This window comes from Suncus etruscus, chromosome 12, assembly GCF_024139225.1.
Source record: "Suncus etruscus isolate mSunEtr1 chromosome 12, mSunEtr1.pri.cur, whole genome shotgun sequence".
Taxonomy (NCBI): Eukaryota; Metazoa; Chordata; class Mammalia; order Eulipotyphla; family Soricidae; genus Suncus; species Suncus etruscus.
The window spans coordinates 26,520,499-26,664,677 of NC_064859.1; the positions used below are offsets into that span (position 1 = coordinate 26,520,499).

At 39.7% G+C, this 144,179-nt stretch overlaps 3 protein-coding genes, 1 long non-coding RNA gene, 2 other non-coding genes and 1 pseudogene across 6 annotated transcripts; 4 read left to right on the plus strand and 3 right to left on the minus strand.

The window, feature by feature from the left end:
• Positions 1-9,233: 9,233 nt before the first annotated feature.
• Positions 9,234-9,352, minus strand: LOC126025010 (uncharacterized; annotated as a pseudogene).
• Positions 9,353-12,466: 3,114 nt separating this feature from the next.
• On the plus strand, positions 12,467-78,886 carry PPP3R1 (protein phosphatase 3 regulatory subunit B, alpha). Its single transcript, XM_049785118.1, has 6 exons — positions 12,467-12,476; positions 44,770-44,809; positions 68,435-68,611; positions 70,337-70,396; positions 71,579-71,763; positions 76,807-78,886. The coding sequence occupies exons 1-6, from the start codon at positions 12,474-12,476 to the stop codon at positions 76,852-76,854; spliced, it is 513 nt and encodes a 170-aa protein (XP_049641075.1). The 5' UTR covers positions 12,467-12,473; the 3' UTR covers positions 76,855-78,886.
• LOC126024706 (uncharacterized) lies at positions 48,441-49,385 on the plus strand. Its single transcript, XR_007500888.1, has 2 exons — positions 48,441-48,508; positions 49,262-49,385. It is a non-coding gene; the product is annotated as an uncharacterized LOC126024706 (long non-coding RNA).
• Positions 57,006-57,110, minus strand: LOC126025308 (U6 spliceosomal RNA). Its single transcript, XR_007501331.1, has one exon. It is a non-coding gene; the product is annotated as a U6 spliceosomal RNA (small nuclear RNA).
• A 6,560-nt stretch (positions 78,887-85,446) lies between the features above and the next one.
• Positions 85,447-94,608, minus strand: PNO1 (partner of NOB1 homolog). Its single transcript, XM_049785102.1, has 7 exons — positions 94,399-94,608; positions 93,229-93,378; positions 89,111-89,194; positions 88,602-88,662; positions 88,229-88,346; positions 85,985-86,055; positions 85,447-85,530 (listed from the first exon to the last, which is right to left on the minus strand). Exons 1-7 carry the CDS (start codon positions 94,606-94,608, stop codon positions 85,463-85,465), a joined length of 762 nt encoding a protein of 253 aa, XP_049641059.1. The 3' UTR covers positions 85,447-85,462.
• A 441-nt stretch (positions 94,609-95,049) lies between these two features.
• On the plus strand, positions 95,050-126,453 carry DNAAF10 (dynein axonemal assembly factor 10). Its single transcript, XM_049785078.1, has 9 exons — positions 95,050-95,308; positions 103,348-103,448; positions 107,633-107,763; positions 112,546-112,647; positions 115,420-115,535; positions 116,713-116,847; positions 120,165-120,262; positions 125,465-125,920; positions 126,056-126,453. Exons 1-8 carry the CDS (start codon positions 95,126-95,128, stop codon positions 125,670-125,672), a joined length of 1,074 nt encoding a protein of 357 aa, XP_049641035.1. The 5' UTR covers positions 95,050-95,125; the 3' UTR covers positions 125,673-125,920; positions 126,056-126,453.
• On the plus strand, positions 106,699-106,804 carry LOC126025174 (U6 spliceosomal RNA). The gene has a single exon (XR_007501218.1). It is a non-coding gene; the product is annotated as a U6 spliceosomal RNA (small nuclear RNA).
• Positions 126,454-144,179: the final 17,726 nt, after the last annotated feature.

Genomic DNA, 144,179 nt, shown 5'->3' on the forward strand with positions numbered 1-144,179 from the left:
GAGCCAGGAATTGCCCAAATCACCACTTTCCCCACACAAATAAAATATATAATGCTAAATTGTCCATTACTTTGTAACTTAACTACATGATAAATAGAAAGCTCAATAAGACTGAGTGCTCTTACCCATTACTGTAGACACTGTAATCAATATCATTTATTTTTTTGTTAGGACCTTTGAGGGTTGACCTTTCAAGAGGTTCAGGGACAATTCCCAGTGGTTCTTGGTCAACTATGCTGGGAGTTCATTGTGAGTTCCTGAGGATGCAATACTGCTCTGGTTTGTGGATGCTTAGAGTCATCAGGGTCACAATGTCAGTGCTTAGGAGTCTGTAGGGCTATACTAACATTTGAAAGTCAATGTGGTGTCATGGACTGAACCTGGGTTGCACTCAAGCAAGGCATGTGATCTAATGCCTGTAATATCTTCCTGACCGTGATATTAGAATAAAATTTAAAATGCTTTCTGTGGAGGCTGGATTGATTGCATAGTAGGTAGAGCATTATCTTGCTTGTGGCAGACCTGGAATTGATCGGGTTTTGATTCCTACCATCCCAGATGGTCCTCCAAGCCTGGCAGGAGTTATTTCTGAGCACAGAGCCGGAATAACCTCTGAGTACTGCTGGGTGTGGACCATGCAAGTAAGTAAGCAAGCAAACAAACAAAATGTGCTTTCTATAATATACTTTCTACAAATGAAACCAGGCTCTGGTTTCTTGGCAGATCATTCATTATTAAGTGGTAATTGTGCTGTTGTGATTTGTAAAAGAAAGCATGGAAAAAAGGGGACCCAGAGAATAGATGATAGTTTAGAAAAGAATGCAGTGAGGAATTCAAAGGTTTGGTTATATCAGATATAAAGGCAAGAAAAATCAGGGGGTGATAGAAACAGTACTTCTAGCATATAGAAATCTGGGTAAACCTTAGTACAATAGTTGCAGTGAAATATGAGTTCCATTTTCCTTGTTCATTCATTCTTCAATTTTCCTTATGACTTTCTGCAAAATTATTTTATTTGTTGACAAGTGTGCTTATAACACTACCAATTCTGAGTCTAGAAAAGGATTTAGATCCTACTGTTGTAAATGCTTAGTAAGAATGTCTTCACTGACTAAGAGTGAATGATAATAATGATAATAACTGAGTCCTAGAAATCAACTGAGTGGTAGTTTTGACATACAATGCAAAAAAGTTCATTGAAACTAATGAAACAGAACCACTGTTAACATTTAAGACTAAAGTGAAATAAGGAGGGAGACTGGAGAGAAAATGGGCCAGAATGTGTAGATGGCATATGTGCCAGATTCCCAGCCCTGGAACTTGCACCCCCCTCAAATCCCACTGGGATACTTCTTAGGCCCCCACCACCTCAGTCCTGAGCAACATATCACTGGACTAAGTATTAAACCATCTCACTCACATAGCCTTCAGGGTACTGCACGGGATACCTCCTCCTACCAAAACAAAATAAAATGGAATGGACAATGAAACTTAATTGCTTCTGGGTAAAAATAATAAGGCTGCTTCTATTTTAATATTTTTCTTCTTTTAGATTTGTCAGTTAGAATGTTGAAGAGAATGCTGCTTTTATGATTACCTGAAAATATTCATTAAAAATTATAAAACAGGGGCCGGGAAGGTGGCGCTACAGGTTAGGTGTCCGCCTTGCAAGTGGATGGACCGCGGTTCGATCCCCCGGTGTCCCATATGGTCCCCGCAAGCCAGGGGTGATTTCTGAGCGCAGAACCAGGAGTAGCCCCTGAGCGTCAAACGGGTGTGGCCCAAAAACCAAAAAAAAAAAAAAAAATTATAAAACATATGAAATGTATGAAAGGTTTATCACCAAGCACTTCGTTCTTACTAAAAGATATATACAGATATATTTGGATTAACATTTTTCTTAGAAATACGATAAAACTTCATTCTGATAAAATGCATAAACTGTATAAATACCAAAATACTAGCGATGGCTTTGAGAATTTTATGCAGAACCACAAATTCTATTGTGAGTATTATAAATTTTCTGACTCTTATATAATTACTATAAGAGCAAGTTATCTTAAAAAGCACACTGGTTTATTTTAACACCACAATACCCATTATCTAAATAACCACATTTATAACACTATGCTGCACTTATTGAATTTCGAAAGTATATTTCTGCAAAATATTTTATTCTGGACCAAGAGATATCACAGTGGTAGAGCGTTTGCCTTGTCAACACGGGAGGAACCCAGTTCGATTCCCAGCATCCCGTATGTTCTGCCAGCCTGCCAGGGGTGATTTCTGAGTGCAGAGCCAGGAGTAACCTCTGAGTGCCACTGGGTGTGGTCCAAAATCCAATTAATCAATAAATAAAGTTTAAAAAAGATTTTATTGCTATATTTTCTAAATGGCATTTAAAGTGACTTTTAAATTTGGTTCCAACAAGCTTGACCTGAAAATAACTGTAATTTTAATTATTATGGGGAAAACTGATATAGTCAATAAATTCCTTTAAAACAATATTTATTAATTACAACATTACAAAATGCAGAACTCGTTCCAAAAGAAAATGAGAATTAGTTACCCAAATGGATGAATATTGGGATTATAAATATACTTAGTCATATATTTCTTTTTGAAACAAATTATTTTTTAAGTAGTCATACAATATAATATGGATGGAAAGGAGTTATTTTGTAGTCATTTTCATGTGAAAGTGGACTGGCTTACTTTCTATCAACTACTTTGCTTAGGATACTATAGAGAGAAATAACATGAAATTTTTTGTAATTTATTACTATATGTATTTGGATAAAAATCATAAAGCAATGTTTCATAAAGAAGATTCTTTATGAGCTATATATGCAGTTGATATAAAATTAAGATAACACATACAGTGGACCCTAAATCATATACCATTGTTTTCAGAAAAGAATATCATCAGCTATTTTATAATCCCTGATGATTTCATTTTTCATTTGTATGTATAGCTTAGTCTGTAACCTTGATGCAGTATTGCACACATGGTTTGTCTCTTCCTTGAAGAACATAGCTAACATATCAGTTTTGCAGAGCACTGAGGTCAAAATGAAGTTTTAAATCAATAATTTAATTCTTCAAAAGAAAACAAACTAGTCACCATCAAGGCAGACATATTAAAGCCACACTCTAGTCAAAAAGTGGTTGGTAATATACTAGCTTTCTATCTGATCAGAGACTATATCCCAGTCTGGAGGAATACTGTGTAGAGCAAAAAGTAATTCTTTTTTTTTTTTGGGGGGGGGGGGTGGTTTGGGTCACACCCAGCAGCGCTCAGGGGTTACTCCTGGCTCTACGCTCAGAAATCACTCCTGGCGGGCTCGGAGGACCATATGGGATGCCGGGATTCGAACCACCGACCTTCTACATGCACGGTAAATACTTTACCTCCATACTATTTCTCCAGCCCTGCAAAAAGTAATTCTTAATTGACTAGAAAGGTATTGATATATTAAGGATTTGAACTCTTCAGTTCTCATCTGAATGCATAGACTGGAAAGAAACTAAAATGATCACAAACAGAACCAAAAAAATCAAACTATAAACTTGAGAAAAATCATCCTAGTAAAAGACAAAGGATAGTGTCCTTCATAAACAAAGTTGCTATAAATACTAAAACTAATTTTCCCATAAAATATGGTAACCAGATTAAATCATGTGGCTATAACATTAGTTGAATTAAAAGGATAATTATTTTTTCAATATAAAAATAATTAGAAATGCAAGTTATAATGAGAAAATATTATAGAAACAGTATTAAAAGAAAGGACAATATATAGTTCGTATAGCTTAGGAAAATGTAGGCTACAATGGAGAAACTTTTATGGGAGTGATTTGCTATTAGGCTTGCTATTGGGCCATTTGGCTTCTATTTCGCTACTCTGAGTGTTCCTTTTAAAAATTATGAATGGGCCAGAGAGATTGAATGGGCACAGCGATAAGGCGTTTGTCTTGCATGCGGCCAACCCAGGAGGGATCCAGGTTTGATTCCCGACATTCCATACGGTCCACCAAGCCTGCCAGGGGCAGTTTCTTAGTGCAGAGCCAGGACTAAACCCTGAGTGCCACTGGGTGTGGCCCCAACCCCCTCCCCCATTATGAATGTTCACCAAAATTCACGAATACATTTAGTAACTTCTGCCACTAATCAGAAAAACTGAAAACGGGGCTGGAGTAATAGTACAGAGGACAGGGTACTTGCCTTAGATGTGGCTCACCTGGGTTGGATTCCCAGTAACCATATCTCCCGAGTACCAGGACTAATATCTGAGCCAGGAGGAAACCCTGAGCACCATGGGGTATAGCTCTTCCTCACCTCTCTCAAAAGAAAAAACTGAAATCAACCAAAGTCAAACTTAAGTTATAGGTTTATATGAACATTTAGTATGAATGTTAATTTTAAATTGACATTAATGTTATTACTACATAATAAAAAATTAAAACACACTCTTGAGCAGTGTTTATAGATATAGACAGTTATCCAAGTATTAAATGAAAAGTATTTTCATGCAATCTTTTGTGATGTAGATCAAAGTAACAGGTATCATGTTGAGTGGAGATAAAGGAAAAGAAGCAGAATGATATAGCTCATTGTGATATTTATAGATACAAAGTATGAGAGTAACAAATGACCAAAGGCAACAGAACTGGAATCCACAAAACAAAATTTGGTATGGGGGAGGAGTTTGAAAGGAAGGGGCCTTTGGAATTGATCAAGTGGGTTTGATGGTGCCTGATGTGGTGTTGGGATATTGCATGCATGGAAACATCATAAGTAGTGTGTTAACACACCTCAATAACCTCATTTTGAAAAAAAGTGTAAAATTATTTCTGAAAAGTGTAGGCCCAACATATCTAAATTTATTTATACTTAAATTATTATGTGTACATAAACTATTTCTATTAATATACATAGAAAACAGACTGGATATATATCCAAACATATACTAAATAGTTGTTGGTGATACAGATTTTTTCTTTGCACTTTCGTAACTAAAGTATTTTCTATAATAATTAAGTAAATGACCCAATGGTTTTTCCCTGGGGTCCTTTAGAATTCAGCTATTCTTAGTGAGTCAAGCTAAAAAGGAAGTTTGGATTAGGGCAAATGTTACATTTAGGTTAATTGGTAGTGTGAGGCTTAGGGTAGAGTAAGTTGCCAGTATTAGGGCTCAGATTTGAGTTTAGGTTTAAGTTTGGCTATGGTCAAAGTTGAAAATTAAGTTTAGGATAAAGGAGAATGTTAAATCTGGGGCAATTGGTAAAGTTTTTTGGGGTAACTGGTAGGCCTGGGTTGGATTAAAGGTCAATATTAGGTTAGTGTTTGAGTTTCAGCTTTGATTCAGGTTTGGCTATAATCAAGTTGAAAGTTAGGTTAGAGCATATGCTAAATTTGGGGACAATTTGTAGGGTTAGGCCTGGGCTAGGGTAAACGTGTTTATTGGGATAGAGTTCAGGTTAGGGTTTAGATTTGTCTGTGGTCAAAGTTGAAAATGAAAGTTTGGACTAGGTTAACCGTTAAAATTAGGGTAATATTTATGTCATTGGTAGGGTTAGGTCTTGGATAGGGTAAAGGTTTGTATTAAAGCTAGGATTAGAACTAGAGGTAGAATTTAGTTCTGGATCTAATTTGAGTTAGAGTTTAAATTTGCCCTAATCAAAACTGAAAATAAAATTTAGGATTAGGGAAAATGTTAAATTTAGATTAATCTGTATGGTTAGGCCTAGGGTAGGATAGTAATTACTATTAGGGTAAGGGATAAGGCTACAATTTGGGTTTGAGTTAAGGTTTGGGGTTAGTTTTGTCTATAGTTAAAGTTGAAAATCAAAGTTAGAATTAGGATAATGTTAAATTTTAGAGTAATTGGTAGGGTTAGAGCTAAACTAGGTTAAGGGTTAGTAATAGAATTAGGGTTAGTGTTATGTTTTTGGTTATGGCAGAAGTTTCAAATGAAGGATAGGATTAGCACAGTATTAAATTTAGTGTAATTGTTAGAGTTATTCTTAGGCTAGGGTCAGTGTTTTATTAGGACTAGGTTAAGGGTTAGTATCAATCTTAGGGTTAAGATTCATATTAGGGTAAGGATTTAGTTTAACTTTGGTCAAAGTTAAAACAAAATTTAGGATTAGGCCAAATGTTAAATTTAAGGTAATTGGTAGTGCTGGGCCTAGGCTATCTTAAGGGTTGTTAGTCTTAGGGTTAGGAATAGTGATAGGGTTGGGTTTGAGTTAGGGGTTTAGTTCAGCTATGGTAGAAGTGACAATGAAAGTTAGGAGAAGGGCAAATATTAAGTTTAGGAAAATTAAAATATTATAGAATTAAGCTATTCATTTATTTTATTCAACAATTGGTCAATACCCAGAATCAGGCAAGAAAATAGTCTTGGGAAAAAGTAGAACTTTTAAAGTACTTCCTTATAGTGCAATAGTAGAGGAAATGACAGGCTCTACTATTAATCCTCGGTGTTTTCTACTTTCTTTGCATTCCATCTAGAAAATACCATCTTAAGCAAGTCCCAATTATAGTTTATCCACAGCTTAAAGACATTGTGGTAGCACTGCACTGCCTTTCTACTCCTAATTGAAATTAAAGGAATTTCTGAGGTCCATTATCCATTGTGCACATGGGTTATAATTTGTAAAATCTCAGGTGCCAAGAAAACTATTTCTTTCTTTTTGAGTTGGGGGCAGGATCACCGGCTGGTGCTTTAGGGTTCTTTCCTGACTCTGTTCACTCCTGGTGGTCACAGGGGATCTTATGGGATGCTGAGGATCAAACCTGAGTTGGCCTTCTGTAAGGCAAATAAATGCCCTCCCTGCTGTGCTATCGCTCTTGCCCCCATGGAAGCAATTTCTAACCACACTCTGTAATAAGGAAATTGCTAGCATTTTTTATTTCTCTTTAGTACATAAAATGATTGGAGGAAGGTGATATATTTCCCATGACAAATGAATTTTGTGATATGATGTTAGGTAACTAAAAGATATCAAAATACTCTTAATTCTGGGATCCCTGAACTGGGATATGTGTTTTATCTTAGGGAAGAGGCATATGCTTGCTTAGAATTCTATTAAGAAACTTGAACGAGCAAGGAACAACATGCTTTCAAGCAGCTTCAAATGGTTTTCCTTTTTTTGTTTTGTTTTGTTGTTGGGACACACCTGGCTGTGCTCAGGGCTTACTCCTGCTCTACACTTGGGAATCACTCTTGGCAGGCTCTGGGAACTGTATGTGATGGTGTGGATTGAGCCAGGGTCTAATAGGTGCAAGACAAGCTCCTTATCCACTGTTCTCTCTCTCTCTCTCTCTCTCTCTCTCTCTCTCTCTCTCTCTCTCTCTCTCTCTCTCTCTCTCTCTCTCTCTCTCCTCCTTCTTCTTCTTCTCCTCCTCCTCTTCTCCTCTTCTTCTTCCTCCTCCTCCTCCTCCTTCTTCTCCTCCTCCTCTTCTCCTCCTCCTCCTCCTCCTCCTCCTCCTCCTTCTTCTTCTTCTTCTTCTTCTTCTTCTTCTTCTGTTCTTTATCTCTCCCTCTCTCCATTCCCCCATTCTCCTTTTTACTTGGCCCTTTCTTTTCATGTGTAAAATAAAACTTGGGGCTCAAACGTAGCTGAAATGGCAGAGCAAATGCCTAGCTGTGTTCAGTCCCAATCACTAGCAATACACACTGATGAGCATGGGTCTGGTGGATCCCAGGCACTAGTAGGTATGATCCTGGCCTTAACCAAAAAGTTAAAAATGAAGCATGATTTGTAGCAAATTTTAGTCATAATAAGAGCAAGTATTTTGGAGGTAATATCGCACTAACTTAAATAACTAAGGAATAGTAATTTCTTCAGTCACCCTTATCTATTAAATGTAAGTAAGTGACTGGGACCAGACAGATAGTATAGTGGACAGGGCACTTATCTTGCACATGGCTGAACTGTGTTTGGTTTCTGGCGCCCTATGTGGTCATCTAGGCCTACCAGTAGTGACCCCTGGTATAGAGTGAGGCAGTAAGGCCACTATATATAACCCAAAGCAAACTTTTGTTTTTAGGTCACACCCAGCATTGCTCAGGAGTCACTCATGACTATGCTCAGAAATAGCTCCTGACAGGCTCAGGGGACCATATGGGATGCCAGGATTCGAACCACTGACCTTCTGCATGCAAGGCAAACGCCTTCCTCAATGCTATCTCTCTGGCACCCTAAAGCAAACATTTTAAAGAAGTGACAGCAAGCAGTTCTTTAAGGATAATGCAGATTTCTGAATATCACGATACAAATATTTCTGAATATCATCCATAACATGATAAAATTTCATGTGATATTTCTAATTTAAGATACTTGTAGAGATATTAAAGACTTAGACTGCTCTATAAACAATCTCTCTTAAACCTTTAGTATCTTTCAGTTTCTTTCTTTTTTTTTTTTGGTTTTTGGGCCACACCCATTTGACGCTCAGGGGTTACTCCTGGCTATGCGCTCAGAAGTCGCTCCTGGCTTGGGGGACCATATGGGACGCCGGGGGATCGAACCGCGGTCCGTCCTAGGCTAGCGCAGGCAAGTCAGGCACCTTACCTTTAGCGCCACCGCCCGGCCCCGTATCTTTCAGTTTCTACTTTGCAACTTTATTACACGGTCTGAATCCTTCTTTTTCTGAGACTAAACAAAGCATTTTGAGAATTTCAATTTGAATTTTCTTTGGTTCCTACATCTTTATTCTATTATAACCTAGATTTAAGCTTCTACTGGGATATCTCATCAACAATTCAAATTTAGCATTTTAAAATCCATATTCAGGCCAGAGATAGTATTGTGGGTCAGGTACCTGCCTAGTACACTGCCAACAAGTTTTTTGTTTGTTTGTTTGTTTGTTTTTGGGGGGTCACACCCAGCAGTACTCAGGGGTTACTCCAGGCTCTATGCTCAGAAATCGCTCCTTGCAGGCTCGGGGATCATCATATGGGATGCCAGGATTCAAACAACCGACCTTCTGCATGTGAGGCAAACGCTTTACCTCCATGCTATCTCTTCGGCACCCCCCCTTTTTCTTTTTTTCTTTTTTTGGGTCACACCCGGCAGTGCTCAGGGGTTACTCCTGGCTCCATGCTCAGAAATTGCTCCTGGCAGGCTCAAGGGACCATATGGGACAGCGGGATTCAAACCGATGACCTTCTGCATGAAAGGCAAACGCCTTATCTCCATGCTATCTCTCCAGCCCCTTTTTTAGCCTACAGCACCCGGTATTCCCAGGCGGTCTCACATCCAAGTACTAACCAGGCCCAACCCTGCTTAGCTTCCAAGATCAGACGAAATCGGGCGCATTCAGGGTGGTATGAACTTAGACTATGCCAACAAGTTTTGATCCTGACATCCCACCCATATGGTCCCCTGAGCACCAGGAAAGATTCCTGAGTTCAAAGTCAGGAGTAGTCCCTTAGAATCACTGAATTTGCCCCCCCATCCAAATAATTCAAACTCTTCTTAGTAACCTAACTTTCTCTGATTTCTCTATTTCTCTTAATGGTATCTCTATCTTCTGTCATCCAAATGAAAATTGGTCATCATTAATTTTCTCTTTCCTTGTTCCCTACATCCACCAAGTTGTTATTATAACCTTTTATTTCTTTTCCTTTCTTCTGCCATTGATATTTCACATTTTATCTGGTGACTAACTCTTACCACTCTTGTAACTGCCTTAAGTTACTGTCTCTTCTTCCAACTTGGTTGATATATTACTCCATGACACACCAAAAGCAGCCTACTTTTTGCTGTAACTTTTCTGGGGAAAATAACCCACTTATGTCCTTGGCCTTTCACTTATCTAGTAAGTGCTTTTTTAATTTGGAACATGCTTTTTTATTTGGAACTTTTTCCTTCTTATATCATGTTTTACATTAAAATAATGGAGAAAAACACACACACATACAAAAAGAACAACTTTTTATAGTGCCCTTTTTAGCTAGAGAAAAAAAGAAGTTACTTTGGGGGTATTGAATGTACATTTGGATTTGCTGTTTTCAAAAGGTTCTAATAGGTTCAACAGATATGCAACCTCCTACATGTTTGTATTTTATACAGTATACACAATTGAGAAGGTGAGTGGTGAACTCTGAGACTTACTTGGAACAAGGAGACTGATTTTATGTCTCTCGCCTTTCAGTGCCTACTACTTAAATTTCTAGTTCATCATATATATATGTACATATATATGTATACATATTTTGAAGCATTTTCTAAATTGGCTCAAATCATGACAAGATCATGTTAGTCAAATTCCTTCTTAAGTGTTTAATCCTTGGTCAACATGATAGTTTGACATTCATGACCTAAGGTGGGGAAGGAGTTCTTAAAAACTTATCACTTTAGAATGTAGCATGCTAAATTTTGTATGAATACTAATAAAAATAATATGCCTAAAAATCTAAACAGCGCACACAGCTTTGGAATTTCTTTTGGTAACACAATAGTCTTTAAACAGCGATGAATACAATGAACATCAATTGATGAAACATTGTCATGTCTTTCCTTGATACATTTATCTGTGTGATGCAGATTTTCAGTTTAAATTGTTTTCTTTATTCATCACTACACAGAAACAAAGTAGTTAAGTGTGAGAAAAAGAGAGACTTAGAGCAAATGACTAACCGGCTGCACCCTCAAACGAGACTCACCCCTTAACAATCTTGTAAATTCCTTCCCTGTTTTTCAAAACACGTCTCTTCATAAAAGTATTTAAAAAAAAAAAAGGTTGGTTACAGTGTCCTGACCATTCCAAAAATAACCATCGTCTTTCCTTATTCTCGCACATACATAGGAAGAGGAATAAACAATTAGAGATTGCCAAACGTTTTCACGAGCTTTACCACACCTCCCTAGCCTGTCCCACCTTAACTTTCTCCTTTATTGATGTTTGGGCTCCGTTTCCCATTGTAACTGGGAATGAATATTTAGAGAAATGGCAATGACTACCGAAGTGGATGTTGCCCTTACTAAAAAAAAAATAAATAAAAGAAAAAGCAGAAGTGGGCAACCTGCCTTGGGGTGCTTCCCCAAACTAATGTCGCCTTTTCATCCAAATGTCACTATGGACCTCACATACTAGTGGGAATGATTTGTAATCCACTCTGGTCAAAATAAAGATGATTACTAAAAAACAAACAAAAAGTCTTGATAATGCAGAAGCATTGGCTTTCCATTGGGTGGTCCTACGCAGGGCCCAGGCGGTCTGGGGGTGCTGCTCCCCCAACTGCTCGGACTGCTGGGGGGGGTGCCAGAGAGTCTGGATGCACTGTGCAAATCATTGAACCGTTCTAGGGTTCCAGTCAGGACCCTGCAGTCCCTGTGAGGAAACTCAGCCCCCTAAATTGTGTGTTTGTGTGTGTGTGTGTGTGGGGGGGGGGGGTGTCCCCTAGTCAGTTCGCTTCCCAGTCAGTCCCAGTCTCAGTTCCAGTCAGACTGCTTTCGTTGCCGCTGCTCCTCCACCCCCGCGAGGCTCCCCCTTATTTAACCCGGGGCTCTCGCCTCGCCTTTCCTTTCCTCTCAGCCGGGGTTGCCCGGCATTTCCTTCCTCCCCTCAGCAGCCCCACCTTTCCCCCCCCCCCTCCGCCCGCCCGCCCGCCTCCAGCCAGCCACATGACAGGAAGGGCTCCGCCACGCGACGTCACGGCCCGCCCGTCCGTCCGCGCCCCCGGGACCCCCCTTCCCCTCCCCTCATCTCCCTCCCCTTCCCCTCCCCTCAATGAGGCGAATGCGGTGCGCGCGCATCCGCGTTTCCCCCCCCCCCCTCCCGAACAACCGGGGCGCGCCAGAGCGCCGGCGCGCACCGCGCAGGCGCGCACGCGCACGGGTGCCCGGATGTGCGGCTGGTCGCGAAGCCCCGCCCCTCCGGCGGCTCCCGGCGCCCCCGCCCTCCCTCCCTCCCTCCCTCCCTCCCTCCCCCTCGTTCGTGCCTGGAGGTTGCGGGTCAGCGCGAGCCACTGCAGTGAGTCCCGTCACGGCTCCGGCGCGGCGCGCGCAGCCACGCACGCTGCAGCCCTTGCGCCCCGAGAGGAGCCGCCGCCGCCGCCGGGCCCCGCGGGCGACTGGATTGGACCGGATCGGATCGGATCGGATCGGACCGGGCCGGCCTGGCCGCCGCCGCTTCCCCGCGTCTCCCCGGGCCTGTCGCCGGAGCAAGCGGCTCGCGTGGCGTGTGCCCGCGTCACCCGGCCGGCGCGGGCCCCCGCGGCGCCGCCTCCCGGCCCCCCCGAAGCCCGACCCCCCTCCCCCGCGGGCGGGCGGGCGTCCCGAGGGCCGCCTCAGCCTCAGCTCAGCCTCAGCTCAGCCTCCGCCTGAGCGCAGCCTCCCTCGGCCGCAGCCTGAGCGCCGCTTCCTGAGCGAGGCGACACCGCCGCCGAGCCCGTCCGACGCGTCCGTCCGCCCGTCCGTCCGTCCGCTCGCTCGCAGGAGCCGCACCGCCGAGCAAAATGGTGAGACGCGCTCGCTCGCTCGCTCGCTCGCACACGGACGGGGAGCCCCGGGCTGCCCGCCCGCCCGCCCGCCCGCCTCCCCCGGCGCCCCATCCTGAAGGCCGCAACGGGCGCCCCCGCTTCACCCCGTTTGACCACACACACACACACACACACACGGCTGCAAGCAACGTCTTCAGTTCGTCGGAGCCGGGCTGCAGCGAGCTGCGCTGCTTGCATGCATGCAGGCGGGCCGGCGGCCTTGGCTCAGGCTCCGGCTTTGGCTTTGGGCGGGGGCGGCGGCTGCTGCTTTCTGCTTGACAGGACGGGGTGCTGAGGCTCCCCCCCCCCACACACACATACAAGGCTTGCCCGCCCGCCCCCGGGCCTTCGGATTTGGGCGCCGCTGCACCCCCACACGACACCCCACTGCCGGGATCACCCGCCTGTGTGTCTGTGTGTGTGCCTCGAGGTCTCCCCCCCTTCTTGTTCTTCTTCCAGCCTGCTCATCATCATCATCATCATCATCATCATCATGCCCCGCATTATGATTAGGACTTCTTCTGGCTCCCCGGACGCTTCTCTTCTCTTCTCCACGTGGAGCGGCCCCCCCTTTTTTTAAACCCCTCGCCACCCCCCCCAGACTCTCGCTCGCCCGCTCTCCACTTGGAGGGGGGGCTTTTATGTAAGCCCCGCGGCTCCCCCCGGAGCTGCTCTTGCAACTCCCACTCGGTTCGAGCCCTCCCTGCCTGCCTGCCTGCCTGCTGCTGCTGCTGTTGTTCTGCTTCCCTGTTCCGTTCTGCACCCTCCAAATCCAACCCCAAGCCGGGGTGTCGGGGGCATCGCCGTGGGCATTGCACCCTCTTGATTTCGCTTCTCGGGCTCGACCAGGGCCGGGGTTGGCCCTTCTTGCAAACAGGCCACCACCGGGGCCAGGGCCCTGGCGGATCTCCCTTGACTCGATCGCAGCAGCCAAAGGGTGTTTTGATTTTCATCCTCACCGTGCCTAGTTTATTTTTATTTCATTTTCATTTTTTTTTTACGGGGTGGAGGGGGGATCGCGGCGATTTAAATGTGCCTTTCCCCCCTCCCTCCCTCCCTCGTTTTTTTTTTTTTTTTTTTTTTAATCCCTTAGGTAGAAAGAAGCCGCTGCTGTAGTGTTTCGCTCCGACGCTAGGGGTGTGTCTCCCCTCCTTTGGCCACCGCGGCCAAGAAATCAACGGCGCCCTTTTAAAGCCTGTTACCTTACCGGCCCGCCGGTGTAGTTTTTCGGCTCCCCAGCAACCTCGGGGGATTTGTGTCCATCGTCGCACATGGAGGGATGGACCGCTCCAGGGTTGTTGTTCTTCTTCTCCCCACCCCACCCCGAGAACCAGATATCGGGGCATGTGACTTTAGTTATCGCCGAGAAGGGGGGGGGGGAGAAAAAGTGTCTTTGACCAGCTGTCACCAGCTTTATTTTTCAGACCCATGGCCAGGGAGTGCTTTCTCTGCACCTTTGGAGTCTTATTTTCTTTGTCGAATTGGAGCGTTTCGAAATGGAGCAGTGGCAGCTAAGGGATGCTGAGCGCAGTTCTGTCCCTTGCAGCCTATCGGGTGTGATTGCCTGAGCAGCAAAGGGAGGGGATGGCCTTAACCTTAAGTTAAGTTTAGTGCTCTTGAAAGTCAGATTAGGGACAGACTCATACGTGATTAGTCATTTTGGTACACAGAGGCTTCTTTTTTTCCCCTTGCCAATTTAGGAGGCAGCAGCTCAGACACAGCTTTAACCCTCAGTCACAAAAACATGGGCTTCCCCAGACTTCCAGAAACAACTTAAAAGTCATCCGTGGTAGTCATTTTTGTTGGCAGAGTCTCTTGGCATTAGGAATCGGGCTTTAGTGCTTCACAGCTTCTTGATGATGCACGCAGGCAGCATACTTGATGGCCGGGATAATTAGTAAGATTAAGTAAACATCTTGGTCCATCACAATGAATATCCTCCACCTGTATTTATTGGACGGTATGCTCTGAGGAACAATGAGCTCTCCCTTTGTTCTTTTATGTTATGTAAGAGAATGGTATGGTTTCTGAGAATTGTCCTTTCTCCCCATCTGTCTGACCCCCCCCCCCAAAGCTCTTTCCTTGCATTTTTTTTGCAACAGGCAAAATTTGGGAAATCCTCCTTTAAGCTCTTACGTTTACCTTCCTACTACTCAGTGTCTCATTTCCAAAAACATTTCCAGATTTATTAAACGATATTGTTCCAGGTGATCATTTCTTTTCTTTTCTTTTTCCAGTTTCTTTTTCCGTATTTTCTGATTCACTCTGGGCTTTTTCCAGCCATCTTCTTAAAACTATTTCAGGACCGATATAATTTGCTGTGACAGTAACATCTCAACTTTAGGATTATTTTGGTCTGCTAAGTATTTCGTTTCGGCCTGAATGTATCAAGATCATACCGATCGTTCTACCTACCCTGCCTTATAGAATTTTGATGAATTGAAATAATGGGGCTTTGGATTGGCCGTGTTTATTTTTAGGTAGTTGAGCTAAAAATTCTGAATAGTTTTCTCTCTTTCGGAAAAGGAGAAAAATAAAATAACTCAAAATAATTATTTCTAAAAGTTATTTTTATTTGTAAATTAACAGCACAATTACCTTAACAGACTTTCAGGTTATAGCGATCACTGATAAAGCCAGAGGAAAGTAACAAGGTCTTTATGAGATGGTCCCAGACTTATCAAGAAATTTTTCTGATAAGTTATTACTTTCAATTGAAATCTTTAAAGTTTTCTTGGAACAGGCATGGCTCAGTGGTAATGAAGAGTTTCCCCATTTTCTTTTTTTTTTAAGATTTATTTATTTTATTTTTTATTTTTTATTTTTTGGTAAAGGCTTATCTGGTTGTGTTCCGGAATCACTCCCAGAAGGAGAAGGGTTCTGGGGACCCATATATGGTTGTAGGTGGATAGAACCCTGGTTACCTTGCACAAGCAAGTTTACATGTTGTACTACTATCTTTTTACTTTAGTTTTATTTTCCCTCCTTTTAACACTATTTGAAGTTTTAACTGTTGAGCATCTAGGTTGGATGAAGAATATGCATATGAATATAAATATTAGAACTGAATTCCTAGGAATCCCCTCCACATCCCAGGCGGTCAGTTGTCAATTGTAAACTTTTGAAAATTGAATTAAATGTCTTCACAATTCTTTGCTCAGAAGGCGTGTGGTTTTAGGTAGAATGCTTTAATGTTACTGACATAAAAACGAATGGAACAGAGTAGAACAAATAAAAGAATGCTTTAATAAAAGGTCAGCAAATTTTGAATAAATTTTGAATAAATTTAATAGTGAATTTATATAAATGTATTTAACTTTTCATGTGTTAGAAATAGCTTTTACTATGTTTCTTCTCTAAAAATAAAAATTAAAAAGTTTTTTGAATGGATAATAATAGATTTTGTTGTGGATAAATATATAAATATAACACCTACGTAGCCATTTTAAATTTCCTAGGATAATCTTAAATTTTATAAATGACTTTATGTTTTAGTATTTAGTGAAGTAAAATACCGTAAATAAAAGAGGAAATATACCTAGAGAAATAAGAGGAGAGAACTTTTTTTGTTTAGTTTTGTTTATGATTTTGGGTCACACCTGGCGGCTCTCAGAAGTTACTCCTGGCAGGCTCATATGGACCATATGGGATGCTGAAATTCCTACCAGCATCCGTCCTGTGTTGGCCATGTTGCTGCAAGGCAAATGCCTTACCACTGTGCTATTGCTCTGGCCCCAAGATGAGAGACCGTGAGATAGAACCTGGGAGCTTCTAAAGGATCGGGGAAACTCTTGTTTCTGTTTGGATTTTGCATCTTTGGGGGCTCACAACTGGTGATGCGCAGGGGTTACTCTTGGCAGTGATCAGGGAACATATGGGATGCCAGGGATTGAACCCTGGTTGGCTACTTGCAAAGCAAGTGCCCTACCCCATATACCTACCCCATATACTATCTATCTATCTCAATAGGTTTAAAAACCTATGTCTATTTTTTTTTTTTTTTTTTACTTTTTGGGTCATACCCGGCAGCACTCAGGGGTTACTCCTGGCTCTATGCTCAGAAATCTCTCCTGGCGGGTTTGGGGGACCATATGGGATGCCAGGATTTGAACCACCGACTTTCTGCATGTAAGGCAAATGCCTTTACCTCCATGCTATCTCTCTGGGCCCCCCCCCCATGTCTGTTTTTAAACCTCATTAAAATTACTTGAACTAAATTTAATAGATTTTAAGATAAATTTGTTGCTGTCTACATTAACTGCACTTAAGAGTTTTATATATAACAATTCTAGTTTAGATTCTGGTTGTGGGAGGACTAACTACTTGGAAAAAAAATAGAAACAACCTGCTTTACCACTATCAGAATTAAAATTCATGTCAGTTATTTGAAAGAATTTTGTCTACTCATCATGACCTATAGTGGATGAGAACATTCTAAAAGACCCAGAATACTAGGTAGAGGCTAAACTAGTCAGTAGGGAGAGGGACAGGCAGGTGTGGGAGGATCACACATCTGTCAAAGATAGTAAAGCAAACACAAGTACAAGGCAGTATAAGGAAGTCAGTTTGGACCAAGAGGATTAAGCAAGTCATACTGTGCACCCACTCTGAGCAGGCAAGGGGATATATTTACATCAACAAATAGCTTTTAGAAAATATTTTGTCTGATTTTTCACAGGTTAGGGAAGGTTACTAAAATGATAAGGAGGGTCTCCTACCTTCATTTAAGTAACAGAAACAAATGTTAATAGGTTTGGAAACCTTGGAAGTAATCATCTGAACAGTCTGCTCTAAGTGTTATAAAAATTGAACTAAGATCAGTTTAATCTGGGATTAGGGAAAGTTTTAAAAAAGCAAAGACAATGAGTCAGGTCTTTAAAAAATTATTTGTATTGCAGCAGACATAATTGAAGGCAACTAGGGAAAGGCTTTAAATTCTAAAGATAGTCACAACATATATTTGGGCCAATAATAACATGGAATGTTGTTTCTGTAACAGCAGCATTGGCATCATCTTGCAATTTGTTAAGTCCCACCCTGGATCAGCTTAACTCAAAACTCTAAAGATGGGGCCCAGCAGTGTAGAGTTTTAGGTAATTCTGATGAAGGAATGACTTTTGAATTTAATTAAACATCTGTTAATGTGCCCAGCACTGATTGTATAAACATATGCATAGCTGTAATTTTCAAGGGTCATACTCATGCGGATGAGCAATGCAATTATAATGAGGTCTGATACTTGCTGTTGTTAACAAATTAAATATGGTGATCTATAAAAGCATTTGGCAGAGGGGAAGCTCAATCCAGAAAAAGGATGGGTGTATTGGGACAGAGAAATGATTGTCATTCAAAGAAAGCTTTCTGGAAAAGATGGTGCCTGAACTTGAGCATTAAAATGATGAGTATTTAGCCAAAGGGAAAGACATGTGGGAACAAACACTTTTAAGTCTTAGTGGCATGAAATACACTGTCTGAAGGTTTAGGATGGAAGGGCAGGATCATAGAATGTTACAGGCATGTGAAGGAGTAAACATGTTTTTCTCTTACAGCCAATGAGAAGACAATATATATTAACTTATATATATCTATAACATATATATAATATATTAACTTATATATATGTTATGCATGCACTCAGAAATCACTTCTGGCTTGGGGAATCGAACCGCAGTCAGTCCTAGGTCAGTCGCATGCAAGGCAAACACCATACCACTGCACCACCGCTCCGGCCCCCAGAAGTTAATATTTTTAAGATTTTAAGCAGAAGAATGCTTTTGGTTTTAGAGAGATCAACCTGGTGGCACTCATGATAGTAAAAGAGGATAGATGAAGTAGCATGGGAACCAGATCAGAGGTTATTACAGTAATTTGTGTGAAAAAATATGGAACTGCCAGTTGTTTTTTTAAAGCCGATATAAAGGAGGACAGACCAGTCGGAGACATATTTAAGAGGTAGTAGGTAGAACTGACTACTGGATTATAGGGAAGAAAGGGGCTCCTCCCATGGTTTCTGGTGTGGATGATTGAATAAGTCGTATTCCATTCTTAAAGCCAGCCTGAGAATTCTGCTAAGATTTGCTTCTAAGAATACCTGGGAAACACTCTTATTGTCCTCAGGAAACTTCTATTTTGTTGGGATGAATATTGTTTCATCTCCAGTCTTATCATTGAGGTAATTAGTGCTTCAAATGACATTCCAAAGGATTCTAAGACCAAGAGGCTATAAAATATTAACACTTTATTGTATAGATAGCTTAGGAGACTGCAGAAGGAATTTGACAGCCCCCAGAGATGGGAGCAGACTTTTATTTTTGGGGGGAAGGGTGCATACTTGCATACTCAGTAGTCCTTAGAGCTGACTCCTGGCTCTGGTCAGGGATCATTACTGACCATACTTAGGGGACCATATGCTGTGGGCCAGTTCTCTCTACCTGCTGTTTGTACTAGGAAACATTATTTGATAGTGATTCCTAAAATGTGGGCCCTAAGTTAGAACATCAGAATCATCTGGTATCTTATTAAAAATGTACATTCTCTGGGGCCTGAGCAATAGCACTGCAGGTAAGGCATTTGCCTTGCATGTGCCTGACCTGGGTTCGATCTCTGGCATCCCCTATGGTCTTCTGAACCTGCCAGAATGATTTCTGAGCAGAGTCAGAAGTAAGCCTGTACATTGCCTGGTGTGGCCCCAAATCAAAACAAAAACAAAAAAGTATCTTCTCTGCCTAGAAGATGGGAGAGAGAGTACAGGGGTAGGGGTAGGAGTTGGGTAGGGCTTGGGTAGGGATAGGGTGCTTGTCTCTATGCACTGGACTCTATTATAGTTTGATGCCCACACCACATAAATTTAAGTTTGTTCCAATCCCTACCCTGCCCCACCGCAATGCACACCAAAAGAAGAAAAGAAAAAGGGAGACAGATTTGGGAAAGTGACCATTATTTCTCTTATGCACATGTTGCAGTTACAGTAATGGGGCATTTAAGTGGATATCTCCTATAGATAACTGATCATCATTTTATCTGGAGTACAGAAGAGAATTCTGGGTTTGATCTAAAGATTTGGTCGTTCTGTTTGTATTGGGTTATAGTTAAATCTATGAAACAGGATGAAATTCTACAAAGAATAAAGTGTGGAGAGAAAAATGAAGAACATTGCATTTAGAGGTAGATAGAAGATGAGCTAAGTGAAGGTTGTCTGAGGACAGCCAGATAGTTGGAAAATGAGGAGAGTAATGTCAGATTTAAAGGAGTCAGCAGTATCTAGATATTGCAAAGATCAGGAAAGGGAAGAACTTAAAAGTATCTTTTAGATGGTCAGGAGAATTCTGGTGACTAGGCCAAGTTTATTAAAAAAAAAAAAAGCCAACAGCCATCAGCAATCAGCAGACAGTAAACTCCATTTGGTGGGAAGGAAATACAGGCACAATGAGTTCAAGATAAATAACTGACACTGATGGTTCAGTTGAAGCTTTAACTAGGAGGAGAGACGAGGAAAATTAGACACATTAGATTTGAGGAAGGATTTATTTGGGGGTAAAGGGAAGAAACCTGGAAAGCAAAGGGAGGGTTTGAATGTCCCCAAGGAGTAGGAGGGGAGTGTGACTCCAGGAATAGAGATTTTTTTTTCTTATTTGCCAGAGAGAAAGGGGATAAATTTGAAAATTAGGGAAGTTGAAGGTTGCTAAGGACCTAAGTTTTGTGTTTAGTTGTAAGGGTATTTAACCAAATAGCTGACCTCAGCTTGATTCCACTGAGATAATGATTGTTTAATGTATACATAAGATGTTGGGTTATTTGGGAGGATTAGAAATTGTAGGTGGGACTTCTGCTTTGTGGTGGTAAAGGCACGAAATGAGAAAGATTTGAGAGGAAAAGAGATGGAGATATTTTAAAAGAAGAGTTGAAAAAGCTGGAAGGTGACCCATTCGGGTGACAAAATATAAAGATAGCTTTATATTTTTAATAACACTAAGGAAGTAGGATTTTTGTTTGCTTTGGGGTTGCATCTGGTTGTACCTAGGGGACTTTGTGGTTACTTCTGATTGAATCCAGGGCATCTGATTATAAAACATGCATTTTACTCAGACTTTTGAGTTATCTCCTCAACTCTAAGTAGGAATGATTGCAAGAAATGGCACAGAGATGAGGTTGGTTTTAGTTTGACAATTTGAAATTTGATAATAATTTACAAAGAAATTTAACAATGTATTGGGGAAAGAAGTATGGGTTCAGTTTTGAGTAAAATGATTGAAGAAGGAGGGTCTTAAGGATGAGAATGAAGGTACTCTTGAAATTGGAAGACTATTGATGATCTTTATGAGAGTAACTTCAATGAAGTCTCAGGTAATGAAAATAAAGTTGCGAGGGAAAGTAAATTCTGAGAATTCAAAGGTGTCTTTGTCTTTCCATTGTTATTTTCCAAGTTCTTGTTATGGTAGTTGTTAAATAATATTTGTAGGAGGGTTATATGATGAGTTAGTGCTGCTGAGACAGAGGAGTATGATTCTTTTGAGATATTCGTGAAAGGACTAGCTGGCTAATTTTTTAAGATTTGTGTATTCTCTAGAATTAGGAAAAGCCAGGAGAGGGAGCTGTAAGACAAAAGGATGATGAGGAAATGAGCCTTAGAAGTGATAGAATGATCAAAGGGAAAGGAGAGAAGGGCAATAAAATCAAAGTGAGGAAAGTAAATAATAGCAGATATATTTAGTAATGGATTTATAAGATGCTCACATCATCGTAGCAACCTAAGATATTTTTGAGACAAACATTGAGACTGATATTGATATAATGGGATGGTTTGAGGATGGATGAGTATTAACAAGGATCATAATATTGATCTAAGGGGATTTTTAAAGATTTACAGGGTATTAAGTAAAATTCAATAGCAGAAAAGCTTGAAAGGCAACAATGGGGTCAGTGAACTCGGAAATAAAAATAAGAATCAGAGATTGTTTCTTGGGGCGGGGAGGGGGTGAGTTCACATTTGGTGGTGTTTCAGGGTTTATCCCTACCTTGATGCTTTTGCAATGTCCAGCATTACTGAAGAATGACCCTGGACTCCTGCATGCAGAATGTGCTCACCAGGCCTTTGAGCCAGTTCCCAGGCCCTGGAGTTTTAAAAAGACAAGAAATAGAGTCTTGGGGCTGGAGCAATTGTATTGTTGGTAGGTTATTTGCCTTGCATTCAGTTAACATTGGTTTAACTCCGGCATCCTGTATGGCTCTCAGAACCTGTCAGGAATAATTCCTGAGTGCAGAGCCAGTAATAACCCCTGTGAATCGCCAAGTGTTGCCCCCAAACAAAACAACAATGAAAAATATATAATAGTGTTAGTAATTCTTGATCAAGTTTTATATGTCTAAAATAAGGTAATCTCTAAAAATTAAATAAGCCCCCCATTTTTAAGTTCAGAATTATGTAATTTAGCACAGATTGGTTTTCTTAACTTTTAATTTTTTAAAATGTCCAAATAGTATTGGTATATGAATTTATTTGTTTATTGACTCAAGCTGTACTGAAAGGTATAAGATGGGGAAACATTTTTTCCTGGCCACGGCTTCCTCTTTATTGATCATCATTAATTCATTTAAAACTTCCTTTTCTATTTTATGTATAATTTCAAAAAATTTTTGTGCCAATATATGGACTTGTAATTGATTGGTAATTTATTTTTAATAACAAGATAAAATATTTTGTTATGTAATAGTTTACGCATTGATTCAATTTTTTCCTTTTTGGTTTATGAGCCACACCCGGTGTTGCCCAGGGATTACTCCTGGCTCTCTTACTCAGGAATCACTCTTGGCTGTGTTCAGGAGACCTGAGATTGAACCCGATTGGTTGCATGCAAAGCAAATACCCGCCTTGTGGTACTATCACTCCAGCCCTAATATAAGGCTTTTAAATCATTTAAAATGTCAGTATCCCATCAAAAATAATTCAGTATAATTCTTTTAGTTAAAAATGTTTTATTGTAATTTGAAAAACATCATTACAATAATGTTACCATTTACGGTGCTCTTTTTGTTTGCTTTGTTTTGTTTGAGGGCCACAAGGAGAGCTTAGGACTTACTCCTGGCTCAGCGTTAAGCAGTCTTTTCTGTGGTGTTCTCAGAATTATGTGCAGTTCCAGGGTTTGAATTGGGTCAGCTGTGTGAAAGGCAGTGAATGCCTGTATACTTTCACATCCCACACTTGGGGTTTAATGTTCAAAAGTATTGCACTTTCACTACCAACTACCCCAATTTCTCTATAACTATTCATAAAATGATACTTGCATACTGCATTAGCATAATTTTTCTAATCAGTTATCAATTTTGTGATGATTAGGCTCAATACTTTTACTCTTAGGGATAATATTTTACTAGAAAATTTTCCGAGTTTTTTTTTTTACTTCTGATTTTTAATTATATATAGATCATTTTCTTAAATTAAATAAAAAAATACCTCCAAAATGTGGATGGAGAAATAAGTATTTATTTCAAGTTTGGCAAATGAAAATCTCATTTCTTTTTAACCACCTTTCATATAAATCTTTTTTAAATATCTTACATCTGTTTTATCCTTTCTGAACTTTCTCCTTGAATTTTTATATCTTTTCTGTAGTTATTGATTGGCGGTGTAATTGGACAGATCAGGCAGAGGGATAAAGTTTTGGTGTTTTTCTACTACAGATCTCTTGAGTTAAGTTTGATAAGTTTTGTCTTATAAAATTATTCTAAACAGTGTCTGGAGCTATAACACAGCAGGGAGGGCAGGGTGTTTGTCTTGCACACAGCCAACTCGGAACTGACCTGGGTTCGATCCCCTGCATCCCATATGATCCTCTGAACCTGATAGGATCAATTTCTGAGCACAGAGCCAGGAGTAACCCCTAGTGCTGCTGGGTGTGGCCCAACCCCCCGCCCCAAATTATTCAAAACAGTTGATAGCTCTCATAGGACATCCTTTAAAATTTAGCTCTATAATTCAATAGGTCATAGGTTCTTATAGATTCCTACCTCAAAGAAGATTTTTGTGGGGATTGGAGAATAGTGTAATGGACAGGGTTGCTTGTCTTGCATATGGTCACCCTGGGTTTGATCCATGGCACCACATATTGTCTCCCAAGCTGACCAGGAGTAAGTCTTGTGTGCCCAGAAAAAACACAAAATGGATTTTTGTTAGTCATTTTCTATCTGTTCCTTAAGGACATTTATGATAGCCCTGTACTATCAAAAAATATTTCTGTAAGTGAGGCGACACAGATTTTTTTTTTTAGTAGCATTATTAGATTCATACTTGTTTCAGCTCAGTCTCTTATTGTTAAGTAACACAAAATATTTTATTTCTGTTATAACTTGGTATGCATTTTATGTTATGTTTTAGATTTTTTCAGAGGGGCTTGGGGCCACAACCAGCAATGCTTAAAGGTCTCTCCTTGCAGTGTTCTGGGAACCAGATATGGTGCAAAGGATTAAACCAGAGTGAGCCACACAACTTAACCTTTATATTTTCTCAGTGGTCTCTTCTATGCATTTTAAAATTTAGGTATGACAAAATGAAGCAATGGAACCTAAAAAAAAAAAAGATAAAGCTTTTTTACTTTTGGTCCTGTTAGATACATTACCATAACTCTTACTTTTTCATCCTTAGTCTTGTTTTTCTGAACATCCTCTTGAGATATGCCTCAATTATTTCTTATGTAATAAGTTGGTGTCAATATCTCACTGAGATATTTTAATAAAAAATGGAACGTAAGGTAAAACAGGTACTAGTGAATACTGAGTACAACTTGTGATTTTATATTTATAATGTAACTATTTTCCTATTAGCTTCTGTAGTTTCAGAGATAGGTTTCTCTGAACATCATCTTGAGATGAATGATGTTGGCCTTTCTCAGATAAATAAGGAGTTTATGACCACATTGGTATTTCAGCTCTGCCTTACTTAGCTATCTCTGCCCAAGTGTAACTCATCATACATGGAAACAATTTTTTATTTATTTTTATTTTTAGAGATTCTGAACCATACCTGGTGGTGCTCAGGCAGGGCTATTCCTGACTCTACTTGGGAAAGTTCCAGGGGTCATACAGGGCTTGACTGCATGCAAGGCTCACACCTTATGTTCTGTACTCTCTAGACCTATTATCAAAGTTTCTGGTTTTTACCTCTTTTTTTTTTGGTTTTTACCTCTTACATGCACATACTCGTTTGTTAGAGTCCAGATCCTAGATGTTCTGTTCAGCAGTCACTACCTAAAATCCAGGAAACTGGAGTCAGAATAAATTAAAATTAAATTCTAAGCTCAGATCTTGGTGTCAGAGTAATTTTTCTATATTTGCTTGTGTTTTGGATCACACCTGATAGTATTCAGGGACTACTCCTGACTTAAATGATTCTGAGCCTCACATGCAAAGTTTTCGCACTAGTCTTTTGAGTTATCCTGGGCCCTAAAATACTTATTTTAAATGTTCAATAGCTGTTTATAGCTAACAGTTGCTTCATTATGCAGGTATGGAACATTTTGGTTACAGACATTTTTCTTACCATTGGTCTAAAGTGATTTGGCATCTGCATTTCATTGAAACTTATGTTGTTAGTAATCTAATTACCAGCATGAGATTTGGAGTTGGAAAGATTTGAATTTAGATTCTTGTCCTGGCATTGTTAGTCTATGTTAGCTTATGAATAAACTCTCTAGAACAGAAGTTTTCAAACTTACACCACCCTCTTTTGAGCAACAACAACAACAACAACAACAACAACACAAAAAAACCATTCATTACTCAACATTGACAACTAGAACCCCTTCACCCCTGAATAAAGGAACAGTTTCAGCATTCCCAAGTGCACCCAAGGCATCTACTGTCCTCTCCTAATCATTCCAGTGCCCCATTGAGGCACTATGATCTGTTTTTCAAAACACAACTCTAGTTTTATGTGAATTTTTCCTGCCTATATAAATTGGGAATTACACCGTTGCAGATTGTGAGGACAGTAATGCCTGGAAATCTAGTTTTTTGTTTTTGTTTTTTTTTTTTTTTTAATTAATCGTACTTGATTCTTTAATTTTCTTTCTTGACTATATAGTATGGAAACTCTTTAGAAGAAAAAAATCTGTGAATAGTTTAGAACTAATCATTCTGCCTTTCTGATCATTTGAAAATTCTTGTTGCATTTGATCTTCTATGCGTTTGATCCAAATTCTCTTTAATATGCTTATATCAATTTTCCATTTAAAACTACATGCTGTAGAGACTGAAATCCATAACATAGTAGATTTACCTGCTGTTTACTTCAGCCTCTTTCACAATGTTATATTGGCCTTTATTATATTTTATTCAGTATTGCAAACTATGATTATTGTTATATCTGTTTAATCTACCTTTATAGCCTTTTGCATATTCTCTTGAATGTCTCTGTATTTGGGCAATTCTTCTACATAACACTTCCTTCCTGCCTTGTAAATTGACTTCGTAGTACAATGATTATTAGTTTCATCGATGTTTATTTTGTCGTTTGTTTTTTGTTTTGGGGCCACACCTGGCTTCACTCAGGGTTACTGCTGGCTCTGTGCTCAGAAATCACTCCTGCCAGACTCAGGGACTATATGGGATGCCAGGGATCAAAATCAGGTAGGCCATATCCAAGGCAAATGCCCGATCAGCCGTGCTATTACTCTGGCATGTTCTTTTTTTTTTTTGGTTTTTGGGGCCACACCCAGCGATGCTCAGGGGTTACTCCAGGCTGTCTGCTCAGAAATAGCTCCTGGCAGGCACGGGGGACCATATGAGACACCGGGATTTGAACCAACCACCTTTGGTCCTGGATTGGCTGCTTGCAAGGCAAATGCCACTGTGCTATCTCTCCGGGCCCTGGCATGTTCTTTATAACGTGAAGTTTTTCAGAAACATAAGTCTCATGTTGTGGCAGATGGGTCTTCTCATTTATAAACTCCAAATATCTGTTGAATTATCTTGTTCTTTCTATAGTTTGCTTAGTGGCTTATTCGTTTTACCTGTTTCTTCTTGTTTCTTGTTTTTCTAATTTAACAATTTTTTAATTGTTTTTTATAATTTCTTGTTATATTGCAATAGTTTTTTTTTCTCTTTTTTGAAAAGGAAATCTTCTAGAACTAAAAATTTAAATCCTTTGGCATATATTTTCTTATTCTAATCATTTGTACACTATAATTAAGTCAAACTGCTGGTTTTTTTAATGCCATATTCTGGGCTAGAGATGAAGCTCATAGGAGATAGCACTTCTTGACCCCTGACACCTGGCGCAGATACCATGTCTCTTCATCTATCGGTGTCTATCAAGAAATAAAAAAGCTTGGAGCAATAGTATAGTGGATAGGGCATTTGCCTTGCATGCAGCTGATCTGGGTTTGATCCCCGGCATCTCTTATGGTTTCTTGAACCTACCAGTTGTACTCTCTGAGTGCAGAGCCAGGAGTAACTCACAGCTGGATGTGACACCCCCCCCCCCCACCCCCCCAGTCCCAACCCTTCTCCCTGCACAATAAAAAAAAAAAAGCAAAAGCATAAACAAAAAACATTATCAGGTGCCTTATCTGTTTTGCTTGTGTTTTATTGCTTCCCTCCTAAGTGTGGACTTTTCAGGATATGCTTTCTATTTCCCCTCTTCCCTCCTACTAATCACTTTTAGGAAGTCAGTTTTCATTGTTGTATCTCTTGGTATATTGGATTTGTCTGTAGACACCTATCCTTGCTGTCAACAGAGGTAAGAAAGTGAAAAGAAAACATATTTTGATTCTAAAAGTCATGGGCTGGAGACGGGGTCAAGGTACTCTTGAGTTTGATCCTAGATTCCAACTGTGCTGTCTTGCACTCCCTTCCCCATACCTCTGTCACCTAACAGCAACAAAAAGTAATAGTGCTTCTTTTATGCCTCAAGATTATATTTTCATAATGAAATAAACTCAATTTAAAAATGGCATTTAGTTTTGCTATTTATATTTTGTTAAGATAGTTTAAGCTGATTTATCTTAACATTTGTTGATTATGTTGCATTCAGCGAATTTTTATATAATAGTGTGAGGTGCAATATTTATTGGAACACACATGGAATATAGACCTGGAAGATCTATATTGAAATACACTGAAAAAACATATTTGTGTTTGAAATTAACTACAGGACCTGTAAATTCAGAGTTGTTTTTTTTTTTTAAATTATCTTTTTATTTTTAATTTTGGGCCACATCTGGTGAGCTCAGGGGTTACTCCTGGCTATGCACTCAGAATTCACCTGGCTTGGGTGGGGGGACCATATGGGACACCGGGGGCTGGGGGAATCCAACCACAGTCTGTCCTGGGTCAGCTGTGTGGAAGGCAAACACCCTACCACTGTGACATTGCTCCAGCCCCAAATTTAGAGTTTTTATGAGTATTGAGTAAGGAAATTATTTAGGATGATGAATAAATTAAAAATGTGGTTTAAGGACTCGAGCGGTGGTGCAAGCATCCCATATGGTCCCCCAAGCCAGGAGCGATTTCTGAGTGCATAGCCAGGAGTAACCCCTGAGTGTCACCAGGTGTGGCCCCAAAACAAAATAAAAAATTGGTTTAAGGAGGACGGGGTGGAGGCTAGAGAAATAGTACAGTGGGTAGAGCCAGAAGTAACCCCTGAGTATCACCAGTTATGGCTCAAAAATTAAAACAAGCAAATGAAGAAATCCAGGGCAATAGTATGGCAGGTAGAATGTTTGCCTTGCATGCTAATGTCCCAGGTGTTATCCTTGAGCATAGAGCTAGAAGTAGGCCCTGAGCACAGCTAGGTGTGGCCCTCCAAAAATGTTTAAGAAAAATAACGTAATATCCTAGGAAAATATGTTTCTTTCATATTTTTGTGCAACTTTTTGTCTAGTACATATATAACTTACTAACAAGGTTAGAAACGTATCAGTGATCTGGAGCTATAAGTAATGAAATGAAATATCCATACACCTAACCTTGCTTCAGGAATAAGGAATATATTATTTCATAAAATGATTAGACCATAGCTAGTTTACCTTCTGATAGTTCAGGAGGTCAGATTTATTTTAAAGATGTGCATGTAAGGAGAGGATTGCTACAGTAACACCAACATTTGGCTGAAGATGACTGGGGAGAACTTTGTCTCTTGCGAGAGGACAATTTTTTCTTGTAAATTTTAGGTTTTTTTCCTTTCAGTTGTGCCGTTGTATTTTCCACATTTCTTGAATACTAGAATTTCTTATTCAGATAGTCAGGATCTTAACAGATACCTTCTTTTAAACTTTCAGCATCAGAGACCAGCAAAAGTAGGCAAGTCTTGTCAACCCCATCACACACACGCGCACTCTTATTGTATGTAGTTTCCATAGCCAAAATTTTGCTTCTTCCAAAACAAACTTGCCTTATGATCCTTTAAGTAAAGAAAGGCTGTTTGTTCATTTCAAGTTAAGGGTGGGTTGAAGTTGTTGGTATTATGCTAGATCAATATTTAGAATACTTGTTTCTGTTAATAGATAGTATTAAGTGGGAAATAGATTTATTTATTTATTTTTTGGTTTTTGGGTCACACCCGGCAGCACTCAGGCGTTACTCCTGGCTCTATGCTCAGAAATCGCTCCTGGCAGGCTCAGGGGACCATATGGGATGCCGGGATTCGAACCACCGACCTTCTGCATGCAAGGCAAATGCCTTACCTCCATATTATCTCTCTGGCCCCAGATTTATTTATTTATTTTGGGTTTTGGGCCACACCCGGTGATGCTCAGGGGTTATTCCTGGCTATGTGCTCAGAAATCACTCCTGGCTTGGGGGACCGTATATGGGACACTGGGGGATCGAACCACTTTTCGTCCTAGGCTAGTGCATGCAAGGCAGATGCTTTAAGGTTTGAGCTACTGCTCTGGCCTGGAAATAAAATTTAAGATTTTGTGGGCACAAGACAATCTTCTTCAGTACTCAGCTTTGCTTGCTATTACAGTTTGAAGCAGCTATGTATGTACGTATGTATATGTGTATATATACATATGTAATATATAGGTGGATATATATAATGTGTCCAGTAAAACTTGTGTTTCAATAAAATTTAAATTTTTTTTTTTTTTTGGTTTTTGGGTCACACCCGGCGGTGCTCAGGGGTTACTCCTGGCTGTCTGCTCAGAAATAGCTCCCGGCAGGCACGGGGGACCATATGGGACACCAGGATTCGAACCAACCACCTTTGGTCCTGGATCGGCTGCTTGCAAGGCAAACACCGCTGTGCTATCTCTCCGGGCCCAAAATTTAATTTTTTATATGCAAATGGGGAATTACTTCTAAAACTAGAAACTACAGAAAAAATAGATTAAATATTACAAAGTTAAAAGATACTTTGTAGGGGCCCAAGCACTGCTCAGGAATCCTGGGCTGCCCTCCTAGCAATTCTCGGCTAGTCAGATCTGCAGTTCAATGTGAGGGTTCACAGCATGCCCAGAGGCATCTACGGAAATGTGTTACGGGGACTGTGTTGTAGAGGAAACAAATTTGAATCAGCTGCATGCAAGACATGCATTTAACCCTGTGCTTGCTCTTTCTAGCTGCCCAAACTTAAGGCTTTTTCAAAGAATATCAAGAAAATAAAAGGAAAACACAGAATGGGAGAAAATATTTGCAGGTCATATCTGATGAGACAATTCTTACAGCTGAAACAATTCAGGTTTTTTTTTGTTTTGTTTTTTGTTTTTGTATCACACCCAGGGGTGACTCCTGGCTCTATGCTCAGAAATTGCTCCTGGCAGGCTTGGGGGACCATATGGGATGCTGGGATTCCAACGGCCATCCTTCTGCATGCAAGGCAAACGCCTTATCTCTCCGGCCCCACAATTCAGCTTTTTTTTTTTAAAGCAGTTTCTGCGTAAAAATTTTTCCAGAGAGGATAAGTACAATAGGCTGAAAAGATACTCAGTTTCATTAGGAAAAGGCAGATAAAAACCTCAGTGACATAACCATTTTATCCCACTAGCATGGCTATAATAAAAAGAAGTGTTGGTGAGGATGTGGAGAAATCAGAACCCTTCTAACACTGATGGTCAGAATGTCTATGTAGCTTCTTTAGAAAAGCTTCTCAAAATGTCAAATGTAAGAATTGTATATGAACTAGTTATTACATTCCTAAATATAGCAGGAATGGATTTATTTTGGACAAATGATTTATTTTGTTCTGTATTGTTTACATAAAATATTAATGAGGGGAAAATATGTTGGCAGAAGTTGAATGAAATGACATGATTTGAGGATCTGCTTTTAGTTATACAGATTATTTTTTGATTTTTCTAAGAATCTATGGAAGATGTTGAGTGAAGCCTTTTTATATATCAGCAAGAACCTGTATACAGGTGTCCATGATAGGTTTATGCATAATTAGCTTTCCAAATAGAAATAATCAAAACATCTATTAATTAACTATATATAATATGTGCTACATTCATTCAGTATTTGGCAATAAAAAATGAATTAAGGAGGGATTGGAGAGATTTAAAAGCATTTGGCTTTGATGCAGCCAACTCTGGCTTCAACCTCTGACACTTCACAGAATCCCTTGAGTACTTCCAGTAGTATCTGGGGCCCAAAATCTAAGGAAAAAATTTAATGATCCATGGTAAACTGTTAAACTATCCTGCTAAAAAATGAAGCCATTACCAAAGTATCACATAGTATGTGATTCAATTTGTGTATGGATATCCAGAACAGGTAAATGGAGACAGAAAGTTGATTATCACTTAAGGCCATGGTGAGACTGGAAGGTGTCGGAGGGGTGGCCAGTGAACACAGGATTTCTTTTGGAGAAATATATGAAGGTGCTCAACATTGTGGCAATGGCAGCAAACAATTCTGCCAAGTGTTCTAATAGTCACTGACTTTACACTTTAGATGGATCAATTTTATGGTGAGTTCAGGTTCTTAAAAAACAAAATGAAAGGGGCCAGATAGATAGCATGGAGGTAAGGCATTTGCTTTGCATGCAGAAGGACGGTGGTTCGAATCCTGGCATCCCATAGGGTCCCTCAAGCCTGCCAGTTGTGACCCAAAACCAAAACCAAACCAAACCAAAACAAAACACAAATTAAAAAACCCACCACAAAACCCAAAACCGGGGCTGGAGAGGTAGTATAGCAGGTAGGGTGCTTAGCTTGCATGTGTTTGACCTGACATTCTCGGCATCACATATGTTCCCTCAGGGATCATCAGGAGGGATCCTTGGATGCAAAGCCAAGAGTAAGCTGGGTGTGACCCAAAAGCCAATAAATAATTAAAAGACAAAATTAGGGCAGAGATATAGTATATGTACATTGTACCATACTTGCCTTTCATGAAGCTGACCTGAGTTTGCTCCTTGCACCATATATGGGTCCCTTGAGCACAGAGCCTTGGAATAAGCCATGAACACTGCCAGGTTTGGCCCAAAAACTGAAGGACCAAACCCACAAAGTTATAGTGATCACAAACAATTTGGTATGGCATAAAAACAAGCATGTGTAAGAATTTATAATTCAATAGAATAACAAAGAGTTTGAAAAATGGTCAGAATCAGAATAATAGATTATATAGATGGTCAGTATGGCATAGTTAAATGAACTCAATATCACTATATCAGGAGAATACAAAACACACAAATGATAGTACTAGTTGATATCTATAAAATGGCTGTTATAGGGGCCGGCAAGGTGGCGCTAGAGGTAAGTGTCTGGCCTTGCAAGTGCTAGCCAAGGAAGGACCAAGGACCGGGGTTCGATCCCCTGGCGTCTCATATGGTCCCCCCAAGCCAGGGGCAGTTTCTGAGTGCTTAGCCAGGAGTAACTACGCCTGAGCATCAAATGGGTGTGTCCCGAAAAACAACCAAAACAAACAAACAAAAATGGCTGTTCTAGAACTTCCATATAGTCTAGTAGTGCTACTTTTGGGTCTTTATCTGAAGAAAAGGAAAAATTTACTTGAAAAGATTTTTATGTTTGTTTATTTATGGACCACATCTGGTGGTGCTCCGGAGTTTCTCCTGGCTTTGCGCTCAGAAATTACACCTGGAAGTCTCAGGGACCATATGGAATGCTGGGGATTGAACCTGGGTCAGCCTCATGCAAGGTAAACTCCCTTCTCTCGATGCTATCTCTCTGGCCCCTTGAAAAGATTTTTATATCCACATGTTTATTGTATCACAACTGCTAAGGTTAGGAATCAGCGTGCAAATGAAGAACTTTAGAAAGAAGTCAGTGTTTCGTAGTGTAATCTCCAATATTGTCATGTTCTGTTGGTTAAGTGCAAAAACCGAGAAATAGGATTATAGAGGAATAAAACCAGGGGTTGAGAATTATTATCATGTTAAGGCTGGTAATCACAGCAGTTAGAAGAGCATCAGGGCCAGAGAGAGAACACAGCAGTAGGGCATTTGCCTTGCATACAACCAGCCTGGGAGGACCCTGGACCTGCATCCCATATGGTCCCCAGCAGGCAGGTGGTGATTTCTGGGTGCAGAGCCAGGAGTGTCCCTGAGCACTGCCGGGTGTGGCCCGAAGACCAATCAATCAACCAATCAATAAAGTTGTTTTGTTTTGTTTTGTTTTGGTGACACCCGGCAGTGCTCAGGGGTTACTCCTGGCTCTATGCTCAGAAATTGTTCCTGGCAGGCTTGGGGGACCATATGGATGCTGGGATTCAAACCACCGTCCTTGTGCATGCAAGGCAAATTCCCTACCTCCATGCTATCTCTCCGGCCCCTTTGTTTTGTTTTGTTTTGTTTTTGGAAACAAAGTTGTTTTTTTTTTTTGTTTTTTTTTTAAAGAACATTAGTGATAGTAAGAGGAGTGAAAGTTTGAATAAACGTTCCCACAAGGTGCTTATTAAATAAAACGGGTGTTGTATAACTTTACAGTAGAGAAATCTGGAACACCTGAATAAGTGATCAAAATTATCATTAGCAGTAGTGATAAAACTTAACATCTTTTTCTGGATATCTTGGGATAGCATTACCATCTGCAAAATCACCCCAAGTGTTGTATCTCTAACCCCAGGTAAATGAGTCTGAAGCAGAGTTGCGCAAGAAATAATCCAGACCAGTCTGAGGGTGAAACACTATAGTCTGCAGTCTTCTTTTACCTAGTAAGGAGCTCCTGCTGCCTGCCAGAACTACTGCTTTTATTGAGCACACAATAAACCCACCCAGGTTTACAAGTATTACAATCTTTGGGGGTAAATCCAAATTGTAAACAAACATACAAAGAAACCAGGGATGACCTTTGTTTTGGGTAAAATAATGTGTAACCAAACACCACCTTTAATATTAGTTCTCTCAGAGAGGGGTTAGGACTCCTTGGATCTATATATGTCAGACTACAGAATAGCTGCCCAGCACTCTTTAAAAAACATCCATCTCCATCTTCAAAGGCAGAAGCACATTGAAGACTTGTTTCAATCGAAGATGCATTAGAGGCAATGAATATACAGTATGATCCTGGATTTTATTTCCTTGCTATGAAGAAATCTATTAGGGTATCTTTATAAAGTATTGTAAAATAATACTATGAATAATACAGAATATTTGGAGCAGCAACAGAATATTAGAATAAATAGAATAGTCCATCAGAATATTTAGAATATTTCATAGTCAAAACCAGTACTGAATTATCTTCATTTGTATTGGTTAACTTCTCTTCGAAATTCATTAAATTTTTTAAATGATATCAGTAGTTTACATAGAGTAGTCCAGTTCCCAGATGCCTTTTCATAGAGTCTGAAATCTAATGAAAACTAAGATTTGTTATATTTTCCTTGCTTGTTTACATTTACACTGGTGGTGTAAAACTCGTTGTTGGTACCTGTGACTATTTCATCATGAATCAAAATGATGGTACCATATACTACTAGTTTAATCACTGTTTAATCACTGTTTTGTTTAACTGCCATGCAGTTGCAGTTAAACAAGATCATCAATTTCGTTTAAGAATATTCTTGATATTGCAATAAAAAAATTAAATGTGTAGAGTAACAATTTGCATGTGGAAGTTTTATTGGCTGTTTTGAGGAAAACTATATTCTTTTTGTGGGGGCAGGGAATGGTTTGGGTCATACCCAGTAGTGCTCAAGACTTTCTCCTGCCTGGCTCTTTAATCAGAGATCACTCCTGGCTCATGCAAGGCAAATGTGTTAATTCCTGTAGTATCTGCAGCCCAGAAAAATCGAATTCTTATGTTGTGACAAATTGAATCATCTTACTATTTTTTTAACCTGTTTCATTTTCCACCTGGGCCAATTAACCACTCCTTCTGCAACCTGGTGGTCCCGTGCTCCCAGCGAATTATCACATTGAATCTGAGCATAGAGCAGACATCAGCATAGCACAACACAGCCCAGAATTACTGAGCTCAAGTGATCCTCTGTCCTCAGTCTCCTCAGTAGCTTGGACTGCAGGAGTGTGCCACCTCGCCTGGTCCACATGCCTTTTTTTAAGAGAACTCCCAATTACTTGAACATAACTGGCAAAATCTATTTAAACTTGGGTATTTGGCAGGTGATTTTTTCAGAAATTTATTATTAAACCATGTCACTTTAAGAACATGACACATGGAAATTTGACAAGTAGAAAATCTCAATAAAAATTTGAAAAATAGGGGCTGGAGTGATAGCACAGCAGTAGGGTGGTAGGGCGGTAGGGTGTTTGCCTTGCATGTGGCTGACCTGGGTTTAATCGCTTGTACCCCATATGGTCCCTGGAGTCTGCTAGGAGTGATTTAGGAGTGCAGAGCCAGTAGTAACCCCTAAGCACTATCATGTGTGGCCTAAAGCTTCTCGCCTTCTCCAAAAAAGATATGGAAAATATAAAGATGAATCAAATGGTAATTTAAAAATGGGAACTATGTAACAACTGATGAAATTAGTCTTTGTGGAAACTCAGCATTAGAACAGAGAAGACATGAAAGAATGAATTAGAAAACTGGTAAATAAAAAAGATTATCCAATCTGAGCAACTGAAATACAAAAACAAAGCCTCAGAGAACTTCAGGGAGCTGTGGGAATATAAAAATGGTTTATTACTTCTATCATTAGATTCCCAGAAGGCGAGAAAGAAGAGGGTAGCGTTGAAAAAATACTTAGTAAAATAGTGGTTGAAAATTTCTCGGGGTTGGCAGACTGTAAAAACTTAAAAAAAAAAAAAAAACTTATATGATCTATACCAAGTTACTGCAAGTCAGACTTCAAAAAACTAAAGACAATTGTTGAAATCAGCGCAGGAGAAATTATATTTTATATAGATAAGGAAAACAATTAAAATGATAGGCTTCTCGGGCCAGAGAGATAGCTTGGAGGTAGGGCATTTGCCTTGCATGCAGAGGGATGGTGGTTCAAATCCCGACATTCCATATGGTCCCCTGAGCCTGCCAGGAGCGATTTCTGAGTGTAGAGCCAGGAGTAACCCCTGAGCACTGCCAGTGTGACTCAAAAACAACAACAAAAAAAGATAGGCTTCTCTTCTGAAACTACAAAAGCTCAAAAGACACATTTTTTCAAGAAGACACATTTTTAAAGAACTGTTAGCTCAAAACAATGTATCTTGAGAAAACATCCTTTTAGAAAGATAGGGAAATCAAGACATTCTCATAAAAAATTTACCAGCAGGGCCGGGAGAGATAGCACAGCGGCGTTTGCCTTGCAAGCAGCCGATCCAGGACCAAAAGTGGTTGGTTCGAATCCCGGTGTCCCATATGGTCCCCCGTGCCTGCCAGGAGCTATTTCTGAGCAGACAGCCAGGAGTAACCCCTGAGCACCGCCGGGTGTGGCCTAAAAAAAAAATTTACCAGCAGACTGTTTTTGTAGGCATGAAAAAGAATGTCTAAAGTTTTGAAAAAGAAGAGAGCTGAGAGAAGAAAAGGAAAACTTGGTGCATTAGGAAGGAGATAAGAGCAATTCAAAGTGTAAAAGTATAGATAAGTACAGTATTATACTTCTCTTCAGTTTTTTAAATTAGGTTTGACATTTGAATGAAATTAATACTGCAGTGATTCTAAAGATATTTATGGAAGATACTTTAGATGAGTAAGCAGGAGAGGAAAATTGATGGGAAAATGATGTTACATATATATTGCATAAACCTTAGAGCAATCACTGAGAAAGCTATTTGAAGACATGTACTTAAAAATTTAGATGAATACACTGGACAAGAACTAGGAGCTGAAAGGAGATAAACCACAATGTCTAAAAGGAAAAAAGGAAGAGAAAAAAGAAAAATGTCAGCCACAGAGGCAGATAGGGGAGGGGAGAAGGGAAATGGGATATTGGTGATGAGAAATGTTAACTGGTGAAGAGTGTTTGACATTGTGTGTCTGAGATTCAGTGATGAACAACTTTATAACTTTCTCCAGGGTGGTTCAATTAAATAATTTATTTAGAAATTAGATAAATAAAAACAGTAAGTAAGAGCTAAGATATAAAGAAAAAGAGAAAATAGTAAGTTAAGCCCTATATAGTCTAGAGAAAATTTTATTTTCAATTTTTATTTTTTGTAAAAATTAAATTTTTTCCTCATCAATATATTGGCCAAGATTTATAATAAAAGTTAAGGGAATATAATTAAGCAGTATGTAAAAATTAAAATGATCAAGCATAGTTCATTGCAGGGATATAGTATTATTTCACTATTTAAACACTACTACTCAAATTATTCTTGTGCAGTGGAAGAAAATCATGTGAGTCTATCAGTTGATAATTAAAGTCATTAGAAGAATGGAACCATTGATTTTTTTTTTTAAATGTGGATAAGGAACATTTATGAAAACCTTTAGAGCTAATATATTTTACAGCAAAAGAATGCTTTCCCGGTAAGATAATCAGCCGGGCTTCTGCTCTTATTATTCCAGCCAATGAAGTGTAAGGCAGAAAAGGGCTGGAGTGTATGCTTTGCAATGCGGGACCCCAAGTTTCCAAGTTCTGTCCTAGGCATTTGATGGTCCCCGTCACCTCCACTTCCCTAAAGAACCACTGGGCAGTGGCCTGAAAAGTAAAGGGTAAAGGTACACAGAATTGGGAAAAACTCTTTTTTGTACATGATGTTATTGTTTATGTGAAAAATCCTGAGCATCTTATGAAAAACAAGACAAAACAAAATAAAATGCAACCTATTAGTTGCCCCATATCCTGTAACTAATAAATAGATAAATGCAACAGGATTACAGAGATTATAGATCCAGAATAATATTTCTGAAAGTGGACAGTATCCTATTCCCTCCCTTTTATAGTCAAATACTGGACTGATCCAGTGAGAAACTTGGGTGCAAGTGGGAAACATTTTATTAACTTAAGGTCAGTTTCCTGGGGAGGTGTAGGGACAGCAGATGAGTGTTGGTTTATTTTTCTTTCTGAAAAGGGGTGGTGGAACAGTAAGTTTGGGATTTTCTGAGGTAGTATAAATGTCTTTGTGTTGGATGGTTTAGATGTCACATAATGGGTTAATTTTAACTATAAAAATAGGGACCCCATTATGCTATAGGTCTTTCAAATAGTTAATTCATGTGCCTCCAAATATTTATTAGATTCAAACAAGCCACAGAGTATAATTATGACTTAAGGCTAGAACATTTTAGTTTTCTATCCTTCCTAAAACAATTTGACATGTAGATATATTCTTGACTTTATTGGAAAATGAGTTACTTTGTAACTATATTATATTTTTCTTAAAATTCTACCATGTGATAGCATCATAACTAATTTATAGAGTATTAAAAAATCCCTGGTGCCAGATTTGTTGCTATAACTAAGATCCTGTTTGATATATTTTGTTAACTATTATTATTGTTGTTGTTGTTGTTGTTGTTGTTGTTTTGGTTTTCGGGCCACACCTGGTGATGCTCAGGGGTTAATCCTGGCTATGCGCTCAGAAATTACTTCTGACTTGGGGGATCATATGAGAGGCGGGAGGGGGGAATCGAATTGTGGTCCATCCTAGGCTAACTCGCACAAGGATTGCGCCAATGCTCTGGCTCCAATAATTTTTATTTTTGAGTTGTATTTAGCCTTTTCCTTTCTTTTTTTAATATAGAATTTTTTTATAATTATCTTTATTTAAACACCGTGATTACAAACATTATTTTAGTTGTATGATTACAGTCATGTAAAGAACACCCCCCTTCACCAGTGCAACATTCCCACCACCAATTTCCCAGATCTCCCTCCTCCCCACTTCCCTACACCTGTATTCGAGACAGGCTTTCTACTTCCCTCATTCATTCACATTGTTATGATAGTTTTCAGTGTAGTCATCTCTCCAGCCTTTTCCTTTCTTAACTTTTTTTGTTTGTTTGTTTTGGTTTTGGGGTCATATCCAGCAGCGCTCAGGGGTTACTCCTGACTCCACGCTCAGAAATCGCTCCTGGCAGGCTCTGGGGACCATATGGGATGCCAGGATTTGAAGCAAAGACCTTCTGCATGGAAGGCAAACGCCTTACCTCCATGCTATTCTCTGGCCCCAAGCCCCTTTTCCTTTCTTAAATGTAGTTTTCCTTTCAAAATGTTGATTGTGGCCTACAAAAAAATGTATTTATTTGGGAAACTTTCTTTAGTCAGCAGGATCATTGGGGTTCTTAGCATTCTTCAGTTTCCTTTCCCTCTCATATCTCATATCTAAATCTTTAGTATTTTCATTAGTAGTCAAAAAATTAAATGCACCCTAGAAGTAGTCTCTCATCTTATCTACTCTCATTTATTTCTTCCAAAGAGTATTCAGTGCCTAGAGAGAAAAATTAGTTTGGATTCATAGTTTGAGTTACACTTATCCTTGGAATTCTTATGATAATAGCAATTCTTTTCTGCTCTTCACCTGTTCACTTCTTTTTAGTTTTTTTCTTGAGATTTTGTAAACATCTGTAGTAGAAGAGTTTTTAAGAAAATAGGTAAAAAATGGTGAAATAGGAAAAGATGATTTTACTCTAGGTAAGCTGTCTTTTATCAAAAGTAACTGGTTTATTTCTGAGTTCATTTTAGGTCCACATCTTATTACTCAGTATTATTTAAAATTTTTATTTCTACACATCTCAGTTTTGGTACACATGAAATCACTGGGAACAGGAAAGTATTTGCTAAGGAAACCTGGCAAGAAATGAAAAACAACAATATTGTTTTGTTTTGGGGGCAGCCTGATGGTGTTCAGGGTTACTAGCTCTGCACTCAGGAATTACTTAACTTGTGAGTGCACTGGGAAGTGGGAAGAGAATGCAACGAAGGGATGAACTTAGATCGACACATACCAATAGAACCGACTGTTCTATTGCTCAGACCCAAAGAAAATATTTTAGCACATTTCTCAGTTATTAAGATTTTTAAAGTCAAGTTGTGAGAGAAATACATTTTATAGATAACATACTGTGAAGTTGAGAACATTTTGAAGATTTTATCTGTATTAATTTTGTTTACTTAAATAAGATAACTAATGTATCAGAATTTATTATGAAAAGTGAGAATAAAAAGTGAATATCTAGGGATTTTTAGTAACTGGATCTTTGAGTTTATTACTTTCTAGCTGCTTTTTTGCTTTCGTTTTAACTTTTGCTTAAGGATTACGTACTTCTGGCTGTGTACTTGAGAATCATTCCTGGAGGAACTGGAGACCTGGCATGCTGGGATTTGAACCCAAGTCTGCCTCGTGAAAAGGCAGGGACTTTATCTATTGTACTATTTCTCTAGTCCCAGAATTTATTCTTTAATGCCTTACCAAGCTCCTTTACACATTGAGTCTTCTTTCTTTCTTTCTTTCTTTCTTTCTTTCTTTCTTTCTTTCTTTCTTTCTTTCTTTCTTTCTTTCTTTCTTTCTTTCTTTCTTTCTTTCTTTCTTTCTTTCTTTCTTTCTTTCTTTCTCTCTCTCTCTCTCTCTCTCTCTCTCTCTCTCTCTCTCTCTCTCTCCCTCCCTCCCTCCCTCCCTCCCTCCCTCCCTCCCTCCCTCCCTCCCTCCCTCTTTCCTTCCTTTCCTTTCCTTTCCTTTCTTTCCTTTCTTTCCTTTCTTTCTTTCTTTCCTTTCTTTCCTTTTCTTTCTTTTCCTTCCTTCCTCCCTCCTTCCCTCCCTCCCCTCCCTCCCTCCCTCCCTCCCTCCCTCCCTCCTTCCTTCCTTCCTTCCAATAGCTCCTGGATGGCATGGGGGACCATATGGGACACCGGGATTCGAACCAATCACCTTAGGCCTTGATCAGCTGCTTGCAAGGCAAATGCCGCTGTGGTATCTCTGGGCCCCACATTGAGTCTTAAAATTGTAACTTTATGTATGTATCAGCTTCTTTCATATAACATTCTTTTGAGATTATATTTGTGTGTATCAAGGGTCATGGATGTGGCTCAGTGATAGAATGCATGCCTTAACAAATATAAAGCCCTGAGTTTGATACCTGGCACTATATGTTCCTGAGCATGACTGGATGTGACTCTAGTGGTTCCCAGGTATTGTCCAGAGAGGCCACCATGATAGAAAAAGGAAGGAGAGAGGGGAAGCAAGGAGGGATAGAAGGAACGAAGGTTGGTTCAGAGAGGCATCACAATAGTAGGAATAAATAAATAAGTCAAAAGAAAATATTGTGTGTATTGGTTGTTTTTTTTAATAAGCTATGCTGAGTAATGCTCCATTGTCCAGACACCAGTTTGTTTGTTCATTTGGCAGTTGTTGGGTTTTAGATCGTTTCTTGTTTGTGATTTTAACTGAATTTTCTAAGAGCTGAATGGTAGCACTGTCTGCGGTAAGGCATTTGCTTTGTACTTAACCAAGTTTGATTCTTGGCATCCCATATGGTGCCTAAGCCTGCTAAGAGTTAGACCTGAGCACAGAGCCCACTGTTAATCCTGAGCACCACCAGATATGGCCACAAAATCAAAAAATAAAATAAAACTTCTAGTGATACATATATAAATATTTAGCATGTTTTTATTTCTAAATGTTTTCCCTTTTTTGGGGGGGGAAGGAGTGGGCACACATTGAGATACTTAGGGGATCATGCATAGGTGATTTGAGTTTTATTGCTTCCAAATGCAAAGTATGCACTCTAACTCTTGGAACATTCCCCCCATCCTCATTTTTTTTTCTTTTTCTTTTGGCTTTTGAGCCACACTTGGGAATACTCAGGGTACCTGAGTATTACTCTGAACTCAGGGATTATTTCCAGAGGGTCCTAGAGACTATCTTGGATCATAGAACTTGAACCTGGGCTGACTGCTTGTGAGACAAGTGCCTTACCCACTGTACTATTGCTTCCCGCTGTCTCCATTAAACGTGTAAGAATCCCCAAATAGTTTTCCAAAATGACTATCCCTTTTTGAGTTTCCACCGTGAATCTATAAAATTGTCAGTAGTTTCCTGTCTTTTGATAGGTCATTTTATTTTTAGCCTCATCTATTTCTCTTGCTATTTTAGACATTAACATGAATTTAGTAACTTTTGCAGTCTGTAGGTTAAAAGGTTAGCATGTTAATTCAAGTTGTAATCTAAGTGTCACTACTTGAGATTCTGGGGAGATTCTACTTGCAAGCTCATTTAGATTGTTGGCAGAATTCAGTTTTACTGATTTAGTTTTTCCTTGCCTATTATCAGCTAAAGGTCACTCTTCTGGTTGCTTGTATTGAATTGACACAGGGCTTCTCTGTCTTCCTTGTGTTTTCTTTTACTTTTCATGCTTTCAATCTGACTTTATCCATTTGGTTTTCAAAGATTTAGCATTAAAACTCACCTGAATAATCTTATACTAAGGGTCACTAATTTGAAACATGAATTATATGTACACAATTCTTTCATAGTAGTAACTAAATATTTGAATTCCTGAGATTGATGTTTGTGTATCAGGGGCTGGAAATTCCTGAGAAACATTAGAATTCCTCCCTCATTTACATAATCTATTGATGTATATTTTCAGCAATACATTGTTCATCAGTTCCTTGCACTTAACAAATTTTCCTCAGTTGATGTTGAAACGATTGAGAATTGTACTTGATTATAATTTGCACATTTGGTTTGGTGCTTGCTGGAATCTGCATGTTTCTTAAGTCAGATTTCTTGCATAGGTCACACTCTTTGGTTGTGGATGGTTTTGTGCACACTCTCTTTGTATTGATTACTGGGGAAGGGGTCACATTTTATGTGTGTGTGATGCTCATGCATGCTCATCGGGGAATCACACCTGGCTGTAGTGCAGCTGGAAATGACTTGGCATGAGAGATAAGAGGCAATAGGGCTTACTAGGCTTGTGCTTGGCTCAGATGAGCATCATCAGGGATTGAATTTGAGGTTTCACATGTATAAGATATGCACTGCACCACTGAACTAACCAACTCCCAGTCCCTTGTTTTAGTTAGTAGTACAAGTATAGATATATTTCATTGTAATTTTAATTTATTTCTTTAATGTCTAAATGATGTTAAACATCTTTTTCTGTGTTTATATGTATGTATCTTTGTTTTAAAATGTGTATGTTTCCTTATATTCACAATCATGTCATCTGTGAATAAAGGCAGTTTAACTTCCTCTTTCTAATCTGTATGCCTTTCCTCTTCCCACTTTTTGCACTGGTGCAGATATCTTTATCTTGATCTTGGAGAAAGCAGGCTTTCCTTCTTCTGCCATAATTAACTTTGATGTTAGCTGTAGATTTGCCTTTTTTGTAGATAATCTATGGCTTGAGGATAAGCTTAGTTTTATCATGACTGGATATTGTAATTTGTCCAAGGCTATTATTATAACGCTGAGATGATCATGAGTTTTGTTTTCTTTTATGTAGTGTAGTATATCAATCAGTTTTGAAAAATAATATGTCTTGCATTGTTGGAACAATCCTCAAATAATCACTATATTTCTTCAATTATTTTTCTGGCTTCAATTAGCTCAAGTAGTGTAAAGGAATTTTGCATACATAGTCATGAAGAAATACTTATTTACATGTTTTCTTTTTTATGTCACTAATTTTGTTACAGTAATGCATCTGGTCATATACTATTAGCTAAGAACTCTTCCTCCTGTTTTCTGAAAGGATTGTGTGGTGGGGTTGGTAAGGTTTTAGAGTGCCGTATCATGACAGACAGACCAGGTAAATTTGAATGATGTGTACAGTTCCCCCTGGTCCCTTTTCTTTGTGTTGTTGCTTTATTAAGCTTGGGCTTTGGACCAGTCCATAGTTTATCTAAAACAGTACTTTTTATTTATTTATTTTTGGGCCACACCTGGTGGTGCTCAGGGATTATTCCCGGCTCTGCACTCAGAAACCACTCTGGCAGGCTCGGGGACCATGTGGGATGCTGGGAATTGAACCTGGGTCCTGGGCCTGTTGCATGCAAGGCAAATGCCCTACCACAGTGCTATTTCTCTGGCCTGTTTTTTTTTTTTTAAAGACTAAAGTACATTATATAGGATGTAGGTGTTTATCATTGAAAATAGACATATTCCAATTTAGTCCTATGCTAAGTTCCTCTCCATTTGGATAGTTCCTTCTTTCTCTCCTACTTTCCAAAAAAACCTTTTCTCACCTCTGAAAAAGAAAAATACTATTTTTAATCATGACTTAGCCCATTTATGCAGTCTTTCCGTCTTTCCTTCTAGTAGCCACTAGTTAGTTTATACAAATGTTCATTTTATTTAGCTTATCTGTTTTCTCTATGTTATCACTTGGCACAATAACTTTGAGGTCATTATTTCTCAACTGGAGACCAGGTGGTCCTCAGTGGGCTCCCAAGATATTCTAGGAGGATCACACCTCTAGATTGACCTGTGCTTTACTTTCATAGATGAAAGTAGATGAAGCATGGCATGAGACTAGGAGTATAATCCCTAGGGCAGAAAGTCTTCAGGAAGGAAACAAGATTGGAAGGGGGCCATAGAAAAAGATTGAGAAAGAAACACTGCTCTAAGTCATTTTCCTGTAAATATTTTTATTTCCTTTTTATGCAGGTATACATGGTAATGAGTTCTTGTTTATTCTTTACACTTTACAGTCTTAGATGACAGAAGAAACTTTAGCATTCTCAACTCTACCCCCCAAAAATTGACCTAGCAAGACAAATTAGTGCATTGACTGTCTCCAGTGTATTTAGTAACATTCAGTATGAAACATATTTAAGGTTTAAAAGATTTAAAATAAATTTGTTTCCTGAGTCTTGAGTGGCAAAGCCACAACCCAGATTTTTTATTTAATAGCCCTAATTTGTATTGTGTAGTTTAAATTTATAAATATAGATATTAGTTTGTGGCTAATTTACCTGTATTTGTGACTTAAAATGTTCACTAATTTATTGTTGTCTTTTTTTTTACCAGGGAAATGAGGCAAGTTATCCTTTGGAAATGTGCTCGCACTGTAAGTCAAATACTTTTATTACCAAGAATTTATATATGTGTGTGTGTTTGTATTTATCTATGGATTTGTAGGGCCTACTAGCTCTTTGCTACTTGAAGTAGTGAATTTGTCTTATAGTCAGTTCAAATGTTGACACCAATGCTTCAATTTGTGTTAAACCACATTCAAGTGTGATCCATCAATGATACATGCCAGGCTCTACATATAGAGAAAAGAGAGAAAAATTTTAATAGGTCTCTTTATTACCAAGTTATCTTACCATGTTGTCATTAATAAAATTATTAAAATTAATAACTTCTGTCTTAATGGCTTTAAACCATTAGTTTTTTAGGCTTGCAAAGTTTCAAGTAAACAGTGAATTTACATTATGGTTACATAAAGTGCCTTTTGAAGGCATGACTTTGGTGGACAAAGTAACTTCTTGCAGAAGATTTACTTAGAATAAAGAGTCCAGAAGTGTGGACTGACTGCTTATTTTGATCTGTACTATTAAAAAAAGAAGGTGAAGGGATGGGGCAATTAAATAAATCACTTATAATTAAAAAATTATTTGTGTGGAAGCGGTGACTGGGAGAAAGTTCCTTAGAATTACAATGGAGTCTTCTGGAATTTTTCGGTATTATCTTGAGGCTTCAGAACTCCCAGGTCATCCTGAACCTTCCTTGTTTCTATTCTTGTTTGATGATGCTTGCTGGGTTTGCCATGCTATGTAATTGAGGTGCTTCTTCCTTAATATTTATTGTTTCTTCCCCAAAATATTTGATTATTTTCACCAATATTTTTATTATTTGGATATTTTCTGTTACTGTTCATTCTTTCAGATTCCCCAGAATTCACTTTTGGGGAGTACCCTTTTTATGTATTTTATGGTTTTTTGTTTGTTTGTTTGTTTTTGGGTCACACCCAGCATCGCTCAGGGGTTACTCCTGGCTCTATGCTCAGAAATCACTCCTGGCAGGCTCAGGGGACCATATGGGATACCGGAATTTGAACCAATGACCTGCATGCAAGGCAAACGCCTTACCTCCATGCTATCTCTCTGGCCCCGTATTTTATGGTTTTTATGACAGTTATCATAAATTGAAATGACCTGTTCATTGATTTATTATCCTTCATCTAAGCTTCTACCTGTTTTTGCTTTTGTTTTGTTTTGTTTGGGGGCCATACCTGCTATGCTTAGGAGTTATTCCTGTCTCTATACTCAATCAAGGCCCTCGTTATTCTGTTATTGCTCTGACCCCATAAATGTCTACCATTTAACCTTTTTTTTTTTAATATAAAGTAGTAACTTTATGACTAAAAGTACATTGTGATCAAGTACTTAGTACTGCCATCTCAACTACTTTTTAAATTATGTTACTATGCATTATACATTGTTCCTTTAGGAATTCTTACATAATTATTATATGTAGGTATATTTTTCTATCTTAAACATACAGGTAAACTATTTCCAGAATATTGTGAGAATTGAGTAAAACAAAGCCTAATTATGTCTCCATCATTCAGGTATTTTTAACAGCTACCTGACAGTATTTGTTACTGTTCACACATAGTGGATATTTCTGTGTTACGTGTTAAATAGTTGAAACAAATGTTTTCAACTATTCAACACATCCATTAAATCTAAATGGTATTTTCCTAAGATCTCCTAGAGAAAAAGTTTGCTGAACCTTGTTTAAATTTTTTTAATTTGTTGGGGCTAGAGACATTGAGATAATGTAACATTAGGTACCTAGCTGAGTTTGATCCATATGTTCATCTTAAGTACTGCCAGGACTATTCCTTGAGTGGAGAGCTGGAGTAACACCTGAGCATTGCTGGTGTGGCATCCAAATAATAAAGCAACAATTTTTTTTCCTGATTTTGAAGATTTCTTTCACTTTCAGTGTCACTGAATTACTATAAAATAATATTTACAGACTTTGACCCTGGATATTATCCAGTTTCTGGGCTACACCCAAAAGTGCTCAGAAGTTCCTCCTGGCTCCTGGTTAGGGATCGCTCATGGTGACATTCCGTTGACCATATGATATGCAGTCAAATCCAGATCAGCCGTTTGCAAGGCAAGTTCTCTACCCATGGTTTTGTCACTTTAGCCCTGATCCTAGGTTCTTAAACTGTAGGTTGCAACCCCAGGTGGGAAGAGTATAAACTACAGATTACTGATTCATGACTCTCCTTTTAAATCTGGGAATTATTTACTTGGCACCTGATAAATTCCAGGATGACAAAAAACTCATTTTAAAAAATAAATGTGGTGTGGGACTAGAATGAGGTTCAGAGGGTAGAGCCTGTGCATATGACCTGCCCCACATAGTCCCCAAAGTATTGGCAGGTGCAGCCCTGAAGATCCTGAGCACTGCTGGGAGTATTTCTTACACTAACATATTTAAATAAAAACATGCATATATTTGTAATAACTTTTAAATGTTTTTAAAACAGTCCTTTTCAGCTTTATCCATAGAATTAGGTAAGTGGTCATTCTTAGAATTTCATTTATAATGAAACTGTTAAAACTTCAAAACAATAATGAGGTACCATCTCATGTCACAGAGACTGGCATATATCACAAATAAACAAGAACAATTAGTGCTGGGGAGAAAGGATCTCTCATTCACTGCTGGTTGGAATGCTGTCCAGTCCAACCTTTATGGAAAACAATATGGAGATTCCTCAAAAAACTGGAAATTGAGCTCCCATATGATCCAGCTACACCATTCCTAGGGATATACCCTAGGAACACAAAAACACAATACAAAAATGCCTTTTGCACAGCAATATTCATTGCAGCGCTATTTTTCAGTAGCCAGAATCTGGAAACAACCCAGATGCCCGACAACATATTAGTGGCTAAAGAAACTATGGTACATATACACAATGGAATAATACTATGCCGCCATCAGGAGAGATGAAGTCATGAAATTTTCCTATACGTGATGGACATAGAAACTATTATGCTAAATGAAATAAGTCAGAGGGAGAAAGATAATCTCTCTCATCTTTGGTATTTAAGTAAAATAAAAGACATTATTGTAATGATACCCAGAGACAGTAGAGTTAAGGAATGGAAGAGCCAGCCCATAATATAAAGCTTACCACAAATAGTTGTGAGTGCAGTTAGAGAAATAACTACACTAACATCATCATTACAATGGTAATGAGGGAGAGAAATAGAATGCCTATCTTGAATACAGGCAAGAAATTTGGGGTACTGGTCGTGGGAAGATTGCACTGGTAAAAGGGACCGGTGTTCTTTTTCTATAACTGAAACTCAACTACAAATATGTTTGTAATCATGGTGCTTAAATAAAGATAGTATATAAAAAAATAAAATGAAACTTGTCACTATTTGTACTTGTTAGTGGTTGACCAAGTATGAATTGTTATTTAGAATATGATTTTTCTAATTAACTTTTTAATGAATTATAATTATTTTAATACTATTTTATACATATCTTGATGAATTTCTATCAAATGAAGTTGCTGGCATTGAAACTATTAATGTTCTATGCACACATTATAAGTAAAAAATATTTTGCTTGTTTATAAATTCTCTTGATCATAGGAAGACATTTTTGTTATCTCTAAGCAGTTTTAACATACAAGAATGTTAAAACCAACACTCCTATTTCTTCGAGACCTAGTTCAATTTTACCATTCTATAATCATCCCCAACCGTTTGTGGTCCTCTAATCTCAGGTAATTTAGTATTTAAATTGTACCACTTTAACAAAGGCACTAAAACTCTAAATTATATGTTGTTAAGTACTGATTTTGGCTTTGTAATAAATGAGTTAGCACCTACAACTTGCATATACAGTCTGGGTGCTGGGATAAAGAGAAAATGCTTAAGTACACGCCAGTGTTCACTTTTTATCAAGTTAAGTTATTCTAGACTGTTGTAACTTTTGTTTTTCTATTTGCTAAATTTGTGGACTGGGAAACCTATAATCTGTTGGGAGGATTTGGTCAAAGTTGAGACCTTGAAAGTTGGTAAGATAGATCTCACTCTTCTCTCTGTATATCATCCCTCCCTCATCCTGCTCACCCCTTTTCCTCTACCTCACCACTGACTTCCTACTCACCTCACCACTGACTTCCTACTCACCCGTTCTTTTCTCTACCTCACCCTATTTCACCCCCCCCCCCAAATGAGGAAAAAAAAAGACAAAAAAGAAAGTTGGTAAGATAGATAACTTCGAGAATTTAAATGAGTGTAGCTGTATTTATATATTGTTTAAGCAGAGGAGGAGATTTTGAGATACTGTTGGTTCAGCAGAGTCTGAGCAGACTATTAGATTTAGGTAATTGTTGCTATTGATGAAACAAGCAAGTATGATTATGAATAGTTCTGACAAAATTCTTAAATATGCTGCCTATTTTCTAGATTGAATATAGATGAAAGACTAGTCTTTTGTCTAAAAATTATTTCTCTTTTTTTTCTTTCCTTAGAGCTTAACCCAGGAAAAAGTTGGCAGATTCTAAAGGAATAATGACCTATCTTGTAAAAACCCTGAAGACCTCTTAGCCATTAGGATACCGTTCTAATTTTAAATAAACAGTTTCGCAGAAGCAATTTCTTCCTGGTTTGATTATGAGATTTTTACTTTGTGCTGTTAGTTTTTTCAAATTGTTTAAGAGAGGCTTACATACATGTGTATGTTTTTCTTTTTTTTATTTAAACAACTTTATTACATACATGATTGTGTTTGGGTTTCAGTCATGTAAAGAACACCACCCATCACCAGTGCAACATTCCCATCACCAATGTCCCAAATCTCCCTCCTCCCCACCCAACCCCGCCTGTACTCTAGACAGGCTTTCTATTTCCCTCTTACATTTTCATTATTAGGATAGTTCAAAACGTAGTTATTTCTCTAACTAAACTCATCCCTTTTGTGGTGAGCTTCCTGAGGTGAGCTGTAACTTCCAGCTCTTTTCTCTTTTGTGTCTGAAAGTTATTATTGCAAGAATGTCTTTCATTTTTCTTAAAACCCATAGATGAGTGAGGCCATTCTGCATCTTTCTTTCTCTCTCTGACTTATTTCACTCAGCATAATAGATTCCATGTACATCCATGTATAGGAAAATTTCACTGAGTGGGAGAAACTATTCACCCAATACCCATCAGACAAGGGGCTAATCTCCAAAATATACAAGGCACTGACAGAAATTTACAAGAAAAAAACATCTAATCCCATCAAAAAATGGGGAGAAGAAATGGACAGACACTTTGACAAAGAAGAAATGTGTATGTTTTTCTAATTAAACTACAGTTTCTTTTATTTGAAAACAAAATCATTCTGACAAGAATTATTTTGCAATCAATTTTTCATCTAAAATTACTATTTCACTGATAAGTAAACTACAAAATATAAAGTAATATGTCCAAATTAAAACAAAGATAGGTCCAGGACACTTGCCTTGCATATTGCTAACCTGGTTTCTATTCCTCCCACACACATGGTACCCCAAACCCTACCAGAAGTGTTCCCTAAACACAGCCAGGAGAAAACCTTGAGCACGTCTAGGTGTACTCCCAAAACAAAACCAAAAAATGTGAAGTACTGTTTTCTTTATCAAAATACTATATAAGTTTGATATTGTAGAAGCTTTTATAGACTTAACAGTTTCAACAGTATGGATGAATTTCATAACATGCATTAATTTATCTAACAGAGATATGAATAGACGAGGGAAAATATGCAAGAAAAGGAGAATTGGAGAATATGTATGGAAATAAGTAGCAACTTTCTGAAGTATCAAGAGATGCTTTAGAAAAAAGTGAAGCAAAAATTATTAGTGAAATATAGAAAGTATTTTCCCTGGTTTGTAAAAATTCATCCTTTTAAATTAAAGATTAAGCACATGCTGAAGAGCCTTAGAAAGGTGAAATAAAAAAATTATAGTTTGTCCTCTTTTGTAATGATAAAATTTCAAAAATAAAAAAATCCAGAAAGTTGAAAACTGGAGAAAATGTTGCCTTAAAAGAAGAGAAGTTGGGCTGGAGCAACATTACAATGGGTAGAACACTTAGCTTGCATAATTGCCAGGATTTGATCCCAGCACCACTATGGCACCCAAACAAAATCTCAGGGTATGCACCACCACCCCTAAAGAGCATAACTGTTTACTGATAGTAGCAGTAAAAAGTAATGGGAATTCAGGGGCTGGAGTGACAGTACAGCATCAGGGCATTTGCCTTGCACGAGGCCAACACAGGAGAGACACTGGTTCGAATCCCGGCATCCTATATGGTCCCTTAAGCCTGCCAGGGGCAATTTCTGAACGCAGAGCCAGGAGTAAATCCCTGAGCGCTGCCGGGACCAAAAACTAAAGGAAAAAAAAAAAAAAGAAAGTAATTGGAATTCAGTCAAAGTTTTAGATTGCTAAGTCCAGAATTTGGTACTAGTCAAAAAATTACTGAGGTATGAATGAGACTAGTGATGTTTCTAGAAAAAATAGAACTTGGGAGGTTTGCCTTAATTTTTTTCATTATATACATTGAAAAATGATGTAAATATTTAATAGATGGAAAAGTAAGATACATTAATGAAAAGTGGAAATCCCAGGATAACAACTGTGCCTTGAACCAAATATGCTTTGAACCAAATAATTGGCGGGGTGGGGTGGGGTGGGGTGGATAGGGTTGGGTCATACCTGGCGGTGCTCAGGGGTTATTGCTGGCTCTCTGCTCAGAAATTGCTTCTGACAAGCTCAGGCACCTTGTGAGATGCTGGAGATCAAACCTGGGTTTGTCCTGAGTCTGCAGCATGTAAGGCAAGTGCCCTACCGCTGTGCAATTACTTCAGCCTCTGAACCTATTAAAATTAAAAAAAAAACACAAAAAACCAAGAATGTCTTAAGTGTACTTAAGAAGAAAGTAAGAACTGCTCATTGAATAGTTTATTGTAATTTTTTAAAGTAAAATGCCAAATCAGCAGGGGTGGTGGTGAGGCAAAGACTGGAGACACAGTATGACCTTTGCAGTGACAAAACCAGATTGATCTCTGGAACAGCCATAAATAAATTGAATAATTAGTGCTTGCAAGCGAAAGACTCTTGAATATGCATTTTGTTGAAAATGCCTTTCTTTCTCCAGAGTTGATGATGGGAGTGTTATAGAGCTAAAGAAAAACTTACCTACTATGTTCCAATGTAATATAACATAAGAACAGATAAATTGCTAACATTTGGAGTGTGACATAGGGGATGGGACTGAATTTGTCTTAAAACGCTGAAACGCTTTGAGAGTAAAGTGTTTTGATAAGGTATATTTCTGATTTATATAGTCTAGACTTAGACTCAAGTGGCTGAAAAGATAGTATAAGAGTTAATTAAGGTATTCACATTGCACTCAGACCACCCGATTTGATTCCTGACACTCTGGTTCCCCAAGTCCCACCAGGAGTGATCCCTGAGCACAGAGCCAGGAATAAGCCCTGAGCATAACCCCCAAGATCCCAGCAAATAAATAAAATAAGAATGACTTTCAGACAGAGCTAATGGTAGCAGTTAGAAATCTAGAAGGTTTTTTTTTTTTTTTTTGGATGTTTCAAATAGGTTTTTCATTTATTGCCTTACAGGAGAAGTATAAAAACAGAGAAGTATAACCACATTGTGAATATACCAGTTTCAGGAAACCAGTTATACGCAAATTGGTGAACATCTTAGAAATATATGGTATTGACTTTGCATATCCCAAAACATGGATGTACTTTTTGGTGGGGGAGCTGTTTCAGTGCCAATGATTGAGCTCAGAGCTGACCTCCTACTTGCAGTTGCTTGAATGCATTCCTGCTGTTAATTTTTCTCCACACTTTGTTTAGAAATGCAGGTTGTGGGGCCGGAGAGAGAGCATGTATGTAGGTAAGGCATTTGCCTTGCCTGCAGAAGGTCGGTGGTTCGAATCCCGGCATCCTGTATGGCTCCCCGAGCCTGCCAGAGGCGATTTCTGAGCAGAGCCAGGAGTAACCCCTAAGCACTGCCGGTGTGACCCAAAAACAAACAAACAAAAAAAAAAGCAGATTGAGGAATAGCAATGTTTACCTCCCCCCCCCCCAAATTAGAAAATTAGAAAAAAGCATTCAAGAAGTTACTGTCACTCACCTTTCCCTCCAGGCTTTAGAGCTTTGAAACTGGATCTGTTTCCTCATCTTGAGTTTTTCATCACTTCCAAGTGTACTGCTTTTTTGACACATTTTCTTCTGAAACAGTGAGCTCTAAGAATATATTTTTAGAATCCTTAAGTCTATAGCTTTTGTGGCATCTTTGGAGAATATTCTTTTGAGTCTGGTGCTTTGGATTATTTTTTATAATATCTTTATATAAGATCGGAGGAAATAAGTGAATTTTACGTTTTTGGTTTTTGTGCTGAACCACTGCTCAAGGGCAATTCCAAGCAGCACTTAGATCAAAACTGGGCCTTTTGCATGCAAAGATAGCCTATAGAGATATGTGATCCCTATATTCACATTTTGAAAAAAATAAAGAAAACACAGTTGCTATGATCAGTGACAGACCATAGGTCCTATTGTTAAAAAGATGAGTATCACAGGGTTTTATTATGCAAATAGTACTCTTTAGGTAAATTGGGGAAACTTCTCAAAAATATATAAAATTCATACTGAAAAGTATAGAAAAGCTATGGGTTTAGTTTTACTGTTGTTGCTGTTTTCTTTGTGTAATGGTGGGAGTAGCTTCTAAAGGTACTCAGAATTCTAGGATTTCCACAAGCAATTATCAAACAAGTACCCTACCCACTTCCCACTGTACTTTGTGTATGTGTGTGGACTCTGAGAGCCCCATAGGTAAATTTCAGCAAATGTGTTCTCTCTCCTTCTCTCCCTCCTGATAATCCTTGAGCTGCTAGCATGCTACCTTTGAGCTATATCCCTGGCCATCTAGCAGCATTAAAGGTAAAAAAGCTCAATTCATAATCCAGACTCCATTAAAAAAAATGAAATTGGTGTCATACCGAAGACAGAGCCACTCCAGACCTATTTGCACTGTGAATATATTTGCAAGTCAAATGTTGCAATATGTAAAAAGGATAATAAAAGAAGAATAAATGGTCCCATGAGATAGGTTAATGGGCTGGAACACATATTTCATAAGCAGGAAGTTGGAGGTCAGTCTCTTAGCACCACCTGATCCCCCCAAGTGTTGTTGCAAGTACTCCCCAGGCACTCAGTCAGTAATAGCGTTTGAGCACCCCCAAACAAACAAAAGCAAGTGGTGTTTATACCAGGAGTATGATTTTTAACTTAAAAATCAATTAATGTGGGCCGGAGATAGTTGATTAGACTTGATGAATTCTTTGTGTAGAGGAAATTCAAGCTTGATCCCTGCCACAATATGGTACAGTCCCTTGAGCAATACTTTGTGTGACCCAACCCTTCCCCACACCAGGAAAAAAAAATCAATTGCAGCTCATTATATGAGTTACTGAATAAGAGAGGGGAAGAAAACAATCCCATACCTGCACATTTCATTCCACTGAGACATTTTTCCAATAGCTCACTTTGTTTCTTGGTCACATTTGCTTAATGTGTATACTTAAAAAAAAAAAGAATGCTATTGCACTCTTAATAGATTACAGTGTAGTATAAATATTACCTTAAAACTGGGAATTCAGCAAGTTCATATAAATTGTTTTATTGCAGAATTTGATTGTGGTAGTCTTTAGCAAATATAATAGGAGAGGAGCCCCTCAACCTAAGAAAGGCATGTAGAGAAGCCCTACAGCCATACTAATACTTATTTGTGAGCCCTTCTGCTTCCATAATAGTGAAAAATCTAATGTTTTCCCTAAGATCGGAACAAAAGCAAAGTTAAATTTGAAGTGATAGCCAGTAAAAGAAATGAAATACGTTCAGATTAAAAAAGGGAATAAATTATTTTTCATCTCAGATGACATAATTGCGTACAAAACAGATTCTAAATTTTAAGAATGGAACTGAAGCGATGGCACAGCAGTATGGTGTTTGCCTTGCACACAGCTAACCTAGAATGAACCGAGGTTTGATCCCCCGGCATCCCATATGGTCCCCAAAGCCAGGAGCGATTTCTGAGCACATAGCCCGGGGCCCCTGAGCGTCACCAAGTGTAGCCCAAAAAGCCCCCCTCCCTAAAAAAAAAGAATGTTTTTGGTTTGGGGTCACACTTAGTGCTCAGGGATTTCTTTACTCAGGGATCACTCCTGGCCATGCTTAGCTTCGTGCAAGGCAAACTCCCTTTCTACTGTACTATTGCTCCAATCCAGTTATTAGAATTCTAAGTAGAATTAAAATTAGCAAGTTAAATTATAGCATATAAAAGTAATATGCAAAAATCTATATTAAATATAGTTGAATTTTAGTATACTGAAATGACTTTTAGGTTTAAATATGATCAAATATACATAAAATCTGTTGTTCAGGGTGGCATAAAGAATCCTGAATGCAGATTGCAAATTAGAAGACTTGTTACTTGTTAAGGTTCCAGTTTTACTTAGAATGCTATGGAGATTCAAATTCTCAGTAGATTTTTTGTTCTTAAAAAATATATTACCGGGGGCCGGGCGGTGGCGCTAGAGGTAAGGTGCCTGCCTTTCCTGCGCTAGCCTTGGACGGACCGCAGTTCGATCCCCTGGTGTCCCATATGGTCCCCCAAGCCAGGAGCAACTTCTGAGCGCATAGCCAGGAGTAACCCCTGAGCGTTACCGGGTGTGGCCCAAAAACAAAAACAAAAACAAAACAAAACAAAACAAAATATTACCAAAGTACTTTTTACCAAAGTAGTTACAAATTTCAGTTGGAAATGGGTAGACTTAAAGAAGCCAGGCTGATTTTACAGTGAACAGTATTTCCTTCTTTTCTCTCCCTTCTTTTTCTCCCTCCATCCTTTTCTCCCTTTATCTAAACTATCTCTACTATCTCTTTCCTTCTTCCCTTACCCTTCTCCCTCATTATAGGGCCATACCTGCCGGTACTAGGGTTAGGAGAGCTATTCCCAGTGATGCTTGGGGATAGAGCATGCTTTATTGGGCAGTTGAACCCAGGGCCTGCACATGTGACAAATACTCTAAGAACTTGAGCTCATATCCATGGCCCCTATGTTTCCTTATTTTAAGGATTGTGGTATGGCATGTGATAGTTAAATCAATCAATAGGAAACAATGTGGGATATAAACATACATGACAGATGATTAATTTTTTTAAGAATTTGTTTATTTTTTAATAATATCTTTATTTAAAGATGATCAATTTTTGATGTAGGTAGCAAAGATATTAGTGTAAAGGGAGCCTCTTAACAAATTGATTATTTCTCTTTGAAATAAAAATTAACCTCTGTTCTTTTATACAAAAAATAATGTAGATCACAAAGATATACGTAAAAACTAAAACTATGGATCTTCTATAGGCAAACATAAGAGAACATTCATAATCAATACAAGCAAAGATTCTTTGTACACATAAAATAAGAAAAATAAATTTCATTAAAATGGGAAGTTTTGCTCTAGGAAAAGGCTTCTTACAGTCTGGGAGCAAAACTACAACTGACAGAGGATTTGGATTAATGAGTATACATCGAAAAAAATCTCAGTTCTTTTAAGAAACCCAACTTTAAAAGATTTAAACAGTCACTTCACAAATTGATATATGAATTACCAATGATTACCTGAAAAAATTATCAAGATTATTAGTCCTCAGAGAGAGATTAATTATAATTATATGCTAGTATCTACTAGAATGATAAACTTGAAAAGACTAATAATACCATGTTGGCAAGGCTGAGCTACTGGAATTCTGATGTATGTATTATTGGGGATGTCCAGCTGACAACTTGAACATTTTTTTGCAATTTCTAAAAGTTAAACATATACTTACTGACCAGTAATTTCAGAAAAACATTTACCAAAAAAATTAAAAAAGATTTATGCAGGCCCCAGAGCAATATTGTACCAATACAGAGGTTAAAGCATTTGCCTTGTATTTAGCTAACCCTTTGCTCAATCCCCAGAACTGCACATGGTTTCATAGGCACCATCAGGACAGGAGTAATCTCCAAGCTGGTAGTAAGCCCTGACAATGCCAGTTATGGCTCCACCCTCTGCCCCAAAATGAAGATTCATGTGTGAATATACTTAGCTTTATTCTAAAAAAGAAAACAGGAAACAGGATCAAGTTGCAGTTTATATCTACAATGGAATATGTATATTATTTAGATACTATTAAGATATGTGTGTCATCCTTGCCAGGGCCATGCAATCTTCTCTATATCGTTCCAATTTTAGTATGTGTGCTGCTGAAGCGAGCACAGAAACTATTAAGATATGAAACAATTCGGTTAATGTAAAAGACTTAAAAAGGAAGAGGACACAAGAATACATACCATATCATCCATTTATTATATGTTAGGCAGAATTTAGGAGAGAGCATGGTTGTCTGAGTAAATACAGATGTGTGATTGGCTGCCGAATACACAACTGACCATTTGAGAACAGAAACATCCTTTTTTATTGATGTTTACTTTGATGTGTATATTTTCAAAATCTCTGAAACTAATAATGCTGCATTCCATAATACCAATTTTTTTCTTAAAAGTTGTTTGAAATTTTTAGCTTTCTTATTTTGGAGGAGGGAGTCCCAAGCAGTATTCTGAGTGATATTCTGTAATAGTTAGTTTATGGTCTTGAAGATTCAAAGATTGATCTGAGGAGGCAGTGCTAACCACTAATGTCACCCCAGTGGGGACTGTTTGATTCTGGGGTTCAGATTAGGGCATCTACATGTAAGGCATGTATTTTCAGCTATACAGTTGCCCTCTAAAGGCTATGTCTTAATACATGGCCCTCATTTTTAATTTCAACTTGTTTAGTTTGCTGTTGTTTGCTTATTTAACAAGTATTTGTTACTTTTCTTTAGAAACAGCAAAGGAAAGCTGCATCAACAACTTTCATGATAATGGTAGTGAGTGATAGAAATACAATGCCTGGTTTGAAGACAAGCGGGGGGGGGGGGGGCGGGGTGGAGGGAGAAGAGGGACTTTGGGGGCATTAGTGGGAAGGTTGCACTGGTAAAGAGGGACATGCTTTTTTTTGGGGGGGAGGGCCACACCCGGCGGTGCTCAGGGGTTACTCCTGGCTGTCTGCTCAGAAATAGCTCCTGGCAGGCTCGGGGGACCATATGGGACACCAGGATTCGAACCAACCACCTTTGGTCCTGGATCGGCTGTTTGCAAGGCAAACGCCGCTGTGCTATCTCTCCGGGCCCAGGACATGCTTTTTTTTAATGACTGAAAACCCAACAACAAACAGGTTTGTAACCATGGTGCTTAAATAAAGATATTGACAAATATATAAAATCTAGGTCTGTATGTGAAAGTTTTTCATTTGTGATAAAAGAACACAAATATATAGGTCTGTGTTCATATTTCCACAATTCATAGTATATTAAGTTCTCTTGTAATATTATCAGGGTTCTCTCTTCTGTTGTCTGTATAATATTAACAATTGAAAAAACAGTAGCCTGTGCAGTATACATTAATATTGAGGGATTTAGAGCTGCTTATGGACATTTTACTATAATTGCCTGCTGCTCCCTCTGGTGGTTTGTATCTTATTTGGAGTGCTATGAAAATAAGCACCCTTTGAGATAAATTTCACAAGACTTTCAAACTGTTAAATGAATTTTTTTGTTTTTGTTTTTGGGTCACATCCGGCGACACTCAGGAACTCAGGTGTTACTCCTGCCTGGCTCTGCGCTAGAAATCACTCCTGGCAGATTGTCCATCCTGGATCTGTTGCTAGCAAGGCAAATGCCCTACCGTCGTGCTACCTCTCCCGCCTCTTATTAACTGAATTTTTATGTTGATAAACTGTTCATTAGCTTCTGATGAAAATATCAAAAGGTGGGAGTCAGAGAGATAGCATGGAGGTAGGGCATTTGTCTTGCATGCAGAAGAACAGTAGTTTGAATCCCTGCGTCCCATATGGTCCCCTGAGCCTGCCAGGAGTGATTTCTGAGCATAGAGCCAGGACTAACCCCTGAGCACTTCTGGGTGGACTCAAAAACAGAAAATATCAAAAGGTGTTGTGCTGTTCATACTTCTAAACATACTTCCATACAAAAGTCATTGAGAAATTCTCTTAGTCTATATATATAATCAGGATGAAGCTGGGACATACTTTGGTGCCACAAATTAAGGTGCTCCAGATGGGTGTTTTTGAAAGGTCACGTGAAATTCAACCTGAGATAGTTTTTAAGGACTAAAACTGGAACAGTTTAACTAACAAATTATAGTACATTAGATTTCAATTAATAAGATAAAAAGTCATGAATCCATGTTGATAGTAATTGAAGACAGAAAGAAATGGGGGAAAGATTTACCCTTCCCTTCCAAGCCCCAGGAACATTTCAGTGGTGAGGGAAAGAAAATCATTTACTAGGGAGATAGAACAGAATATACATTTTACGGACAAGGCCCAATCAGTGGGAGCTAAACTTGGGTGAGAAATAGGATATTTTCATAATTCTAAATTAATCTCAATAATGTTAATCCAAAGTGAAATCAGTCACACTTTGGCCATGTATTGAATTTAACACCACTGAGACATAATGACATCAGAAGTCCTTTGATAGGATATAAGAGAACACTTCTTAATGTTTTTGGTATTCATGCCCTAAATCAACCTGATCATTAGAATATACCAGCAAGGGGCCGGGCGGTGGCGCTAGAGGTAAGGTGTCTGCCTTGCCAGTGCTAGCCTAGGACGGACCGCGGTTCTATCCCCCGGTGTCCCATATGGTCCCCCAAGCCAGGAGCGACCCCTGAGCATCACTGGGTGTGGCCCAAAAAAACCAAAAAAACCAAAAAAAAAAGAATATACCAGCAAGTAGAAATTGGAACAGCTTAAAAAACACTGAATTAAAAGTTTCAAAGTAATTTAAGAATTGTCATTAGTTAGAGGAGACATTTTGAAAGTTGTAAAATGTTCTTACCTCAGTGAAGCATAGTACAGTTGTCATCAAGAAATTCCCATTGGAAAAATATTTTAATTAGTAACTATCATTAATTATCGATAGAAATAACAAGTGCTGCCATTCGAAGGTTTCTTTTTCTTCAGGGTTCTGTCCAAAATCCCATATTTACGATTGTTTCTTAAAAAAAAAAAAAAACAATTTGAAAGTATTTTTCAAGTCAGTAGAATATTAAGTGACTATCAAAAGAATTACCTAAAGTATTAAGAACTTTGTTACTATGCCTTCAATGTTTAAGGAGTCACATAAATTTCATGGCTTTAGATTGCTTTGTGTACTGCCAAGAAATGTTATAATGTACTACAATCTGGGGACTTGAGGGACGAAGTAATTGTACCTGGGTTCTGTTTTATTTTTTTTAATGTTCTTTGTAAGTTCAAATTTTAGGCATCAGTAAGGGGATTTCTTCTGAGAACTCTGTTTATGGTGATTGTCCTTCCACTGTAACTTTACCTTGTCCTCTTTCTTTGCATCATTGTTCTCATAATTAAAAATAAAAAATTAAAAAAAAAGAATTTTGTTGCTTTTTACAACTATAAAATTATTAAAAATTGTTTAAAATTTGAGAAAAATTTTCTACCTTTCTGTTTTTTTAATTTTGATAAATTATTTAGATTTTAATTTGGGGGGCCACTCCCAGCAGTGCTCAGGGATGAACCATCTGGGGCCAGCAGTGAATAAAGGCCTTCAACAGGTGAAACATGTACTTTAGTTCTCTGAACCTTTTCCCAGTCTTAATTTCTACATTTATTCCTGAGTATACATTGATTTGAATAAGACCTTAATATTTTTACTTAATATTTTTATGTAAGCAACCCATTAGTTTCTCAATGACAACTTTGTATTTTGTAAACTCATACTGAAAGATACATTTCACATCCTTGCATGAAATTTAAAGTCTTTATGTGAGAATAACATCTTCATGGAGTTTATTTTTGTCTACTGAGAAAGATAATACCCTCAATAGTAGCCTTAATAAAAGTGAAAGACATTTTTATCACACCACTATTTACAGTAGCCAAATCTGGAAAAAAAACCAAGAGGCCAAGAACCGAAAAGTGGATAAAGAAACTACACAATGAACTACAATGTAGCTGTTAGGAAAAACGATCTCATGAAATTTGCTTTTACATGGATGGATATGGAGAGTATTATGCTGAGTGAAATGAGTCAGAGGAAGAAGAACAGACATAGAATTATCTCATTGGTGGGATATAAGAAAAATAATAGATGGTATGGTAATAATATCCAGAGATGAGGGTCAGTAGAACTAGTCCATGGTAGAAAGCTTTCAACTGGCAGCAAGGCTTGCAGCTAGAGAAGGGTCTTCTTTGACAATGATAGTTGGAACTGATCACTCTGGACAAAAACTTGGTGCTGAAAGGGATAAAGTGATATACATGGTACCCATACATAAACAATAGTGAAAGCCACAGTGCCAGGAAAAAAATGGAGAGAAAGAGAGAAGTGGGGGAGGGTGGGGGAGGGGAGAAGAGGGGGGGAAGGAAGGGATGAAATGTTTGCCCAGAGTCAGGGAGGGGGAGTTTGGGAGGGAAATATATGAGTAGTTGGTGACTAGATATTTTCTCCTTTCAAAACGACATTAACTTATTAAAGTAACTATTAAGGTGAATTTTTGTCTATGTGATTTTTGAATGGTGACTATTAGTAAAAGGATTCATTGGAGCTCAGGTCCTCCAAGTCATGCTTCAGAGGCTTTCTGAAAAGCCACTTATTTCCTGTCTGATCATTGTAACATTGCTTTACCTTTGAGAAATACTTTTAAACTTATTCAGAATAGGTACCAACTATATTATAATGTCTAAAATATTTAAAGTAAATAAAATGAAAAGATTTTAAATCTGTTGCTTTAAGTCACTTGCCAGAATATAAATTAATGATGTGTATGACTCCAGGCTAGACAGATGCTAATTAAAATAAGTTAAAGGGAGAGGGGTAGAACATGAATAATCTCAGTCGCTTGTGGGATATAAGAAAAAATGTTTTTGCACATTTAATATAAAGACTTACAACCTTTTAATTCCTAATAAAATTAATCATGAGTTTCATAAATAAAAAGTTCAGGGAAGGACAATCCAGATGATTAGTTAGAAGGACATAGAAGCAAGAAATTTATATTGTACAAAAATTGTGTTAAGAGCATTGTTGCTAAGTAAAAGTAACAGGAGAAAATATTGGATGTAAATTTGAATTGAAGCTAAATGTTTTTGAGGGCTTTAGACTTTTTGGTTTTTGGGTCATACCTGGTAGTGCTCAGGGGTTACTCCTGGCTCTATGCTCAGAAATTGCTCCTGGCAGGCTTGGGAGACCATATGGGATGCCGGGCTTCCAACCACCATCTTTTGTATGCAAGGCAAATGCCCTACCTCCATGCTATCTCTCCAGCCCCTAGACTTTTTTTATTCTGTGCATTAGAAAACCACTAGAAAAATTTTAAGCACAGGAACTATTTGAGTATATCTTTTAGAAATAGGGGCCTTAGCAATAGCACAGCAGTAGGGCATTTGCCTTGCATGCGGCTGACCCAGAATGGACCTGGGTTTGATTCCAGGAGTCCCATATGGTCCCCCGAGCCAAGACCAATTTCTGAGCACAGAGCCAGGAGTAACCCCTGACTGTCACTTGTGTGGCTCAAACCCCCCTTGCCCCAAAAAGGAAAAATTACTGCTTTGGCAGTGTAAAAGGATAGATTTATCCAATAATCTTGTATATATAAAGTTATATAAATTCATTTAATTATTATTCTACAATACTATTTAATCATTCATCAAGATTGTAGAATACTTGTTTATAGTTTGATTGGGGTTTCCAGGTAATACTCAAGCTTAACTTGAGTTTCATAATGTGCATCATTCTAAACTATTTATTTCCCTGTTTTAGTAAATTTCTTAAGTGTTGTACTACATTTTTGCCTTCCCTTTTTCTATTATGTGCTCTAGGCCAAGAGTTTCTTACTGGGGAGCCTTATGGCCCCTGTGAGCCCAGGTTATTCTTTTTTTAAAAAATAAATTTAGGGGCCGGCGAGGTGACGCTAGAGGTAAGGTGTCTGCCTTGCAAGCGCTAGCCAAGTATCAGGACCGCGGTTCGATCCCCTGGTGTCCCATATGGCACCCCCCAAGCCAGGGGTAATTTCTGAGCGCTTAGCTAGGAGTAACCCCTGAGCATCAAATGGGTGTGGCCTGAAAAACCAATAAACAAGTAAATAAATAAATAAATAAATAAAACAGTTATTTCTGACATTCAGTGTTTCAGCACCAATCCGACTACCAGAGTAACATTCCCTCCACCATTATCCTCAGTTTCCCACTCTCCCCCAAGCCTGCCCCTTGGCAGGGTGAATAATTTATTTAGTATTGTTTGTTACAACTAAATGGTAATGAAATTATCAAAAAAAAAAGCTTTAATTAAATGAAATTTTGTGAAAATTTTCATATCTTGCAGTGGGGATCATTAAGTCACTGAAGATTTACTGAGTTGTTTGTTGCTGATGGAGCATGCTATTGGTGGTTTGGTTTGTTGAGCTTGGGCTGTACCTATGATAATTTCACATCTAATTTGGTACATTCCCACTTCGATGTCAGTATTGAAAAATAATAGAGCTCACCTCAAGGAGGGGTGAGTGCAGTTAGAACACTAATGAATGAGAGGTAGAATTCTAGCCTGTGGCCTCTAATACAGGTGGGGGTGTGTGGATGGAGGGAGATGGGGTGCATTGGTGGTGGGAATGTTGCACTGGTTGAAGGGGGATGTTCTTTTTGTGACTGAAACCCAACTACAGTCATGTTTGTAATCACGGTGTTTAAAGATATTTAAAAAAATGGAGATATTTTGTGGCCACCATGAGGTACAGGATGTGGAGGATCTGTAGAGCTGGGCCAGTGAGTTACATGGCACATGAGTGTTCCTGGGCGTGACTGTTGGCTTCCAGAAGTTTAGTGGCACAGGGAGACAGCCTTCCCTGACTCCATAAAGCCTCCAGAGATCTCCAACTTCAAAAAAGGCATACCTGGAGTTTTTGGCCATGAGGTATCCTGCCAAGATTAATGGGAAAGTGGTGAGGTTGGGGCCAGACTATCCTAAGAGGGACCAGATAAAAGTCACATAAATAGGAAGGGCCACATTCTGAAACTAGAGGATACAGGAAGGAAGCAAGGCTGAAAGGGGCCACTGCTAGAAAAGTAGAGAACCCTGCTCTTGGGCAGTTGCAGAATGAAATGATCTCCATTTGTGTTTCTTATGAGCCAGCCCACCCATACTACCCCCATACTACTATAATCTTACCATTATATAACTTCCTTGCTTTTTTGTGGCTGTAAACTAAAGCAAAACCAAAGCTTACTAGAATAAAATAGCTATTAACTAATTTTTGTTAAATATGTAAAATAAAAGTAAGCACAAAGAGTCATGTCTCCAGAAAATATGAGTTTTTTTTTTTTTTTGAAAAAAAATTGCTGGTTGGTATCTGGTTAGATAAGTAGAATTCATTGATGACATTTTGATCACATTTTAAGCCCTAAAAATTTAGACTCATTTAGAATATTTATTGAGGTAGAAGGTATAAGCTCATGCTTTGAACATGTAAAATGCTGCAAAATATTTTTTAAAACACCAAAATAAGCCACAGATAAAGTTTTTTTTTTTATGTTTCTTTTCTTTTCTTTTCTTTCTTTTTTTTTTTTTTTTTTTTTTTGAGTGGCTCTCGGGTTACTCCTGGCTCTGTGCTCAGAAATCGCTCCTGGCAGGCACAGGGGACCACATGGGATGCCAGGATTCAAACCAACATCTCTCCTGGACCAGCTGCATACAAGGCAAATGCCCTACCACTGTGCTATCTCTCTGGCCATTTTCTCTTTTCTTATTTTTTTTCAGAGGGCAGGCACACTCAGTGGCTCTCACGAGTTAGTTACTCTTGGTTCTGCACTCATAGATCTCTTTTGGTAGGCTCAGGGGACCATATGGGATGCCGGAATCGAACCCAAGTCCGTCCCGTGTCAGGCGTGTGCAAGGCAAACACCCTGCCACTGTGCTGTCTAGCCCCTCTTTTTTTTTTTTTTTTGAAGGGGGAACCACATCTGATTATGTCATGCTCAATGGACCAACTGTAGGCCATACCAGGAATTGACCCCTGTGGGCTGCATATAAATCAAATGCACTTACTATTATCCTGCATTACCTTTCTGCTCCTACAAAAAAAAGGAGGGGGTATTTATTGGGCAAAATATTGAGTACTTATTACATTCAGTGCAGAGAATACCAGTAAAAATAATCAGTCTCTGTCTTGAAGTAGGGTAAATTATATACATGAGTAACAAGCATTTTTGGATTTACTTTTTACCTTAAATAAAAGTATCTAATTTTATAATGCAAGATAAGTTTATTTGAATATTTGCTTCTGTCTTTCCGTTAAAGAAGTAATATTGTTGCTTTATGGAAAGCTATAAAAAAGGTCACTATTCAAAAGAAAAAAGAATAAATGTGTTTAATAGAGGAATAATATGCATAAGTAGTTGATGTGTTTCTTAAATGCATATATGAATTTGGGGAGGGGGTGCTCGGGAATTGTGAAACTGTTCCCATTTAGGGTCAGTAGGATGATACCTGTAGTACAGAGGTGGGCTGAAAGGGAAGAGGAGTTTTAATTTGAGGCTTTATGCTTGCACTCCACCCCTTTGAGCTCTCTTGGCCCTATTTTTGGAAATTTTATTGGATTGTTTTATACATAATCTGTTTGAAGGAGCATTTATGTGGATCATTAATATAAATGCATTTTCTGGTATAATACAAATCATGCACTTTAGACCAATTTTTAACCAGCTACAAAGTACATGTGGGAACAATATGGATAGGCTTGACTTCTATAGCTTTGTATGGAGTAGTAACATAAGCAATAATCATAAAAATACCAGCATTAATTACCTCTGGAAGTTTTTGTGTTAAGCACGATAGAATTTACTAGTCTTAGATTGAACTTGAGCTTCCTATTTTGAGATAAAGGTAGTTGAAAACATCTGCTTCAAAAGAAGATGATATTTTTAAAAAAATAAATAATGAACTTATATTATTTTTTCAGGAAGAGGAAGTGTTAGATGAGAAGTTGTTCTTGTAGCTTATTCATTTACAGTTATCCAGACTAAGATGTTGGAAAGCTTTGAACATCTTGAGGGTACTAAATTTGCTTTTGTTTCTTCTATAGGGAATTTGTTGTTTTCACCTTTTTAAAAGTATTTTTTATACTTTTAAGTCTAATTTTGTTTTACTTTAATTTTTTTGTTTGTTTGTTTTTGGGCCACACCTGGCGGTGCTCAGGGGTGACTCATGGCTGTCTGCTCAGAAATAGCTCCTGGCAGGTACGGGGGACCATATGGGACACCGGGATTTGAACCAACCACCTTTGGTCCTGGATTGGCTGCTTGCAAGGCAAACGCCGCTGTGCTATCTCTCCGGGCCCAATTTTTTGTTTTTTGTTTGTTTTGGGTCCACACCTGTTGACGCTCAGTGGTTACTCCTGGCTATGCACTCAGAAATTGCTCCTGGCTTGGGGGACTAACTATATGAGATGACAGGGGATCAAACCACAGTTCGTCCTACGCTAGCACTTGCAAGGCAGATGCCTTACCTCTTGCGCAGTGGGGGGGGCGCGAGGCTTCGTAAAGGGGGGAGCGTTTGACCTCGGCAAACACTATCATAACAAGCTAAGCCCCGTGTTCATGTTCTATATGTCTCTGGAGCTGAGAGTTGCTGTGTCCTGCTTCAAGCCCCACTTTGAAAAGCTATGCATTGCAAAACATGCTCATTGTAGCCATTAATCCAGACATCACCTCTGATTAAAAAATCAGCTAAAAAAAATTAAAAAATCAGCTCAAATTATTTTATATATTTCTGTTTCACAGGTTAAAGTGTTTTTTTTTTTTAAATATACTATTTACAGTCGTACGTGGGGCGCGAAAAATGTTTTCTTCCTAGGGGGGCATAACAAAAAATAATTGAGAAGCACTACTCTAGTGCCACCGCTCCGACCTGTTTTACTTTAAGAAAATTTGTGCTTGTTACAACAAACTATGGAAAATCTGGAAAACCTATACTTCTGTTTTATTGATATCACTCTACACTCTATTAATTGCATATGAACTCATGAAAATACTGACATGGTTTCTATTGGGTAATTATAATTCTTATTCTATTTAAAAATATATGCTAAATTTATTCTTTTTAGGAGTAGGGGCCACATTTATGCTCGTGGATTACTCCTGGCTGTGCTTGGGGACCATAAGGAATGTTGGGTATTAAATCTGGGTGCAGTACAGTTCCTTACCACCCCCTAAACATACATACATACATGCATAAAACATTCAAGTTGTTATAAGGCTAATATACCATCAAAATTTCAAAGCTGTTTGTTTTAAAAAACAAACACATTGTGAGGCATTACGCATTCATAGATGATGAAAAATTTCTCTTGTTAATCTGTGGAAGTTTATTTCAATACTTTCAAGGAGAAGAATTGGATTTCTACAGGGTTAGATGGGAGAAAGACTTATTTTTTAATACTCTGGAATTTTAAACAAGTTCAAAGTCTATTCTGATTTTGAGACATGAGCTGTTAGAAGTAAATAAAAAGTATAAAAGATAAATGTGAACAAAGTTGCCTTGATGCAGAGGATCAAAAGTAGATTTAAGTTAGCTTGTCTAGAGAGAATCAGACCTGACTTCTATGATCTGTGTAGCATCATCAATTCTGTAATACACTGTCCTGCAGCTTGCTGGTGGTGGTTTGCTGTGGTAGGTGCAGACAAGCAAAAGCATAAACAAAACAAATAAATTTTTTTGTCAAAAATTACTCAACACTAAATATAATTTTTAATATAATTTTTATTTTAATCATAGTGGGTTATATATCATTGACAATAATATTTTAGGTACATATTATCCTAAAATCAGGGGAATTACCACCACGAATTGTCCTCCCTCCACCTCCGTTCCCATCTTACCTCCCATATCCTCTTTCTTCACCCACGGGGCTGCTAGAATAGGTGGTCCCCTCTGTGCCTAGCTTACTACTAAGTGGGCTTACCCCTGTTTGGTCTTGATACCTCCCTTATTTCCCCCTCTAATTGAAAGGCAGGTCTAGATAGTTCAGATTATGTGGTTTTGTTTGAAGAAGAGAAAAGTAATAAACTGGGGGAAAAAATCAAATACTCCGAACTTGGGTGGAATCCTTAAAGGTTCTCATCCTAGGTTTGAGAGACGAAGGGGAAAAAGAGGGTGAAACATCACAACAGTACAATAAGAAGTATCAAATAAAGTATCCAGTGAGCACTCCAGAGGGGGAAAAATAAATAAAAGATAAGCATCACATAAAAGCCATGGTATTGAAATAAAGTAGCAGAGCACATAAAGGAAGAAAAGAAAAGAAGAAAAATAAGTATAAATGGAGACAACGTCTTCAATAGCCAAACCAAAACAAAGAAATCGGCAAGAACTAGATAAAAAAAAAATTAGAAATTGAACCATTAAATCATGTTTAGATCGTTTTTCTGTTGTGGTTATTTTTCTAAATCTTGATCCTTTTGTTTGCTTACAGTTGATGCGGATGAAATTAAAAGGCTAGGAAAGAGATTTAAGAAGCTTGATTTGGACAACTCTGGTTCTTTGAGTGTGGAAGAATTCATGTCTTTGCCTGAGTTACAACAGAATCCGTTAGTACAGCGAGTAATAGATATATTTGACACAGATGGGAATGGAGAGGTAGACTTTAAAGGTAAGAGAGTAGTTTTTAAAAGTTATGAGTTAGACAGTTTTTGAATAATTTTACAGCTTTATGTACAAAATGTCTAAAAAGTTCAGTTTCTTAAAATGCCTTTTATTGATGATCTAAAAATAGATAGGACTTTGGTATCTGAACTGTTTTGGTCATTAATGGTCCAGTTATTCTAAAATGTAATCTTATAAAGTAGGATTTAGTATTTTGATCTAAAAGAAACAATAATATTAAGGAGTGAGAGAGGTAGCTTAACAGACTCAGCACTTGCTCTGCATGCAGGAGGCCTATTTGTGTGATTCCCCAGTGAAGTGACCTGAGCTCAGAGCTTAGAATAGCTCTCTGAGCATTACAGTTGTGGCCCTGACTCTACCCTAGAAGAAAAAGTATTACAAGTTGCATTATTAAAACTTTTGGGGGGCAAGGTTGGACCTAGCGGCAGGTTATGCCTGGCTCTGTGCTCAGAAATTGTTCCTGCAGGTTCACAGGATCATATAAGGTTGCTGGATGTGGGTTAGCCACATGCAAGACAAATGCCCTACTGCTATGCTATTGCTCTAGCCCTGCATTAAGCTTTTTAAAAACAATGCAGCATATTAAATTATCACTATAAGCTAATAATAAAGATGAGCTCATTTCATAGAAAGAATTCACTGTATTTTTTGCTCTATAAGATGCAAATAGTTGGAGCCAGAGAGATAGCATGGAGGTAGGGCATTTGCCTTGCATGCAGAAGGACGGCAGTTTGAATCCTGGCATCCCATTGGTCCCCTGAATGTGCCAGGAGTGATTTCTGAGTGTAGAGCCGGGAGTAACCCTTGAGCGCTGCTGGGTGTGACCCCAAAACAAAACAAAGCAAAAAGATACACATAGTTTTTAGATGCTCCCCTCCCCTGCACTCAGGCTTCAGCTCCAGGCAGCATTCACTCCATAACACTTACTTTTGGGAGGAAAGTGTCTTATGGTATGAAAAAATACAGTATTTATTTTTCATCTGGATTTTATAGACAGTAGAACCTCTAATATTAACGTGATACATAATTTTTTAATTGATTCTGTAAACATTTTATTGGGGAATCATTTTACTTAGTGTAGGACCTGAATTTTTACTAATTTAAAATGATTATGTTCATCTCTCATTAGACTTCTTAAAGTTTATTTAAATGATTTTGAAATGTGGAACCAGGAATCCACATTATTTTGTCTTTTTTTGGAGGGTGGGGACACCTGGCAGTGTTCAGGGATTACTCCTGGCTCTACACTCAGAAATCACTCCTGGCAGGCTCAGGGAACCATATGAGATGCCGGGAATCAAACCCAGATCAGTTCCTCACAGGTAGACTGCATGCAAGGCAAATGCCCTACTGCTATGCTATCACTCAAAGTTATTTTGTTCTGGCAAAACAATGTATCATTTTTTTATACCAAGGGGAATTAAAGTTTTGAGTGGTATGCTTCTTAGTCATCAAATATTTTAAAATATATAAACGTGTGTGTGCGTTTGTGTGTGTGTGTGTGTGTGTGTGTCCAGAGAGAGAGAACAGAAAATAAGATCATGAGCAACCATGATTCTTGTTTTGAAATTTCTAATGTGGCATTCAGTTTTAAACACTGCTATCACATTTTCTTTTACTGCAGGGAAAAAGGTTTTTGTGGATGTGTAAAGTAAATACTTTTCTAGAAAAATAATTTATCCTGCTGACTAAATATTTTTTTATTCTTTAGAATTCATTGAGGGAGTTTCTCAGTTCAGTGTCAAAGGGGACAAGGAACAGAAGTTGAGGTGTAAGTATTTTTCTTTACTGTGCCTTCTCCATCTTGCACCAAATTACTACCCAATACTGTGTTACAACTCTTCAAAAATATTTCAAAAATTCTTTTTATTTTAGTCTTTTATATATATTATATATTTGCACCAGATTGAATATATATAATGCAAATTCTTGTAGGATATTTATAACAGGTTTCTTCAGCAATATGTCACTATTGGTTTTAGTTGGATAGTTGGAAAGATAGAATTTCCTTCTATTGAGAATAGTCATGTAAACTACGTTTTTTTAGAAAAGAGGTGTTTTGTTTGTTTTTAATGAAAACTAGCAAGAAACTCTAATGTGCTTAAGGTCAACATGTTTTACACACAGTCCAGTTTTTTTTTTTTTTTTTTTTTTTTGGTTTTTGGGCCACACCCGTTTGACGCTCAGGGGTTACTCCTGGCTATGAGCTCAGAAATCGCCCCTGGCTTGGGGAGACCATATGGGACGCCGGGGGATTGAACCGCGGTCCGTCCTACGCTAGCGCTTGTAAGGCGGACACCTTACCTCTAGCGCCACCTTCCCGGCCCCACAGTCTTCAGTTTTTAAGCCAGAAGTTCACTGTGCTTATACAGGCAATCTCTTATAGCAAGCATCTGATACCTTTTTAAATTATTTAACTTTGATAGAGAGCCATTTTAGTCACTAATAGTTCTCTGAGGCATTGGATGAGTTCAAGATGAACTGATAGAGCTGAGCATAGCAATTGCTTGCTCTTACTAGCTTTTGCAGGTATCAGACATTTTTCTAAGCAGTTAGTGTCTTATCTCATTCAGTACTCAAAAACAACTAACTGGGACTGTTACTAGCTCTGGTTTTATATATGCAGAAGAGGAAGCTTAGCATTGTTAAATAATTTACCTCAAGCTACATTAATTAGCTATATTAATAAGCTACATTAATCTTGATTAATTAATGGATTACAATAATACTATGGATTGTACATTAATCCATAGTCCATATTCTTATTCAACTTTGTCAAACAACATCTAAAGGTTATTTAGGAAGGAACTGTCCTCATATTTATGCTTTGTGATAGTTCTAGATGCTTGATAACTTTTTTTGTTTTTCAATTTTTGTTTCTCAATTAAGGTGTAAATTGCTGATTTTCTTATTTTCTTAAGATTCCCATTGATATTTCATACTCTCTTTTCAGTTGCTTTCCGGATCTATGACATGGATAAAGATGGCTATATTTCCAATGGGGAACTCTTCCAGGTGCTGAAGATGATGGTGGGGAACAATCTGAAAGATACACAGTTACAGCAAATCGTAGACAAAACCATAATAAATGCAGATAAGGATGGAGATGGAAGAATATCCTTTGAAGAATTCTGTGCTGTAAGTACTACAGCTTATTATAGTATTAAAGAAGGTTTTAGAAAAACACTTAGTAGAGAATTTCTTAATACTAGCTTGCCTTTAAGTTCTCCATTACTGTTAATATTATTCTCAAGAGGAACCAGAGATAGTAGGGTGTTTGCCTTTCACAGGGCCAACACAGAATGGACCCCAGCATCCCATATGGTCCCCCAAGCCTGCCACGAGCTATTTCTGAGCACAGAGCCAGGAGTATCCCCTGAGCGCTGCCAGGTATAACCCAAAAACCAAAAAATATATATAAATATATATAAATAAATATATATATTATTCTCAATAACATACTTTGTTATTATTTGATAGAAATTTAAAAATGGTACTAGTAACTTTTGTTTATTAGTAGTAGTCCCCAAATCAACAGATACCTAAGGTAGATGCATTTTTATTTATTATTTATTATGCTTTTAATTATTCTTATTTATTTGGGAGAGGAGTCAGTTTCTGGGGGTAGACCCAGGCACTCATACATGCAAAATGTGTGTCCTACTGCTGAATTCATTCATGGCTAGATTATATTCTTAAAGTTCATTAAAAAAAAAAAACTTTTATAGTGAAAACAACATGCTATTGCACAGAGAAAACCCAACTGTTGGAAAAAGCTTTCTTTCATATGCTCGAAATACAGAAAGTTTTTCCTGGGGCGATAGTACAGCAAGTAAGGTTCTTGTTTTGCATAAACCCAACCTGAGTTTGATCCCTGGCATTTTATATGGTCTCCTGAGCACCACCAGGAGTGTTTCTGAGTAATTCCAGAGCCAGGAGTAATCCCAGAGAATCACTGGGTTTGACCCAAAAACTGAAAAAGAAGAAAAGTTTTTCTTTATTACCTTAGTTGAGAAGGATTTTTTTTTTTTTTTTTTTGGTCACACCCGGCAGTGCTCAGGGGTTATTCCTGGCTCCAGGCTCAGAAATTGCTCCTGGCAGGCACGGGGGACCATATGGGACTCCGGGATTCGAACTGATGACCTTCTGCATGAAAGGCAAACGCCTTACCTCCATGCTATCTCTCCGGCCCCCAGTTGAGAAGGATTTTGTGAGATTTTTTAAGTGCTCATATTTGCTGCTGTTGTTATCTGCCCAACCATTAGCTTTATTTTTTGGTTTTGTTTGTTTTGTGCCTTTGGAAATAGAATTTAGAACCTCACACATGCAAAGCATGCACTCAATTCTAAGAGCCACACCCCCAACCTGGTTAGCTTCTTTTATTTCTTTGGGGAAGAAAATACTATACTCTATCTGGTTGGTAAGTGTTTACAATTCCTTCCAACCTCCTTACCACTGCCAAACCATAGCTAAAGGACTCCTGTGAACTGATTGAACATGACTTGAGACCAGACTGATAATCCATAGTGGTCAGTTTTCAAAAGAAAGAAAGAAAAAGGAAATTCTGTGCTTTGGCGGAGTGGAAGGAAGTTAAAATAGATTCTTACACAGCAAAAGTTACAGACTTTTGTAACTTTGGCACTTATAACTTTATTATTCAATGAAAAACTTAATATTTTTCATTAAAACATCAAAAAGTACCAATAAAATTGTGCATCTCACAGATTCATTAAGTTGAGCAAGGTAGGCATGAACAAAAGTTTATTTATAGAAACAGACTAAAGTGATCCTGCTGTCTCTCTCGCTTTTTTTTTTTTTTTTTTTTTGGTTTTTTGGGCCACACCCGTTTGATGCTCAGGGGTCACTCCTGGCTAAGCACTCAGAAATTGCCCCTGGCTTGGGGGGACCATAAGGGACGCCGGGATCGAACCGCGGTTCTTCCTTGGCTAGCGCTTGCAAGGCAGACACCTTAACTCTAGCACCGCCACCTTACCGGCCCCTATCCTGCTGTCTCTTTTAAAAAAAAAATGTTTTAACCCCCTCTATAATATCCCCAATAGTGACTGTGCCTATGCAGGGGGGGAAAAAAAAGGAAAAATAAAGCACAAAATAATCATTTTTCCACATATATATTGATTCATTGTTTTTTTATTTTTGACATCCTTATTTTGGTGTAGATATTGAAGTTGATGTCTCCTTTTTTATTTTAAATTATTTTATCTTATCTTTCTCTTTTTTTTGCACTCCGGCATGATTTGAATTCAGAACCGAGACTATTGTGTGGTGCTTTTCTTTATTTCTGTAGGGCTCACTGGGTATTTAATTTGATTTTTTTTTTGTATTGTTATGGTGTTTCAATTACCTTTTTCAAGTCCTCTCTCAAACTGAGGCTGATAGCCACTAGAAGGACTTCGCCCATTTTCAGCATATTTTTATTTTATTTTATTTTATTTTTAAAATATATTTTTTTTGCTTAATCTTTACCCCATGCTATTGCTTTTCTTTCCCTCAAACAAAACCACATTACTCGATTTATCTAGCTTAGCCTCTCAAATAGAGGGAGAAACAAGGGAGGGCACCAGGATCAAATAGATGTATGATCACTGATAGTAAACTAGACAAAGAGGGGACCACCTACTCTAGCAGCCCGAGGGGTGATGGGGGTGGGATATGGGTTGCAAAAAGGGAACAGGGAAGAGGGGAGGACAAATTTGGTGGTGGGTATTCCCCTGATTCTATGTTACTATGTACCTAAAATACTAATGTGAAAGATATGTAAGCCACTATGATCAAAATAAAAACTTAAAAAAAAAAGAAAAAGAAACTAAAAAAAAAAAAGTTTTATCACCATGTTTTAATCACCATGAAATTAAAAAGCTATTCAGTGATTGGGTTTCATGCATACATTGTTCCACCATCAATCCTTTTACCAATATTTACTTCCTACCACCAGACTACCTTTAAGAGAGTCATTATATATATATATGCTTTGTACTGTGGTTTACAGAACTGTTGCTGACTGAGTTTCACACAGAATGTGTTACCATCTTTCATCATTTCTCCTTCCTCCTTGTTGAATGCTTCCCTTCACCACAGTCATTGTCCCATCCCCAAGTGCCCTCAGTTGGCTTTTTTTTTTTTTTTTTGATTGAATACCAGTACTGGTATTGTTTCCATTGTATTTCAGAAGTGAGTTATTTCACTGTTGTTATCCTCATATGAGGCAGATCATTCTGTGTTGGTTGGTCTTTCTTCCTCAGACTTTATTTACTGTGGGTGAAGGGGTGGTGGGGAGAAGCTGGCTACTTCAGGAATGTCTCAGAGTTCTGGTAATGCTGAAATGTTGATTGCTGAATGGACGTTCACTTTGAAAATTCAGCAGAGGGGCTGGAGAAATTGCATAGCTGCAGGGCATTTGCCATGCATGGAGCCAATCCCTGAGTGCCACCAGTGTGACACCCCCCAAGAAAAAAAGAAAAAAATTATTCAGATTCTGAACATTTCAGAATTCTCTTCTTTTTATTTAGATTGCACGTAATAAAATTTATCTCTTCAAAATAGTCATTTATGTTTTTAGATTATAACAGCTTTACATGTATTTGATTCCCTACTGGAAAAATATGCAGAAAATTTAAGTTCAACTCATAGTAGTTTTATTAATATGTGGAATAGACTGACATAAATTCTTTTTTTTTGGATTGTGGTTTATGGGTCACACCCAGCAGCACTCAGGGGTTACTCCTAGCTCTGTACTCAGAAGTCGCTCCTGACAGGCTCAAGGGACCATATGGGATGCTGGGATTCGAACTGGGTTCAGTTCTGTGTTGACTGCCTGCGTGCAAGGCAAACACCTTACCGCCATGCTATCTCTCCAGCCCCACATTCCACTTTCTTTTTTTGTGGGGGAGGCACACCTGGTGATGCTCAGAAGTTATTTCTGGCTAAACACTCAGAAATCACTCCTGGCTTGGGGAACTTTATGGGACGCGAGGGATTGAACAGCTGCGTGCAAGGCAGATGCCCCACCACTGCGCCACCGCTCCAACCCCAAGGCCCCATATTTTTATATTTTTATTTACTTGGGCCTCATATGGAGGTTTTAGGTATCTCTTCTGGCAGTGATCAGATATTATGTGGTGCTAGAGAATAAATCCAGTTGTACCATATACAAAACTTGCATAATCGAGGATTGAGTGCTAGTACAGTGATAAAGCACTTGTCTTGCATGTGGCCAACCAAGTTCTCTAAGCAGTACAGGAGTAATTCCTGAGTGCAGAGCTAAGAGAAACTTATGTAAATTCATGATGTGCCCTTCCTCTCCCTCCCCTCTGGCAAAAAAAAATAAAAAGAATCTTAAAAAAAAGTTGTAGAATCTCTGGTCCATATTATTTCTTGAGGACAATTTTTTTTAACTGTATATATTTTGATTGATTGATTGTTTGGTTAGTTTTTTTGGGGCCACACCAGCAGTGCTCAGGAGTCACTCTGGTTTCGGCATTCAGAAATTGCCCCTGGCAGGTTGAGGGACCATATGGGATGTCAGGTCCCTCCCTGGTCGGCAGCATGCAAGGCAAACACCCTACCACTGTGCTATCTCTCTCTGGCCTCTCTTGAGGACAATTTTCATATTATCACCTGGTATTTACAATTAAACAACTAAAGTGGAAGTTTGGAGGAGATAAACTATAGTGGGCCAAATACTACCTATGGTCTGTTTGGGCTTTTTATTTTTGAATTTTTGCATCACAACTGGCTGTGCCAAGGACATTTCTTGATGGGGCTCATATTGGTGGGAGGAGGATGGAACCCAGTTCAATTATGCGCAAGTGCCCCTTCCTGCAATACTGTCTTCCTGTCCCCTCTGGCCTGTTTTGTATTTCTTTGACTAAGAGTAGTTCCTCACAGTTTTTCATGTCTTCACACAATTTTAAAACTGATTAAAAAGCATAAGAAACAAATGCCAGAGAAAAGGTAGAAGCATAAAACTTATTGATCCTTTATAATATAAAATTGCTAATCCTTGTACTCAAACACAAGAAAATAGCTATACTTTTGGTAGTAATACGCTGTTAAAATTCTAACTAAAGACTAAGTAGTGTTTAAAATTTTTTTTGTATGTTTTTAAAATTGTAATTTTGATAAGATAGTTGGTTAAACTTTATTTGTTCTCATCAATTGCAGGTTGTAGGTGGCCTAGATATCCACAAAAAGATGGTGGTAGATGTGTGACTCTTTTTTAAAGAGCATCACCCAACACTTTTGCTTTCTTCTCCATCTCTGAAGATCTGCTCAAGACGTCCAGCAATGCTCTCTGTGTATTTAAATGGAAGTATTTTTCTCTGTGAAGCCACATTTTCCAACATGAGCCTCATGAAGCCAACTAAGTGTTATTGAACTCTTATTCTCTCAATAACTCAGTGTAGCACTTTAAAGTCTGAAGGACAGCAACATGAAAAGAGCATATCAATGTGGGAAGAAAGGGAAGGGGTTGGCTTTTTAATTTATTTTTCTTCATCTTTTATAACAAGAAAGTATCTATATATACATATGTACATATTTATATATAGATATATGTAGCTTTCTATATGTGTAGTAGGTTGGCTTTAATTTAATATACTTGATTCAGAAACAAAATGATAGAGTACAAAGTGCCAAGCAGAACATAAAACATCCTTCCTTTTATTTCACACAGTTTTTTATATATAGCTCGGAGATTGTACAATTTGAGCCGGGTGTGAGGCCAGCTAGTTTCCTTCTGTGCTTTCTCCTTTGAGAGATTGACAAAGCATTTGTTAATGTCTTCTTATTTACCTTAATTACATTTTTGTAACAAAGAAGTTTGTAATTTTATTTATACCTATAAATATATTTCCAGGGACTGCGTCTCATTGCTGAGCAGCTTTTAATACATCTCTGCTTGAGGAGAAAGTATAGTTCAGTGCTACTGCCAAGAGCTTGTTCTTGTGTTCATATAATTGCGGAATTTATGGCTGCTTCCTTCTGTTACTTCATAACTAGGAGCTTTTACATTTATTGAATGTCCCTGAGTAAATGTAAGCTGTCGGTTGTGATTTTATAAAGACCAGAAGTGAGGCAATCATGAGTTATCTTAGACATTATTGAATACATGACGTAATCATGTAACTGCTTAATTATCCATTTGTTTGATTACATGGGTAAATTGTCAAACTTTTTTTTTATGTTTGAACCACGAATTTCCCTTCTGTGTTTCAGAAGATTTGCAGCTAACCTAAAAAATTGGTGATAGTTAATATGCATGTATATATCTAAACATTCACACATATTTGTGATTTAAATGGAAACCTTAATTTATATGCCACAGAAAAGCAAGTTTTTACCTCTTCGATTTCTTTACCACAGGCATAGAGTGCATGATGGTTTTCTTGATTTGCCCATATTTATAATGAATGATAATAAATTTGTGTGATATAAAAGTAGTGTCTCATCTTCCACCTGATGCTATCCCTTCCTTTTTCTGCAAAGGTACTATTGGCTGGAAGAAACATTTTGGTTAGCTTTCTAGGACAGTGTTCTTTCCCTATATAGTTTTGTATAAAAACTGGTTTTATAGTCATGAGTGGAAAGGGGCAGGCTGAATCATGGTGAATGAATCTTAAATTGAGCACTTGCCTGCCTTTGCTGTTCCTTCAACTGAGTGCTGCACATCATGGGCTCTGTCTATGAGAGAAAAATCCCGGTGCTTGGTGTCCTTGCATGACATGGAGTTTTGCATGTAGATCGATTTAAAATGTACCTCTTGTTTACATAATTTGCATAATTTTAAAAGATAATGTTGCCAAACTTTGGAAATGTTAATGTTCAAACTGAAAATCTCCACTACATGTAACTTTCTTCCTCTGGATCAGTACGTGGCTTCTTATTCCAGCCAGCGGTTTGATCTGTTCCAGTGTCAACTGCCATGTGCTCTGCTTCAAGGGGGAACTAGTCTTTTGTGAATTTTTTGTACATAAGTATTTGTTACAAAATATTTTAGCAAATGCTTTCTATTTCTCTTGCTTGTGCATATCTTGGCTGGCGTTATAAAAAGAAAAAATAGTGCAAACATTATTTCCTTACTGGGGAATGAGGGTCTTATCTTTTTTTTTAAGTGTGTGGGTGGGTGGGGGAGGGGTGGTTTATGTTGAATGTTTAGTTTTTCTTCTGCATGAAACATCATGTTGTGGGATCTCTAGAAAACTTCATACTGTATGAATAAGGAAATAAAATATTTGAAACTTGAGTGTATTCACAGTGGTCTCTGAATAGTTTTAAGTGTTTCGAGTCATTTAATTCTTTCAGGGTTTTTTTGTGGGGGGCATCTGGCTGTTCTTAGGAGTTACTTCTGGTTCTGCACTCAGGAATCAATTTTGGTGGGCTTGGGATCATATGAATGCTGGGGATTGAAACTAGGTCGCCTGTGTGCAAGGCAAATATCCTACCTGCCCTACTACTACTCTGACCCTTCTTTCAAGTTTTGTTAAGCTGATAAATGGATTTTGACTAAGTCAAAAGTGAGTCTGCCTTATTAATAGCTAATTAACTGTATAGAAAAGTCATTACAAAATCCTTTTATCTTTTTGCCACATACTTGATTCTGTTACAGGTCTGTTTACTTCCCTAACAGATATCCCATAGCTATTACAACCAAGTCATGATACATTCTCTTCGACTAGAACCCTCCTCTTCTCCCAACTTACACATACTAGTATACTTTGGTTTTCATAATTTAGCCTTCCAGACATAATTAATTTTGTACTATGCATTTGTCTTCCTGTTATTGAACTAAAAACACAAGAGCAGTGACTTCAGTTCTTATTTACTGAAAACTGCAATTTTCTAGAAGTTTATGCAGTGTTTATTCTAATGAATTTAACAACACCTTGCTCATACAGGTGGTAATTTTATAATCCTATTCAGTACTTTGACATTCTTCATAAGAGATACATTCATGTTTTTGATTAGCATTGACTTAAATTTTATTTATTTAGCAAAGTGATGTTTCTATATGCCTATAACTGTAATAAGCATTTGAGATATCTGTGGTATATGGCATACCTATCCTTGAATAGTAGAATCTATTGAGGATTTTTTAACTCTAAATGCCAGGATTGTTTTCTATGTTCTAATTATAACCTACTCTGCACTCCATTGCTAGAATAGTTAGTTAAACCTAAGTCAATAGACATATACAAGTCTTAAGTCGCCTTTTCTTTACCCAGGCCTGGTAGTTTTGAACTGATGATTCAGTCAGCAGTGAAATGTTAATCTACAAAATGCTAGAAAATATTTGCAAATCCATTTATCTGGTGATTATTATCCAGAATATATAAAGAAACCCTAAAATGAAATGAAATAAAGCCACTTGATGGGCCAGAGAGTACAGCTGTAGGATGCTTGCTGTGCAAATGGTTGGCTTAGGTTCTATCTCCAGCACCACATGTGGTCCCCTCTACTCTGCCAGGAGTAATCCCTGAACACAGAGCCCTGAGCACTGTGGTATATGGACCAAAATTTGAAATGAGGCAAAGGAACATTTCTAGATACACAATGATCAATAGCACATATATACTCAAATGGGGTTGCAAATCCACTTAAAAAGTATAGTGGTGGGCCGGAGAGATAGCATGGAGGTAAGGCGTTTGCCTTGCATGCAGAAGGACAGCAGTTCCAATTCCGGCATCCCATATGGTCCCCGAGCCTGCCAGGAGCGATTTCTGAGCATAGAGCCAGGAATAACCCATGAGCACTGCCGGGTGTGACCCCAAAACATATATACACACACACACACACACACACACACACACACACACACACACACACATATATATAGTGGAGGGACCAGAGTAATAACACAACAGTAGGGCATTTGCCTTGCACACAGCCAACTTGGGATAGACCTGGGTTCAATCCCTGACATCCCTTATGTTCCCTTGAGCCTGCCAGCAAAGACAGAGCCAGGAGTAACCCAAGTGCTGCCAGTTGTGGCCCAACCCCTCCCCAATGAAATAAAGTGAAGAAGTGTCAAAAAAGAGACAAATGCCTGTCCTAGCAGATTGGAGAGAAACGGGACATTGATGGCAGGAAATGTGTGCACTGATGAAGGTTATTGTACATTGTATGACAAACCCAATCATGAACAACTTTATTTTTTTGTTTGTTTCTTTGGAGGAAAACTATTACGAACAACCTTGTAACCATGGTGTTTGAATATCTATAATTATATTTAAGAAATTGAAACCCAAGAGCACCAGTAATGGGAATGTCAAACGGTATAGTCAACTCTGGAAAATAAAATGTGGTTCATTAATAACTTAGAATTCTTCTATTTGTGGGCATATCTCCAAATACCCACAACAGTTTTTAGTCACAATAGCCAAGGACAGAAACATTACAAATTTCTACAAGATGGAAAATTTATATGGCTATACATAATATGGATTGCTTAGCTGTCAAAGTGAATTCTTGGGACTGGAGAGATAGCACAGCGGTAATGCAGGACAGATGGTGGTTCAAATCCTGGCAACCAATATGGTACCTGTGCCTGCCAGGAGTGATTCTGAGTGCAGAGCCAGGAGTAACCCGAGTGCTGTCAGGTATGACCCAAAAACAAAACCAAACCAATAAGTTCTTAGACTTGCTACAACAGACAAACCTTTAAAACATCAAGAATAATAAAAGACTACTCATTTGAGTTCCTGGAGTTGCCAACTTCATATGGGACAAACTAGAGCAGGGATGGTGAACAAGTTCGACACGAAGAGCCAAAATTTGAAACTGTCAGAGTCAGAGCCTCACCACGCAGTGGCCTGCTAAAACAATACTTACACAAAAGCATCTAATTTTAACAATAATCTAACACATTGCATTTTGCCATTTTGAGTGAGGGTCAAAATTCTGCAGTGATGGTGAGGGTGTGCTGCGTCCTCCACACTAAGAACTAACGGCAAGATGTGCCCAACATGTGACACACGGGCGCCCCCCTCTCCCTCCGCTGGCCCGTACAGTTCCCGAGGGATGGGAGACAGGATGACGCAGCTGGGGCGAACTATGGGCTCGGAGATCTCTCCTCAGAGGTCCCTCCTCAGAAGTAGCAGAACAAAATCCAAACTTGGCAAAGAGCCACAGTATACAAAAGAGTGATAAGAGGCTAAGAGTCTCTGAACTAGAGGCTTTCTGATGAGCCAGACACTACCACCATGTCAATTTCAAGTGCAACAGGAACGTGGATCTTCATGGATACGATCAGATGTATGAGGTGTTGAGGCCTTACAAAAAAAAGCACACAGCGGGTGTTTTGCCCTGCATGCGGCCGGCCCGTGTTTGATTCTCAGCATTACAGGGTCACCAGAGCCTGCCAGAAGTAACCCAGGAACAAAGTGATTCACCTATCAAGTGATGCATAGACTTTATACCAAGAACTAACTGGAACTCACTCTAACATCTTTCTCCTGGGACAGGACTGAAGGGCTTGACCACATAGAAACAACCAAATTTTAGCAACTGCCATAAAAATCTATTTGTTCTTTTGATGCTACTGAGTTTCAAAATGTTTATCAATGAGCTACTGTGCACGCGTTTTGCATGCTAAACTCCAGGGCCCAGCACAACAGGTTCCAGGTATGGCCCTAAACAGAATCTCCTGAAGTTATTCAATCAACACCAGGACATTAATCTTAATAGCCACGTTTTCCGAAAAGAACATGTACTTTATTTTTTTTATATCATTGTGAATTACAAGTATTTAATTCAGTTGTATTTCAGGCATTCACTGACAGTGAGTTGGGGCCATTCCCACCACCAGTGTTGACCTCCCTCCACCACTGTTAACAGCATGCACCCCATACGTCCAGCCCTATCCCCAGGACCACCAGTATAATCACTTTTGTCAATTTTGTGTTTAGCTAGCTTGTCGTCGTCTGGATTTGATTGTATTGTTGACTTTGGCTTGGGTATTTAGAGCTGACCTTTTTCTTTTTTACCACTGAATGCTCAAGACCACTTTTCTCAAATTGTAAGGCAGACATAGAAATGAGATAAATCAAGACTCAAATTCTGTTGTGGTTGTGGTTCTATGAAAAAGGCTAGAGCCCCTATCTAGAAGTAAAATTTAAAAAAATAAAAGGGGGGGCGCTGAAGTGGCCCTTTTTTTCTTTTTGCAAGGCACAACAAACATTGGGGGAATTAGAAAATTCTATTGGCCTAAGATATACAGGATGTCTCCACCCATGAAGCATACTGTCAGACTGACTACAAGCTCCAGGCATGTTGGTTGTCCAAACCTAATGTCCTTCTTTATGGTCCCTGAGAAAGTTGCAGTTGCCAAAGTCAGTCTCTGTAATTAGAGATCTTAGTTTTTGCATAGGTCCTAGGATGAAGCCTAGGAAGTCTTTCTTTGAAATGGTCCCAGGACAAATTGTTTAGTAATGGTAGTTGTAGTCAAGAACATGTAAAATCAGCATTTCATTCAATTTAAATGAACATTTAGTTAACGGCAGTAGTTCAACAGGAATATTTTGAAAATCATTTAAGTGGTGGACTGATTCAAAAAGTATACCCAAGTAATCTCAATTTTGAATATAACTTCCTGGGCAAAGCACATACAGGGCAGATAAGTAGCTCCTAAAACTTAAGTACTCTTCAGAATAAAATCCCAGCTTGTTTTCTTTCAGTGATTTGGCATCATATATCCATATTCTCTGCATACTTGTGTGCCCAGCCCAGTGAATAATTTGGAGTGGGTGGGAATCTCCCACAGTTTAGCATAATTTCATGGGGTTATGCATGTACATACAGTACATGTAACAAAAAAAAAGCTTAAATGTTAAAAATTTTAGTCAAGGGCTTTAGAGACACAGATATATTATCCGTCATTGGGTAAGTTGAGCTATTATAAAAAATGCAGATAAATGAGGGTTGGCCAAAACAAAAGGTATAATGGTTTTGACACTTGCCCTGCACACAGCCAGTTTAAATACCCACATCAGAGTTCTCCGAGCACCACCAGGTAATGCCTAAAACAGGAAAACAAATTAACAAAAACTATCTTACTGTGTAGGGACCAACGATAGATATGGCTTACTGGTAGAGTGCACAGCTTGCAATTGTGAAATCCTGCGTTTTAACATGGCATTATACAAAAATGAAACAAAACCCAAAAATAAATCAAATAGGTAGAATATTACCCTAAAACAATTGTCTGCATTCTTACCATTTTAACTTAAAAAATAGACCCATGTAAATGAATGAGGGAACTGGAAAGCCTATCTAGAGTACAGGTGGGGTTGCGGTGGGACGGAGATTTGGGACATGGGTGGTGGGAATGTTGCACTGGTGAAGGGGGGTGTTCTTTACATGACTGAAACCTGATCACAATCATATTTGTAATCAAGATGTTTAAATAAAGAAAAAAAGTTTAAAAAATAATAGGCTCATATTGCCAAGGCCTAATTACTAAATTTGGAAAAACTTCCTCACAACTTTGTTGTAGTTTTGTGACTTTAAAGGACAAACTGCAAAACAATTTTTTTTATTTAAGGCACTATGATTTACAAAATTGTTCATAAGTTTCAGGCACACAAGTGTTCCAATACCAATCTCATTACCAGTGTTGTATTCACCAATGTTCCCATGTTCTCTTCCATTCCTTAAAGGCACATTTTTTTAAGTTATTATAGTTTGGATCACCTGCTTACAATGTGGTTAGCTTCTGGTTTAATCATATATGCCTCACCTCTACACCCCTGATGTGCTAGGAGACCCTGACACTCTTACCTCTAGTCTGCCTCTTTACTTATCCTCTCTTGATTTCTTTCTTTCCCTGTTTTCATTTCTATAATCTAGGGTCAATCAATTGAGGTAAGCCCCTTCTATACCTTGCATTACTTTGTTCTATTTACAGCAGTTAAGAGAGATTGCTAGTATTTGTCGATCTTCACTTCGCGTTCCAGTGAATTACGTGATGTCAGCCATTGCAGTTGCATAGTATTCCACAGACAAACCAGGCCTTTATTATCCATGCACCTGTCACTGGACACCTGGGCAGATTCTATATCCTAGCTTTTGAGCTAAGGGTTGCACCGAAAAGTGGTGTGCATATGCTCTTTTGTATATTGTTTTTGGAGACAGATATTAATTCTTCTTGGTTCAGAGTATATATGCAGGCTATAGATGACCTGACTTTAAAGCATTTACAGACTACCAAGAATTTAGAATGCCAAGTCACATTAGTTTTCAGAGATATTTTTTAATTAAACTCCTACAAGAAATGTGTATAAACATATTTTAAGTGAATTTATTAATTAAAAACTTACAAATTCATATAGGACTGTTTAAACTATAAGTTTCTCTCCAAACAAGAAAGATAAAGTATACAAATCTGACAAATATTTAAAATATTAGTATGTCAATATAATGGAACTGAATGCTGAGTTTGTATTTTTTTTCTTTTTGGCCCATACCCAGTGACACTCAGGGGTTACTCCTGGCTATGTGCTCAGAAATTACTCCTGGCTTGAGGGACCATATGGGATGCCGGGGATCGAACTGCGGTCCGTCCTAGGTTAGCGCATGCAAGGCAAGCACCCTACCACTTGCACCAATGCTCCGGTCCCCGAATGCTGAGATTTAAATAACCCTACTGAATCCTAGTGTATACTTGTGACCCCTTCCTTTATGTTCTTGCTTGGCTGAGAAGGGAAGAAACAAGGCTTAAAAATGACCAAAAAATTCTCCATGTCATTTCATGTGCCCACTTGTCGGGAATAAGGTCTTTTTCTCTAGAGTCCAAAGACAAGATAAAAAGGTCTCTCCTTCACGATCAAAACCGATCTGCTGCTCTACTGGCCACAGCTCGAATGTTGCCATAGACCTTTGAAGGAGGATTTCCTGCAGAGGGAGAGAGGTATACAAATATATTTACATCTATAAAAGCTACTTGGGAAACAGACCCATAAAAGAACAGGAACATTTTCTGTACAAGCTGACACAATCCTGGAAGTCATAATCAAGGTTGCTGACTGCAGCAGGTTTGAAAATGATACTAATCTATCAATTAAGCTGACTAATACCAATTAACAGATCCCTTTTGTTAAATCTAATACATGCCTGCTATTCTAGAATAGCTTTCTATCACCTCATTGGGGAAAGCAGCAAACACAGCACACTTTAACCCAATAAACCCTCTCTAACCCTCTCTCTAGCTGGCCTATGGGAACCAAGCTGAGATCCTGCTCTCTAGGCCAGAGAACTCTTCCTAAATTGAATTGCAAATGTGTTTTGAGTCTTAAATTCTGTTACTTCTTTTTCTAGAGAAAGCTCCAAAGGAGGAAAGAACTATTACCCAGGATGAGGTTGCAGATGGCAGTTCTTGCCATCTTGATGTTTTGGAAAGAGCCAAGGATGTGAACTTTCCTGGAAGAGAGAGAGTCATATTAGCAACAAAGAACATCCCCTTATCTAAGTTCTATATCCAGGAGCTCTGGAAATTCATTATAGATACAGAACAAAAACAAAAAACCAGGGTGATGGCTGCATACTTTTGTCCATAAACTAAAAAAGCTGTGAAGGTCTTGTGATCAATAAGTTAAGTACCAGTAAAAAATTACTGGAAAAACCAAAAAACTTTAAAACTAAATTCTTTAGGGAGATAGCCAGAGCGATAGCACAGCGGTAGGGCGTCTGCCTGGCATGCAGCCTATCCAAGACGGACCTTGGTTTGATGCCTGGTGTCCCATATGGTACAAAACAAAAAAACCTAAATTCTTTAAACTTAATCATAGGAAGCTTTATTCTTGGGTCATAATATCTACCAAAAAAAAAAAGAGTGTATTATGTCCTAGGACTTACATGTTCTTTAATCTTCAAACAATCTTTTTTAAATATTAAATGTTATTACTATTTTTTTTCTCTTTGGTCTTGCTAATCTTCTCTGTATCATTCCAGTTTTTGTCTATGTGCTGCCGAAGCAAACACTAGATGTTATTACTTTATAGAAGAAAGAAGTTCACAAGAAGCCCATCCAAGACCAAGATTAAACACTGGCAATTATTAAAGGAACACTACTTTTAAATAAATATCTTTGCGTTTTAACTGCAATGCTTTCTAAAGATCACTCTAATGCTTCAGTCCTTGCTGTGGTACATGCAAACTTTTGTTTATTTGTTTTGTGGTTTTGGGGTTTTTTTTTGGTTTTTGGGTCACACCCGGCAGCGCTCAGGGGTTACTTCTGGCTCTATGCTTAGAAATTGCTCCTGGCAGGCTCAGGGGACCACATGGGATGCTTGAATTCGAACCACCATCCTTCTGCATGCAAGGCAAACGCCCTACCTTTATGCTTTCTCTCCAGCCCCCAAGTACATGCAAATTTTAATGGACATTCTTTGCTGCCTGACTCTAAGTATAATTAACAATACATTATTCTGCTTATTCTAGTCCATCTTCAAAATGTCATCAAATGGAGCTGGAGCGATGGCGCAGTGGGAGGGTGTTTGCCTTGCATGTGGCGGACTTGGGTTCAATCCCCGGCATCCCTATCTATGGCCCCCGAGCCTGCCAGGAGAGATTTCTGAGCGCAGAGCCAAGAGTAACCCAAAAGCCTTTGGGTGTGGCCGAAAACCAAAAACCAAACAAACAAAAAAAATTTCATCAAACTATCAATAAAATGATGTGCTAAAATTGGCAGGCAGAACTGCAGGCAGAACCATTTCCCTGAAGTTCCAATATACCTAAAAATAGTGTTCAACTAATGATAAAAAGATAATCGTTAAATCTCTGTTGAAGATGATCTTGATTTTCTTAAAAACTGCCTGAAGATTTAGTAGCAGACAGCCACATTTCCAGCCAGAAAGCTGCTTTGTTTCACACCTTTGTGGTATTATATATTATCTCTGAGCTATCTGCCAATAATCCAACCTAGCAACAGAGAAGCCGTAACTCAGTGATTGGGTACCCTAGCAGAATGCACAATTCTCTGATTCTTAGCATGGCCCATATTTATTATATCACCCACTGTCCAATCATCATCTTTTCTTTTGGTTTGCTTTTGAGCCACACCTGGCTGTGCACTCGGAATTAGCCCTAGCAGTGCGCAGGGAAACATATGGGTGGAACCTGGGTTGGCTGGTTGAATGGCAAGCACTCTACCCAATGAATTAGCGCCTCAAATCATCTTTACAGGATTCTAGATCAGTGTGGGCAACCTTCTTTTTCAACTGAGCCAAATCTCACCAAAACCACGATTGAAATTTATTTTGAGAGCTACACAGGGCGCAAACTGACAGAGGCTAGGAGCAGAGTCCTGACTCCTGGAGCGGCTGTCGGGCACAGAGAAGAGCAGCATTAAAAGGAGTAAAGAGCCGCATGTGGCTCGTGTGCCGAAGCTTGCCGACCACTGTTCTAGACACTTCTATCACTGGTGATTGAGAAAAAAATCTGAGTGGTTCACAACTAATTTTATCTAGTCAACTGCAGGTTAACAGTGTAGATATCAGTGCCAATTATACATAGATATCATCTCCATGACATTTTGCGGCCAAGTAAATGCCAAATATAAAGGATGACAATATTCTCAGCATCAGATACTTACACATCAGCCAAAACAATCCGCGTCCGGGTCACATTCTCAATGGTAAATTTGGTTTTCCCTCCTTTGCCAGCAATTCTTCCAATAGCTCTAGATAGGTGGTCTCCCTTAAGGGGCTTCACTGAATAAGAAAGTCAACGGAAGCAAGCTATTTCAATGAACAATCCACTTCCACATATTTAACTATTGACCCTCCCTACTAAGAAATAATACTTTAAAAACCTGTTACACACCAAAACCAAACATATTATAATACACTTCACTTCTAATTTTTTAAGCTGATAAAAATAACCTTGAGCGATACTATTCAAAAACTGATTGAAAGTTAGCAACACAAAATACAGTATCATACAGATTAAGACCATAATGCACTCACCATCAGTAATTTCAAAAGACTCTAGAAAGAGGTCATCCAGCCTAATAAGGGCAAGAGCATCCTATGAGATAAAAATAAACACTGTGAGTGACTTGCCCTTCAGTTACCTGAGAGCAAGAAGAAATTAAATTCACCAACTGTAGAACATAAAACTCAAATTGTAGGGAGGGGAGGGGATTTGGAAGATAGCTCAAGGGTACGCATAAGACTTCCCCCAGTCTACATCTGGCTTTGCATCACTCTCTGCCAACCCCCCCTTACTAGATGTAGATTTAGTATGCCTCCCTGAACCCCATTCCCAGCACCACCATTGCCAAAGCTCCAGTGCTGGGGCCCTGCAACAACCAGCTATCACACCACTTGCTGATCAAGTGTCTGATGAATCAAAGCCCAGAGCCCAAACACCAGTGGGGAAGCTAACAAAATAATGTACCATGCCCCCAAATCCACGAAACATTCAGAATGACTGTTTCTTCAACTCCCACTTCAGCTGTCATGAGGTGACTCACCTCCACCTGAAACCCAAGGATGAAGGCTTTCACAAAGTCAGCAGCTTTGGTCAGAGCACTAACATCTTTAGTTTCTTTACATGTCTGTTTAACAAAAAAAAGAGCAGAAATTGGGGTCAGAGTGATAACACAGCGATAAGGCATTTGCCATGCATGCAGCTGACCCAGAACTGACCGGGTTCAATCCCTGGCAAGCCATATAGTCCCAAAGCCTGCCAGGAGCGATTTCTGAGCACAAAGCCAGGAGTAACCCCTGAGTGTCACTGGGTGTGGCCCAAAAACCAAAAAAAAAAAAAAAAAAAAGTAATATGAGGAAAAGATTTAAAATAGGAACCAGGCCTGATTCCAAAACTCTTCTTTCTTTCTATTCACACAGACTCATAATCAGGTAGATTAAGACAACACACAACTGACAAACTAAAACCATACAAGGTGGTATAATGACACACTTAAAGCCAGATTCCATTAATAGCCTTATCTAACCTTGGCCAACTCTCAACACTCCAGATGTTTTCTCATCTGTAGAAGAGGATCAGTGTAGAAAATCCTAAGAGGTCCTAACTATCAAGATTCACTTACAAGCTTGGTGACACAGCCAAAATACTTCTCTGTTTCCTCACATCACTAAATTGAAGATGTGTCATCTACCATAAATGGCTGTCCAAAGATCACAATGATATAGCATATTCCAAACCAACCCTCTGGGTCTGGAATACAGTAGCACCAACACATGTTACTTGATACTACTGCAATACAAAATTTAGGCATTGGCATTAGAGCAGAGAAGGAACCACTATGCCACTATGACAATGATATGTGGAAATGATCACTCTGAATAAGAACTGGGTGCTGAAAGGTACAGTGATTATGTATGGTACCCCAATATTACAAAAGAGAGAGTGAGAGAGAATATCTGCCTTAGAAGAAGAGGGAAGACCCCCCAATATTATGAGAGAGAGAGAGAGAGAGAGAGAGAGAGAGAGAGAGAGAGAGAGAGAGAGAGAGAGAGAGAGAGAGAGAATGTCTACCATAGAAGCAGAGGGAAGATATGCAGGAAGAAAACTAGGGTCCTTGGTGGCAGAAAGAGAAGTAAACACTGCCATAGAGAGGGAGAGGAGGCAAATTGGGGACAATGTGTACTGATGGGTGAAGGGAATGGTGTTGTAGCACTGTATGACTAAAACTCAATCACGAACAACTATTATGCAGAAGGACCAAATCTGTTCCTCTGTATTGAGTGGACTTTAGCACCACTGGAATCTTGGTGGCCCTCCAGAACCTGTGTCCAAACACCAAAACTGAGAATGAGAGCACTAAACTGAACTATTCTGAGTCCAGTCGTCTATCACTGGGAGAGGTTGCAGAAACCTGGGATATTGTTTAGAAGCTACCCACTCCAGTAAAAGATAGTAAGAAACTGATTATCGGGGCCGGGCGGTGGCGCTAAAGGTAAGGTGCGCCTGCCTTGCCTGCGCTAGCCTTGGACGGACCGCGGTTCGATCCCCCGGTGTCCCATATGGTCCCCCAAGCCAGGAGCAACTTCTGAGCGCATAGCCAGGAGTAACCCCTGAGTGTTACCGGGTGTGGCCAAAAAAAAACAAACAAAAAAAAAAAAAAAAAAAAAAAAAAGAAACTGATTATCAAGGGTCAAATAAATAATATTTTTGTTTGTTTGCTTTTTTGTTTCTGGGCCACACCTGGCAGTGCTCAAAGTTACTCCTGACTCTGTGCTCAGAAATTGCTCCTGGTGGGCTCCAGGGACCATATCGGAAGCTAGGTATAGAACCAGAGTCAGCCTTGGGGTCAACTGCCTGCAAGGCAAATCCTCTACCACTGTGCTAGCAATCCAGCCCCCAAATAAATAATATGAAGCAGACCATAAAGGGGTGTTTTCCAGAGTAGGCATGAGGGTTCCACCCAGGAACTGGCATAGTGATGGGGAGGGACAGCATCAGATGCAATTGGGGAATGGAAGGTTTTTATTTATTTGCTCAAAGAAAAAAGATCTCTAGGGGGGCACTAAGTGATTTTATTTGGAACAGGTACAGTAGGACAAAGAAGGTTGGGAAGCTCTGCCCTAGAAGATGACTAGAACTCCTAAAGAAACAGGGATGAAAGCAGAGAAAATCCATAAAATGGGCAAAGAACATTTCCATGATCGAAAGGGCCAAATCAGAATTCATATTTCTACTTAAGATAAAACTTTAACTGTCCTCATTCATAACAAAGCCTTGGACCTTGATTACAAAACTGAGATTATACAGGAGTGGGGAAGCGTGGAAGGTGAGGACAGAGAGACAGACTAGAGAAGACATTTGGGAAGGCCCTGGGACCTTTGTTGATGGTGGTAAAGGTGTGGTAACTATGTTCATCAAACCTATAAACATTAACTTTAAAGTAAGCATGATACTGAAACTACAATAAAAAAACACAACCACCACCATCCCCCAACTAAATCTGGCACTGGCATAGAAAATAATCTTGGGTCCGGAGAGATAGCATAGAGGTAAGGCGTTTGCCTTTCATGCAGAAGGATGGTGGTTCGAATCCCGGCATCCCATATGGTCCCCTGTGCCTGCCAAGGGCGATTTCTGAGTATAGAGCCAGGAGTAAACCCTGAGCGCTGCCGGGTGTGACCCAAAAACCAAAAAGAAGAAAAGAAATAAAAAAGAAATCTTGGAGAGTCTGAAAGGAGCAAATCCTGTAGGGACACAGAAAGTTACTGCATAAAACCATTAAATTTGGGGCCGGAGAGATAGCATGGAGGTAAAGTGTTTGCCTTGCATGCAGAAGGTCGGTGATTCGAATCCCAGCATCCCATATAGTCCCCTTAGCCTGCCAGGAGTGACTTCTGAGCATAGAGCCAGGAGTAAACCCTGAGCATGGCCGGGTGTGACCCAAAAACAAAAAACAAACAAATGAAAAAAAAAAAAAACCATTAAATTCTGAGTGAAAAAACCAGCAATGGGAACAAGAGAACTCTAATCATTAAATCCTACTTTTCTGCATTATTCGTGACTTTAGAACAACAGAAAAAGATTTACACTAATGATATAAAAAATTTCAAAAAGGAAGATATAAAGGCCATAGTCATAGCACAGTGAATGGTGTGTTTGCTTTGCTCACAGCTGTTCAATAAATGGCATCCCAAATGATCCCCAGAGCCTGCTAGGAGTAATTTCTGAATACAGAGCCAAGAGTAACTTTAGAGTGCAGTCAGGTGTGGCCCAGAAACCAATTTTTTTTTTTTAAAAAAAAAGGAAGATATGGGGCTGGAGAGATAGCACAGCACAGCCAGCAGTTGAGCATTTGCCTTGCATGTGGCTGACCCAGAAGGGACCTGGTTCAATTCCCGGCATCCCATGTGGTCCCCCAGCCTGCCAGGGGCGATTTCTGAGTGCAGAGCCAGAAGTAACCCGAGTGCCACTGAGTGTGGCCCAAGAAAATCAATCAATCAATCAATCAATCAATCAATCAGGTTTAAAATAAAGTAAGATATAATACATTCCAGCCATTAATTTCTATGCAAAACTGACACCCGTAAAATGCTGCCCAAAGCTGCTTAATTACATCTAACTCCTGGAGTGCACTGTGGCATGATTTACATATATAATTCATACTTATTCTCAATACACCATTCCCCCTACTGCCAAAGAATTCTACTGAAATAGAACCCATACTTACTGTTCACTAGACACTTGTTTAAAAACCCCTTTTTACTTGCTCAGAAATCGCCTCTGGATATGGGGTACCAAATGAGATGCCAGGGATCGAACCCAAGTCCGTCCCAGGTCATCTGCATGCAAAGCAAACACCTTATAGCTTGCTGTGCTATCCCTCTGCCCTGTACTCCAGACGTTTTCTTAATTCACAAATTTTTAAAAGCAATTTGCAACCTTTTCATATGATTTTAATTTTAAATTCGACTTGATCCATGGTGCTGAATTATCCAGATCTAATCAAGCGCAAATTTGAAAATATCTGAGAAATTGAATTTCAGTAGAATTATAAAACTGAAAGCAAACCAAGTCCCATGACAGGACTATTTGTGCACTCTTCATCCCTGGGGGAGGGAAATAAAGCGAGTATACTTAGAAAACAACAGCCATCCTCCTTACCCTAATCTCTACATTCCTGGATTTCAAGTTAAAGCGTATCTGAAGTCCCAAGTGTTCGACAATGGGCGTAAAAATCTTCATCCAGTTCTCTTTTAAGGGCGTGTATCTGTTGGCTGGGACAGGAACTTTCCTGGTTTCGTTCTTCCCGCTCTATCAATAAAACAGAACAGAGTTCAGATGTCAAGAATTGGGATGGGGGGGGCAGAGAGATAGCATGGAGATAAGGCATTTGCCTTGCATGCAGAAGGACGGTGGTTCAAATCCCGGCATCCCATTTAGATCCCCCAAACATGCCAGGAGTGACCCCTGAGCACCGCCCGGTGTGACCCAAAAACCAAAACAAAAAAGAACTCTTAAAGCCCAGTGTACATAATTATTTCAAAGATATGCTGACTTATCAAAAGTAAAGATACCACGTGGGTTTAATATTGCATACTAATAAATTAAAATTCAATATCTGCATCATTATAAAGTTCAAAACATAAAGTATCCCTCAATTCATGCAAGGGTCTGAGAAACACATTTGTTCGAAAGGTGGTTTCATGTGGGAGAAAAATGATTATAAGGAGTGGCAAAAGAATTTGGAGTTCCATTAGGGAAGGCCCTAAATGGCTAGACTTAAAAGAAATTCATTTTCCCCCCTTTGCATTGAATTTTAATGTTTTGTTTCATTTTAAGTTCATAGAATACAGTTGTGTTCTCTATAAATTATTGGGATAGAGAGTCTCAACGTTCTTCAAACCTTCAAATAGAGGGCCTGAGAGATAGCATGGAGGTAGGGCATTTGCCTGGCATGCAGAAGGACGGTGGTTCGTATGCGGGCATCCCATATGGTCCTCCCCCGAGCCTGCCAGGAGTGAATTCGGGAGTGCAGAGCCAGGAGGAACCCCTGAGCACTGCCAGGTGTTACTCAAGACCAAAATATATATATATATATATATATATATATATATATATATATATATATATATATATATATATATATATATATATATATATAATTAGGGGGTGGGGGGAAGGAGAGTTCTACATCAATCTTTTGCACTACACTCCGGGAGGAAACCTTTGCAAAGACAAGTGCCCAGTTCCAACATAACCACCAAGGGCCACCGGAACCACCTAGCTGAGCCCCAGGGGCCCCTTGCCCGTCCCGGGATCGTCCTCGAGTACCAGGAAAGCATCCCCGGAGAGAGGCGGAAAGACAGGCCTCTTGGCCGGCCGGGGCTCGTCCGTGTCCATACGCCCCGCGTCCTCGCCCTCTCCCGTGGAGGACGCCTGTTCGGCCTGCCGCTTCTTCGCCCGCCGGCCCCCCTTGCGGGAAACGTGGGTGAAGCCGTCCTGGGCCCCGACGGCCTGGGCCTCCATCTCGATCTCCTCCATCCCCAAGCCAAGACTCTTCGGCCGCTGCGGGAACTTCCGGCTCCAACACGTGCGCGGTGACAGTGCGCAGGCGCGCGGCTTCCAGTTCCGCCCCTTCCCCCCCCCCGGCTCAGGACTCCGCCCACTTTCGGAGACGGCTCAAGCTTGAGGTCCTGAGACAGGATTTTTTTTTTTACGGCGAGCTTTCTTTAGGATGAGGCTATCCTAAAATATGCCTGATTTGGGGAATAGATTTATTTTCCTCGCCAGCCGTATTCAGGACATTTTGTGACCGTCTAGGATGTCTACGTGACTGATAGAAGAATAAAATAAGTCATTTTATGTCATCGGTGGGAAAATAAGTCTTGGCGGACTTCATTGTGGATTGGGCATTATTTAAGACTACTAAATAGAACAAGCGGTGGCATTAAGAGGAAAAGTACAGCAAGCGGGAGGAACCAATTGTCGTTTCTGTTTTGTTTCTGATTTGTCGGTTTCCACGTTAGTTTAGCGTCAGGGTGTTTGTTGCAGCCGGACCATGTCGGCCTTCGAAAAGCCTCAGATTATCTCCCACGTACAGAAAAGCCTCAACTACACGGTGTTTGATTGTAAATGGGTGCCTTGCAGCGCAAAATTCGTAACCTTGGGCAACTTTGCACGGGGAACCGGCGTCATTCAGCTCTACGAGATCCAGCACGGGGACGTCAAGCTGCTTCGGGAGGTGGGTGTCAGGTCGGCCTGGATCCAGGATCTGGGGCTGCTGTGATGTGGAGGGCCAGTGCAGATCCCGGGCTGCACAGTTGCACCACCAGAGTCTAGCAAAGTGCAGCATCAATTAAGGAATACCTACCTACGTCCAACGGAAAGCACTTGGGTTCAAGGCCTAACTTCTTGGTGGGCACCATTTGTTCACTGCACCCATCTTTCCACCGACCCGACCCCAGCATCCTTGCAGGCCAGCACCCGATCTTTTTGGAAGATGGCTTGGAGACTGTGTGTTCTTCTGGGGGGAATTCTTAAGTTCTTCTGTAGATAGTATATGAGATGCCCATGCTAGGAAGATGGTCTTAGGAGCAAAGCTCGAGCAAGCACCAAGAATCAGGCCTTGTTATTGGAGGAGACTACCTACATGTTAGTTCTTTGAAAAAGTTGACTGCTGAGTATGCCCCTCATCTCACACAGTTTTCTAGTGAAAGATCACTTAGTTATGCTTCAAACCAGCGATGCAAGAAATAAAAAACCTTGATGAATTATTTGGTACAAAGGAATATGGCTCCATGACACCAAAAACAAACAAACAACAAATTTGGGAGGTATAGATGCCAATTAGGCCAACTAGAAATAGTCCATTTCACAGCAAACAGGAGAAGAGCCAGGGATGTAGTTCAGTGATAGAGGGCTTTTCTCACGTTTACAGAACCATGGTATAGATCCTGTCCCACACCAAGAAAAACAAACAAACAAACAAACAAAAAACAGAAAAGAGGCAGAATAGAGGAATGTTCAGGACCAGAAGATCTTGTAACTTGTAACTCCTTATAACAGGTTTATATACCCTTTGACCAAGAAAAATGGGGCATTTTAAAAGACTAGGTATTGTGACATCAGATTCACAACTTTTATAAAAATCACTAGTGAAAAAATTGCCAAATAGACATATAAACATGTTTGTGCCTCTTTTCAGTTTAATATTTGGATTTCAGTTGCCAGAAAACAGTTCTCATTCTTATTCAGGCATTTCAAGTTGTAATGGACTAAAGGAAAGATTGGTAAATCTGGGGACCAAAAACTGAGAGAATCTACTTGAAAGAGGCAGGAGTTAGGATAGGTAAAAGACCAGTGCAGTTTAAACAGAGGCTTTAGATTAGAAGGTAAAGACCTCATCCTGTTTTTGAGTTTCTTTTATTGCCACGTTTCTTGTTTTCTGTCTCCTGGCTAGCCAGTGTCTCCTCTCAAGTTCTTAATCATGCATGATTGGATGAGCGGATGCAGACACTCGAATGAGTCATTCATTTCTTGGAGCTCAGAGTTTCCTCCTGGCTCTGCTCAGGGATCTTCCTAGTGGTACCTCATAAGTCCTGGTACGCTGATAGTACACTGGCACTATTTCTCCAGCCCCAGTGACTTCCTCTTTTTAACTTCCATCCAGCTCTCTACCTCAGGTCACTGGTTGTTATCTATCCTAAAGTATTTATAAGGTCAAGTTTAAGCTGTTTGGTATGTGAAGACCTCTCCTTATTCCCTTTCAAAGTTCAAGCTCCTCATACATTGCATTCCTCTGGTATATCTAATGTCTGTGCCAGAAATGTCCTCCCACTACTGGAGAGTAAAGACTGTCTTTCTAGTGTGGTTTGTAGTGATTTGTAAGGAGGAGACATTCAACTAATTACTTGTTAAAGAATGTCTGTGAAAAGATTTAAATTAGTGTATTTAAATATTGACTTAATGATCACTAATGAGCTTGGGTGAGGAATTTGAACAAATGGAAACATTAAAATAGCAACAAATAAGAAAAGAAACTTGCAGGTGAATTATGTGAATACATATATGTTTTATGTCTTTTTTAAAGATTGTGGACAATTCTTTCTATTTTCTATTTTTTGTTTGTTTTTGGACTACACCTGACTCCGTTCAGGGCTTGTGCTCAGAGTCAACTCCCTCCAGGTGAGGGAATATAATGTAGTGCTAGGAACCAAACCTTCTGATGGCAACATGCAAAGCAAGACCCTTACTGGCTGTTCCATCTCTGTATCTTCAGATTCTGAACAATTCTAGAAAAAATGTCTGACTCCTTTTGCTTTTCAGCAATGGTAATATATATCAATAATGAGATAGGTTTAAAGCATACAAAGAAAAAGAAAAATAGTACTTATCACCCTTTTTATATAAAAATTTTTATATAATCCTTTTTTTTTTTATTATTCAGGGATAGATAGGTTCCCCAGCAATACTGGGAACTGTGGATCTATTCTCAGCAATACTCTGTCCAACTATGCCTGATGGTGCATTGCTGAGCCCAGAGGTACTGGTCACTCACAATTTTAAGTCTAGGATTAGCCACTTTTATTTTCCTCTGTACTGTTTTAGGCTTTCATTTCTACCAAAATCTATAGGAAAACAATTATTTCCTAAATATAGATCAAAAATAGAAAAGAAATGATTACCTTTTCATAAAACCTGTACTCTGTAAAGAAAGGATATGTTTTTTAAAAATTTAAGAAAAATGAAAGATTAAAGAAAGGAGGTGTTATTTAAAAATTAAAAGTATTGGGTGGCCAGAGAGATACTATAGTGAGTAAAGCATTTATTTGCCTTCTATGCAGCTGACCCATGTTTGATCCCTGCGACCATACATGGTTCCCCAAGCACCAACAGGTGTGGTCGATGAGCACAGAGCAAGGAGTAAGCCCTGATCAATGTTGGATGTCGCCAATAATAATAATAATAATAATAATAATAATAATAATAATAATAATAATAAAAAACAGTAATAACTAAAGTATATGCCTTGTTTCCACTTCACAGTTCTGATGTAGCTTTCTCTTGCATCTACACTGATGTAGATGTCAAGGGCTTGTTACTTTTTAAATTTCCTCCAGTTGATTCTAAAAAGTCCCAGGGAGATTGACATTCTATTAGATGAATTATTTATTAAAATACAGGATTAGGAAAGGTTTTTTTTTTCTCTCTCATTGTGACTGCTTCATTGCATGTGTTCTAAACCTTAGTTTAAACTGAGTTGTGAAAGTTATATTTTTTAACGAATGGCGGAAGACATAAAAATACGATTTTAGAAATAAATTTCTATTCTGTCATCAATAAATCTTTGGTTTCTAGACCTAGTTTCTATACCCAGGCATTAGTATTAATTCCTTGGGAGAAAGGGGTGTGATTGGAGAAAGTTGAAGCAACCCTATTCCAAAGTCTCATGAACTCAAGATAAAAACCTGTGATGAGAGCAGATGGGTCCTCCTGAGTGTGGTTCTTGGAGAATGATGAGGAATTATTATTATTATTATTATTATTATTATTATTATTACTATTATTATTAGAATGGAGGTGCCACCTATGATTGAGCCTCATATGCTGCACCCTACACAGGCCTGGCCAAAGGTTTGAGTGAGGGCAGGAATTCTTGTTTTACCAGTCTTGGGATATATCTAAGACCTCATTGTTCTATAAAAGGCAAGTTTTTTTTTTCTAATTGGCATTCTAGCTAGATAGGTAGGAATGTTTATATTTGAAAATTGTAGGAAGTGAGGGCCAGGCAGATAGCTCAAAAGACTGAGCACAGGCTTTGAGTTGAGGTGGTCTGGGTTTGATCTCAGAATCATGTATGTGCTTCTTTGAGCACTATCAGGAACAACCCTGGAGCATTGAGCTGAAAGGAGGCCCTAAGCACTATAAAGTATAGCCCCAAACCAAAACAAATCCCCCAAATTGAAATAAGCTAGTAGGGTTCTGTTTTTTTTAGTCCCCGTGCTACTGAATTCACTGCTTATTAGTAGTTGGTTGATTAAACCTTTTAATGTTAATTAAGTAGTGCCAGGATGTGGAGGAGGAAATCCTGACAAGCTGTACTAGGCTCACCCACATACAAACCAAAAATAGCTCTCATGGGAATTATCGATCATGGCTTCCTTAATCATGTTCACTTATTGTAGCAAGGCTAAATACTGTCGGCACTTAATGGTCATTTTCATTATCAGACAACAGAAGTTCTGGTTGTGATACTCATTTTCTCTGTGGAACATGCTTTACAAAACAGATTCTTTTAAATGAATTTTGTATGTGAGAGACCAGAGAAAGAATTTAAGTAACCACCACTAATTCTCTTCTGAAGATAAAATGTCTCATAAAGTGAAGAAAGCCTTTTATGAACCTTAAAATTGAGCTTCACTCATGTCCTCTTTTAATTTAGTTATGATTTTCAGTAGTCTCTAAAGAAAGGAAATCATTTATTTTCTAAGTTTGTTATTTTGAACAAAGCATAGTTCTTGATATTTATGTGGTTAAGGGTTTTTATAAAAAAGTTTATATTTTGATTTGCTTCTATTCTTGCATAGCACAAACCACTGAAAGTCTTGATCTGAAAAAACATGAGATAAGTATAAATAGACTATATAGAATACTATACTTAGGTGTGTATATATGAACATACATGTGTGTATTTATCTATGTACGTACATAGTAAATACATGAATCAAAGTTAAAACTAAAGTGCCTAAATCTGAAAGGTCTAATTCAGACCTGTAGCATTTACTTTACCCCATCATTTCAGAACTAAAACAGTTTCTTGATACTTCTCTAGACAGTAAGTTTTACAGATGGCACAGAATAATAACATGCTTATTTAATTGATTGACATATGGGCCACTAAGCAGCCTCATTAGGAGAAAGATCTTGATGTCTACATGGCTCTAGAGCCAGTTGCTAAGACCTTTGAACCAGATGTTTTCTCATTTTAAAGAATATTCCAGACCCTTAGTTTAAAGAAGATGGGATAGTCTGGAAGAATAGTCTCTGATAAAGGGGTGGTTAGCATATGAACCTTTTTTTTCTTTGAAAATGACCTGGGAACTATACCACGTCTGAGCACTCACCTGGTAGGAAAAATGAATTGGAAGGTGCAGCCATGCTTCAAATTTACTTACACTTTCATTCATCAAGTGTTGAGTTCCTTCTAGGTATGAAACAAATTAAGCCAGGCCCCACTTTCAGGGTCCTTGCATTCTAAAAGGGAGGAGAGAGAGAATAAATGAAAAAATTCTATTTATGAGTACAGTAAAGAAGATAAGACAGTGTGTGTGTGACAATGTTTGGGGAGGTTCCACCTTAAACTGGAGAGGGAGGGAGACCTGCTAAAACTAAACTTTGCTGCAGAGAAGATAGACATGATAATTGAAGGGTGGGAGTCCACAAAGTGGGGATTTTCATCCAAGCTAGGAATGGCATTAATATGTCTTAAGAGCTGGGAGAAAGCCGCATTAGTAGTAGCAGGAGTGGAGTTGCCAAAGGGGACAGAGCAGGAAATGAAGTCAGAACCAAGCTGAGCAAAAATCTCAGAGGGCTTTGTGCTTCATTTTATACACAGCTTTAGGCCTTGATGCCATTGCTGGGCCATGCTTCTAAATGTGTTGTTTTATTGTTGTTTGTAAGTCTGACTCACATTTAAGTGAGTGTGTCTAGTCTGGTGCCGTCATGTCACAGTGTGGCTCTCAGTTTGCTCTCCTGGAACTAGGATTTGCAGCTGTGTCTGGGTATCAGAACATCTGGACGTAACGCTACTGCTTTTGGAACACCACCAAAGACTGCAGCAGAGAGCTGGTTCTGTTAGAGAAATCAGACTTTATTATACACGAATCTAACTATTATACATGCTCTTATTTTTGGATCACAAGAAGAAACTGTACATTAATTGTGTTATCCCTAGTCTCACACTTTCTCCTTGAGGGAATTGGGGGTAGATGCACATTCAGAGATACTCAGAGCCTACTCCAGGGATATAACCAGGCTCAGTTGCATGCAAATCACGTATCTGAACCCTTGTACTAATAACTCTCTGGCCCCTCTAAACTTCCCTATCACTTTTTTGCTAGTGTCTGCTAGCATCTAAGCTAAAATAAAGATAGAAACTGCATATGTGGGGCCAGAGCAATAGCACAGTGGGCAGGGCATTTGCCTTGCATGCAATCAACCTAGGTTTGATCGCTGGCATCCTATATGGTCTTCCGAGCCTGCCAAGAATAATTTCTGTGTGCAGAGCCAGGATTAACCTCTGAGTGTTGCTGGGTGTGGCCCAAAACAAAAACAAACTGCATATGCTTGAGAAAAGTACCCTTTTGCTCATCATCTAAAGGACAGAAAGATGAAAGTAAGGAAAGGGAAATGGCATTGAGAAAGGAGGTTTCTGGTTGGTTTGGTTTGGTTTAGTTGTTTGTTTTTGAGCAACACCTATGATCTCAGTACTTCTAGCTCTGTTCAGGGATCACTCCTGACAGGAGATCATATGTGCTGCCAGATTTGATCAAACTCATGCAAGGTAAATACCTTATTTGCTATACAATCACTGGTCCAGAATATTCCGTAGTGCTAGGAGCTAACTCGCAATTGCTGGGGAAGGGCCAACCTGAGTTCAATTCCAATTGAACACAGAGGGTCACTCAGCACTGTCAGGAGTGGTACCTAAGCTCAGAGTCAGGAGTAAGTCCTGAACATGGCTGGGTGTGCCCTCCCCCAACCCGAAAAAGAAACGAAAAGAGTTTAAAAAAGATTGTAAGACAGTGAATCAAAATAGCTTTACACTGTTTTAGCTGACAGTAAGTGGGAGATGATATTTTAGGCATGGAATGTGGTATAGGGTAGGTATTAAGCTGGAAATTTATTTATTTCCAGGTTCCATGTCCAGGAGGAAAAGCAAAATTCCAAGAGGCACTTCACTGATTCAAACTTGTGGAATTGGGGTGGTGGGAACAATGGAGAAATGAGGAATGTCAGAAAATTAAAGGCAATTTATAAAGTAACCCAGAAGAAAATATTGGAAGTAAAAGATAATATTGGAGGCAGGGGATTTGACACAGTGAGAGGGTGCACACCTCACATGTGAGGCCCTGAGCCAATTCCACAAGATAATTAGATAATTAAATGATATTTATGCAAGATCCATAAGAAGTGGGATAGGGAGAGGAGAAAGAATGCAGATTACATGAATAGAAACTAGTATTTGAGCTCTAAGATTCTTGAGGGTAAAACAAAAACAAGTCCAATCCAGCCTTATTCATCACTAGATCTACTGAGTTCATTCACCTGGATATAAAAGGAACATTAATTTGGGGCCGGAGAGATAGCATGGAGGTAAGGCGTTTGCCTTTCATGCAGGAGGTCATCAGTTCGAATCCCGGCGCCCCATATGGTCCCCTGTCCTTGCCAGGAGCAATTTCTGAGCCTGGAGCCAGAAATAACCCCTGAGCACTGCCGGGTGTGACCCAAAAAACCACAAAAAAAAAAAAAAAAAAGGAACATTAATTTAGCATTTAATTCAACATGAAGTGCTGAATGCTTGAGTTATGCACATTTGTAAATCTCTAGGATATTAGATCATTTCCAAATATCCTTTGAATGGTACGGTCTTCTCCAGTGAATTACATATGCTATGTACCTTATATAGTACACATAATATGGGGCTCTTTTACTAATGTGATTATACACAGTACTTGGAGCAGCAGCCTTTTAAATTAAAGAAACGTCTCAAGATGGCCCATTCCTCCTCATAGCAATGCCTTTGGTATAGACAGGTACACAAATCTTTGCATTGAATGGGTCCCAGAGAGAACAGGTTATAAACATTCTCCGTTTATGGGCCTCTTCAGGGAAAACTATTGGAGACACAAACATTTTTGTTCCTGTAACCATCTGGAAAGAATATCTTTATTATGTTCTCATTTCTACAGAGGATCTTAAAGAGCCACATTAAATGCCAAAGATTTCATATTTGCAAACCAATGGAAATGGTACAGTTGATACTACTTGAGTGTCTCATTAGTGAGATGAGAGGAAAAGCAGGTTAAAACTCATTGTTTTTGAAAGTTACATACTTTGACACGATAGATAATGGACTAAAAAGCAAGCTGCTTTTATTTTTAGGAACTGTTTAACAGATTTTTTTGTTATAGATTTTATTTAAATCCTAGAGTGGAGCCATTAATATCACATATAAGTATTGCATACATAAATAATGTATTTTTTCTCTCTTCTCTCAAGATTGAAAAGGCCAAACCCATTAAATGTGGAACTTTTGGTGCTGCATCCTTACAGCAGAGATACTTAGCTACTGGGGATTTTGGTGGCAATCTTCAGATATGGTAAGATTAAACCGTTTTAAAACAGGAGATAAGCAGACTCTTTAACTGTTTTGTTTCTCTTCCTCTAGGGGTCTCAAACTCAATTTACCTGGGGGCCGCAGGAGGCAAAGTTGGGGTGATCCTTGAGTGCAAAGTCAGTAGTAAGCCTTGAACATTGGGGGGTGCGACCCAAACAACTAAAACAAAACAAAACAAAAACAGATTCCTCTAGGGCAGGGCCACAAAATGTTGTACGGAGGGCTGTTTGTGGCCCGCAGGCGGCAAGTTTGAGACCCCTGCAAGGATTACAGTTTAAAAATATTTGTTCAGTTTTTACTTACAAACATGTGAGAATAATCTTTTTGTTTGATTCTGGCTTTTGTTTGACTTCACTTGGCTGAACTCAAGGCTTATTCCTGCTTTTCACTCAGGGATCACTCTTGGAAGAGTCTGGGGACCATATAGTATTCTGGAGACTGAATTCTGTTTGGCCGCTTGCAAAGCAAGTGTCTTAATTGCTGTACAATCTCTTGGGCCTCTACAAATAATCTTTTCAAGTCTATTTCTAGTTATTTTTAGCCAGGATCCATTTTAAAATGCTAACTGGTATTCTTTAGATCTTTTTGATCATCTGAGGAGTCATTAATACTGTTACTAGCATTTAATTCCCTCTGCTTATAAATAAAGGACTGTTTTTCCTTCACCTTTAAGCATAATGTATATTAAAATGTACATTAGATATTTTTCGGGGGTCACATCCGGTGGTGCTCAGGGGTTACTCCTGGCTATCTGCTCAGAAATCGCTCCTGGCATGCGCAGGGGACCATATGGGACACCAGGATTTGAACTACCTTTGGTCCTGGGTCTGCTGCTTGCAAGGCAAATGCTCTACCGCTGTACTATCTCTTCGGCCCCAAAATGTACATTAGATTTTTAACTTTAAGTATTGTTTACATTTCAGCAAGATATTTGGCATCAAAAGTTCTAGGGGTTTCTTATTTTTTTTTTTTTTTTTTTTTTTTGGTTTTTGGGCCACACCCGTTTGACGCTCAGGGGTTACTCCTGGCTATGTGCTCAGAAATCGCCCCTGGCTTGGGGGGACCATATGGGACGCCGGGGGATCGAACCGCGGTCCTTCCTTGGCTAGCGCTTGCAAGGCAGACACCTTACCTCCAGCGCCACCTACCCGGCCCCGCGGGGTTTCTTATTTTTAACATTTAGTTGCGCTTTAGTTCACAACTAACCACAACTCTTTAGAAAGTGATAGGTCTGTTGAGCAAGCCTGTTTTCAAAATTATCTACATTTTTTTTCTTTGTGTGTGTGTGGGGGGGGCATTCAAGAGTCATAAATAACATAGAGATGTCTATGTTCACTATGATTTTGTTCTTTCTGATAAGTCCTAGGAAGAGAGTCCATATCTGTTTTGAGTATATTTATATTCCTTATCCAAAGAAGCACTTAGCCCAAAGATGAAGTCAAATAGATATTTTATAAAAAATAGTAGTTGACATTGTCCAACTGAATCAACAATAGTTGACATTTAGACTTTAAATGAACTGAATTTGTTTATCTTTATATGAAAAATTATCAATATTTTAAATTTAATTTTTAACCTAGAATATTAGCTAGAGTTTAACATATTAATTCTTCTTTGTTTACTTTTCTTTACTTTTCAGAGCTATCTTATTTTAGTTGTTTGAAGTATATAATCTTGGGGCTGAAAAGATAGCACAGCAGTAGGGCATTTGCCTTGTGTGAAGCTGACCGGGGACAGACATGGGTTCGATTCCCAGCATCCCATATGATCCCCCAAACATGCAAGGAACAATACCTGAGAGCAAAGCCAGAAGTAACTCCTGAACACTGCCAGGTGTGACCCAAAAACCAAACAATGTCCTAGGAAGAAACACTCTCTTAACTCATTCTCATTTTGAATCTGCTGCATTGAAATTAAAATAGTACATTCAATTACGTGGACATATTTAGCTGTCTTAGAATCAATATAGAACAGAACAAAGATATTCTAATTTTCTCTTTGCTTTAAACTGTTTACTAATTAATTTAGAAAACATCAGTAGCGGGGCTGGAGAGATAGCACAGCGGTAGAGCATTTGCCTTGCATGTGGTCTACCCAGGAATGACCCAGGTTAGATTCTCGGGTTCCTACATGGTCCCTTGAGCCTGCCAGGAGCAATTTCTTAGCACAGAGCTAGAAGTAACCCCCGAGTGCCGTCGGGTGTGGCCTAAAAATTAAAAATTAAAAAAAAAAGGAAAAGAAAAAGAAAACATGAGTAGGGTATATCAGAGATAGTATATTAGGTAGGTTGGCTTTTTCCCCTTCACATAGCCAACCTCATGTTTAATCGCTGGGCACCCCATGTGGTTCCCCAAGTACTGCCAGGAGTGATTCCTGAATGCAGAGCAAGTAGTAACCCCTAAACATTGCCAGTTATGGCCTCCAAACTAAATAAATCGTTTTGATTTTAATGAAATGTTATTAATAAGTCTTGTTCCATTGATAAGTTATATCATAAATAACTATGTTCATTTTTAATAAAGGACTGAGCTATTGTAAAGAAACATGAATAGAAGCTCTATCCAATAGGAAAGCAGAAGAATGAGCCAGATAGATAGCTTTGCATCAGGCCTGAGATCATGTTTTGCATGCAGGAGACCCAGGTTCGACCCCCAGCAGTGTTTGTGCCACCAGGAGAGACTTCCAAACACAGATCTGGAACCAGTCCCCAAGCATGACAAGCTGTGGACCTCCTTACCTCAATAGAAGAAGGAAAAGAGGAGGGGAAATAGAGGAGGCAAGAAATGGGTGTTTTAACATAACCACTGAAGCCTTAAGTCATCCTCCTGCTAACATTAACTCACACACATGTAGTAATGAGCATGTTCTGAAGTCTTGATTCAAGATTCAAATCTTGATTCAATTCTTGATTCAAGGCAGACTTCTCCTAGCTTGGCAGTAGGTTTATTGTGACCAGCGTGACCATTCATTGAAAAACATTCAAATAGAAGGAAATTGGTGTGAGGAAATAATAGATTCTAGGGGCCGGAGAGATAGCATGGAGGGTAAGGAGTTTGCCTTTCATGCTGAAGGTCATCGGTTCGAATCCCGGCATCCCATATGGTCCCCCGAGCCTGCCAGGAGCAATTTCTGAGCACAGAGCCAGGAGTAACCCCTGAGTGGTGCCGGGTGTGACCCAAAAACCAAAAAAAAAAAAAAAAAAGAAAGGAAATAATAGATTCTAGTGCTCACTTATACTAAAATATAAGCACATATATTAAAATTGGAACAATACAGAGAAGATTAGCATGGCCTTTGCACAAGGATGACACACAAATTCGTGAAGCATTCCATATTTAAAAAGAAATAGATTCTATAAGAAACTATGCTTTTGTAGTAAAAACTATTCATTTTCTGCTTCAAAAAGAACTCAATATCAAACTTTGAAAATCTAATTTGGAAATCGTCTAATTCACTTCGAAAATAGCTCATACTTACAACAATACTATACAGATTTCAATAAAACAGAGTCAGCAGGTGTGAATCTGCATCTCTGAAATCTTCATTCATTATTTTATAGGAAGAGCTAGTGTGTCTGTGCTTACCAGTAAGCACATCTTGTCACTCAGGTGCCGTTCACCCTAGAGATCATCTTTTTATTCTTTTGGCTTTTGGACCAGACCCAGGGCTTACTTCTGGCTTTATTATCAGGGATCACTTATGGCAGGACTTTGGGGGATCAAACCAGGGTCAGTTGTTTGTAGGCAGGTTCCTTACCCACTCTATTATCTCTCCTGGAGAACAAAGATTGGGTTCTGGAGCAAGAGTCCTAGTTGAATTGAAAAATATAAATTATATTAATAGGAAAGGTCTATTTGCTAAAATAATAATAGTATTAATAATTGTTATATGTGGTTTTGGGGCCACACCCAGTGGTGATCAAGGCTTATTCCTGTCTCTACACTTAGGGAATTATTCCTGGCAGGGCTTGGGTGACCATATGAGGTGCTAGAGATTAAACTTGAGTCAGTTACATGCAAGGCAACCACCCTGCTTGTGCTGTTGCTCTGGCCCAGAAGCCTAATTTTTAATCAAAAATTTAGGTATGGTCAGCATTCTTAAATTTTAATAGCAAAATAAATGCTGGGGACATGTGATGAAATTAAGTGGTTGTCCTCTGCTATTTAGGAATTTGGAAGCTCCAGAGACCCCAGTATATTCAGTCAAAAGCCACAAGGAAATCATAAATTCGATCGATGGTGTAGGTGGGCTAGGAATCGGGGAAGGAGCACCTGAAATTGTGACTGGCAGCCGAGATGGTGAGTCAAAGTATTCTGTGTGTTCTAATTTCTTTGAAAGACATCTCTCTACAACAGGGCTGTCTCCTGTCTAAGTAGAAATCTTCCTCAGTAGCCCTACTGCCACAGCTAACATTCTACTTGTTCAGTAACTACAACCATATTTCCCTCAGTGGCTTGAGACTTCAGAAGAGTTTGAGATACTCAAGATAGAAAGGCAATAGCACTGACTCTTTTAGTTCTGAACTAGTTCAAGTGTTAACAACCATGGTTTCCTACGAACCCTAAGGATTGAGCGTTTCTTTACAGAGTTTCAAAGCAGCTGACAGTATACTGTGGGTGGCAGTTTCTCATTTTCTTTTTTTAAAAAGCAGGATTCGTACTTGTGAAAATTGTCAGATTGACAGCTGGTGGAAAATTGAAGTTCTGTGATCCTTGCAGTGAGCACTGTAGAAGGTTCCAAGGGTACCAGCTCAGCTTTCCACCTGTCCGCTGTGATGAAACATGGGTTTCTTGGTATCTTACACCTTTCTGAATGACTGGAAATGAGTGAGAATTCTGTTGTGTCACAGGGGTACAGTAAACATGTCAACAAAGTTGGCATGACTAGTTTTTAATAACTGCCTGAGACTATAATACAACTGTTTAAAAAATAAAAAGAAGAGCCAGATTGACAGTACAGTGGTTAACGTGCTTGCCTTGTGTGAGACCACACCTGATTCATCCCCAGCAGTTAATATCCCTTGAGAACTGCCAGAAGTGATTCCTGAGAACAAATAAAAAATAAGCCCTGAGCACCGCCAAGTATAGCCTCTCCCCAAACAAAGAGGGGTTTGTTGTTTTTGTTTTGGAGGGGGAAGATTAATGCCATGCTCAGCATTGCTCAGGGTATATTCCCTGTGGTGCTTAGGGAACCATGATGTGTTGACGGAATTGAACTTTGACCTCCTTCATGCAAAGCTTGTTCTCTTTGAGCTATCTCCTTAACCCCAAGATACAATTTTCTGTAATAATTGAAATTGACTGTACTTTTTGACATCAATTATTATTTTCTATCACAAATGCAATATGGAATATAGAAGGAAAAATAACAGACTACACTAGCATAGCTGTTAGATTTTTATCCCACAGTAGTATATACAGTTTTTTTTTTATCCTTTTAAATTCAGGGTATTTTTATTTGGATATGTATATATATATTTGGGCTCACACTCGTCGGTGCTTAGGGGTTACTCCTGGCTCTGCGCTCAGAAATTGTTCCTAGCAGGCACGGGGGACCATATGGGATGCCGGGATTTGAACTACTGTCCCTCCTGGATCGGATGCATGCAAGGCAAACACCCTACCGCTCTGCTATCTCTCCAGCCCTAATATTCATTACTTTTGTCAGTGTTCTTGGCCACATGCCTTTAATGTACATTCAGTTTGCTTTAAGCTTTCTGTTCGTTGCTTTTGGAAAATGACTTAAAGTTTATGAAGAATTGAATACCATCATGTATATAACTCATTTGGAGTAAAGATGTTTTTAATTGTAAAAAGTTCCAAGGTACCTGTTAACATTGTCAGTGACAGTACATAAGATCACTTTCCATTCTATACTTTAAGCATTGATTTACATTCCCCTTCTAGTTTTTGTTGTTGTTGTTGTTGTTGTTGTTGTTGGGGGAGTAATTGAGGGAGAGGTCACACCCATCAACGTTCAGGTTACTCCTGGCTCTGTGCTCAGAAGTCGTTCCTGGTAGGCACCGAGGACCATATGGGATGCTGGGATTTGAGCCACAGTCTGTTTGAATCAACTGCATGCAAGGCAAGTGCCCTACCACTGTGCTATCTTCAGCCCCCTCTTCTAGTTTTGTAGATAAAAGTTCATAGAATTTAACAGTGCAACTTTTATTAATCTTGTCTATATTTGTTTACCAGTTAATTTTGTTTCAATGAATAGTCAGGTTTTTCTTTGTTTATTTAGCTCTTGTCATCTTAATATGGATCTTATCAATTTCTTTGAACCCTGTAGAGTAATTTAATAATCTCTTATCCTATCTATGGGAAATTATTTTCTCCTTAAAGTAGCCTTTTTAGTGGTTTACTTACTTTTATCCTTGGAGATAAATCTAGTAAGATGTTCCAGCCACCCCCCTCCTTTTTTTGCCCTTTCCTGTTTTTCTCAGGTACTTGTTTTCTAGCCATTTTATTACATGCATTTGCCTTTCTCATAAATGGTGGCACAGTTTAGTTAATGTTTATGATTTGCATTAAAATGAGAGGTTTGAAATTAAATAGAGAAGAATTATTGGTTAATTTTATTTAATACTTCCCTCTTCTCTGTTGCCTCAGGGAAATTAAACGTAATTGTGTATAAAATAGGATTCTAAAAGTCAAGATAAGAAATTATAAATGTAAAAACTTAAAGTTTATCTGTATAAGAAAAATACCAGTGATTGGGGCTAAAATTTTAGCACAGTAAGCAGGGCCTATCCATCCAAAGTTTTTTTTGTTTTGTTTTGTTTTTTTCTTTTTTCTTTTTTGGGCCACACCTGGTGGAGCTCAGGGGTTACTCCTGGCTGTCTGCTCAGAAATAGCTCCTGGCAGGCATGAGGGACCATATGGGACACTGGAATTCGAACCAACCACCTTAGGTTCTGGGTTGGCTGTTTGCAAGGTAAACACCGCTGTGATATCTCTCCGGCCCCAAGCAGGGCCTTTGCCTTGCATGCGGCCAACTCAGATGCTATCCCCAGCATCCCATATGCTCCCCCAAGCTTGCCAACAGTGATTCTTGAGCACAGAGACGGGAGTAACTATTTAGCATCGCTGGGTGTGCCCAAAAATAATTTAAAAAAGAGAAAAAACTCAGTGATTATATAGATTATAAGAAAAAATTAAAATGACACTAGTATTATTCCATATAAATGATGTATTATTAGTCAAAGAATCTACAGCAAAGTTTCCTTACTATTAGTGGTATTTTCTTTTAATTGTCACAGTTACAAAGTTATTCATGATTGGGTTTCAGGCATACAATGTTTCATTACCAGTCCCTTCACCAGTGTCTCCGTCCCTCCACCAGTTCCCACTTCCATTTTCTTCCCAACCCATTTGTGGAATTTTTAATTTTTTTTGTTTTTGCTTTCATGTTTGGAGGGGATTTGGGTGGGGCACACTGGCAGTGGTCAGGGACCATTCATGACTTAGTGTTCAGGAGTGACCCTGACATTACTTAGAGGGACTAAATGTAGTCCTGGAATCTCAGTGGAATTGGCTATGCAAGGTTAGTGTCCCAAAACCTTGTATTCTCAACTTGCCTGCATAAGAGAGCCAAGAAGATGCCATTGAACACAATCTCCAGGGCCCAAACCCAGAGAGCCATTAAAGGACTGCTGCCTTGCTCCCTGTCTACTTTCCTGCACAAGACAGCCAAGAAGATGCTATTGAACACAATCTCCAGGAACCAAACCCTGTAAGGTGGAGCCAAAGGAGCATGGCCGCTCCACTTTATTCAGCGGCCGCACGCATCTTCTAACCCAGGAACCCTCGCACAGCACATAGTAGAAACCACTATACAGGTGTTGCAGTGGGGGAAACAATGCAGGATAACACCATGCATAGAGAATGAAGATGACCTGAAAAGCCTATCGGATAAGGAATTTAGATTATTACTATGGAGGATGCCCAAAGGACTCAAAGCAAGCATAGATAGATCTGAACATATCATAATGACAGAACTTACAACTGAAATAAGAGTTCTGAAAAATTCGGTAGATGAAATGAACACCTCAATGAAAAGCCTCTCCAAAGGAGTAATTGCAGCTGAGGACGGGGTCAGTGAGCCAGAGGATGAGATGCAGAACAACTTCATACAGCAGAAGAGATTGGAAAAGAACCTTAAAGCAAATGATCAGACAATGAATAAACTACTCAAAATAGTAGTCTTTGATGAAAATAGAAGTCTTTGATAAACTCAGCAGAAACAACAGAGACCCAGGAAGAGAATATTAAGAAGTGTTAGGGGAAGAGTAAGAAGAGGAAAAAGAGGAAGAATAAGAGGAAGAAGGGGAAGAAGAATAAAAAGAAAAAGGGAAGAGAAAGTAAAAGGAGGAAGAAGGAAAAGAAGAGAAGAAAAGAAGGGGCAGAAGAAAAAAAAGAAGAGGAGGAAGGAAAAAAAAGAAAATGAACTGAAGATTTATTTTTTAATTTATTTTTTTATAATAGTGTCTTTGTTTAAGCACCGTGATTATAAACATGTTTGTAGTTGGGTTTCAGTTAAAAATAAAAGAAAAAAACAAAAACAAAAAAACCTTGTATCCTCTCCAGCCCAACAATTATGGGTTTTAGTCAGTCACATTTTGTGGATTTAGAACAGTTGATTTTTGTCCATTATTTGGAAATCAAGTCAGATAGTAACATGCAGGTTAAATTTTTGTTATTAAATGTAACTCCCAATTAGATGTCCAAAGATTATGCAGTGTTTTGTAGATGTTAATTACATATGGTATTCTATGTGTAAGAAGCCTTAGGCAGGGGCCGGAGAGATAGCAAGGAGGTAGGGCCGGAGAGATAGCAAGGAGGTAAGGCGTTTGCCTTTCATGCAGAAGGTTGATTGTTCGAATCCCGGCATCCCATATGGTCCCCTGAGCCTGCCAGGAGCGATTTCTGAGCATAGAGCCAGAGTAACCCCTGAGAGCTGCAGGGCCTGACCCAAACCCCCCACCCCCCAAAAGAAGAAGAAGCCTTAGGCTGAGAATACAGACTGAAAAATGTGGTATTCATTCTTAAATTTTGCTAATTCACTTTTATTATTAACAGGAACTGTGAAAGTTTGGGACCCAAGGCAAAAAGATGATCCTGTTGCTAACATGGAACCTGTTCAAGGAGAAAATAAAAGAGACTGTTGGACTGTGGCATTTGGTAAATTGTTGAAGAAATCTTGTATTTGACGTGTCAGACAGTAAGAAGCACTGTGCTCCAGGAAAGTCCTGGTAGTGGTTTAGTCTTGTTTATGAATCATTCATACAGTTCATTGAGGCAAATAGTACAATAATGGCTAATGTCAGTCTCTGGGACCTAGTTTGAATCATTACCAGGCCATCTGTTGATCGTGTAACCTGGGGCAGGTACTAAGATTCTCTATTTCCTTATTACTTCATTTATAAAGTGGAAATAATAATAGTTTAATTTACTTAATAATGTTGTTATGAGGATTCAGTAAATCAGTACATGTAAAGTATGTACTATGACACATAGATTAAGTGCTGAAAATATCCGGTATTATTATGTGTATCAAGTGAGATGATGTAGCAGTGCATTTGAAAGGTTTAACTTTTTATATTATTGTAAAAATCATGGCTTGAGAGACAGTGTAATTGGGTTAGGTGCTTGCCTTGCATTCCATAGATCCCTGTTGGATCCTTGGCAGTGTCTGTGGCCTGAACACCACCAGTGTCCTATATGCACACAGAGTCTGGACACCATCAGGTGTGACCAAGCTTCCCCCACCCTCCAAATAAAACAAATTAATAAAATCAAATTGATAATCAGAGGAAATTTTTAGATTTACTATTCAAAAAGCAAAAATTACTAAGTTAAAGTTAAAATGTGTTTATATATTATGATAAGTCACATAAAATTTAAGACATGGATACTTTAAGACAGATTTCAGGGTTAGTATTTAGAACCGCCATCCAAAAATTGATGAAACAATTCAAAAGAATTACTTTTGAGTCCACTAAAAAAGCCTTTTAATTGTAGGGCTAATAAATATAAATTTTAAATATAGAATATTAAATATAAAAAAACAGTTTTCTGGAGGCCAGACCAATAGCATAGCAGTAGGGCATTTGCCTTGCACGTGGATAACCCAGGACAGACCTGGATTCAATTCCCAGAAACCAATATCAGGGGTGGCGAACAAGTTCAACACAAAGAGCCAAAATTTTAAACTGTGAGAGTCAGAGAGCCACACCACGCAGTGACCTGCCAAAACAGACAAACACTCACACAAAAGCATATAATTTTAACAATAATATATTAAAAACATAATTGCATTTTGTCATTTTGAGTGAGGATAAAAATCCTGCAGTAATGGTGAGGATGCGCTATGTCCTCCACACTAAGAACTAACAGCAAGATGGGAGCAGAACAAAATCCAAACTTGGCAAAGAGCCACAGTATACAAAATAATGATAAGAGGCAAAGAGCCGCATTCATTTTGGTTGAGAGCCGCGTATTTGCCACCCCTGCCAATATGATCCCCTGAGCCTGTCAGGAGTGATTTCTGGGTGTAGAGCCAGAGTAACCCCTGAGCACTGCCAGGTGTAATCCAAAAAAACAAAACAAAATTCTCCATTTATTTTTCAATTGTCATGAAAGCTAGATATTTTCAGAGTACCCTGGGCTTGCATGCATACTTTAGCCTTAGGAAGCATATAGCACAGCAGTAGGGTGTTTGTGGGACAGACCTGGGTTCTATCTCCAGCATCCCATATAGTCCCCAGAACCTGCCAGGAGCAATTTCTGAGTGCAGAGCCAGGAATAACCCCTGAGTACCACTGGCTGTGGCCCAAAAACCAAAAAGGGGGGGGGGGGATAAGAAGCATATAGCTTGAGGCTGAGGGTCAGTACAGGGGCTAAGGCATTCGCTTTTCACACATCTAACCCCAATTTGAGCCTGGGTAGCCTATGATACCCTGAACACCATTGAATATAGCCCAGGCTCCTCATGCTACCTCAAACCCCACCATAAAAAAGTATATAACATAGCAGAAAAGATGTGATAGCTCCATTAAATGGTACAGAGTAGGAATGATCAAAAAGTCCATTTTAATGCAGAAGGAAGTTTGTGGGAGAGATGACTGGGGAAAAAAAGCTTTTTGACCTCAAAATTTAAAATAAGGGATTTGAGGCTGGAGAGATAGCATGAAGGTAGGGCATTTGCCTTCCATGCAGATGGATGGTGGTTCGAAGCCTGGTATCCCATATGGTCCCTAGAGCCTGCCAGGAGTTATTTCTTAGAGCCAGGAGTAACCCCTGAGCGCTGCAGGTTTGACCCAAAAAAACAAAAAATTAAAAAATAAAAAATAAGGGATTTGAGTCACTGAAATTGCATGAAAATTTCAAGCATAAGGAATAGCTTGAAAAGTACCCAGGAAAGTATGTAGAAGCAATGAATAGGAATAGCTCTCTAGCTGGCTCAGGGGTATTGCCAGCCAGAAGAATAGAGATGTCTGGAAGGAGTGGTAAATCTCTAAAGGTATTTATAAAGATAATTAGACTTTTAGGAAAATTAAGGTGGTGGTCTATAGTGAAGAGAGATGAGTGGCAGAACCTGACTGCCAAAGCTCTTTCCATGAGAAACCTAGTCAGGAGAATAGAGCAGAAGTTCTTAAGTAAAAAGATAGTATCATGGAAGCATGCAAGGCAAGCACCCTCACTACAATGCCCTCTGTCCAATCTCTTCTTAAGGTTTTAAGCAATCTCTTCATCAAAGGTTCCCAAAATTATTTGGCCTTTCATCCATTATTCAGAAAAAAAAAAATCTCTGGAAATCAGCCTTCTTTAAGCAAAGTGGCCCCTGAGATTCTAACAACCATGACTGGTTCCAGTCACCCCCAAAGTTGGGACAGAATCTCTTACTGCTGTAAATAGACACCAAGCTCTAAAATTTTGTAACTTGATTTCCAGGCAATGCTTATAACCAGGAGGAACGTGTTGTTTGTGCCGGCTATGACAATGGGGATATCAAACTGTTTGACCTCAGAAATATGTCGTTGCGATGGGAAACAAACATAAAGAATGGGGTAATGTACATTCAGATTATTTATAGTTTCTCTGCACATGTCTTCAAGCCTACCTCTGAACTACTACAAAAGGGAAGCGCTAAATAAAATTCATCTCTTGAAAGTCCCTCTGCTTAGAGTTCTTTGGTTTGATGGTGGTGGTGGGGCGGGAGGGGGTTGGAATCTTTACTTTTGAGAATTTCATGAAAATTTTAACTCCTCTTTCCAGAAAGTGAACCCCACCCAGTGGTGGTAAGACAGTGCCAGTGAGTCACCAGCCTCTGGAAGCAAGGCAGTACTAGAGTAAAATTAGTAGAACGGCCCTTTCTGTTACTATTAGGAAACTTGAAATATTAGAAAGGAAAAGCCTCCTCAAGTACTGTCACTCACATCTTTGCTTCTTAAGTCATGTGCCTTTCGTGAGAAAGGTGGCCCCCTCCTGGTTTCTAAAGTCAGCCTCATGTGAATAAGACAGACATATATATAACAACTCTTAAGATGTAACAACTCTAAATGCATCTGTTGGACAAGAGGACTCAAAATGGATTTGTTGATCTTAGTAACCAAGAATTTTTTTGATCATTTTGTTTTGGTACCACACCCAGTGATGGTTGAGACTATTCCCAGTTCAGTGCTTAGGGTTGCTCCTGGCAACTTATAGTACCATGTGGTGCCGGGGATGAATCCAGGCAGCCTGTATGTAAAGCATGCACTCAGCCCTCACTGGCCCAAGGAGAAATATTTTTACAGTTAAAAGTATATAATGTGAACTACAGTGCCATAAAAAAAAGAAAGGGCCATAAAGGCAAGTTGATTGGTAGGAGGGAAACTAGGGACATTGGTGGAGTGAAATTGACATGGTAAAGGGATTTGTTTTGGGACATTGTATACATGACTAAAAATCAGTCATGACTAACTTTGTAATCACTGCTTCAGTTAAAAAAAATCTTTTAAGTATTTCATGTGAGCTGTGCGTATAGTTTAAGAGACCTAATTTCAGTCACCAGCACTGCATGGCCTTCTAGGCACTGCCATGAGTGGCCCATATTTAAATTTTTCTAAATTATTTTATGAAATGGTCTAAAAAATAAGTGAATGCTTTTACTGTACTAATAATTTAAAGTCATATTAGTTCACTGAAAAGAATATCCTGACTAAAACTGATTAGATCATAAGTAATATATTTTTTTCTTTTCAGGTATGTAGCTTGGAGTTTGACAGAAAAGACATAAGTATGAATAAGTTAATAGCTACATCTCTGGAAGGGAAGTTTCATGTTTTTGACATGAGGACACAGCATCCAACCAAAGGTTTTGCTTCTGTTTCAGAGAAGGTAAATAGGAGGGAAATGTTTTCCTATGAAGCTTTTCTTCAGAGCATATTTGAGGCTAATACATAGAATTAGTCACCAAGGTTTCTTCCAAGTCTTTACGTGAAGAGCTATTTTTATTTTATTCTTGTGGGCTCTTGACAAGTTTTTCTGCACAAAGAATACCTTTGTGATCAATTTAAGATTTTGGGATAATAATGAAGATCTCAGTTGGCTAGAAATCTTGTGTTTTGGAAAGCAGTCACAAGAAAACCAAGTTAGTAAGTTGAACAATACCTAGCCTGATGTTCCTTAATTAATAATATATGTACTAATACCTACTTATATACTTTCCAGAATAAATAAACATATGTATATTTTATCTTGTCATACTTTATTTTTCAGTTTGCTATATTAAGTAAAATTATGTATAGCATTAATAGATGTGCTTGATATATCATAGGGCCTCGGGTGCATTAATGTATTTATTTATAAACACTTATCTGCATGTTAACTCTGTCTTATGCCAAATAATATTTGGGGTATCTTCAAGTAGAGCATAGGTATTTTGAGATTAGAAAGATCAAGAAGAGGGGTTGAAGGAAAATACTGGCTAAAACAAATAAGGTGATGTCTAGAATAAGAGGGTGGCATAAAATTCACACTGAAACTTTTTTTTTTTTTTTGTCTTTGGTCACACCCGGCAGTGCTCAGGGGTTACTCCTGGCTCCACGATCAGAAATCACTCCTGGCATGCTCAGGGAACCATATGGGACACTGGGATTTGAACCAATGACCTTCTGCATGAAAGGCAAATGCCTTACCTCCATGCTATCTCTCCAGTCCCCCAAAAATTTGTTTATTTATTTTTAATTTTATTTTATTTTCATTTTTAAACATTTATTTATTTATTTATTTATTTATTTATTTATTTTGGTTTTTGGGCCACACCCGTTTGCTCAGGGGTTACTCCTGGCTATATGCTCAGAAATCGCCCCTGGCTTGGGGGGACCATATGGGACGCCGGGGATCGAACCGCGGTCCGTTCCTTGGTAGAGCTTACAAGGCAGACACCTTATCTCTAGCGCCACCTTCCCGGCCCCCACACTGAAACTTTTGCCATGTGCGAAAAATAGGTTGAAAATAGGAAAGTTGACTTTATTGCTTCCTCTCCCTCTTTCTTTAGAGCTGAGAGCATTTCCCAAATCTTACTTTGTTTCTATTGTATGAGATTGTCATCACTACCTGTTAAGTTAGATTCTTTTTATTTACTTATTGGATTTGGGGCCATACTTAATGGTGCTCAGGGGCTACTCCCAACTCAGTGCTTGTGGCACCATGCAGACCTGGTGATAAAAACCAGGTTTTTTACATGTGAAGCTTGTTCTCAGTCTGTTGAGCTATGCCTCCAGCCCTGAACTAAATTTCTGACAAGGTAGCTATACATTATGATATTATTTTACCTTTATCATCTTGAAATATATTAAATATCTCCTCAACATCATCACTTCACAGATTTTCCATACACAACTGTAACAAGCCTCTCATTAACTGTAACATGTGATGTTGCCTCAAACATTTGTGGGCCGGAGAGGTGGTATAAGCAGTAAAGCGTCTGCCTTGCCTGCAATAGTCTAGGACGGACCTCGGTTTGATCCCCGGCATCTCCCAAGCCAGGAGCGATTTCTGAGTGCATAGCCAGGAGTAACCCCTGAGCATCACCGGGTGTGGCCCAAAAGCCAAAAAAAATTTTTTTGTTTTTTTTAAATATATATTTAGTTGATCCAGGTTTAGTTATTGCTAAATTTGCTGTATAAAGTGCTCAGATATGATATAGAGGTTATAATAGCTCTTCTTTGTTTTTATCTACTTCTAGAAGAAAAAGAAGTTTAAACTCTATGCTAAATAAGTTTTAGGACCTTGAACCTAATCACTTAAGCTCTTTTACATAAATATACACTTAATGTTTTAAACTTTATTTCTGAAAAGACAATTAAAATCTAATGTCACATTTAGTGAAGCATTTGAGTTTGACTTAGATTAAGTTAACCATTCTCAATACTTCTACAGATCAGAGATTTTCATGCTCCCCCCCACCTTCCCTTATCCTTCTATCTGTCTGTCTGTCTGTCTGTCTTTCAAGCTCTTCAGTAAATACACCACTGGTTTCCTAGCTGTTTATATTCTAACTAGATGTTAACCTTTCAGTTGCCTGTTTTTTCTCTAAGTTTAACGAGACAGAGTACCAGGCTTATTGTGACCAGAAATACTGAATGCTCATGGTCTTTATTTTGAAGAGTAAACATGTCAAATAAATGGTTATAAATTGGAATTAAGCTCTGAGAACATTAAGGTTAAAAATTCACCCTTTAAGGTCTGAAGCTCAGAAGTAGAGACTTGCCTTTCTTGCATGATGCCTTGGGTTTGAGCTCCAACACTATAAAATAACTAAAATCAAATTCTTGATATAGGAATTCTGTACTTCTCACTGAATTTTGTGGTGAATGTAAAACAACTCTTAAGTCTGTTTTTAAAAATTCTGTCTAGAGTCATGGATCAGCACTTGCAAGTATGAGGTCCTGGGTTTGATTCACACACACACACATACACACACTCTCTCTCTCTCTCTCTCTCTCTCTCTCTCTCTCTCTCTCTCTCTCTCTCTCTCTCTCTCTCTCTCTCTCTTTAGCTTTTCTTGGTTCTCCTTATATATTTTTGTTTTGGGTGTGTGTGTGTGGTTTTTTTTTTTTTTTTTTTTTTGGTTTTTGGGCCACACCCGGCGCTGCTCAGGGGTTACTCCTGGCTGTCTGCTCAGAAATAGCTCCTGGCAGGCACAAGGGACCATATGGGACACTGGGATTCAAACCAACCACCTTTAGTCCTGGATCGGCTGCTTGCAAGGCAAACGCCGCTGTGCCATCTCTCCGGGCCCAATGTGTGTGTTTTTTATATTGTAGTATCAGGGATCCAACCCAGTGCCTCACATTAACAGGGCATGCATTCTACAGTTTAACTACGTTCCCACCCTCAGTTTGCTTTTCTCTTCCTCCAAGTGAGCTTGAAATATGGAAACATGTGAAGTCTGTTATTTATTTGGTTCTGCAAACAACTGAACTTTTATTTTAGAATTTTGGTTTATAATACAGTTAAGAAAAATGATTTTCTTTTTATTTCTGATGATTGTTGCTATCATTCTCCATTCTCCATTTAAAAGTCTTTGACTTGTTTAAGATTTGTTGAAATAATAGAAAAAAAGCATCTTGAATTGCAGGGGTTTTTGCCTTGGGTGGTTTAGTTAACAAATAAATGTATAAATTAGTTGTGTGTCTTGTTCCTTTTAGGCTCATAAATCCACTGTGTGGCAGGTTCGACACCTGCCCCAGAACAGAGAGGTCTTTCTGACAGCGGGAGGTGCCGGCGCCCTTCACCTCTGGAAGTAGTAAGTCTTACCAGTGCACACTGCTTCGTTTTAAGTTACTTGTGGGTGGAAACTAGGCTTGAATTGAACTTTTCTGTCTTTTTTCCCTCCTTTGAATTCATTTTGCAATAATTTACAATTTTATGGTATTATAAGTTATTTTCTCAGTATTTTTTTTTGTTTGTTTTGTTTTTGGGCCACACCCAGTAACGCTCAGGGGTTACTCCTGGCTATGTGCTCAGAAGTTGCTCCTGGCTTGGGGGACCATATGGGACACCGGGGGATCGAACCGCGGTCCGTCCAAGGCTAGCGCAGGCAAGGCAGGCACTTTACCTTTAGCGCCACCGCCCAGCCCCAAAGAAATGCATTAGGATCTTTCTTTTTTTTTTTTCTTTTTTTTTTTTTTTTTTTTTTTTTGGTTTTTTTTTGGGCCACACCCGGTAACGCTCAGGGGTTACTCCTGGCTATGCGCTCAGAAGTTGTTCCTGGCTTGGGGGACCATATGGGACGCCGGGGGATCGAACCGCGGTCCGTCCGAGGCTAGCGCAGGCAAGGCAGGCACCTTACCTCTTGCGCCACCGCCCGGCCCCCATTTTCTCAGTATTTTTAATTGATGCACTTCTTTATTTTTTGATTGTATATTTTGATGTCCTTATTTGCATTTGGTGAATAATTTTTTTTTATTTTTGGTTCTTGGGTCACACCTGGCAACGCTCAGGGGTTACTCCTGGCTCTACGCTCAGAAATCACTCCTGGCAGGCTCGGGGGAACCATATGGGATGCCGGGATTCGAACCGTCGTCCTTCTGCATGCAAGGCAAACGCCTTACCTCCATGCTATCTCTCCGGCCCCAATAATTTTCTTTTGACATGCAAAAGTCATTCATCACTGGCCAGCACGGTGGCACTAGAGGTAAGGCATCTGCCTACCCTGCACTAGCCTAGGACAGACCGTGGTTCGATCCCCCCAGCGTCCCATATGGTCCCCCAAGCCAGGAGCGATTTCTGAGTGTATAGCCATGAGTAACCCCTGAGCGTCACCACGTATGGCCCAAAAACAAACACCCCCCCCCAAAAAAAATTATCATTTTAAATGTCCCCTATTAGAAGTAATTCTTAGAGGGGTCTTGAGCAATAGTAGAACAGGTACAGCACTTGCTTTGTACATAGCCAACCCAAGTTCAATCTCTTTCTCCCCATATGTTTCTCTAAGCCCCACAGGGAGTCATCCCTAAGCACAAAATGAATTGTGTCCCAAACACCACAAAAGGAATTAAAAAGTAGTTCTTAAAGTTGTAGCTTTGTTATTGTTATTGTTACTTGTCCACAGAGAGCTTCTGCAGGGACTTTCATTCTCGGCTCTCCCCACAGCCTACGGCCCACATACTGGGTCATCTTCGGAAAATGGCTCCGTGGGCAGAGCTGGTGCTCAGGGGAAGTAAAAGCCTCTCATGACTTAGGCCAGCTATTCAATCCCTGGCTCTGTTAAAAAAAAAAAAAATACCCTTCTCTTTTTTTTTGGTTTTTGGGTCACACGTGGCAGCGCTCAGGGGTTACTCCTGTCTCTATGCTCAGAAATTGCTCCTGGCAGGCTCAGGGGACCATACGGGATGCTGGGATTTGAACTACCATCCTTCTGCATGCAAGGCAAACACTTTACCTCCATACTATCTCTCCGGGGACCACCTTTTAATTATAAAATGATAATGAAAGATAAAAGTGCCTGGTTATAGGTCAGTGGTAGAGCACTTGCCTTGACATGTGTGCTCTAGGTTGGATCCCCAAGCTGCAGAAATATACAGGATAAATAAAATGACTGATAAAACTGAAATTGCTAGTATTTCTTCTCTAAGTATCACTGAAGGAAAAGGGGAAAAAAAGCCTGTAAACTAGACATATTTCAAAAATAACACTTGATCAATGATATATAAGAAAAAATCTCCCGTCTTCTCTATTTGCAAGTTTCACATTAACAAAATCCTGCTCGATTTGTTCCTTTCATAATCTGGAAAGAGTTCTGAAAAATAAGGCCACAGTTGCAAAGTACTGGTTAGGGTACCATCTGCCTGAAATATAGAAATGGGGGAAAGTGCTGGGAAGTAGAAAGCACCACGATGATTTCCTCTCTTGAGCACTGTTGTCCCTTGTTCCCTGCTTCTCTACCCAGTCTCCACCAGTCAGACCCTGCAGGACCCTTGAGCCCTGCAGTGATGTTCTATTCCACTTGAGGAGCAAATTCTCTAAGCTGGTTACTTGAAGAACATACCCCTATATTTCTCTGTAACTCTAAAGTGGAGCTGTGATCTATGTGACCTGCAAACATGTTATTACTTTGAATTTGTGATTAAAGACTAGATTTGGCTCTTTCTGCAGTTAGGAATTTGCATATTTCAATAACTAATAGCAAAATAAATAATAGCAAAAAATAGCAGTGCTCTTGCAGCGCTGCTAGTTTAAAACCTCACCTTCACAATTTACTAAATGTTGAGTCTGAATTTCAGATTGATTTGGCTCTCGGCTCAAATGTTACATTGACAAAAAGGATTGATTTAAGTAAAGTTATATTTAACTTTGAGGGCTGGATAGATAGTACAGTGGTGAAAGGTTCTGACCTTGCATGCAGTTGACCCACATTTGATTCTTAGCACCTCAAATAGTCCCCTGAGCCCCAGTAGAAGTGATCTTTGAGCACTGAGCCAGGAGTAAGCCCTGAACACTGCCAGGTGTGGTCCAAAACCAAATTGTATTTAATTTTATTTTTATTTGCTAATTTTTCTTGAGGTAATACCATTAAATTATGAATATTTATTGAGATGTTGCCCAAAAAAAGCTCTTAAAAGAGCTTCTCTAAAAAAAAAAAAAAACAAAGGAGCTTCTCTAGTTATTCAGAATTTTTTTCATGAATGAACATGGCCCCCAAAATGTGATCATTGTTTTGTATTTAAAATAAACACCTATAGGGCCCGGAGAGATAGCACAACAGCGTTTGCCTTGCAAGCAGCTGATCCAGGACCAAAGGTGGTTGGTTCGAATCCCGGTGCCCATATGGTCCCTTGTGCCTGCCAGGAGCTATTTCTGAGCAGACAGCCAGAAGTAACCCCTGAGCACTGCCGGGTGTGGCCCAAAACCAAAAATAAAATAAAATAAAATAAAATAAACACCTATATATGGTTCAAACTTAAAGAATATAGGCTATTTTTTTTTTAAATAAAGTCTTTATGGTATTATTTTAAATCAGATAATTGCAGCCTTTGAGAAGAAACAACGGATGGGTTGGGGAAGTAATATTTATTTACACAAGTGTTTTATTCTTTTTATTTTTATTTTTTTCTCTTTTTCTTTCTTCCTTTCTTTCTCCTTCCTTACTTCCTTCCTTTTTCTTTTTTTCTTTCTTTTCATTCATTTTTGGGCCACACCCAGTTATGCTCAGGGGTTACTCCTGGCTATGTGCTCAGAAATTGCTCCTGGTTTGAGGGACCATAGGGAATGCCCAGGGATCAAAACAGGGTCGATCCTAGGTTAGCATGTGCAAGGCTACCTCTTGTACCACTGCTCCGGCCCTTATTTTCTTAAGTTCTTTTTTTTTTTTTTATTATTCTTTTTCATCAAAAGAAGTTGTTCGAAGGAAGAAAGAATAATGGGTTGTCTGCCTCTCACTTATTTGTTCTACTTTTCAGTAATCTGTTCCTCTTAAATTCTTTATTTTTATTAACATTAATGAAGTAAAAGTGGGATCATAGTTGCTACCTAACAGATTTAAAAAAAATCTTCTTTCTTAGGGCTAGAGAAAGTATAGTAGGAAGAGTGCTTGCCTTGCATACAGCTCACCTGGGTTCAATCCCTGGTATGCCATATGGTTTCTTAGTGCTCCCATCTCCCAGGAGTGATCCCTGAGCAAGAGTGAGGAGTAAGCCCTGAGGACTGCCAAGTATGTCCCTACCCCCCAAAAATAAACAAACAAACAAAATCTAGCGGCCTTCATAGGAGGACCCTGTATTTCACTATAACATATTTGTATTGAGGGAAGGCATCTTCTTTATCCTACCGTTGGATCTACACCAGATAGTATTTATGAATTGTTAGCCATCAGTTCTTCATATTTTTTTAATTTATATTATTAACTAAAAGAAAATCAGGTATTCCTGGAATTGCATTTTTCTTTATTGAAGTAACAATGTGTCGATCTAAAATCTTCTCCCAGTACGTCTTTCCATAAAAATAATACACAAAGGTTACTGGGCTTGACTCAGTGGAGCTCTGGGTTGTAAAGAGAATTCCTGCTCGGATCTGAGATTCTGTACATGTTACTTATAGCCTGTGACTTGTGCATGCCCTTAGCAATCCGAATCTAGAAAAGAATTAAAAATATAAAATTATAGTAAAAATTTATCAAGAGGGGCTGGAGTGATAGTACAGTAGAGTAGGGTGTCTGCCTTGCATATGGCCAACCTAGATTCTATCCCTGGAATCCCATATGTTTTCCTGAGCACTGTCAGGAATAATTCCTGGGTATAGAGCCAGGTCTACAACCTTAGCATTGCTGGGTGTGACCCAAAAATAAAATCAATTTATCAAGAGCACTAAATCACTTTCTAAAAGATGCTTGCTTGGAAGCAGAAATTCCTTGCCTGGTACACAGCTGACCCTGGTTTGATCCCCAGAACCTCATAGAGTTCCTAAGGAACCCGGATACACAGCCATGTGTTTTCCAACTCCCTGTCCATACCACTCCCACTAAAGAAGCTGCTGTTTAATATAGACCTCTCATTAAAAGAGAAAATACAGACTCGTGTGGAACGGAAGTGAGATGTACAAGTTCTAGAACTAACCTCTTTTGGGCCCGGAGAGATAGCACAGCGGCATTTGCCTTGCAAGCAGCCGATCCAGGACCAAAGGTGGTTGGTTCGAATCCCAGTGTCCCATATGGTCCCCCGTGCCTGCCAGGAGCTATTTCTGAGCAGACAGCCAGGAGTAACCCCTGAGCACCGCTGGGTGTATCCCAAAAAACAAAAAAAAAAAAAAAAAAGAAAAAAAAGAACTAACCTCTTTTGGTATGAGATTTGGGGTGGTGGGATGGGTTGAAGTTCAGATAGCTCTTTATTTGCAAACAGGTCAGTATCCAAAAATCTATAAGTATATATCAGTTGTAGTGATCTACTAAGAAATAAAAACTTACTGAAGTGTCCTAAAGATTTTGAAATCACCTCTTTGATCTTGCTTTCAGCGAATACCCTGCTCAGCGATCAAAGAAAGACTCTGAGGGAGTAGAGATGGGTGTCGCAGGATCTGTCAGCCTTCTGCAGAATGTTATGTTGTCTACCCAACCCATATCAAGCTTGGACTGGAGTCCCGATAAAAGGGGTCTTTGCATCTGTAGTTCATTTGATCAGATGGTCAGAGTACTGATTATTACAAAGCTCAACAAAGTTTGACCTGAAGACTTTGGACTTAGAACCTTCCAGAATAATTTTATAATTTAGAGTATATTCTTGGACCCTCAAACCCTCTGAAGGAAATTGGATTTTGACTGTTGGAAAAAGCCCCCAGATGTGGACCGTGGGACTGGCTGTTGGGGTGTAAATTCCGGGCCCTGTGATCCCATGATGGACAGACACTGCTGTAAACACAGCATCAGTACCAGCTCAGCGCCCACCTTTTCTACTAAAAAGTATGGTTTCAAGTGCAGCCCCAAAGTTCCACACTTTATTATTATGCTTTGGTGCATTTTACTGTTTTCAGTGTTGGGGGTGAGGATCACTGAATTTGGTTTTAAATGATTTGGCTCATTAAACTATTATTAATTAACCTTTGTAAGTATGCATTGAGAGATTTCAGTGTCAGCAAGTTCCTTGAGAGAGAATCTTATGAACATGGTCAGACTGAATCTGTCAACTGTTGCTGCAGTATAACTCAGAATGAAATGCCATGATTTACATCGACCTGTTTTTACAACACATAGGGAGTTGCCTTGCACTCAGCTGATCTGGATTCGAGCCCCAACACCCCATATGGTCCCCTGAATACTGCTGGGTGTGGCACAAACACAGAACAGGGATTGGGGGCTAGAGATAGTACCGTGGGTAAGGCACTTAGCCTTGCATGCACTCAGTCTGGGTTCCATCCCTAACATTTCATATGGCCCCCGAGCTCCACTAGGAGTGATCCTTCACTGCAGAACCTGAGCACCTTCAGTTGTGGCCTCAATCCCCTCACTAGTCCTGCCCCCCATTTGCTACCCCCCCTGCAAGCCACCAAAAATTGAATTAGTGAGACTTCTGGTTGTTGATGGTGGTGCTACCGAGATGTACAAGATGTTGGTGGTGGTGGGATTGTGTTTTATATAAATATATATAAAAATCTATATTTTATCAATAAAATTTTGGTTTTGAAATCTATGGAAACTGATTCTTTTTTAACTAAGCAGTTGTAATAAAGTCGACAACATCAGCTCTTTTGTGTTTGATGACTACTTAATTAACTTTGGTTCTTTAATGTTTGCTGTATCTTTAATTACAATTTCGCTGTATTGACTTTTTCCTAGAACTGAGCTTCTTCTTCCCTAGCTCTTCCATTCAAAAGACAGATTCACCAGTGACATTTGTAATCTGTGGATTCACAGGTGTTGAGAGATTTTTAGAAAGTTACTTGTTTGTAATACTTAATTCCAAAAATTAACTTTTACAGAAAGTTTTAAAGTGTTTACCAGAACAGTGTTGTACTCATAACTACAGAAGTATAAAAACTAAAATTTTAAAAAGGCTTGTTCCTGCTCTGTATTCTTTTATTTCTTTGATTTGAAAAAAGAAAATAAAAACTTGTGTGAAATTCTTTTTTAGAACACTTCTTGAATTTACTGGTATGGAAAGTCTTATGTCAAGACAGTAAACCTTTGGAGTTTATTAAATTTAAGGTATCATTGACAAACAGGAAAATGCTGCTAGTGAAGTAGTCAATAGCTCATTATCAATTATATAAAATTGATATTTCTTGATTTTTTTTTCAGTTTAGACAGGGATTATTTTTTGTTGTAGGTCACTCTTACGCATTCTCAAAAAGGAAAATATATACAAAGTACATTCAATACGATTGCCCTGAAATCTATTTCTGTCAGAGGCTAATGTCTCTGGACAGTGCTAGATCTTTGTGCTTTTTTCTTACAATATTGTCCTTTGGATGATAAATGTGTCAGTGATACTAGATTTCTTTAAAATATGCTTCTCTGTTGGTTTTATCCCACAGTTAGCATGCTTCCTCACTGGCTGCAGTTGTCTCGATTGTCTTTCAATGTTTAACTTCTGCAAATGTAGTCTCTTAGAACAACAGCCAAATAAATATTTTGCTTAGAAACCCAGATTGGCAGTGACAATTGAACAGCCCCAGTGAGGGTTGGAGAATTTGCTTCCGGAGATAACACTTTTTGGACTGGCTTGTCAGCAGGGCTTGCAGCCAAGACAGCCTCAGGGCCCTGCCCCCAGGACCTGTGCTTGCTGGGTGTGAAATGGGCTTCTGAGCATTGCTAAAGAGAAGACCAGGCAGAAGCAATAGATTTTGTTTTGTTTTGTCTTGGGGCCACACCTGGTGATGCTCAAGGGTCATGCCTTGTTCTGCACTCAGAAATCAATTCCAGTGGGCTTGAAGAGACAAGAATGATCAAACCCAAGTCAGCCACATGCAAGGCAAATGCCCTACCTGCTCTGTCATTCTGACCCCTAGCAATATTTTTGTTTTGTTTTGGGACCACACCCAGTGACGCCAGGGGTTACTCTTGGCTCTGCGCTCAGAAATCACTCCTGGCTTGGGAGACCATATGGGACACTGGGGGATCGAACTGTGGTCCATCCTAGGTCAGTTCGTGCAAGGCAAAGGCCCTACTGCTGTGCCACCGCACTGGCCCCTCCCCCAGCAATATTTTAATGACCTAGTTTCCTAATACACTTACTGTCACTTTTGCTATACTCTCACAATAAAAGAAAAACTTATAAATATATATATATATACGTATAAATATATGCCCTTTAATAGTCACGAAGCCTTCACCAAATTCAAGGGGGATAAATGAATCCTATTTCTTGCTGAGGGGGAGGGGCTGGATTAAATTCTGGAACTGTATGTGACTTGAAATATCACCATTTTTGGAAAATACAATCTGACACAGAGATGATAAGCTTCACAGATGTAAAAATGGGGGTGGAGTGGGGGGAATGTGCTTATTAGAATTGATGATAGGCATTACTTGAAATGCAGATAACTGTCTCATGTATCTGCCTACACCCCTCCCAGCTCTTCATCTATTGCAGGAGCAATTATTAATTGCAGACATTACTAATCAATCATGGTGCTGAAGTCAGCCCAAAGAAATTAAGAGTTGAGTTCAATATTAGAAACCAGGGGCGGGCCCAGAGAGATAGCATGAAGGTAGAGCATTTGCCTTGCATACAGAAGGATGGTGGTTCCAATCCCAGCATCCCATATGGTCCCCCGAGCCTGCCAGGAGCGATTTCTGAGCGTAGAGATAGGAGTAACCCCTGAGCACTGCCGGGTGTGACCCAAAAAACCAAAAAGAAAAAGAAACCAGGGGTAAAAAAGTTCATTTGGGGAAGGTTGAAAAGGCCCTTTTTTCTTTAAAGGTAGATGGATAGTAGCCTTAGTCATGTGCAGTTTCATGAGAGTATGCTTTGGCATCAGCCTCTTGAGTTTATTGGTTCCCCTGGCATATATCTTTTGATTGGACTAGGTTTAGCTGCAGGTAACAACAACTCTGCTCCATCTGCTTTGATTTCTCTCCAGCCAGTCAAGGCTCTTTTGGTGTCTCCAGACTGAGAGACCTGGCTCTTTCTCTCAAATATACTCCATCTTCATCATGTATCTCTCACCTCATCATCACCTCATCATCTGATGTGGCTGATCTAGTTCCAACCATCATCACATCAATGTTCCATCAATCAGGAAAGTAGGAAGAATAAGAAGACATTTCTTCTGCCTCTTTGAAGAGCTATCATTCCTTCTGCTGTGGTTTGGTCATGTGCTTACTACTAGAGTAAGATGAGAAAGAAACAAACTTTATTCTGTGCAATGATACACTCAACTCACCTTTTACCAAGGTGAAACAAGGAATAGATATCAGGAGACATGCTTGATCCAAGACAAGACAGTCAAGCATAAAGACTCCTTGACTAAAGAAGTTGTCCCATAATGAAAACGACAGAGTGATCACTTTACGCTTCTTGACCAATCTGTGACTTGACATTTATGCACACTTTTGGTGATCACATCTTCTCAATCAAATGATGGACACAAGGCTTGAAGGAATAACTTGATTTTTGTGATCTAGCAAATCACTGGGACCTCCCATCTGTGCTTGAGAGTCTGTGGTCCCCCAAGCTGCTGACACTCAGTCCACAAGTGGGCCTGACAGGTGCTTGTGCCTAGCAATGTGGTATTTGGCAGTGCTGGGACACAAGGGCTCTATTGGGCCTTGTTCATAGGAGGATCAGCCGGGGAGTGCTGAGGATCAGTCTCAGGGCTTCACATACACAGGGCTTGTGTCACCCCTTCAAGCCATATTCATTTCCCTTCCTAAATCACTTTTTTTGCCCTCTCTGTACCTTCAAAAGAAGTTTATTCCAACAATATGGAAGAATAGGCCACAGTGGCCACGAGAGAGTGACCGTCAGGCATTTCCCTAGCATGCACGCATCCTGTGCTTGTGACCTAGTTTGAATCCCAGCACAGCATGTGGTCTCCGAGCACAGATCCAGGTATGGCTCCAAAGCAAAGGTTTAAAAGTGCTTCAAAACAATGAAAGTGAAATTTCCCTAAAAATTTTATTTGTTGGAACCAGAGTGACAACGCAGTGGTAGGCCGTTTGCCTTTCACGTGCCTGACCAAAATGGACCTGGGTTCTATCCCCAGCGTCCCATATGGTCTCCCAAGCCAGGAGCGATTTCTGCGTGCATAGCCAGGAGTAACCCCTGAGCATTGCCAGGTGTGGCCCAAAAAATCAAAAAGAAAAAAATGTTTTAATTGTCTATCATGGATTATTTTTCTTGAGTTTTTGCCTAATATTTTGTTTCACATCCTTAACTCTATGATCAGTTCAGTGCCACTTGTAGTATAACATAACAGAGCATTGACTCTTGAAGAGGTAACTACATAGTTGATGACACCTGCCACAGTTGTTTTAAGACTGAGGGAGATAAGGGGCGCACTGGTGGTACTCAGAAGCTACTCCAGGCTTTGCTCCGGGGCTGCTCCTGGTAATACTGTAGATATTGTGGTGCCAAAGATCAAAACCTGGTTCCTGCATGCAAAGCATGAGCTCAGGCCTTTGTGCTCTCTCTCCAGTCCTTAAAAACTTTTGTTGGGGATGAGTAGATTGTTTATTTGTATAGGAGTTTGTTTCTGTGAATGTCTAAGGATTGTCCATCACACAAAATTATTTCATCCTTCTTTCTTGTTTATTTTGGATTAAAATAGTTTTCCAGAGGAAGAGTACTTGGGATTGTCACTAATATCAAGGTACTGTTGGACTTTCACATTAGTGAATATTCCTTAGGAAACGGGCTCTGAGCTTTGTGTATCTCCGGCCTTTAACTCAAGACCCTGGGTGTGCTTCCCCCTTGTGGGAAAGTGTGAGCATTGCAGAACTTTATTTTCCTAGAAGAACAGATTTTTTTTTTCTCAAATAGAACTGGAAAATAATTTCTGTGTTCAACCCACAATAGGCACACAAGTCAAACTTGAACTTGAGGAAGATATTATTATCTTCTCTCTATTACAGAAATGTCTTCCCCAAATGTGATCATGTTTATAAAACGAAACCCTGTATGTCTGATAACACTTGCTAGGTTTTCCACAATGGATTTGTTAGTCAAAAGAAGTACAATCAGCTATGAAAAGCCAAGCTTATTTTTAGTGTATCCAAAACTGACTTCTAAGAGGAAACATTTGGATGTTGTAAAGGGAGTAATTCTTTGGTCAAATAAATACATAGACTTCCACTTCCCTCTACCTGTCAGTTATGATTGCAACATGAATTATTTTCTCAAAGTATAGACTTCTTTCTACTACTACTTCACTTGCTGCAAAAAAAAAATATTCCAATCTCCCCACCCCCACCTTTCTTGCCAGACTTCACTCGATCCTTGCCTTAACCAGTGCTCCCCTCCCACCCCCATCACAACGAGGAGACATGTTCGTTCAGTGCTGTGAACCACGCAGCTAAAACAGGCAACACCAAATAAGCAGTGTGGTCAAAGAAGCTCTGTCCTCCCCCGCTTCCTCTTCCTCATTTTCAGTCTCCCACCTTTCCTCCTCGCCCCCACACAGGTGCATACTGAGCCTTTCACAGCAAGACCTTGAGGACAGGGACCACGGAGGCCACTGAGACCACAAGGGTCCACTTGGAGACAACTTCGGTGACTTGACTCTGTCTGGCCCAAGTCTTCTCCCTGTCAACTCCTGGCACCCATGGGGCCACAGCACCCTCCATTCCCCCAGGGAGGCCAGGGCACCTCTCAGTCTGGCAAACCCGAACCTGAGAACAGATGTGCAAACAATACCGCTTTTAGAGGCGATAAGAGGGGAGCAAAGGCATTCCCAGGGAGTACCAGAAGCAGAGCTTTGGCTCTCCCATGCAGATACCCAATTGTTCCATTAGGGCTGAGCACCTCCTTTATCAGGGAGAGAGAGAGCTATCATATTCAGACTCAGTCAGTGCCTATGCTAAGCCTTCTGGGTGATCCCCATTAAACCGAGGCTCAAGAAAAGTGGATTAAGGGAACCCAGGATCTATTCTGGGATGGTGGGGACTTGATCTCCTGCAATGTCAAAAGTTATAAAAATGCTTCAAGGAAATAGATAGGACAGTGAGAGATAAGACAGTAGATAGATAGGAGCACTTGCTTTGAACTTTACTGATCTGGGTTTGATCCCTGGTACCACACTGGTTCCCTGAGCATCACCAGGAGTGAAACCTGAGCCCCTAAATAGGAGAAAAACCTGAGCATCGACACACATGGTCCCAAAACAAACAAGCAAACAAAAACAAAAAGACAGACCCAAAAGTCCCACTATTTCTGCCACACCACAGGTCGTGCTCAGGAAAGTAAGAAGTAGAAACCGACTTTTCTTTCTCACTATTCTATTGATCAGAACCAGAGAAAGAGGAACAAGGGGATCCCAGAAGGAAAACCATTAGTGTATATACAGGGAGGTTTGATGGGCCTGGATCACTCTTCTAAAGATAAGAACGTGGTAAGTGTGGTCTGAGTGATAGCACAGCAGGTAGGGCATTTGCCTCACATGTGTCTGACCTGGGTTCAATCCCCAGAACTCCATAGGTTTTCAGAGGCTGCTAGGAGTAATTTCTCAATTCAGAGGGAGAAATGTCCCCTAAGTGCCACTGGGGGTAGCCCTTCAACAACAACAAACAAGCAAAATAAAAAACATGTACAGTAACTGATCTTCCCTGAAACATCTGTGTGCTAGGTAGGCCGTGCACTAAATGTTTACTTGAATTATGTCTTCAGCCCTCACCATGAACTGTGAAGTATTATTGTTGACATTTGCAAATGGCCTTTTAGAGGTTATGAGATGAGTCAGGAGTCCCAGCTCAGCCAAGCAGGTGAGCCAATGGACAAGCGCACTTTGTCTATCTCAAGAGCACAAATGCTTATCCTTCTTTCTCTTCTACATAGGAGAAAGCAGAGAGCTTTTCCATATCCATTTCACAACTCAAAGGACTTAAGTTCTTTCAGACAGTTACTGAACAAGGACTGGTGTGAGGGGTTTCTGGGAGAGCAGAAGGGACCTTTGGTGGAGGTCTGGCATGCACCTGGACATTGGCTGCCATCCCACCCCACATTTCCCCATGTGGTCCTGCTGTGGTAGCCTTGGGTTACCTTCAGGTCACACTTTCCTATTTCCCCAGTAGTTTGAGCCCAATATTCATCATAGCATACAGCAAACACCACGCTGCAAACCTCCTTCTCTCCAAGATGTGGCTGTGGGCTGCAAGGCTGGGCCTGTAACAGCTAGGGTGGAGATCAGTGTGGGAAGCACAGACCCTGATGAGATGTGCACAGCCAGGCCTGCCAGATTGTCACCTCCACTCTGACATGGAAGACAAGTGCACTGGTTTCTTACATCAGCCTATACCTTAGGGCTTTCTTGTTTAAGCATGGGGAACTGGTCCAAAGGACTTTGTTTTTCTTTGTATGAGGGAAAACAGATTTAGAAAGAATAATTGGCTTTATCTTCAGTTGTCAAATGCTACCTGGCAAAATTCAATTTGAAACTCTGTCTAAGAAAGAAGTTTTTAAGTCTCCAGCACAGTCTGTGTGAGTAAAGAAAGAACATTCAAGCCTTTCGTGCTTTCAGATTTGAAAACCATTTCAAATGCTTTTTGTAAGATACATGGCTTGGGGGGGGGGCTGCAAATAAGAAAAATTTGCAGATAATATTTGACAAAGGATTTTTGGAGGGATGCAATCCCAATGGTGCTCAGAGCTTATTTCTGGCTCTGTGCTCAAGGGTTGCTCCTGCAGTATTGTGGTGATCATATGGCCTGGGGATTGAACCAGTGTCAGCTGAATGCACAGTAAGTGCCTTCTCCCTAGTACTATTTGTTGGCCCCTACAGAGGACTTTTTGAAAAATGTTTGGGGAGAAGCAGCAGGAGGAGAGGAGAAAATTACTGGGGACTCTGGAAGGGATTTGCATTTACACAGTTTAGGTCTGACATCAGAGTACAGTCCACAGGACAGAGTCAGGGCTGAGAGAGGGGTATAGAACTCAGGAGTTCCCATGTCCAACTAGAGCCTGAGCCTCCACCTTGGTGACACGTGTCTGCCATAAACATCAACACTGTCGACTCATGCTGCTGACCACATAGCTGGCACAGGACCTGGAGGAGCATCCGGGAAGACAGGCAGCATGGGTTGAGCCACCTTTTTCTGCTAATGGTGCCAGCAGGTAAATAGCAATAGATCCGGATGAGCTGCAAAATGATTGTTTCTTTCCTCCAAATTTCACACTAGAATCTCCTTACTGGAATTACAAAGGCACAGAGAGAGCACAGCAGGTTGGACATTTGCTTTGCATGCAGCCAACCAGGGTTCTAAACCCAACACTACAGATTGTTCAACACCACATATGGCACTGCAGGAGTGATTCCTGAGCACAGCAGGGTATGCTTTCTGCCCCCCCATTCCAAGAATGAAGAAAAGGGCATTTCAGGCGTGGAGACTCTAGCCAGCCAGATGGGTGCTCTGAAGTTCCTTTGGGTGGTTCCTAGTACTAAGGGAAGAGCTGAAGAGCCAGGCTGTGTACAGGAAGAGGAAGAGAGGAGGAAGTTGAGGGCCGGGGCAGCAGGAGGAAACTCAACTGTCATACTGTACAAGGGTCTCAAGTTCCCTCAACTGTGTGTCCTTATTGACCTCAAGCCAAGGCAGTCACATATTCACATAATAATATGGGTTATTGGGGAAAAAAATAAGGAAGAGAGCACATTGGACCTGGTGTAATGCGGTGCCCCATCTGCAGTTCCCCAAATACAAGGCAAGGAACAGCACCCTCTCCTTCAAGAGATGCAGGCATAGTGAAACCTATATAGCTTGCTGATCTGTATTCACAGATGTGCTGTGTCCTAGCTCCCCAATCTCATCTTCATATAGAGTGTGAAGCCTAGAGCTGAAGGAACTTCATTTTGTCCACCCAATGTTAAGTTTCTATTTAATGCTAACAAGGCTATGTTCCCATTTAAGACTAAGTTTCTATCCCAACAATAATGACACAGACCCCAAGGTCCTGGAAACACAATATACCATTCTAGACATTTAGCCATAAAAGGACATAATGAGGGGCTGGAGAGATAGCACAGCGGTAGGGCATTTGCCTTAGATGCAGAAGGATGGTGGTTCGAATCCCAGCATCCCATATGGTCCCCCCAGCCTGCCAGAAGCGATTTCTGAGTATAGAGCCAGGAGTAACCCCTGAGCTCTGCCGAGTGTGACCCCAAAGCCAAAAAAAAAAAAAAAGGACATGATGAAACAGCCTACACAACAGCCAACTTAAAGGTCAAGACTTCTTCCTTCTAGTCTTATTAAACCATGGCTTGTGATACACTCACATTGTGGGGTTGTCTCTCTGAGAGGTGGCCCTGGCCACTCAGTTTGAAGCATACATATTGATAGAATAGTCTTGTTTTGCTTTTTTTTAATTGTGTGGTCTCATCCTTGGACTCCTGACCCTAACATAAGGAATTTCCCTATGACTCTTTATGTATGACTCTTTACACTCTCTACATAGCCCTCAATTTTCCATCAGAGTCGCACTGACTGCTATAAAGCTTGTGCTCAATTCTCACAGAGATAGACTGTCAAGATGACATGACATGCATTGGGGGATGGAGGTGGGGGGGTATCCCTAAAAAGTCAGGGCAACCCTTCTCGGTACTGAGATAAAATGAAGAACTGAAGTGTACAGTGAGGTCAAAGTGGTCCCAGCCTCAGGACTCAGAAGTGGCATCCTTCTCTCTGTGGGGTGTGTGTAGATTTGTAGGGATATGTGTGTGCGTATGTGTGTGTATTTGTGTGTGTCTATATCTGTGTATATAAGCATGCAGAATGAGCTGAGGTTTTGTGGCCTTATCAGTCTCCACCTCTGAACTCAAAGAACCTAAAAGATAGTTGAATCTATTAGATCACACATGGAAATGGAACCAAAGGCCTGGCCAGCATTGAAGTGTGTGGTGCCAACTTGTGAAGGAGTTGAGAAGAGAAGCTGAGCGTTGAAGGCCGCTGAGATTATGGAAGATTTGGCAGGAGTCAAAGAAATCTTAGACCTTAAGGGAGATGGGATAGATCTAGGGAGCAGGCTGGGTGTGGGAATGTACCTGGCAGATAGAGAAAAAGAGAAATGGCACTTAAGCCAGAAAGAAATCTGATCACAAGCAAAAAGTTCCACATTATCCAATGTTGGCACATCAGAATTCCACACACACTGGGTCAATTTAAAAGAGGCCAGAACAATAGCACAGCAGTCAGGGTGCTTGCCTTACATGAGGTCGACCCAAGTTTGATCCCTGGCATCCCATATGGTCTCCTGAGCAGCAATTTTTGAGCATAGAGCCAGGAATAACCCCTGAGCATTGCTGGATGTGGCACATACATACACACACACACACACACACACACACACACACACACACACACAGAGGAAATAGGCTGAGGATGTAGCTCAGTGATTAAGTGCCTGCTTTGCCTGCAAAAGAGCTGAGCAAACTCCATGGCACTGGTCTCCCCAAGCCAGGGGCAATTTCTGAGCACTTAGCCAGGAGTAATCCCTGAGCATCAAATGGGTGTGGCCCCCCCCCCAAAAAAAAAACTCCATGGCACTGTAGGGGCAAGGGAGGGGAATAATTTCACTCCTGAGAGGTAGCTCAGCTTGGAACACTTGCCCTATATGTGTAACACGCTGGGTTTGATCCCCAGCCCTGCAAACAAAAAAAATTATTCTTTAATTTTTTGTGTTTGTTTTTTGGGCCATACTCAGCAGGACTTGGGTCTTACTCCTGACTCACCATTGAGGATTCCTGAAGACCCCCTGTGGTGCCAAAGATCAAACCAGTGTCAGTCACAAGCAAAGCAAATGATTTATTCTCTGTACTATGTATTTGGCTTCCCCCCAATTTTTTATTTTTTGGTATTTTGGATCACACCTGGTGACACCCAGGGGTTACTATTGGCTGTGCACTCAGAAATCGCTCCTAGCTTGGGGGACCATATGGGTCGCCGGGGATCAAACCCAGGTCCGTCCTGGGTCAGCCACATGCAAGGCAAATGCCCTACCACTGTGCTATTGCTTCGGCCCTCCCCTAATTTTTTTATTTTTTCTCTCTACCCCAAATTATTTTTTAGTAATAAAGAAAGAGGAAGTGGAGGCCAGAGTGATAGCACAGCGAGTAAAGCATTTGCTTTCATGCAGCTGATCCAAGTTATATACCCAGCATCCAATTTGGTTCCCAAAGTACTTACTGCCAGGAGTGATTCCTGAGAACAGAGAGGCCGGAGTAACCCCTGAGTATCACCAGGTGTAGTTAAAAAAAGGGAAGGGGGGGGCAAGCAACCTTGAGAGCCTGCATCAATGACCTTCCAGTGCAACTGAGCTACAGAATCCCCACATATGCTCCAGTATATGTTTTGGGGTTGAGGTTTATTTGACCAAGGATAATGGGGCTTCCCTGTTCTCCTGTGTGAATCATGGCCAGGGAGGAGTGTCCCACCAACAACCTGCACCCACACATTTCATAAGACCTGGGACAAAAGGTGGTGACACAGCAAAGTCAAGTGCCAACATCCAAAGAATCGGGGAAAGAAAGAAAACTCAGCTCTTGGGACACTCCTTTCTGTTCTCTAAGAGCCCCAGATCCAACTCAAGACTGCCCATGTCACCCCTCAACTGAGTCAATACACATGAGCCCTTGTGGAATCTAAGAAGGCCTCAGGTCTTCTGGGCTGTTGTTGCTCAGAGAAGACAAATGGGCCAGAGCAACAACAACACAGTGGGTAAGTAAGGCGTTTGCCTTGCACCCGGCTGACCTGGGTTCGATCCTCAGCATCTCACATGGTTCCCTAAGCCTGCCAGGAATGATTTCTGACACAGAGTCAGGAGAAACTCTTGGGTGCTGCTAGCATGGCCCAAAAAACAATAACAAACACAAAATAAAAGAGAAGATAAAAACTGTTGGGCAAGAGAGAAGCTAGTGGGTGTGGGGAGCAGAGGCAGCTGGGTTGCAGACAGAAGCCTCCAGAGGACTAAAAACTCCCTGTGGGTGAGCAGGGCAGCAGCCCCAGGGTGCAGTGGGTGCTGAGTCACCACGGGGTGTTGGATACAAGGACCTGCGCTACCCAAGGATAAATAACTTTCAAAAGAATCAACAGACTCACAGGCGAAAGCAGGGCCCATAGAGACAGTCATTAGTGAGCAGCAGGGGAGGCCACACTGCCACGCTGGGCCTCCCTCTCTTCACAGTCCTGGCGGCCCCCATCTCTAGGGAGCAGCAGAGAAAATTGGGAACTGCTGATTAGTGCAGTGTGTGTCTCCTCTCAGCCTTCCCAGAAGGGTAGAGGCGGGGAGAGGACACCCCAAGCAGGCCCAGTCCCCTGAGCCAGGCTGTTATCGACTAGATCCAGGGAGACCTGGGCAGGAGCTTTCAGGTGACTCAGGGTGGCACCCAGAGAGGAACCGGCTCTGAAGTCAAGATGGAGATAGGTTGGGGCTGGAGAGATAGCACAGTGGTGGGGCATTTGCCTTGCACACTGCTGACCCAGGATGGACTGGGTTTCATTTCCCAGCATCTCATATGGTCTCCTGAGCCTGCCAGGAGTGATTTCTGAGCGCAGAGCCAGGGAGTAGCCCTGAGCACACAACCCGGGTGATCCTGACCTAGGAGCTACCAGTGCTGCACTGATGCTGGACTCTTAGTGCTTGAGACAAAAAAGCCTGGTGCATCAGAAGAAGTTGGCCCCCCAGCCTTACCTCTATGGAACTGCCTTGACCTTCCAGAGGACTACCCCAGGGACCCAAAGTCCATGTAAGCTGTGAGAGGAAATGGCCCTTCCAAGCCATGTCTTTCTTTGTGGAGGCCTTAATACAAGAAGAGGAATCAAATTTTCCTTTAATGATTTCTCATTTCTTTTTTTTTTTTTTTTTTTTTTGGTTTTTGGTTTTTGGGCCACACCCGGCGGTGCTCAGGGGTAACTCCTGGCTGTCTGCTCAGAAATAGCTCCTGGCAGGCACGGGGGACCATATGGGACACGGGGATTTGAACCAACCACCTTTGGTCCTGGATCAGCTGCTTGCAAGGCAAACACTGCTGTGCTATCTCTCCGGGCCCGATTTCTCATTTCTTAAAGGCCAGTGACAATATCTTTTCTATCTAATCTGGAAGACTTAAAAGCTCAGGAGGGGCATAGCAAATACAGAGGAAAGCAGAAATACTGCCCTAAGAGCAAGGATCACAAAGTTTGACCTCTATGAAAACAAGAAGGAAAAGCAATCACCTGTTTTAGAGGCTGGGCTCATAGGACAGGGCCAAGTAGGGATCGGTTTTTGCATTGCCCCAATCTTGAGTCTAATTCTGGGACCACATAGCTCTAAAGGTAGTAAGATGTAATCCAGGATGGCTCAAGTAGTCCTGGCTCTGCAGACCAGACACCAGCAACACAGATCTATTCTACATTCCTCGGCCCTGGCAAGGACTGAACCAATTCACTGAAAATTGCTAAAAAGGAACACCCCCAAGCCTACTTGGAGACACTCCAAAATATTGTGAAGGAAGAATCAGAGGCTCCTGACCATCCATGGGGGCTGTCTTGACAACAGATTCTGTGTGAAAGGATAAAAACTTGAGGGTATGGAGGTTTGGGCCTCAGCCATCACTCAGGTTGTTTCTGGAAATGTTCAGGGTATATCATTCCAGCTGGGGAAAGAAATTAAGTTTCCTGCATGGAGAGCAGGGCCACTTCATTAAACTACTCAGCTCTCAGAAAGGAGGGAAACACATTTCCCAGAATGCTATGCTAGGGAATCACTGCACACTGTTGCTCTAGCTTTATTCCAACTCTAGAAAGCAAAGATGCATGTCCCCGCTCGGGTGAGGGAAATCAGAGCCTCGAAGCAAGTCAATAATTGCTCAAGTGTAGCAGAGTCACCCTGCCCCGTCCCTGACTCATTACCTGGTATTCCAGGACACTAAATAAAGCAAATTACAGCAAGGTCTTCCTCACCACACAGACCTCTGGTGTTTGACCGAGTTGATCAGAAACTTTGGCCTCCCTGAGTCTCAATTTACAAGCTCAACAAGAAAAATCAATCACAATGGTTAAGAAGTGATATTTTATTTACTATCTCTACATATCAGGAAAAGCAGTCTGGGCTAAGGACCCAGAACTGTCAACTCTCTGTGACAGCTGTGACTGCTGGCTGGGTTGTCCCCAAGTTGAGGAGGAAGGGAGACCTGGGAGGGAGTTAATGGGCCAGAAGAAAGCCACTAGAAGGCTCCCACAGGCTCACCTGCCCCTCCAACCAGCCTCCTCAGAGGCAAGCGCAGGTGCCTCTGAGCCTGCCCATCCTGGCAAGGCTCCAGCCAGCACATTTGTTAGATAGCAAATATGGATCCGCAGGCTAAATAAACCATAACTTAGAACGGTCACCTCTCCTTGTGCCATGGGCATTCGTCATCATAATAAAACAGTCTAATTGAAAAAGTCCATATTGACAAACCAACAGGAAGTATATTGATTTCATAGTCACTTTGAATTATTAATTCTGCAGTTTCTAGTCCTCTGGTGGTTGTATTTGTCATCAGATAGGGCTTTGCTTAAAGACTGCTAAAAGGTTATTCTGGAAAATTCCTGAGGCTCCAAGAAGGATTGCTTCCAGTACTGAAAGCTTCCAACCCCAAACACACACACCCTTTATTTTTAATCTTCCGTCCATGACCTCCAGAAACCCTTTTTATTACTGTTATGGTGATGACTGGGGTTCTGGTCTCTGTGCTCCCTTGGAAGGGGGTGTCACTCTTTGGCTGCAGAGCTTGCACATGCCTGGCTGTGCCCTGGAGATCACTCTCTGCTGCTCTATGTGCAGTGTGGCGGCAGCAAAGTCACTGCAACCATGCATGGTGCATGTGGGTGGCACCAGGCATTAAACTCAGGGCCTCATACTTGTAAGGTAGATGCTTGAAGTTTACTGGAACATCCCAGAGAGTTACTTGCTCACAATCACAGATTAAGGGGTAAAAGTGGCCAAGTGGAAGGGCTGAAATAAACCGCAGCACCCACCACAGGATCGTTCTCAAGCGGGTCCTCTCAATGTCCTATTTTTTGTCCCAAATCACAGATTCTAGAAGAACAAAACTATAACTATGTAGTAACCTGAGTCAACAATTGGCGCTGTGCTTCCTGAAACAGGACAGCCTTCCCAATCCGCAAAGCTGCTGTTTCTCTCCCACCTCACTCTCAAATCTGCACTGGTAATTCTACTCATTCAGTAGTCCCAAGAGAGAGCTCGTGTTGTTTTGTGCAAGTGTGCAGAGGAACTTTCCCTGGGGGGGGGGGTGCATTGGATAATGAGCTTTTCAGCTTTGGAGAAGGGATCCTTGTAATTTTATAGTATCTGTTACAGTCTTTGGAATGGGGAGTCCAACTGTGCTACAAAAGAAAAACCAAAAGCAGCATTGCCCTTTCTTTGCAGAAGGGTCATTTAGACATGAAGTTAAAAATGAGAAAGCCTGGGCTCATGTTTTATTTATACCTATTGTAGCTGATTTATGATGTTCAAACACACATTCAACTTAATTTATGCATGAATTAACTTTGGTAGAGATTAATTTTGGATCTATAGTCCCTTCCTAAAGTATATCATCTCTGTTCATAATCTTGGTTTGCAGACAGAAAAGAGATGAGTGAAAAAACAATAACAACAAATGAAGATGAAAGAAAAGCCATAAACAAAAATTAAAAAAACAAAAGGAAATACTTAAATTCTTTAATTTAAGAACAGCAAGATATTTTTAAAATTAGGCTAATGTCAGAGTTTCACTGATAGAGTCAGAATTTAGAATTAAACTAATGGACCTTTCCATTGATTTTTTTGACATATAATAGAGAGTTTTATATGGATAGACATAAAACAGAAATAAATGAAAAGGAAGGCATTGGCATATATTAATAATAATAAGGAATAAAAATTGAAATTAAAAAGTATTCTATTTCTGTGATGTGATTTCTTTATACACTGGCATGCAAATATATGTGTTTGTAAATGTTTATGTGTGTTTGTGCATATACATTAAAAGAGGAAATAAATAGAAAGAGAAAAGGACAAGTGTGTCAAAAACAAAGCAAAAACAATAAAGCGGAAGGTCAAAATACTGCTTTGAGCCTCTTGATAGCCAAAGGAAAGAGAATAGAGATGTCAGCTCTAATCCAAGAAGAACTGTTTGTGTCAAAATATTTCCTTAAATTAAAGAAACTTAATTTATTTATTTAAGCATTATCTTTATTAAAAAAAAAAAAAGTTAGGGCTCGGAGAGATAGCACAGTGGCGTTTGCCTTGCAAGCAGCCGATCCAGGACCAAAGGTGGTTGATTCGAATCCCGGTGTCCCATATGGTCCCCTGTGCCTGCCAAGAGCTATTTCTGAGCAGACAGCCAGGAGTAACCCCTGAGCACTGCCGGGTGTGGCCCAAAAACAAAAACAAACACAAAAAAAAACCAAGTTAGCAATATTAAAAAAAAAAAACAAGCTAGCAATATGATATACGAGTCTCTTCCTCCTCTTTACCACCTTCCTCCTGGCCTGTTGTGAGCACTGATTATACCTACCTGATCTCACTTGACCCCTGCCCCTTGTGCATGAAACTCAGGCCTGTCCAAGGGCCTGTCCAAGGTGGGGGAAGAGGAGACAAAGTGAGGAGTCTCCAAACCCCTTCCATGGCAGCCACTCCCTCCACAGCTTGTATGATTTCTGGAATCCAGGTCACCTTCCCATTCAAGCAACCAGCCAGCAAGCACTCTCATATCTGGTGAGGGGCACTGGTGCAAAGGCAAATGTTTGGGGTGAGATGTCCCCCTTGTCCCCCTCTCCCAGCAATAATGACCTGTCAGTTTTCTAATGTGAAAATGCAGGCATAGTTCACCTGCCTGCGTTGTACTGAACAAAAGCAAAAGGTCTGGAATATTAAGTCGTTGTGCTGGGGCTTATCTAACCACGGAAGTGATTTGGGTTGGCTTCGACACTGTGCCTTTGGAAGTTGTATGATTTAGCTCAGAAAGGGAGAACAAATCTCTCTCCTTTGCCAACACTGCACAAAGGGCAATGCAGGAGGCTTTGTCGAGGGTGCAAATCTCTACTGTGAACTTTTCTGCCACATCTGGGAGAATGACGCCCTTGAAAGCTAACCGCAAATAGATAAGAAGTAAAGTTCTAACATGATTTGACACGGAGTTTGGGAGGGCTCGCTCAGAAATGTGGAAAATGTGGCTTGAAAGGCTCCATTTCAGGAGATTAAGATTTGAAATTGTGTTGCTTTCTTTTGCCTTTGTACTTTTCACAGGCTTTTCCTTAGGCCTTGCTGTTCTGTTCTATATTCCTTCCATTCTTTTCCCTGTGGGTGCAAGAAGGTTTGCAACACTTCACGCTTGGAGACGTGAGAAAATGGAGTAAATTCAATCTGACTGACTTCAGAGGCTCTGGCCCCATGTGCATTTGCTTGATGCTAAGAGAAAAAGGCCATGTGAGGAAAATACATCAGAGTGATAGGAAGAGTGTTCCTCCAGTGAAACTGCTCATTTTCAGCCATCTCTGTGCTTTACCAGAGTATATGACTCAAGAGGCTTCCCTGGGCGTGTAGCCTTTTCACCATGGCTCTATAGACCCGCCAATTCCCTCTCCCAGACCAGTCACTCCTGCTTCTGGTTTCTTCTCTGTTCCCTGAACATGCCTTGAGCTTTCCAGAGACCTGAGCCCCTGCTTTCTTGCCAGCAGAAACAAATCCTTAAAGAAAGCCACTGAACCAAGCAATGTGTCGAAATCCCCTTTCAAGCAAGGGGCCATGCCCTTAAACCTTCCCAGGTCTGGTCATGCTGGAGCTTCTGGACTCAGGTTGCCAAACCAAACTCTAGATGCATACAGGAAGAACAGATTTATTTTCCTATCCAAAGTCACTCTTGCTTCCTAAGAATAAATGAGGATGGAAGGACTTCCCTCAGGCTTTTCTGGTGCATTCTAGTTCTTTGGTCTCTGGAGATTCTCTGTCCTTACTAGATCATGTATTCTCCCTGGGGCAGAGGACAGGGAGCCAGAAGAAAGGGGCTGAGTGTCTTGTAGATCTGGGATCTGACAGCAGGAAAGTTGGACAACTGTCCTGGTGATA

Excerpts from the sequence above, each read along its gene's own strand:
- PPP3R1 (XM_049785118.1), top strand. Across the intron at positions 44,810-68,434 it reads TTTGGAAATGTGCTCGCACT|TTGATGCGGATGAAATTAAA; the intron begins GTAAGTCAAATA and ends GTTTGCTTACAG. Across the intron at positions 68,612-70,336 it reads TGGAGAGGTAGACTTTAAAG|AATTCATTGAGGGAGTTTCT; the intron begins GTAAGAGAGTAG and ends TTTATTCTTTAG.
- PNO1 (XM_049785102.1), bottom strand. The coding sequence starts at position 94,608 with ATGGAGGAGATCGAGATGGAGGCCCAGGCCGTCGGGGCCCAGGACGGC. Across the intron at positions 89,195-93,228 it reads CCAGGAATGTAGAGATTAGG|ACATGTAAAGAAACTAAAGA; the intron begins GTAAGGAGGATG and ends TTTGTTAAACAG. Across the intron at positions 88,663-89,110 it reads TCCTTGGGTTTCAGGTGGAG|GATGCTCTTGCCCTTATTAG; the intron begins GTGAGTCACCTC and ends TTTATCTCATAG.
- DNAAF10 (XM_049785078.1), top strand. The coding sequence starts at position 95,126 with ATGTCGGCCTTCGAAAAGCCTCAGATTATCTCCCACGTACAGAAAAGC. Across the intron at positions 107,764-112,545 it reads TGTGACTGGCAGCCGAGATG|GAACTGTGAAAGTTTGGGAC; the intron begins GTGAGTCAAAGT and ends TATTATTAACAG. Across the intron at positions 112,648-115,419 it reads CTGTTGGACTGTGGCATTTG|GCAATGCTTATAACCAGGAG; the intron begins GTAAATTGTTGA and ends CTTGATTTCCAG.